The following is a 142,120-nucleotide window of genomic DNA, read 5'->3' on the forward strand; positions in this document are numbered from 1 at the left end:
GCTCCTGTGTGCGCAGACGGAGTGTAAACAGACTCTACCTGCTCCTGCGTGCGCAGACGGAGTGTAATCAGACTGTACCTGCTCCTGTGTGCGCAGACGGAGTGTAATCAGACTGTACCTGCTCCTGTGTGCGCAGACGGAGTGTAAACAGACTGTACCTGCTCCTGTGTGCGCAGACGGAGTGTAAACAGACTCTACCTGCTCCTGCGTGCGCAGACGGAGTGTAATCAGACTGTACCTGCTCCTGCGTGCGCAGACGGAGTGTAATCAGACTGTACCTGCTCCTGCGTGCGCAGACGAAGTGTGCGCACACTACCTCCTGACGAAGTGCGAGCGTGTCTCCAGACGCACGAAGCCCTGTGCTCACCAGGCGCCGCAGCCGGACTGGAGAGGGGGAAGAAAAGAAGAAAGAGGAAAAATAAAAGATAGGAAGAGGTTCCATGTTTTCACGGACGGAGACGGACACGGCACAGAGGAGTGGGGAACGCGCAGTCCGTAGGACCAACCAATCAACCGCCTCTTTCCTTCTGTTCTCTCTGTGGCAGAGCAAATTGTCTCCATCTGCTTTTCTCTTGTTTTTTTTCCCCTCCTTTTTCAGCTCGGCTTGCTCCCCCCCCCCCCCAAAAAAAACACCCGCAGGTACCCACAGCGCCGTGAACGCAGGGTCAGCCCCCCAGCGAGCTCCCAGCATGCCCCTCACCTGGCTCGGCAGGGGATTAGCATTCCTCCTCACGTTCTGAGGTCACGTGACCGTAGAGACTCTTCCCAAAGCGCTTGTTCCCGCGCACCTCTGACACCCCGCCTCCCACCCCGACTGGATCAGCCAGCAGGTCTCTAAGGGACACTGAATCTGCACACAGTCCAGCGCTAGTCACAGACCAACCCCTCTCATTTTACACGCTCTGAGGTCTCCAGAGATTGTTCTTAACAAAGAATGCTTGTTTTTATTTTATTTTTTTAAAGAATATATATTTACAGTTATTGTGGTTTTGTGTTTTGGATGTATGTATTTGATATTTGTTGATTTAAGAATGGGTTTTTCCTTGTTTATCTTGATGTTGGAATTTTTGATTACAATTTTGTCTAGGTGTTTAAATGTTAAGAACATGTAACCAATAAAGACATTTCCAGAGGTTTCCACTTGCCTTAAAATCCCCTTTTTTCTCTTTCTCTCTCTCTCTCTCTCCATCAACCTCAATCTCTCCCTCTCTCCCTCTCTCTTTCCCTCTCTCTCTCCAACCCTCTCTCTCTCTCTCCTCTGCTCCTCCGCTCCTCTTCCTCCTCCCCTCCCCGGGCCTGGTTCTCCTCACACACTCTCTCCCATCAGGAGCGGATTCTGCGGAGCTGTCAGCCAGGCCGGCTGGCGGACGACGAGCTGTCAGTCACGCGCCATGGCGACGGAGTGACGGAGCGACGGGGCGGCGGGGTGGAGGGGTGGAGGGGTGGCAGGCCATGAACCGCCGCCCCGACAGAACCAAACCGCCAAGCGGAACATCAACCGCCACGTGGCATCAGAGCCCCCACGGAAAGGGGAGGCGGGGTGGGGGGGGGGCAAGGGCATCAGCACGAGGTTCACACCACAGGCAAGTGAGAACCCTGGGGTGACGTCATAGCAACTGGGGGGGTGAGTCTTTTGCCCTGTGCAAGTTACACTAAACATATTGAATCAAGGGCGGATCCAATCCCCATCATTCTACCCCATAAGAGAGCAGAATTTTCTGAATTTTTTGGTTATTTAGTGTTCTAGAACTCCATTGTTCTCAGTTACCAGTAGTGATAGTGACATCAGCATTAGAATGTTCAGTTAAGATCGTATTAGTGATCTCACACCTTAAAGGGTTAAGTACTCCAGGCGACTGCATGGCGTTCAAGACTAGTGCAAGCCACTGGTGCTGCTATACACGCGCAGATTACCCATAATGCAGTTCTACAATGCCCCAATTCACCCAAACGGGAGCACTCTCAGAGGCCTTCCCATAAAAGAAGTTTGTCTTCACCTTTCCTGTTTCCACACATTAGCACAGCAGCAAACTCAGGGGCTGGAAGAAAAGGTATACTTATCACTGAGTGCACTAAATTTGTTTTGATTGGCCCACAGTGCAATCTGCACTGTTGTTATCCGTCCAAATTGTAGTTGTTCTTTTTTTTTTTTTTTTTTTTGCCTGACTCACTGGTGCACCTCCCACACGTTTCTGCCAAACGGCGGGGAACTGCCAGCATCGCCGCGTCCGCACCCCCTCCCCACCCCTCCCCTCCCCGCGGCTCAGAAGAGCAGCCGGTTCAGCGGCGCGGGGGGAAGGCCACCGTACCGCACGCGGTGTGCGGTTCACGCGCGCGGCTCTTCCGGGTCGACGCGCTGTGCGTGGAGCGACATTCCCCCCCGCGGACGTCCAGGACAAACAGCCCGCTTCTGATTTCTGTTAACCCTTCGAAGGCGCGAGGTCATGAAGATAACCCTGTTGGAATGCTCTCGACTGAACACTCTGACGCTGATGTCACAATCGCCGCTGGTGACTGAAACAAACAGAGTTCTAGAACACTGGCATAGAATTTTGAGCATAAAATTGCAAAAAAAAAAAAAATTAATAAACCTGCTCTTCGAAGGGCTAAGGCTGTGAAAAGGCCACAAGTTATACTAAAGCAGTGAGAGAGGGAGAGAGAGAGGGAGAGAAAGAGAAAGAGAGATTCAGCTCTTTAGCAATCGTGGGAAACAGCTGGGAGGGGGGATTACCCCCCCCTCCGCCCGGGCTCTGGGGCGCAGGCCTGCCCTGTATGTATTCACCAGGGTCTCATCCCCATCGCGGCAGCAGAGGAAACGCTGCCCCACACTCACTCATGTGCAATAAAGCCAATCTGCAGCCCTCTGCACCAGGCCACAGGAACAAAGCCTCCGGAAAACAGCAGTAATGAACATGCACTGGGATATGAGCACAACCACCCACACATACACACTCACACGCATGTGCACACACACACTGACATACGCACACATACATCACACGCACACACACACGTATGTGTGAGCACACACTGACATACGCACACATACATCACACGCACACACGCATGTGCACACACACACTGACATACGCACACATACATCACACGCACACACGACATACACGCACATCATCACACGATGCATGAACACACACTGACATACACACACATACATCACACACACACACGCATGTGCACACACACACTGACATACGCACACATACATCACACACGCATGTGCACACACACACTGACATACACACACATACATCACACGCACACACATGTATGTGTGAGCACAGATGCAGACAATACAGACACAAACATAGATATAAGGTGTAAGATCACAAATATGTGATTAGAATCCATTGCTTTCAATAGCGTTCTAGAACACTGGCTGAGATTTATTTATTTTTATATATTTTTTTAAACATTCCAAAAAAACCTCCTCTCTTCAAAGGGTTAAGCATGTACACATGCACCAGACATGCGTTGAAGCATGCATGCAGCTCAGCCTCACCCCCCCCCCCCATTTTAATAAGCACTCCCAGTAACCCCCAGTGGGCACAGAGGCCCCTCCCTAGCCAGCATCTAAATCTGGACAGTGACCCAACTGTCAATCAATCGCTGTCTCATAACATTTTGCCCTGTGAACGGAGGGCATGGCTGCCAGTCTGAAAGAACCGTCCAATCAGAAGTGGAGGAGCCCCGCAAGCTGCTGACCTATCTCTGTCCTCCACCTCCCGCGCCCCCTAAAAGCACACATCGATTTCTCAGCAGTCCGCCTGGCTTAGAGGGCTTAGGCTACCTGCCAATCAAGCGTTCCCCCCGCTCGACGGAAGTGAAATTTAAACAAACTCGGCTGTTTTTTCTTTTCTTTTTTTTTTCTTTCCCAGGCTTTACTTCGCCGCACTTTACTTTACTTTACCGCCATTTAGCCGATGTTCTTATCCAGAGTGACTTACAGCTCCAGACGCAAGTGCAGAGATCACGGAAGTGTGCTGTAATTCCCCAGAGGGGGGGGCGGGCGGGGGAAGAGTACCCCCCCCCCCCCGAGAGAGACAGAGAGTCCAAGAAGTGCAGACTCCATCAACAACTTGTCAGCTACACTATCGACCACTTAACAAAGTTACACCGTCGAGAGCAAAAACTATCGTAGCGACTGGTGAACACAGGCTCGGAGAGAGGGGGAGGAGCCAGAGGGGTCGTGAGGTCACTGAGCAAACAAGTCTGGGCTGCTGTGTACGGTCTGATGAAGAGATGGTCTCCTTGGTGGGCGGTATAATGGTATAATGGGTAAGGACCTGGTCTTGTGACCAAAAGGTCACAGGTTCGATTCCCGGGTAGGACACTGCCGTTGTAAGAGCAAGGTACCTAACCTGCATTGCTTCAGTATATATCCAGCTGTATAAACGGATGCAGTGTAAACGCTATGTAAAAAGTTGTGTAAGTCGCTCTGGATAGGAGCGTCTGCTAAATGCCTGTAATGTTATGTAAACGATCGTCACTGGGGTGGTGCTCTACAGGTACATTAAATTGTACCCCTAGCCAGCAATACATAATTCACTGGTGCCATTTTGGCTCGTAAAAGGCACTTATTAGTACCCAAAATCGAACATTATCGTACTCTCAGGGTACATTTGGGAAATTTAAGTCCTTAATGAACAAAAATGTACTTTCATTGTACCTTTATTTCCGAGAGTGTAGCATGGAGGTTTGATATTTTATGAGAATGGCTGCAGACAGCCGTAGAGAGGTTAGGTGGTGGGGTGGTGGGGTGGGGGGTGGGGGGTTGGGGGGGGGGGGTGTGTGGCAGGGGCGTACAGCATCTCAGGGTTCAGGCTTCAGGGGAATGCTCGACCTTTTAGAAGTTCCGCACGCCAGAACTTCTCAGGTGACCAGGTGAGGGTGTGCTGCAGGCAGTGCCTCAACTGCCCGCACCACCCCCCCCCCCCTCCCCATTCATGGACAGAAAACTTTATCGAGAAGTGCCCACTAAGGTCGACGGGGGGTTTTGGGGGGGGGGGGGGGGGGGGGGGGGGGGTGAGGCAGAACAACAATCACGACACGCTTTGGCGACACCATTGAGCAGCAGCACCCAAGGGCGTGCCCGTTATTTCCCAGACCAGGAGCAGCGGCGTGTGCGCACATTACCCATAATTCAGTTTCCACAGCTCCGCTGTATCAGCTTAAAGGGCTTCTCCACCAGTCCCCACAAGTCAAATCACAGGTGAGGAGGCTAATGTGAACTGCACCGGTAGCTGCCAGACTGCACAGATAGATATAACTTCCATAAATTTGCGCTTAACGTCTTTCTTGTCAAACAAGTGGCCAATCGCCAATGTATCTTATTTTACAGTACAATTCAGGCCCACCCATTTTGTTTCACCTGCTGGAACACAGAGCACCGGGGATTTATTTGAGTGGGGACCCATTGGGCAGTCATCCTACAGGAAAATGCAACTGTTACCACTGGCAAAATGTGCCACCCAGATGTGGAGAGAAGCCCAAAAATATCAGGGACGAGCAGGTGGGATGGGGTGGGGGTGGGGGCTGCGGGGGGGGGGTGGACAGGGTTCTGCACGTGACAGCTAAAAATCAGCCAGAAAAGCGAGCGTGAGAACTGATGATGAAAGAGCATGAAGAGGAGCTGGTGGTGGTGGGGGGGGGGGTGCGGGGGGGGGGGGGAGGTCGCTGTCATACGGAGCTCAACCGCACGCCGGCGCCCCGCCCGTCTGTCCGCCCCCCTGCAGACGGCGGAGACGACACGTCTAGCGAGAAACGCTTCGCTGCTCCACCGCTCGCGGCTCCGCGGCGGGGAAGACGCGGCGGCCATTTTAACGGGCTCCCCGACACCCTCCAGGTGCCGTAAATAACACCACGAGCTGCGAGCGGAGAAAAGGTCAGCGCTGAATTTACAGAAACGGCCTCAAAAAAACAGGGAAAATATTCAATAACGAGTTTAAACGACGGTATGATAGAATGTGGGGGACGGCCAACCGGGGTAAGTTCTCAGGTTAACGCTAGAGCTTTAAACTAAGACACTGTAGAAATGAGAAAATGAGAAACCAGGGGAGGCTTTTGTTGGTTATACTCCGATGCATTATCGTAGAACAGCTTCGCGAGAGCAACAGATCCAGTGCAGAAGTGGGCGACGAGGACCGCGTCTGTTTCTGGTTCCCGTGCCGAATTCTGGCATTGACTGTTTAACTAGCCCTAAACAATATACACCATCTGCCATTTTAGCTACATTTCTTGTTAAGTGCATGAATGACAGCCAAAGACTGTTCTTGGTGTCCCTATATGACATGTTTTACTGTGATCTAATCTGCAAGTGAACCCGTATTGGTGTATAGAGCCAGCTAGCTCATTTAGTCAGGGTAACTGGTGGAAACAAAAACCACATCAGCCCTCCAGGACTGAATTCCCACCCCCGATCTAGCGTACACTTGGTAGGGCCAACTAGCAACTTTTCCTGAGGCAAACTCTGCAATTCACTGTTGGACCCCCAACCCCCCCCCCCCCCACCCCCACTCCCATCAAATGACTCAGGTATTAATCCTTTTAAAAAAAAAAAAAAGACTGTTTCTGCAGAGAAGGCACTCATATTCAAGAGCTGATAAAAATCTCTCATTGCTTCAAAATTCTGAAGAGCTCCAGTTCTCTTCACAGGCCATTGCCTTGAGCAAAAAAAATATATATATTTTAAAAAATGCATTAATTTGCTGAGCAGACACCTTTATCTGGGTCTCCTTTTATTGCTCACATTTTAAATATTATCCATTCATAGAGCTGGATATTTTATTTAAAGCAGGTCAGGATAAGGACAGCAGTAACAAAAGCAGCACACTTTCCTGGACTTTAATGTATAATTTCTGCTAAGTTCCCCAGCTAATGTGGGCTAACTGAAAAAAACACAAGAATTTGTATTCTGATTATTCTGTAGTTTCCAACCACGTTATTCAGGGATGAGCCTGATCTGATAGAGACGAGTCTGAACTGGAATGCAGTACATCTAATTAAAAAGTATTTGGTTTCATGCAGGAGCAAGGGGGGGGGGGGGTACTTTCTAACTGCAATCGATCCCCACTGTCCATATAAACAGTCTTGAGAAATGCAAAAATGAAAGAAATTTAAAATTTAAAAAATTCCAATGAAAATGGTATCTGACAGGTCGAGGCTGCACTTCGACCAGCCATTCCTCGATTTAGCCAGGGCTATGTATGCGGTGTGAACGCTCGGTTCATAAGTGTTTCTCTGTTGTTTTCCCTTTGTTATTCTCACGTATTTAATTTGTTTTCGGTTTCTAATTTGTCTTTCAGCCACGTGTGGTCCTGTACAGCCCTTTGGAGACATCTTAGGTGCAAAAGGGGCTGTATGAATAAGCACACCTGACTTTACCTGGCCAGGTTTAAGACACTCTGGTAGGGGTGTCTCCTGTGGCGCAGCCCGTAGAGCGCTTTCCACGTGCTCGTTGCGAGCCGCGACGTCGGCGGTTCGAGTCCGACCGCGTGACCTTTGTCGCACGCCTCTCCCTCCCTCTCTCTCCTCCTAGTTAGGGTTCTAGCTAGTTCTTCCTTGCCTTTCTACACTGATCTGTCAAATAAAAGCCCTGAAAAATAAAATAAAAAAGACATCCAGGTAAACACAGAGAAGAAGAGCAGGTAAATGGACAGCATTTATATAGCGCTTTTATCCAAAGCGCTTTACAATTGATGCCTCTCATTCACCCATTCACACACACCAACGGTGAAAGGCTGCCATGCAAGGTACTGTACCAATCAGGTCGTTGGGAGCAATTAGGGGTCAGGTGTCAACCTAGGGGGATTGAGCTCTGTTGCCCCTGCAGGCCTGCAGCATTTGCTCCCAGAGCACACTCATCCAGCCCGCCCTGCCACGTCTCCTTTCAGCCTCGAGAACCAGCAGCCCGTCAACGCGTCCAATTAAACGAGGGAGGGCCAACTCGTTTCCCCCAGTACGTTATTGTCCCACGCCTCCGTTTTAAGACCACCGTGGCTCTGAAATGGTGATGTGAGAGAACAGCTAGCGGAGAACAGCTAGCGGAGAACGTAGCGCTGTCTGCGTCGCCGTCAAGCCCGTCTTCACAATCTGTTCGACAAAAAAAAAAAAAAAAAAAAATGGAAGCCGGTATTTATATAGGATTTGAGCGTGCACCATCTGTCACAGTCTCGGAAAATGGGTCTGCCATCGTCGTTACTTCATTATTATATATTTTCACGAGCGTCTATTGACTAGACAGAGTTGTTTTACCGTCTAATTAAGCAAGAAGCTCTCTTTCTCAATCTCGCTCTCCCCCACCCTCCCTCCCTCCCTCCCTCACTCTCTCTCCCTCTCCCTCTCCCTATCATGCCTTTCCACACACCACACACACACACCAAAACTCCTCTCTTCACACACACTCTCATACCTTTCCAAATACACACACACACACATACACACACTCTCTCCGTGTCATGCCTTTCCACACACACACACACACACATTTAAAATCTGTTCATGATTTGGTACAATAACCAGCAGTGTGATCCCCTGCATATGTAAATCATATGTAAAAAACTCCACACTCTGTACAAGGTTTCCAGGAGAGTGGGGGGGGGGGGGTAAATAAATAAATACCCTTTAGAGCATTCATGCTTCTTCCCCTGGACTGGGGCTTCTCAAAGCCAGCCGATTATCCCAGTGAGCAAAAGCCGAAATCTAGACCACAGGGGTGGAAATCTAGGTTGCGAGATGTTTCAACATCAACGGACTCGGTTGACCACAGTATAGCTCAGGCTTTATGCGGATATAGCCTGGCTACATCCTAGTCAGCTATAAAACTTTCGCTTTTCAGCCAAATGTAGCCAGGAATGCCTAGACAGCTTTTAGTCAGCTTTTCACTCCAAAAATGTTTTCTGGGATGCAGGTCTGGCTGAGAGGGACCAGGACACAGGGTCAGCGGACGGGGAAGCAGGGAGGGGTGCTGGATGGACCCAAGAATGGAAAGTCTGTCCCCGAAATGGAAGAGTTGAGAGACCAGGGGAATGTGTACTATGGAATCGCAGACTGAGGTGCATAAACATGGACTCAAACACAGGGGAAGTGCTGGCATGTCACGGTGTCAGAGTTATACCACGACGAGAGAGAAAACACCGGACAAGGATCAGGGATGCTGGTCTTTGTCAGAGAACTGGCTCCAAGCAGTACATGGAAGGCACCATGGATTCTTCTTTTAAAACTTTGAGGACTAGGTTTTTTGGAATGTTTTTTTTTTCTTCAGAATTCTAAGTCAGTGTTCTAGAACCCCACTACTCTGTTACCAGTAGCGACTGTTACATCGGCAACACAGAGTGTTGAGTTAAGAACATTCCAATCACGTATTTGTGACCTCACAGCTTAAAGGGGTTAAAGACACACTTTGGCGTTATGTTCTTCTTTTCTGGATACTGTTTTAATCAGCCATCCTATTCCATCCATGAGGAAACGTGTGCTCCTCTGCTAGCTCATCCAAGTTCAAGCTGGTGCCTCTGCCACCTCCCATATGTGCCTTTTCACAGCTAGGTCTTCAACATTCAAATGGTAGCTCTTCTGTGGATGTGCATTTAAATGTGTTTCTCCACCAGCTAATATATTACTCAAATGTGTTTCTCCGTGAGCTCAAATACATTCAAAAGCTTTTCCACCAGCTCAAATACATTCTAATGTTTCTCCATCGGCTCAAATACAATCAAACGTTTCTCTCCACCAGCTCATAGACATCCAGGTGTGTTTCTATGGTTGCGGCTGGCTTTTATCACTTTTATCTTCAGGTGGACCCCTGCTTGGCAGCCCAGTGGCTCCCATCCCAGCACCCACGCTGCAGCCCCCCCAACCCCACCCCACCCCATCCCCACCTGCAGTTCCGGCCAACCTTCCACAAACAACATCACGCCCGGACTCAGATGAGCTTCCAGCCGTCCGTCCATCCATCCATCCATTTCCATTTCAAAGCTTCGTCCCACTCTTTCAACACCACAGAGCCTCACACACGAGCCCAGCGCCGGAGTCACTGCTCCTTCGATGAACGAATGGAAAGTCCTCCACGTTTGTAGAAAAACGGCTTAAAGGCAGAGAGAGCCTGCCTCCCACAGGGAGGTCTCCGAGGGCCAGGGTCATGCATAACAAAACAAACACCAAGACGGCCATCTTCTCTCCAGTCAGGCCACGTCTGGAGACCCCAATCGTGGCTTTGAGTCACAGCCATGGTCTGCTTATGATCAGTGAGTTTCACAAAAAAAAATGTTTTTTTTTTTTTTTAAACTCACAGACTCCAGATTCCAGGCTGCCGCTATGGCAACGCGCCCCTTTAAAGATGCATAAACACAGAGCCCCTGCAGCAGTATCAAAGGAGACGGGACCCGGGGGCCCGCAGGATTTCGCTTGTGCAATTACGCCAGCGGTCGCTGGACCGCGCGCGAGCGAGCGCGGGCTCGCTGCGTAATCCCCTTCCCTCCCACTTTGAAGCTGGTGATCAAACCGCCCCTCTCCCCCCCTCCTCTCCCGGGAGGGCCGACGCGGCTCCCTGGATCACTGCGCCGTGCTAACTGATCACGATTTCCCCTGGCTGCGGCGCGCAGCGCATCTGCATGGCTCGCCTCCTCCGCCACCACCACCTCTTCTTCTTCTTCTTCTTCTTCTTGAAGAAGCGTAGCTTTGGTCTGTTTTTTTTTTTTTGTGCGCAAGATGCTAATTAATGTAACATCGTGAGCTCGCCTTAGCCCATGCCCTCATCCGGGGGGGTAATCCACGCGGCTCGTCTCTGCCATACATTTATAGATTTAAACAGCTGGATGCTTAATTACGTGGTTCTGTGGTTAAGGACATTGCTCGGGGGCACAGTGAGTTGGCTGTGCCCCCCCCCCCCCGCCAGGGATTTGAACTCGCAGCCACCACGTTCAAAAAGCCCCAGCTCCCAAACTTTTCCATTTTAATGGGCCCCCCAACAGCACAAGGGGGGCCACAGACCTTGTCCAATTTTTTTTTTTTTTTTCTTCTCGTGCCCCTTTCTAAAGCCTCGTTCAAACCGCCATCAAAGACGGGCGGCGTTGGCCGCGAAGCGCAGCGGCCCGAACGGAACATTCTGTGAGAGAACGCGCGCGCGAGGCGGGGCGATCCCCAGCTGCGCCGCGGCCTAACCGAAGCTGCTCCCCCGGCTGCGGCGCGCGGACGGACGCGGGGTGCCAGCTGGTCTCGGGCGCATCCCCAGCCGGTTCCACACCCGCGTGCGTGTTTTCGGGTTCACCCGTGCAGGAAAAGCAGACGTTGCCGCAGACTCCCATTGGCTACAGCGCGCAGCAGACGACCGAGGGGAGGAGGGGACGCAGACGCCGCAGTGCTGCGCACTCGAAGGGAAACGACAGCCGGAAAAACAGGTCAAACGCGCAACTCTCTGATTATGCATTCAATTATAGCGTCGAGACGATAAACAAGTCAAATCAAATCCTGAAATGGTAATAAATAACATAAAATAATACATTATTAATCCTGTAAAATAATGGCAAAATAACAGCATGTGGATGTAATACTGCATACTCTACAGTTTTTCATCCCAGAGCGCGGCGCCTGTGTCATCGCTCTCGGATGATTGACATTTCAATCTGGCCGAAGCCGGAGCAGGGGTGACGGGACGCACCCCCACCGCGTTTTTGAGGGGCACTAATGCATTTGGCCAGAGGCGTCCTGAAGGCACCGAGGGGCCGTGCCGGGTGCGAACAATTTTTCGGGGAGTTCAGGCCATGGCTGCAGGGACACAGTGTGCAGGTGCATTTTCTGAAGAAACGTATGGATCAGGAGGGGTGCTGCCCCCTTCCAGAGAGAAATTTGGACACCTCCAACAGCCCCCCCCCCCATCCACAGCACCACTTTGACACAAGATTACTCTCTCCTTTCCTTTTCTTTTTAAATTCTCTTCTTCGCCTCAATCCCTACAGCACCCTTGATTGAAACAAGACTTTCTTGCTTATTGCTTCTTTCAATTTCTTCTATCTATTGATTTTCTTTTCTTTTTTCGTTTTTTTTTTCTTCGGGGGGGGGGGGTAATGTAATGTAAGTGTTGAAGAGGAGGTGTTCATTAGTTCAGCAGATAAAAAGAATCAGAGGGTTGGGGCGCGTGGCAGAATGTAGCCAGAAAATTAGAGACCAGAAAAGTTCACGCGGGGAGAGAGAGAGATGGTCAGGATACAGGAAGTGAGCTGACAGCAGACAGCACACACTACTCTCTGGCATACTCTGCGACTGATTGTTTTTTCTCCACCTTGGGAAGCAAAGGATATATTAAGACTTGTGTCCCAATGTCTGCGTCTGTCACTCAGAAGTGAAGCACTTACGGGCCTTTCCTTCAAAGGAAGACGCGGGTCTTGTTTCTCTCCGCGTAAGCCTGGCGTCTGAAGAGACTTGAAAGGCTGCTGTCGGCTGCGGCAGAATCCGAGCTCGAGCTGTGAAGGCTTCCGCCTCATCCACGCGTGTAGCTCTGCTGCCATCTGCTGGAAACGCAGGGAAGGGACGCCCGTTTATACATTCTGGGTCCGGCAGTACTCGGCTGATTGGATTGCGGCAGAGCTTTTATGTTTTTTCCTGGGGAAAATAAACCGTTATGTCCTCAGCTACGGGCAATTTATTTATTTATTTATTTTTTAGCGCCTTCCAACTCAGTACATCCTAACAGCAGATAAGAAGAAAGATAATAGCGGCAAGTAGCATCTGTCTCCAGTTGCGAGGTGGACGTGTAAAAGGCCCTTTTTTTGGAAGAGAACGCAACAGAACGCAGGCGTTTTTTTTCTTAACGACGATGCGCCTAATTGTTTAGCGTGGCGTGGCTGGCCCGGAGCGAGAAGCCACGACTTCAGATGGGTTTTCTGGTTGGCAGCAGCTGTCTTCAGCCAATTAGGAGCAGCGTGACGAGTGTTTACCCATGGTGCCCCAGGGGGCCGATCGCTGCGCCCACAAAAGAGCCCTACTGCCCCAAAGGCAACCGCACACACACACTCTCACACACACACACACGCTCGCTCACTCGCTCATACTGTCATCAGTTCAGACCTAATTGTGGCCTAAATGAATTGCGGACGAGGGACAGGGGGAGGGGGGAGAGTGGGGAGGGGGGGTTGGGGGACGTGGCACGATCCGAAGGACATTGTCTCCTAGCAATAAGCTCATCCGTCGAGTTTCAAATTACAGTCGCCCGGGCAGGGTCGTTTCATTAGGCAGCGCAATAAATTTGATCCACTTGAACAGAGGCTGCGAAACAAAATAAATAAATAAATAAATAAATAAAAATAAAACAGTCGGCGCTACTGACCTCCGGTGCTCGTGTGCCTCTATTGAGTCAGTGTAAGCTTCGCATGATTGAGTCTGCGGAATAACAGGGAGGCTAACTAGACCACCGCAAACGTATCTCTGTCATACCGAATCTCCCCCCGCCCACCCCTACCCCCACCCCCACCCCCACCCTGAAAGTCAACAGAAAGTTTCGGTAATCCTTCCCTGGGAAGGTTACCCCGCGCGCTTCAGCTAGACAGGTTACGTAACGGTCGATGGATCCCAGAGGCGGGAAGGAAGAAGAACAAAGGCTGAGAATCAAATTAGGAGCCTGTGGACTGCCGTGGTAAAGCCCTCTTACAGCAACTCTCAGCGGGACCACGTGATCGCAAATAAGCCTCAAAACCTCGGCCAAGTCCCGGCTCAGCCTGGGTCCGAAAACAAACTGGAAACAAAGTGCCGGACCAAGGCTGGCGCAGACGAGGCTGCGTTTCCTTATTTCGTATTTTATTCTGACGTTAAGGGGTACTTTGCCCATATATGACCGCCCCCTACACGGGACACATGCTCAACCCGCTAAATATTCCAGCGGCACCTTCTACCAATCAGAAGAGCGAGAGTGTGCGTATTCGCCGGTAGCGTCGTGCCCAAGGGAGAGAGAGGACGCGCCGTGAAGTCGTGGGGACGATTCGATGGGACGGTCGCGGGCTCAGACTTTTAGGTGAACAACAGACACACCTGGGGGCTGGAAAAAAAAACAACCGCCAACCTCAGAACCAGGTATTACACCTGAGGCTAAAGAAAGGCCCATATAGACCGAGCCAATCTCTTATGTCCTTTAAATTAACAAGAGCAATGCCCTGAAAAGCAACTACGAGGTCTCAACATTCCTGGGAGACCGTTTCTCACCTGAATTACACCTGTACATGAACAGGTATTGCACACAGGCGTATTCGTGAAGACAGGCAAGCCTACCCTCTGGCACTGTGTCAGAATATATGCAAATCACTGAGCGTGATTAGGACGACTTGTGCCGATTTTAGTTTCACACTGAGTTTTAAGCTGAGTCATGTGCCTGCTGTGAAAACAAATGAGCAAATAAACAGCGAGTCCCTACGTGATTTTTTTTTTATCACACCGTAGCCTACTTCAGTTCATCCGCCACACTTATCTACTGCCCAGTCACCATATAATGCATAAAGTTATGAAAGCACTTTCCAAATGCCAAGAATTTTCTTAAGAAAAGTTCTTCCGTCTGAAATCAATATTTACGGGCACATGTGCAGTCTTTAGAAACGGTGCCAAAAAATCGGTATTATGACAGCCAGGCACATAAGTAATATTCGGTTACCTAGCAACAGACAATTTTAGCAGCCGTAGCAAACAAGGAGCTACACTGGTCTCAATCAAATTCCGGAAAACAAACCTAATTTCCTTCTGCCAACTGCACCTGCTTGCTCTAGATTACAAGTTTTAAACATCACTTTCGACTACTGAAGAGGACAATTCAGTAAAGAGATTAAAGCTTTGCTTTTAACACGAGTGAGGAATATTATGTGAGGTACAATGCACCAGAAATCTATCAGTCATTGAATCTATTCTTTTTGAATTTGAAGTGGCACATTTCCAGGTAAATCTATGACATGTCACTCAAAGTATTCCTTTTAAAAAAAAAAACATAATTTTACACCGCGTGGTCCGTGCAGCCCCTTGCCGGCTCGCATCAGCGTCGCAATTAAAGGCAGACGGCGAACAGCACAGGCGCATTTTGTCCCCGTCCCCGTCTCCGCCTCCGTCTGCTGGTCCAGCAGCTATGATTAGCGCTGCCCCCCCGGTCCCCCACGCGCCCGGTTCTCTGTCACCCCGGCGAGCGCCGCTAACAGGTGACCTCATAATTAGCCTCACCTTCCACGCCGCCTCCTCCTGCTCCGTCTTCGGCGCGAAGCGGTGGCGGCTCGCGCCGGGGCACAGGCAAGGCTCCGGCCACCGGGCTGCGAGAGAGCCGGGCTATAAAAAGAACCTACGCTCGTTAGCGGTGGGGGTAAAGCCATTTAACGGCACTCGGCAGAGGCTGCTCTGATCCCTCTGTCCTGTCGCAGTAGGCGCCTGTTTTGTTTTTTTTTGTTTTTTTGTTTTTTTGTTTTGTTTTGGAGCAGAGAAAAACGTTTTTGCTTTTTAACTTCCCTGGATGATCCCAGACGTCCCTGACTAACCATTAAGGGGTTGTATGGGAGAGGTCGCCCAAAATAGCCCCTTCTCCTCCCCACTGTGAATTTGAAAAATCCATGACCTGTGTGAGAAGGTTGGGTTAAGGCTCACACACTGAAACTGCCACAAAAAAATGGGGTCTTTCAAAATATGAACCGTTTTACTTTTGACTACGGCGCTTTTACACAAAAAAGAGACCATATTGTGTTGGTTTATGAACACATCAACTGTCATTTGTCCTGCTATAATTGGTTGCAAGTCAATATAATAAACAAAAAAAAGTCTATATTCCACGTGATTCATCTTTTCTGCAAGGCCACGCTTATGCAGGATGTGACGGAAGCCTGAGAAACCAGCAATCAATAAGAATCTTATTTACACGTCCCAGATCAGATATTCAGCAATGCAAGTCTCATCCTGTATGCGTGCATATTTACGAAATCCATTACACTATGTTCCTCAGCTCCCGCTTGTCAATCCTTAAAGGCATACTATGCAGGATTTTTTTTTTTTGCCATGCCTTGCTGTAGGACCTGCGTTTACAATCAAATAAGTCTCCTCCTCAGTCTTCATCACTCCCAGTCACCAGGGAGTACAGGCCATCAAGTCACCTAACGTTGCTAGCTGGATAGCTAAAAGTAACGTTACTCACAAGTCCAACAGAAAACAAGCCAACTCTGCGTCGCTTTTCATCCCCTTGACACAACTTCAGCTGATGCCACAGAGGAGTAGCAATTCCAAAGTTAACTCTAGTTCTTGAACTAGCCTTGTCGGCTTGGCTATTTGCTTTGCTGTGTCTGGACTTCTTCCGCCATTGCAGCGGTTAGCGCGCTAGCAACAAACACTCCAAAACCACAGGCTCTGTAGCCACGCCCACCCCTCCCCACACAAAAGAGTGCCACGCCCAGAAATGTCCCCAACACATTTCAGAATAAGAAATACAAGGTGCACCAATTTGGCAATAGTGCGTAAAGACAGAAATTGCCAATGCACCATAGATATGCCTTGGCATGGTTATTTTATCATATTTTCAAGGTAAAAATCCTGTAGAGAACACCTTGAAAGACGACTAGAATATAAATTGTTAGTGTTGAAAAACAAAGAGGGCTCAATTTCCCAAGCTCTACATTCATAAACACTGTACAGCTCCTGATTGGCTGCAGTCGCATGGCTAAAAAATAATTTAAAAACAGCGCTAATGGCAACATGACAACGCTGTCGTGAACCAGCTTATCTCCTCTTGGTTTTAATTACCAAACGGTCAATTATTTTAATCATAAGGCTAATTAGTGTTGCAATTCGATTAAATTTGCGGTGTACTCGGACACAAACGTTTAATTGTTTGGCCGACTGCAACACAGCCGTTTCAGAAGCGGAACGTTTTTATTTTTATTTTTAAAATGCCTCAAAGCTTCCTTCCCTAGCAACGGCCAGGGATGGGCTATAAGCAAATGCAGCTAGACGCCTGGGTGTTATTTAACACCAGCCATCCTGAAGCAATTTTCCCAGTGCCATGTTTTATTGGCAGATGAAGACGGATTTTTTTCTTTAGACAGTATCTTAGCACTCATAATGCATTTAGTATAGACACAGGGAGGGTGCCATCCCTAGCAGGCAGCTGTTCCCCGCACTGCATGCAGAAGAGGCTGAAAATGGGGTCTGATCTGGACGCCCAGGGTTTTTAAGCTTATGTGGGTCACTGGCATTTTATGTGTCTCGAGAGAGGGAGAGAGAGAGAGGGGAGAGAGAGAGAGAGAGAGAGAGAGAGAGAGACTCAAGGGGCCAGGTAAATTATGTAGTGCCACTGCTCTGGCTACATAAAACACACAATATCGGGCCTTATTACAAACATGAAAGATGTATGCATTTTGGTATTTTAGAAAACGATTAATGAATGAATGAATTCATTCACTCATTCGTTTAGCTGATGCTCTTATCCCAGAATGACTTGGAACGCTATCACGGCATGGCACATAAGTGTATATCAGAGCTGCAAGAAATAAGTGAACAGACCAGGAATCAATAGAGGTCTACTACCCGGCCTAAACCTTGCAGGCCCCCCGTGGCCGTATGCCAGGTTCGGGTGGAGTCTGGTCCGGTCGGGTCGGGCCGGGTCAGGACTTTTTTAGCACCGGTGCCTCAGGCCTGGTCTGTGCCCAGGTTGGCTGTTATTTTCCTGCGAATCAACCATGACAAAATTCACCTGTCACTCACTGATAAGTCTGCTGTGGAGCGTAACTCGTCGCTGCCTGCAGTGATGCTGCCCGCGTTTCGGATCACGTGATCGCGAGAAACCCTCGTCTAGAGGAAGACTGCTACTGATACTCTTCCTATTAGCTTACACTGCAACAACTTATCCCTTTGAAGAGCAGGTTTTTGATAACTTTTTTTTCTTCCAAAATTCTAAGTAAAGTGTTCTAGAACTCCACTGCTTTCAATGAGCAATTGCGGTTGTTGCATCGGCATTAGAACGTTCAGTTGAGAACATTCTAATCACATCTGTGATCTCACACCTTAATAGGGTTAATAATTCATCCACCTAATTTTGGTTATATTAGCCGCACTGCGAATTGTGTTTCCTTCGACATCGAGGTGAAATGCGAAATGGGAAAACTTTCCGGTTTGCGTAAGGCCGAATCTAACAGGCTTGTCGAAGCGGAAACACGGAGGACGTGGTGGAACAGCCTCTTCAGTTCAACTCAACATTAGACCTGAAGGTTCCAGATGTTTCTATTCACACTCAATCTACCCCAGAAAGAAAATACATTTGTACAGCTGCATGAATGGACTCAAGATCGCCAGTCAAGTTAATTTGCAATACAGCACAGTATAAGATGGTATATACACTTTTTTCTTTTTTTCTTACATGAGATGCAAGCAACCAAATAGCAGCACTTTTCCTGACCCCTTTAACCTATTTAGATGTATACGAAGGGAAAAATACAGCATAGGTAAGCAGTTATTTGCTGATAAAAATAATGGACGACAGTGATCAGCCATTTCAGATTGTGAACCAATTAGTGCGCAACTTTAATTAGATACTGGAAATCAAGTTGCGGTAAACTCTTAATTAACCCCCCCCCCCCCCCCCTACACACACACACACACACACGTACAAACACACCAACACACACATATGCACACACACACACACACACACACCCTCATTTACTCCCTAGACTTCAAAATCTTCCAAAGCTTAAAAGCAGCTGCTACCCTAATTAAAGCATGTTGACAAAACAACACCACACAAGCGAAAATGGGGGGGGGGGGGCGGGATGGGCTGGAGATGGGGGGGGGGGGGGAGGCGCAATGAAATAAATAAAAAGGTACCCTCCGCCCCGCCAGGCTGTTGTTTTTCCATTTTGGCGGCGGCGGACGACATTCAGCCATGAAGGTTCGCCACACTACGGCGCCTGGCGGAGCGCGTTAGAAAGCCATCCCGCGCGCTCGGGCGCCCTGCGCCTCCCCACGGCTCATTTGAGCGCTAAACCCTCACGCGGGAGGGCGGGGGGCATGGACCTCCGTACAGGGGGGACATTACCGCATGTAGCCCTTTGAATATCGCAGCTTTGAAAAACGTATTAATAAGAGCTCAATCACACGGGCAGACAGTACACGTTTCTTACAGTGCATTCAAGACCTTTGCATGGATGTGGTTATTACCGTGTGAAAGGATGAAGGAAGATCACAGTGCCACATACACATACTTCATACAAACACACACACACACACACACAGACACACTCATACTTCATACAAACACACACACACACACACACACAGACACACTCATACTTCATACAAACACACACACACTCATACTTTATACAAACACACACACACAGACACACTCATACTTCATACAAACACACACACACACACACGCAGACACACTCATACTTTATACAAATACACACACACACACACACACACACACATGCATATACAGTATACATGCATACACACAGGCCTACGATTTGCTCTATCATATCTCACAGGGTTAGAATTTTCTAGAATGAACAGATTCCTCTGCCGTGCGGCGGCAGATGTTCAAGCGTTTTCCCACAGAGGGGACGAAAGTCCCTGAGTTATAACAGAAATTCCACAGTAGCCTCCATTAGCAGGAGTTTAGTGTTCATTAAAAAAAAGGTCAGCCATTCTCACATGTTAACAATTAGCACAAGTCATCACTAAATGCGCGATGCGGTGCTCAAATCACACGGTACAATTTTTTATACAACGCAGCGATTTTTGAAACGTTAATTGGCGAACTTCTCTGTGAACATATTGTGCACCACGAGAAGCAATTGATTTCTGCACAGTCAGGGTAAATTTACCTTGAAATTCCCGTAAAGGTTAATTTGTTACTAAACCAACAACCGGGAAGCCACAGCCAATGCCAAACATGTCTTCTTGAGTATGGAAATGTCTATTTAGCAAAAATAATTTTTGTGTGGTGTTGTGAGCTTAAAAGTTTGGCACCAATAAGTTAGATTTTTACAGAATGTTATCTGTAAAAGACTAGAAGATTCTTTAGCACCTCCTAATTGAATCTAGCTAGGATACGCACAGAGAATTCTTACTGTACATTTCATACATCTCAACAGGAAACAGGCAAGCAGAGTAATTGCCTGCATTTTTTGAAAAGCATGACATATAATGTTTGCTTGGCTGTTTGCTTGTTTTTTGGGAAGGTTTTGTTTTTGGTTGTTTATTTTTTCACTATTTTTCATATCACTATGATATGGTCATGCAGGTGAAATAAAGCCTGATATTTGATTAGCACATTAGTAGGTAGACAACTGCAAGTGGAGATTTTACCCACAGTCAAGTCTTATCTGGAATTAGTGAAACAGTCTTTCATTCTGCAATTTCATGCTGCAGCTGGACGTGAACGTAGCTTTTCGAATAATTAATGAATATGGCCGGCCACAAAGATCGTCTCAGAACTTCAAGGTTCAAGCCTTTTCCTTGGTAATACTATCTTCCATCTTTCTTGAAGTCACAGACTTTCTTCCCCCCCACCAGAAAGATATTCATGATTCGGTAGTCCTTACTGCCTATTGCTGCGTCTATCCTCTGTATGTCTGAACACGTTTACTCAGAGATCACTGTCTTCTCACTTATTTCATCTCACAAAAAAAACAGAAATTAGGAGGATAGTGAGATTTTTTTTATCAAAAGAATTGGGCTCTGCAGAATGCATAATCTATGTCAGACTCTTTAATGTGTGATTTTCCTGTGCTCTTTAAAAGAATGGTCACGTCCCTGAGCAGTTGCAGAGAAGTGACTTTCGGTCGGGCAATAAACTAAATTTTCGCGATAAAACTGAGAGAGGACTACAAGCCGGCGGGACGTCGGTAAACAGTTGGGGGCCGGACCGAGCGTGTGCCAGTAGAATCTTATTTTTTCCCGGACTGCGCTGCAGAAACCTGACAGCCAGATTATCTTAAAGGCCCAAACCTGAGACTGAACGTGTTTTATTTGTAGCGTGGGCTATAAAGGTGTTCGTCTCCCCGTTGATCTGTCTGACTGGGCTCTCGCATGTCCTGTGTATCTAACCATGTTCCAAGCATTTAAAACTGCAGCGAACACGCATACAGACACCATAATTGGTTGAATCCGTTGTCCTTGTGCTGGGCTAAAACAAAAACCTGCACCTACAGTGGCCCTTTTAGGATAAGGTCCCCCCACCACACACACACATACACACACCACTGCACAGAGAATGCATGAGCAAACACAGGAAATACATTTTGATATAGGAGTACATTTTTATAATGTCGCACAACGTATATTTTTCCACACATTCTGTTCTGTTCACTTTCGTCTGCCGTGTGTGCGACGCGCCGGTCTTGCAGCACCACGTCCTCTCATTATATTAAACAAAAAGGCCCTTTTCCTCTGCGTGTCATGAATTACAACTAACGACTCCAGGGGGTTCGGATCCTTCCCTCAATTGACTCACAGCAACAGCTCAAAGTTGCTCTGGAGCTGGTTGCAGCCAGAAGAGAAGGGAGTTCATCCTCGTGCTAACTGCACACTTGAAGCGCCGTTTGCAGTCGCAAAGGTAATAAGTTACGCGGCAAATCAAAGGAGGAAATTTTTGCTGACGGCAACACTTTAAGAGTCCCCGCTGTGCTTAAGATGTGCTTATATCAGAAGAGAACGTTCCCTTGTCCTCCCGGCTTTTCCCGAAAATGCCATTTTCTCCCGTCGCTATTTTCTTAAAAGCTTGTGTCATTACAGGTCGGACAAAGATGGTGCCAGACATTACATTGTTCGGGAGTAATTTTAGGATCACTTCAACATGACTCTGTTTTAGGTTTAAAAATGTTTCTTTTATTTGTTTTTTTCGGTGGAAATTTAACTCTGCAACATTTTTCATTGTGCGGAATGACCCAAAGGACAAAACACATTTCTCTTACTGAGACCCAACTCGCAAAAATTTATAGTAGGTATTTTCTGTGTGTGTGTGCGTGTGAGTGTGTGTTTGAGTAAGAGTGAGAGTGTGTTTGTGTGAGTGTGTGTGTGCGTATTTGTGTATGTGTGTTTGTGTGATTGAATGAGTGTGTGAGAGTGTGTGTGTGTGTTTGTGTGTGCGTGCGTGAGTGTAGCACCTTCCTTCATCCATTCACATGATAATAACAATATCTATGCAAAGGTTTTGAAGATACTGACGGAAAAATAAACTCTCAATCAGGTGCACGGTAAAATAAAAATGCATTAAAAAATTTCTCACATAATTGGAAAATCATTTCACCAGCAGACAGTCACCTGGGCATGACTGCAAATGGAAATCTACCTCCGGATAAATACATTTTCTGCTGATGAATACAGATTAGTGCACTGAATACAAAAGCCAGTTGGGGTAGTCAGCCAAATAATATGAAGCCACCAATATAATCTTCCAGCAAAAAAAAAAAAAATTTTTTTGTACATGAGTGGACTCAATATTAGTTTGCTCGGTATTATTTAGATTAGCATTTAGATGCATGCCTATACGTGCGGAAAGCGACCCGTTGCGGTAAGTCACGGCGCTACTTAGCGGAGACAGTTTTAATGGGAACGGCGTGGTGAGGTGTTCTGTCATCGCAGAAACACTCCCCAGCTGCCACTCGAAATAACCGAGCTTCACGAAGACCACTTAGGGGCTCTTTGTGATAAAAATAAATTTAAAAAATGTAAAAAAGGACACGTACCAAGTGTTTCCGACGCAAGTGATTACTGTATGTCGCACTGAGCAGTCTCTGCGCGATGACGTGCAGTAGCCAAGGAGAGAGATCGCTGGAGAGCATCCTGGTTGACGTGACTAGTATGGCAGGCCCTTTTAACATAGGGATAGTGAGCCGTTATAATCGCGTGCCAGACAACCGCAAGCCTAGCCGTTGTCTTGTCGGTGTATTATGGAGATTCCCCTGTCGTCTCAGTCAATCTATTGTAATATGATCGTGGCAGATTGGCTAATTAGGCTATACTGGGATGCTGAAAGTATTCCTCAGCAATACACATTACATTACAGGCATTCAGCAGATGCTCTTGTCAGAGCTGAGCGACTTACACAGCTTTTACATAGCATTTACCTTGCATCCACTTATACAGCTGGACATATACTGAAGCAATGCAGGCTAGGTACCTTGCTCAAGGGTACCATGGCAGTGTCCTACCTGGGAATTGAACCATGTGACCAGCTCCATACCCATTATACTACACAGCCGCCCTCAGTACCTGTTGGATCTGAGGCCCGAAACATACCCTACGTAATGCAGTCAGTTCACTTGTAATCTTCCGCTTTTACGGCAGCGAATTTGCAAGGATTTTGAGCGTAGCGTTGCATTATTCACACCGTTAAATAAACGGCCAAACAAAACGGAAACAGGAAACTGTTTGAAGTTTGCGCGCAACTTCAAAAGAGGGCTTAGCCTTAAACCCTGAATAATGCACGTCGTGCACATTTGTGCGCATCTTTCAACACCCCCCCCCCCCCCGTCACTCAGGGGCTGCTGGGTGCTGAGTTGGCATGAACTCATTTCTTAATGACCACCGATGAGCTTTGAGTAATAACATAGATTTAAATCCCCCTCGTCCCGGGCCCTCCCCTGATCTGGGCATTTTCCGCACAAATTAAAAAGCACAGTTTTGACCTGTGAAGCTGTCCTGCAACCCAGTAATAAAATAATATTTTATCACATTGGCTAGCTGTCCATTCTAGTCCAAAAAGGGCCATTAAAAAATGTACGGGAGTGAACGATTTTTAAAAGAGGTATGCGGGATACATTGAGGGGTTTATACTTGGATACACAGGCTATATATATATATATATCCTGTATATCCAAGTGTATCTACCTGGGGCTTATGCTTGGATATCCAGGTCTTATTCTGTCAGTTCAAAATGAGGCACAAAACACACTGGTTCTGCTCATCGTCTCAATGAGATCTCTTCAATTTTACTTTCTGTATTAGACCCGATACCAAGGGTGTCCAGTCTTTAATCCAAAAAAAGACCACTGTGGATGCTGGTTTCAGTTTCAACGACACCCGATTCAACTCATTAACTAATCACGGTCTTCAATCAAGACCTAGACACGCAGAATCAGGCATCTCGGTGTTGGGCTAGAACAAAAACCTTCGCCCACACTGGCCCTTTCCGGGTAAGACCTGACACCCCTGTTTCGGCAGGTTTAAAGGCGCCACACGGGGGTATCACGGGTAAAACCGCACCGCGCGGTACAGCCCGAGTCATCTGCTTTTCAAACCGTCTCTCCACCGTCCTCCTGCGAGCGCGCTGATGGGGTTTGGACAGGCTGGCCTATTACAGTGCGATATCTAATTGCGCTTGATGACTCATAAAAACCAGGCCATCCCGTGAAAATTTCAGCACAATTTGACCCACATCACATCAGCATTGGAGTTTAATAAGCCGTCGTATTTCTTTTTTTTCTTTCTTTCTTTCTTTCTTTTTATTAGACGAGAGCTGCCTTTCCCCCTCCACCACCTGGGAAGGTGTTTTTTTGCCCCGAAACAGAGCACACCTCACTGAGGGGCACACGTAACTCTTCTGTTGTGATGCTTCGATTTTATATCAGCCAAACATAAATCTCACTGCTTCCTCGGGCCAAACTCTAACAAGACATCACGGAATTCAGTCGGACAGAAAACCCTGCTTAGCCGGAGCAACTGATGCCAGCCCTAGCCCTGGGGTCCTCTGCCAAGGACTAATAGTCCACAGGAACTGTCAACTTCCTGTGGACAATGGCAACAATACAGAGATTACCCAGAATACACGTAGGGGTGTGGAGAGAGCACTCTTACCTGACTGGGCCCCATGGGATTCTGGGAAAAGACAGAGATGCAGCACTACAAACTGGACAGGACACTCCTGGGGGGTGGAGGGGTGAGGGTGGTAGGTAGAGGGGATGCCTGGCTGTGCTACCTCTTGCCTTCTCGAATTTCACAATTCTCAGCTGCTGAACTCACAACATAGTTTATAGTGAAATGCAATAAAGACAGAAATATGGGTCTGGAAAACAAAAAAAGACCCAGCAGGAGCTGAGGAGGGAGCTCTCAGGATTCAGGGCCCCTGGCGTTTCAAAAATAAAGTTCTACCTGCGAGCTGAGTATCGATCAACCGTCTCTCTCTCTCTCTCTGTGGCGCGAAAAGAGGACGGCAGGATTACCATGGACACGAGTGCGTTTGGGAGGGAAAGTAGGCTGCGCTGGAGGGGGGGGGGGGGGGGGGAGGCGGGCGGGCGGACGCGAGCTCAATGGAGCACACACGGAGCGTCCATTTGGACACCTGATCCCCCGTGCAGAGCGGTAAACAACGTCACGGCCGTTGGTGCTGGCGGCCCAGACCCGCGCGTGTCACACAGGGGCGTCACACAGGGACGGCCCGCGGAGGCCTCGCGTTTCGGGCGTCCAGCGAGCCGCGTGAACAGAGAGAGCGCAGGAGAGGTCCCAAACACGCCCGCGCACGAACCGCCAGGGTCTTGGCGTGTCCCGTGCGGGGGATCGCATTTCGAAGAGCGAGCCCTGCAAGCACAGCAGAGAGAATCTGCGTTCCCCTCGCGAATGCGCTCAAGAGCCCCGCCCGTTTCCATTGGATACTAAGCGTGAATTTTACAGGACTTCATGCACTATTTGACTTTAGGTAAGCCGGACAGCGGTTAGCGCCGGTACCGCGCAAGGAGGAGGTACCGGGTTCGAGTGCCGATCGGCCGGACCCTCCCCGTGTGGGGTCTGCACGTTCTCCCCGTGTTCGTGTGGGTTTCCTCCGGGCTCTCCGGTCTCCTCCCACAGTCCAAAGACATGCAGGCTCCTGGGGCTCTCTTGAAAGAGAGATGTCGGTCTCAACGTGACAGCTGGTTAAATAAAATTCATTATTTAAGGCAAACGGAAGCAGTCGTAATTAAAAAGAAAAGAAGGAATAGTTGCATTAAAAAGACAGCCACTCCCACATCAATAGTTAATAAAAGAGTCATCGTCCAGGACTTGGTAAAAAAAAAATAATGTGACACCACCTTTCTCGAGAGGAAGCATTTGTGTGGCCATTTTGAAATTAATTTAAGTAAAAGCAATTACTCACAGCGCTCCAAGGTAAACAGGAAGGCAATGTCATAATGGAAATGTAGCGATCGATTAGTAATAAACTACGTCTCTAATTCAGCTGTATCAGCATCGGATAATGGATGAGACTGAAGGTCAGCTGACCACGTGTCATGCAGCCAGTTAAATCAAGCACTGCGGTGTCCCAACACCCTATCAGGTGATTTTATTTATTTTTTGTTCACTAACTATACATTAGTAAAATTGCAAGGACCTTACATCCTGCATGTCATTTAATCTATATTTGTGGACCATAATTTCCAATGTTCCACAATATGAATGTATAATAATACATCATAAGGATGTGTCATTACACAAACAATGCAAACCACAACCAGGCATGCATAAAACATCGTAATGTCTTTCATGTGCATTTTGACAGCAGCAGCCATGAAGGTCTGCAGGCCCAGGTGAGAAAACCTGCAGCCGGTATCTTTCACCTGCAGACCGGAACAACACCACGACTCACTGGCCTTCGATGCGAGCTTCTGGAGGAGAGCAAGGGCAACTTAGCACCTGGGTGGAGGTGGAGTATGAATTATTTCACAGCTGGGGAGAAATGCACAGAAGGTCCTTCAGGCTGGAGCCAACATCCCTCTGGCCTCCTCCCCCTTCCTCCCCCTCCCTCCCCCCGGACGAGGAAGACAACCGCAGCCAGCGGAACGCTTCTCCACCAGCTCAGTTCCGCGTTCCACGCGGAATGCTTTCAGCTTTAATTTGCCCAGCTTAAGATTCCTCGAACCTCCCATTAATATTAATTCCCTTTCGCGTCCCTTGGCGTGTTTTTTTTTTTTTTTTTTAATCTTTAATTTAGTTCAGAGGCACCGAGCATAATGCCAGGATGCTTCTTAAACCGAATGTACACAGATCCTTGAGCACATCTCCAACCTGGGAATCCTGGGTTCAGTATTTTCCACCTTGCTTTAGAGCTCCAGTTAATCAGCAGTCATCAAACGAACGCTTCCAGCTGGCACAGATGCTAGGCTCATATTAAAGGCAAGGTTAAAAAGGAGGGTAGTAGTATATAGTCAAACCTTTTTATTACAGTAAATTCCTGCCACGCATGCATCAATCTGTGAGTCTGTCAAACCCCTTGCTGGGATTTCTTAGCGAGGTTGTGGGTCCTTGCAAAAGAAATCTTCTTTAGATTTTAAAGCTTTTTGTGCTACTTGTGTGCTTAGCAAGATGACCTTATCCAGCTACTACCCATTTCTCATGTGGTTCATTTAACCAACTTGATATTTCCTGAGACAATTCCAGGGAGATATGTTCCTCAAGGATCCACGAGTGGAACATGAAACCATTCAATTTGTCCTACAGTATTCCTTAACTACAGTAACATGTCGGCAGCCCTGACAAGCAAACAGAATAAGCAAATGCACACAAACACATGGGTGGCACGGCGGTGCAGTGGGTAGCACTGTTGCCTCCCAGCAACAAGGGCCTTGGTACAAAAGGCCCTGGCTGGGGCCTTTCTGTGTGGAGTTTGCACATTCTCCCGGTGTGTGGGTTTCCTCTGGGTACTCCGGTTTTCCTCCCGCTGTCCAAAGACATGCAGGCATTAGGTTAATTGGATGGTCAAAATTGCCCCTAGGTGTGCGAGTGTGTGAGTAAAGCGGGTATAGATAAGGGCTGGATAGATACAAACACATTTGACACCCGCATGAGATCTCATCGTGAAGATCCTGACCCCAGGTCTACCGCTCACCTAGGCCGTCAGCCTCAGTTTGAGTGAAAAACGGGGAGGAGCCTCTGTGTGAGAGAGGGGAAGGAGCCTCTGTTTGTGTGAGAGAGGGGAGAAGCCTCAGTTTGTGTGAGAGAGGGGGAGGAGCCTCAGTTTGAGTGAGAGAGGGAGAGGAGCCTCATTTTGTGTGAGAGAGGGAGGAGCCTCAGTTTGAGTGAGAGAGAGGAGGAGCCTCAGTTTGAGTGAGAGAGGGGGAGGAGTCTCAGTTTGTGTGAGAGAGGGGAGGAGCCTCAGTTTGTGTGAGAGAGGGGGAGGAGCCTCAGTTTGTGTGAGAGAGGGGAGGAGCCTCTGTTTGTGTGAGAGAGGGGGAGGAGCCTCAGTTTGTGTGAGAGAGGGGGAGGAGCCTCAGTTTGTGTGAGAGAGGGGTCGGAGAGCCATATTCAACAACAAGCAGAAAGCAAATTGCCTTAGCGGCGTGTGACTTAGAAGACTGCCTCAGTCGGGCATCGTGGAGCCTGTACGCAATGCAGCTCAGAGTCATTCCGCTAGTTCCCAGCATGCCCTTTGGTAGAACCTTCCAGAACACTGCGGAGTGTTTCCAAACAGTGTTGGCGTTCCAAAAAAAAAAAAAAAAAAGCTAAAACAAAAAACACACAAATCTCTGTGGTAAAATCTTTTGTCCAAAACCACAGGCCACGCCCCGGGCAGGATTATTAACAACACAGCCATACAGGGTGCTGCTGTTAAGACTTCACAAGCTGTCTCCCAAAAACTTTAAGAACTTTTTTTTCTTTCTTGCTTTTTTGCTGCTGGGGTAAAACTGTCCCAGAAACGACTCTGATTTTAGAAACAGGATCCACTTGCATTTTAGGCAGAAAAACTCTTATTTTTTTCTTCCAGGAACACTGCAGAGGACCCGGGGTGAGGTGCAGTACTAAGCACCTTCAGAAAGGTTGTTCTCAGTGCATCATATGTAAATCAAGAGGGGCTGGGAAAGAAATTCCCCTTGTGAGGGAGGGGTCGCGATCGTGGATGGGGTGGGGTGGGGGGGTGGGGTGGTTGGGAAGCAATGGACACTGTGTGGATTTTTACAGTAAAATACTCCACTGTTAGAGTATATGAGTCCAGTAGGGACCATATTTACTCTGCAAGAGTTGGTTTAACATTTTACTGTCTATTTATGTACTGTGCATCTCTTTTCTTCCGCTCAGAAGAGGTTCCCAGATCCACACAAATAGTTCCCAGAGCACAGGCCCTCCAATATTTAGAGTTCCAGCAACAAAATCTGCACTGGTTATACTCACAGAATATTTCTACATACTGAGAATGTCAGTAGACTGACTGCAGGAGAAATGTAATGACTCTGCTACGTAACTGTTCAATTTCAGTCGTGAGAGTTAATGCAAATAATTTAGCCAAATATATCAAAATATCAAAGGTCAATGAGCCATTCTGGTTCCAAATTAGTTCTGATTCTCTGGTGTTTCTACCACACTCAAGCCAACCACATACCAAACCCCCCAAACCCCACCCAACCCCACCATCCCAGCGATGACCTCATTTCCTTAACTGAAAAATGCTGAGGTCATGGCTAAAATCAAGAGCGTTACACCAAGGAGTAGCGCGTTAGCACCTCTTATTCAAGGCAGCTTATGAACTTCCCTGTGGCCAAAGAGCTTTTCTTCACCATTTCTCACATAAAGCACTCCGCATACACGCCATAATTTATTTGAGTCAGCCAGTCAAAAAAAAATAAAATAAAATAAATATATATATATACGTAGAGCTCACATAAGGCTGTTTTTTATTTATCTTTCATGGCAACCCATTTCTAAGCAAATAAAAGGAGAGGGGGTGTGAGAAATGTAAATTAGCTGAGCTCCCAGCCTCAGGCAAAAAAAACAACAACAAAAAAAACGACATGAAATATGTTGAAACTATTATATTAGTATTAAAACACATTGATGCGGGCATAACAGTGCGTGTTAAAGTAATTTCTTATTTTGTCTCTGATCATTTTCATAGCATTTGTTTAAAAAAAACAACCTTTAAAAAAAAAAATATGGGTCAGCTGGGAACACCAGGCGTTTCTCATCTACAAATAGACTCACAGCAGCAGCAAGCATTCAAACTACAAAGACGCTGAATAAAACTCCTGCTGAATTCTGGTTTTTAAAAAAAAGAGAGAGAAACTCTCCTATACTTCATAACTTCAGTAAAAAAAAAAAAAAATGCTCTGCTCTCGAAATGAGGTTACGGTACCCCAAGCTGTCACAACTTTTTAAGGAAGCGCTACGCTAATTCGAACGCTCATGTAAATTTCAGGCTTTTCAAGTGTAATTATTAATGCCTATCTGGACACACAAGGTTAAAGAGTGTCCTAACTTAAACCGTGCTCTCCGGTTAATAGCTGTGACCCTGCAGGGGAGGATGTAGCACTCGCTGTGGAAGCCATCTTCTGAACACTTCACCACCCCTTTACCTGCTCTGGCAGCGCTTCAGATCACACACAGAATCTGCTCTGACGATTAAAGCCACTATTTGGCGTTTTTGCGAGCTCCACACCGAAGACCTCTGCACCAGCAGCCTGTTCTTTATTTTTTATCATGTTACAACACTGCCCCCTAGCATGAAAACAAATATCGCAGGACTCAGGTTCTTCAACAGAGGAAAATGTACCCTGCAGGCCAGGGGTGTCCAGACCTATATGAAAAGTGTCGGGTGGGTACGGGTTTTTGATTGTTTCATTACATTACATTACAGGCATTAGCAGACACTCTTGTCCAGATCAACTTTATATTCATTACATTGATCCATTAAATGTAATGACTATATATGCTATCCAAGCTACTTGATGCTCTCATCCCAGCGTTAGAGGTAGTAGTTAGGACACTCGACAGCCAGGGCGGTTGAAGCACCTCATGCAGACGACCTCCTGACTAACGCCTCAATATACGATATTCTGACAATGCAGGTAGTCTTTGCTCAGGTAATGACAGTATCCTACCCGGGAATCGAACCAGTTCCTTACCCATTATACTATTAGGGCGACATAGCTCAGGAGGTAAGAGCGGTTGTCTGGCAGTCGGAGGGTTGCCGGTTCGATCCCCACCCTGGGCGTGTCGAAGTGTCCCTGAGCAAGACACCTAACCCCTAACTGCTCTGGCGAATGAGAGGCATCAATTGTAAAGTGCTTTGGATAAAAGCGCTATATAAATGTAGTCCATTTACCATTTTACCATTTACTACACTGCCGCCCAGCACTGCAAGACCTGATTTAACTATTCAACTTATCCCGGTCTTCTTATCAGGACCTCGATGAGCAGAACCAGGCGTGTCAGTGCTGGGCTATAACAAAAACCTGCACCTGTGCCGGCTCTGTTTGGATAAGACTGGACACCCCAGCTCTTGCCACTGCTCAACCTACCATGCTTGTGTAACTCAAGGCCGCAATGGTTGTGTGTTAACAAAAACATAACATTCCAGGGAAGGGTCTACATATTCAATTCAATTTTATTTTTATTGCGCTTTTTTACAGAGAACCGTCACATAGACGCTTTACAGAGCAGCAAGGCAAGAGACAGAGCAAACACCAGGCCTGAACCCCCAAATAGCAGGTACATAAAATCTCCCCCCAGTGGGGAGAAAACCCTCAAAAAACCCAGCTATTGAGGGGGAGCCCATCCTCCACTGGCCAGCCTGGTATAAAGTAGGCGTATGATATGTAGGCGTATGATACTGAACTGTGTCCTAAGACACATACGTAATATATTAATGACAAATTATTATTCAATATGAGAAAGGGGCTGGATAGACAAAGTGAACAGTTACATAAAAATGACATCCTTCCTGTAAGAATATCCTGGGAGCGGGAGGGAGTGTTGGAGCAGAGAAGCAATACCGTGACAAGAAGATTCCATGCCACCGACAATATCACGCATCACATTTAAATGCTAATGCAGGCATTTCGTGTAAATAAAAATAGCGTATTTGTCCATGAGGACGGTGTGCTCATGATTTCGCAGGGTTGTTACCTAAGGAAATGAGCAGAATGATATTATCTGCGGTTGGCATTTCTACGTGTCTTCCACTCTGACAATGTGCCAAGTCGTATCACTCAGACACTTGAGAGGAAAATAAATAAATGTTGGTTATATAGGACATGCTCTATAAAAAAAACGGAGGGGAGGGGGAAAATGATATTATTTTCAGGAGAATTCATGTTGAGAGAGCTCACTGACTTGCAAATCTCCTTTAAGCATCAACCTCTTTTTTGTGTTATGGCTCCCCCCAGTGGTATGTTGAGATATTTCCCTTTACCCATATTGAAATTTGTATGGAAAACAGAAAAACTGGGAGGGGAGGGAGGGCAGTCCAGTCAACAGTCCCAGAGGAGCGCATAAATCATTTCCGATGCCTAATTTCGCAGCAGATTGAAAGGTATCCACAAAAATCTGCAGAAAATGCGTGTGCTTGTGAGTCCCCTCCCAAGCTCTACAGGAATATTTTGGAATATTTGTCCACTGCCAGGGGCCTAAACATCTTTTTGAGGTAAAAGCCACCATGCAGCGGAGACCAAGATTTAACATCCTGTCAGTACGTATTACACAACGGACTGCCGAAGTGGCGGGGCCTTTGAGGCTGGCATTGCACATCAAGACATCCATCACGAAGAAAGGGGCTTCCGACACCTTTTAACTGCAGGCAGAGGGTGCTAAGTCTCGCACAAGGCTCTTCTTCCCCGATAAGCCATTAAAAACACATTAGCCCCGGCCTGACTAGACGCAGGGCCGTAGCTTTTAAACGCGCGACGCAACCGGCTCTGACAGGATTTGTTTTGGTCGGGCGTTTCTTGACCCATAAAAGGCTACGGCCCGTGCTAACGTGCTAACGAGCTGTAGTTTGGGGGGGTCAATCGAAGGAGCATCAGCCATGTCGTTGTGGCCCGTAGCACCAGCAAGGCTGATCAGCTGAGCGTGTGCAAGACTACAGGAGCACAGCGGACTGCCATGTTGTGTGCAGCTTGTTCCTTTTTAAAAATAAAATTAAAAAAATTTAATTTACCAGGTTTTTCATTTTTCTCCAAAACTGGAACGCCTTGCTGTATTTGTTCTTTTATTTTTTTTTATAATTTGGCGACTGACATGGGGCTGAGGATGTCCAATTCCCACCCTAATTTGGAATGGCAAACTGTACACAGCCATGTTCGGTTTGCACACCGTAACAATTCCAAACAACCTCTAATCCTGTTACTTTAGCAAAGCAGGAAAGCACAGCAAGGTGAGTGGGAGTGTCCTACATTCGACCCAGCAGGAAATAGATCCGTGTGATTGGAGAAATGGCCTTAAGAGGCCGTTTTAATAACGATTGGCCGCATTTTCCAATAATGAACACAAACGCAACAATAATGAAACACAATCTGTGGTGTGCAAGACAGGTGTAGGCCAGGCTGGGCTTATGTTAACACACATTTTCCAGGCTCTGTCGCAGAAGTCTTTCAAACCATCTTTACACAGTCCAGAATACCGATGAAAGGCAGTCACCAAAACCACCATTTGTGTGTACCAAGCTCAGGCAGCAATAAACGTAGAAGGTTTTAAAGCGTTTTTACGTGAGCGTTGTCCATTTTTTCCCCCACTTTTACATGCACGACAGTTTCACAGACAAAGCAGCAGCATGATTTCTATGATAAAATTAAATGTCATCATGAGCCTTTGCTTCGGATTTTGTCTGATGGTTGGTTCAATTTTTCTTTTCTTTTTTGTTCAGCCTTTCCTGGTTGCAAACGTTGGAACACTCCTGCTGTTCAATAACGTTGCCATCAGCCATTTGGCCCACTAATAAAATTTTGGATAGGACTGTAATTGGGCCAACTGGATCACATTTACTGTGATAATGCACAGTACTCTCTCTCTAAAAAAAATAAAATAAAAAAATAAAAAAAACCACCCTGCCTTTTTTGTACTGTGGTAATGTTATTGCAACATGGTACAAGATACTAAAAGTTCAGCTCCTTCCAGCTCTGACAAGTAATGCTCTGTGCCTCTGCTTTTATTTATGTTATTCTTGGGTTCTGTCTTTGTGTTGCTATGGGAACAAACTCCCATATCACAGATGTTTTAGTCCCATCGGTGTAAAAGACAAGGTCGGGATTTTATTTAGGGCTTCAAGCACCTGATTGACCAGAGTAGTTGCTCTTGCGCAATGAGCTCCAGGAGACCGCACCAACCGAAGACTACCCTCCGTTAGCCAATGCTACGGCTAATGCTACTGGTGCTACCGAACTCCCAGCCACAAGGACAGCCCAGTCAGGTCAGGATCTGATTCCAGACTGACGTGCATAAGTGCAAAAAGGCACAAGATGAACTAGTGCTTTAACAGCATGCGCCACCAAGGGAAGCCCAGAAAGAAAACTATTTATAACATTGGAATATTTTTTTGCAAATATGTTTTTAAAAGTGGTTCTTCAAATTAATTGAGGCCATATCAATTATGTTTAGATACAAAACAAATACCATAGGCAATTACATTAGATTACCACCACTGAACACAAGCCCTTACTGCTTCAGCAATATAATAATAATAATAATAATAATAATAATAATAATACTTGTCCATCCTCTGAGAAGAAGACATGGATCGGCTTATATTGCGAACTAAATTATTTAAGGTCAGTGAATCTGTGTACCTCCCATCCAGAACGATGGCCCACAATTTCTACCGGAGTTAAAGGTGCGCAAATTCGCTGACATTCACATATACGGAACAGCTATAATAATCTTTTCAAATATAATATGGAAAGATTAGTGCAAAAAAACCACCCATACTCATAACCATAGAGGGTTCACAACGTGCTGTACGTATGACGTATGCTTGCGACGTACTGTGTCATGGCGTAGCACGCTCTTTGGCGTCAGACCTGCCAAATGTACTGATCAAATCACTCAGTAAATTAGTCGTGTAAATCGGGCATAATATACATTTGGAAGTTTCCTCCAATACTCAGTGTGATATCATAAAACGCGGAAGGATCTGTCATGGAAATAAATAAAAATCTAATGTAGATATTGAGTAGCCTGATGTCCGGTAACCAGCGAGCTAGCATGAAATATAGTCTATATAGTTAGTAGCCTACCCGTTTATTTTCTGCAACGTTCACACAGTGCTTAACTAGCTAGCTAGCTGCCTAGCTAGTTAAGCTAAGCTACCCATTTGTAGGATTTAGCTGCCTAGCTAAAAGCTAACTAAATTACGAGCAAGGAGTAACTTATTTCCGAGCAATGTCTGTACATTTTGAGGAAAGAAGCGGCATCGTCCCCTGTCAGACACCATGGGGAGTGTGGTATCAAACGATGGAAGAAATTTTTATTGAAGTAAACGTTCCACCGGGGACGTCTGCCAAAGAAATAAAGTGTGTCCTCCAGAGCAAACAGATACAACTATCTGTAAAGGGACGTGAAATATTGAAGGTAAGGATCCACTAGCGAACAAGAAGCCATGTGGCAGCTATCGGATTGTGGGACTTTGTTGGATAGCTAGTCTGGTTCTATATCTGGTTAGTCTCGCAGCTAGTATCACACCAGCTAACGTTAGCAACAAAGTTTGGTTCAAGTTCAGTAGGCTACCATTCGCCATGTAGCTTTAACCAACTTTAGGTTAGCTACTACTTTATGATAACGTCATCTTAAATCTGTAAAAACTCAGTTCCTAAAATCTTTACGCGTTCTGAATACTGGTACGAAAACGATGCCTATTAAACTTTTTCTTACCGCCGTGTAACTTGGTCCTGTGTTTCTTCATCGCAAAATCATGTGGTCTGAATCGTGCCTGATCAATGAGTGGCCATCGGTGATGTCATCAGGCATCAGGGGTCTGAATCCTTGGTAAAACTGGTATAAAAACATTTTTTTAAGTCAAGCTATACACTATCTAAACGCAAATCATAAGTATTCTCTTCTCAGAAAGCATAGCATTCTGGGTGTCAGGTAAGTTAAACTGGGCCATAATTTTAGAGGCCAACCGATGTTTGACTGGTTATAGTAGGCGATAATCTACGACCCTGTTTTAAATTATAGCACAATCGCAAATTACCGTCAAATGTCCACATTCATTGAAGAAACAGATGAGCGCATGTTAATTTGTGGAGGAAAAGTGTAACATTTGATTTGCTAACAAATTTTATCATTGAGCAAAAAGCATTTGTGTAGAGAGGTAGTGAGTCTGCATATTATTGCATGTGGGTTTGGCTGGTGTAAAAGATGGCCTACATTTTCAATAAGAGGGTCAGGTGGCTATGATCAGGCTACTTTTTGCGCATAACATTTTCATTTAATTTAGATAGTAACAAACGGCTCACTAAATGCTTTGCAGCGTCTGGCGCATGTATGTTGCGTCATCATAGCAACCATAATCTCCATTTATTGGTCAATACGAGCAAGTCTGTCGATAATCTTTGAACAGGTCGGCTGGCTGTCAGAAGCTTCTGTAGATATCGAAAATATTCTTCACTGCACACAAAACTGTCTGGGCAAATGGAAACCTGCACAAAAGCTGAAAGTAAAAGTGTACTACTGTATCCCTATCCACTGAGCCAATACTGAATACATCGGTTAAAAAAATATATTTAAAAAAATTTCCATGATCTGTCAGTGAATGAAAGTATTGATATCAAGAGGACACCTGCTGCCTGTAAATTCAGGCTTTGTTAACAATAACTGTCACCTTGTTCATGTATTTCAGGGGAAATTATTTGGAACCACTGTTGCTGACGAGGGAACTTGGACCCTGGGTGAGGGGTACAATATAACTGCATTGTAAACTGTGATCCATTTTTTGATAAATTATGACCCATTGTGACCCTTAAAGTTAGACGTAAACTCCAGAACGGGTAATTGGTGTGCTGCAAACTGCTACCAAGACTGACTTTTACTTGATCTGCAAAGGACAGATTGGTCCAAATACCCTATATGACCAAAAGTATCAGGACACCACTTGGTCTGGGGCCGTTTTTCATGGTTTGGGCTAGGCCTATTAGTTCCAGTGAAGGCAATGTCCCCGGGCACACAGCAAGGTTCATATAGAAATGGTTTGTCGAGAAAGGAGTGGAAGAACTTAAGTGGCCTGCACAGAGCCCTGACCTCGACTCCACGTTTCATTGCTCTCTAGTGACCCCCACTGGTCGATCAGCAGACCTCTAGACTGCATCTGAAAGGTCATGCTGACTCATAGACCATATAAAAATAGTGCCGACTCCACTTTATGCAAGTTTAGCAGCAGGCTGTGGCGTGAGTAGTAGTAGTAACCCCACTATGTTGGAGGATACCTGTGGATGTCTATACGGTCCCGGGTTGGCTGTGGGGTTCGAAAATGAATGGTTCCACATAACCGGACATTCCAAATTATGGTGGGAAATGGATATATGCAGGATATATCCATAGATAAACGGGCACCAATATATTTTTTTTGAATGGCCCCATGTTAAAAAAAAATTATTTGGATTTACATTTAATGACCCACAGAGGAAGATAGAACTAAACTGTCTTTTACCATCAGTGGGTGGGTAGAACCAGTTGCATTTGAACAGTGCACGTGTGTGATGCATGTGAACACTTTCTCATAAGTTCTGTCCAATCAGAGGACAGGAAGCTGATCCGCATCGTGCTGATGAAGACGAACCGGGAAGCAGGGAACTGCTGGCAGTCTCTGCTGGAAGGGGAGTACTGTGCCAATGCCTGGGTCCAGGACCAGATGCAGAGGAAGCTGACTCTGGAGAGGTTCCAGAGAGAGGTAACACTGGCCGGGATTCAATTAAGACTTACCTTCTGACCTTCTACTGTACATACAACTGCAGTTTGGAGAGTATGGAAATCGGTAAAACAAACTTGGCAAACTAGGTTTGTGATGGAAAAAGTAACATTTAACGTGTACCTCTAAGTGAAAACGAGACATTTTGATTGAATACACTGCTCTGTCTTGTTACTTTCGGGCTGAACATTCACAGCTTAGTTAGGATGCTGCAATAGTTATTTAACTAAAAACAAAAAACTGCTCCTACAGAATCCTGGTTTTGACTTCAGCGGTGCAGAGATTTCTGGGAACTTCGCTGGGGGTGGGCCAGACTTCTCCAACCTGAAGTGAAGAGACTGGCTTTTAAGATCTTACACTGGCCGCGACTGGGGGAGGAGTTGAGCGACAAGACTAAAGCAGAGATGCAAAGAAGTCTTTCTTCCGCCGCCCCGTCCCGTCCCGTGGGAGGAATTAAAATGTGCCCCAGTTCTGAACACAGCCTGGAATCTTCTGCCATGGAATTATTGGAGTGTTCTGTGAAAACTTTTTTTTGGTATACTTGTGGGTAGGGGGGGGTGCAGAGGTAAGGTTAAATATGCATTTCAGACATTGAGTCTCAACTTCACGTTAGTTCAGCATTACGTGCAAGTCGATCAAAGCTTCATTTGTAGTTCCAGTACCACACCACAAGCCTTGTGGGGAAAACAAAAGTTGGCTAATTCTGTAGCCTTTTCAAAGAGTCTTAAGGCAAAAATGCACCCGGAGGAGGAATAATGCAGGATGTATTTGTATTTCAGACGCACGTGTCCAGCATAGCAAGCTCAGGTTTAACTCCTCAGAATAAACTGATTCTATCTAATTAAAATGGTTATGTTTTTTTCCCCCAATTTTGGAGTGGGAGAATTGTGTACATTTTCCATCAGTAGAGCCATATGGCTTTTTCAAAATTCTTTTTTGCACATGAAAAGAATGCGTTTTAAATGACAACTCCCATTTGTATAAGATTTGTTGTTACCCTTCAAACTTGACAGCTGTAACATGCACATTTATGCTGTTGCTCTACCACCTGCGTGTCACTACCTGTGGATTTGCAATAAATGGCTGTTAAAAGGTGAATAAGTTGGTCTCATTTCTTTCCTAAATAAATCAAAACGATGCATTTCAACATTTTATTGAAAGGTCAAACTTGAAAACATACACCACCTATTAGATTGTGCTGCACTTCACAGTTTACACAAAGCTTCCAATTCTTACACAACACAATCACATTTCTTGCTCAAAAACAAGAAATTGCCATTTGTATTTCTTTTTTTTCTTTTTTTTAAACAATCTTGGGTCATACTTCTACACAGAATAAAATGAAATAAAAATACCAAAGTTTTATATTTGCCAAATTTGTTTGGGCTTCTGCCCATTACCAGTATTGTTTTTGAATGGACATTTTCACCACTGCAATTTACCTCTGAGATAAATCTATTGAAAATCACCGGTCATGCATAACACATCATATACAGTATCCAAATTCTTTTCAACAAAAAACTTATCAAATGGGTGTACTGTGCCCTGTGAAACTAGTGTAAACAAAGGCATGTTTTAACATGTTGACCATCTTGAACATTGTATACATTATGAGCTTTTGCTAGTAAGAAGAAAGCCACAGTTAACCTTTTTAAGTCAGCTAAAACTGCTTTTCTATCTTCTTGGTGTCACACAGATTAATGACCAGATTCTCTTTGATCACGACACCACAACATCGTTACGTTACCGAAACGACCACACAAAAAAATAAAAAATAAAAGAAAGGTTTTCATTACCTTGAGTTGGAGTGTGCATTTCTGATAGTTCGGCGACCTAGGGTGGAAGTTGAGGGTTTTGGGCCCGATTTCTTGGTTCCATATTTTTTGTATTCACAAAACCCCTCTTCCTCCTCTTCCACATAGTGGACTGAGGACCTAGGTGGTTCAATACTTCATTGCTTTAAACCATCACCAGTGCCAAGAACTGTTTAAAGCAAACATGGCTCCGATAACATCCACGCACACACACACGCACACGCACACGCAGGCCTCCACTTACTGAAGACGCATTCCCAGGTGTGGGGGGTCACACACACTGTGTAGGAACACTCTTCATTCGTGAAGGTTGATAAATAGCTTTTTCAAAGTTTCTTGAAATCCTTGCCCGTTGTTTCATCACATTATGCTTTTTTAAAAAAGAAGCATCATACAAGGGAATAAGGGGAAAGAACCGTCAAAATAAAAGTGCAAATTCATCAAAGTGAGGTAAGGATATGCAAAAAAAAAATTTTAGGGGCAGGGCTGCCCAACCAAGTGCCTGAATATCTACCGTCCTGCAGGTTCATTTCAACCCTAACTTGGCACGCCTGATACTACCTATAGCAGCTCAGCTGGATCTCTAGCTGTTGAATGAGATGTTCTCTTTTGTGTGTTAGTGTTGGAGTGAAAACCTGCAGGACAGAAGATATCCAGGAACAGCGTTGGGCAGCCCTGTTTTAGTGAGTTTAAATCATTCATATACTAAGGTATAACAGTACAAGCTAATATTAGTTTAGCCATTACGATAGGATCTAGACATTTAAACGAAAATCATCATTTTCGGGGAGGGGGGGGGGGGGGGGTTAGGATCAGTTCATGTTATGGGCAAATCACACGGTCATGCTCTTCAATTTCTCATTTCCCAGAAGCCTTTTCGTTGTCGAGTGCGATTCTTCATTCTGAAGTGATCACCTAAACAAAAACAGATACAAAAAACATGTTTTACCACATATTTCATGCACACACACACTGTCCACCATCATCAGTACAGCTTTCAATCCCCTGTGCTTGTATTTGCAGTGCAGTGTGCTTACCTCAGTCCTGTTCTCTAAACTCCTAAGATGCCACTTCAGGGATGGTTGGGAGATGGGCGATCTTGTAGCAGCTGCGTTTGAGCTGTCTAGCAGTCCTGCCGGAGATCATCCACCTCAGCTTGCGGCCGCTCGTTCTGGAGCACTTCGTCGAGGAGTACTCCATCAGGCATTTTCCAACCAGCTCTCTCACGCAAACCAGGTCCCCACTTTTAATCTGAGAACAAACAAAAAAAAATTACCTTTTGAACCCATTCTGGTTCAAAAGATTTCTGATACAAACTGGACACGTAGCTAAGCTACTACAGAAATAGCTTCTGCACGTAAGAGGGAGACATTTATAGTTCCAGGTCAACGTTTTGCATGAAGCATATACTCCCTGTACTGCATGCCACAGTGACAGGGAGTATATCCCTGATATACAGCCCACTAGGTAAACATGTCCTTGCTCATATCCTGTTACCCAGCAAGCGTGCTGTGTGACGGACAGCTCCACGAGACGCTCACGTACCTGGGACTGCAGCTGCAGGGTCTCCAGGGATTCGCTCAGCTCACACAGGCCCTGCTGCTGAAGCTCCAAGGCCAGGATCCCCAGCGCAAGCAGAGACGGCTGTTTTTCCGAAAAAATTAAATATAATAAAATAAATATACAAAAAAAGCTCACGTACAGCACATGCAAGGACACAATGATTCCATTCTCTGGCTTACAACTGGAATAACGACCACAACGGCAAAATTCTAGAACATTCTAGAACAGCGGGGGCAGCGAGGGGGCTTGTACAACAGGGTCAGGTTTGTGGGGTTTTTTTTTTTTGTTGTAAATAATAAAACAGGCATACAAAATGTACCATAAAGGCACCAAATTGTGTCCACGAGCCCCAGTCCAAAACGGGCGGTGTCATATTAGAATAAAATTCTGAATAGTAAAATCGCTACGACGTACCTTTATTTTAGTGAATGCGAAGCTGGAGTGACAGGCCTTCAGCTGAGCCTCCAGCCTCTCGATGTTCAAACTCCTCTTACTGCGCGGAGAAAAGCAGCACTTAAGTGTACAATTCCAACTCAATAGCACAAACAGCAACATAATGAAGCGGTTACACAACACTAACATATTACACAACATAATAAAGCACATCTGTACAACATTATAACATATTATACAATACATACTAAAGCACAGTTACTTCATATCTGCCAAGCACGAGGTATTTGCCATTAGGACTTCCACCTGCTGAATCTACAGAACTACCGTTCTCCCAACACGTTGAGATTTCCGTTCCCCCCGCCCCCGGTCCCATGGGGAGAAGCCCGACTGAAAGCACACGCATGTGGAAAGGGGGTGGGGGGAGCGTTGTGGTCTAGCCTCTCTCACCTGTCCGGGTCCAGCTGCGGCAGGACGAACGCGTGGTAGAGCCGCAGGAAGTGCAGGGCGGTGGGGGCCCGCACCTTCCAGCGCAGCTTCTCCAGGACGATCTTCTCCATGCGCGTCATGTCCGACGCCGTGAAGCGGCTCTGGCTGATGCGGATCAGGTCGGCGGCCGCCGGAACGCTCTCCTCCTCCGACGACTTGGCCGCGATGTAGAAGCAGCACAGCCCCACGCACGACAGGTGCTTCGGCTGGATCTGCCGGAAAGGAAAAGAATTCAGCTTAGGTCCGGGTGGAGCGCTAAAACATTTTTCAAAGAGGGGGGAAACAGGATGCAGAAAATTGAGTCTCATTTACCAATTGTTAAAAAAAAAATTATTTTATAAACAGCACTAACAAATTTTGCCAGCGTGATTCCACAACGCCACCTTAATGTAATGCGTGTACAGCAAAAATAGCTCCGTTGGCTCCCTTGAGTTCACAACTCAAAGAAAATAAAGGAAACCATTTTTAAGTCCAAGTAGTTAATGTGCCCTGGTCATACTCCATTGGCAGTGCTCATATGACGTCTATACGATGTAAATTTATAGAGCAAGTTCGGCTACATTTTTGAAAGACCTACCTTCATCACTGACAAGAATCGATCCAACAGGCTCACTGCCAGGGAGAAGGTGTCGGCACAGAAGCCGAAGAACCGCGTCAGCGAGAGCAGATCTTTCACTTCAAAGTCGCGGAGTCTCGCCGTCATTCTCAGGCCGTTCTCCTGCGCCGACTCGATTATCCTCAGTCCGTCCAGCTTGGGCTGGTACCGGGTCTCCTGGTCCAACAGAGCTTTCAACTGGACGGCGAAAGGCACGTCCTCTGGTACTGGTATTGTATCAATCATCTACAAGAGCAGATTGTGTTTTTTTAGTCCTATTACAATTTCCTCCTGTTTTAGAACGAACCAGTTTATTTGAACAGCTGGAAAACATCGGATTTTTTATATCTTAAGTTACCTAGCTAAACAAACAAAATGTAACTAAGCATTTCTGTAGCAGTTCTACTAAGCTAATTTCAAATGAGTCACTTGGAACAAACTTAAAATTCCTTTAATGTTTCTTAATGACATACATCCAATTTCAGTAAACTTGTCAGATATTAATAATATAATATAAGACAAATAAGAGCGTCTGCTAAATGCCTGTAATGTAATGTAATATTATGTTATATAGCCTAGTTAAGGGACATCAACTCGCAAGGTGCTGTTGAACTGGCAGTTGAGAATAATTTATTAGGTAAACTAAGTAAATGAGTTTATTGTCGGGGGGAAGTTTGCAATGAGATATAACATTAGCAGTTCGCAAACCGTCATACCTCTGCCAATGATAATTGTTTAGCTATGCATTTAAGCAACTGCGAACACGCTAACAGAACATGCTAGCAGAACATGCCCAGGCATGCCTCCTCCTGCTCATACTAGTCTAGACAAGTTACATACAGCTAGGCTAACGTTCAGGCCTCAGCAGCGAAACAGCGGTTTCCCCGTAGCTGGCACCAAAAGTCACAATTTTATATTCGCTTCTTAAAATGACAAAAACATAACTGACTTAATAACCAATACAATTGCTGAGTTTAAAACATAACGTTAGACTACACAGAACAACAGGCTTAGCAAATGTTACGAGAGAATGACGAGAGCGCTTCTCTCGGGTTGTGTCCGGGCATGTTCTCGGCCACACTGAAACAAACTGAAGTCCATCTACGCTGCAGTTCTCTGTATATTTTAAGTCTTCAACGTAATGCATAATAGTTTGTCGGTATATTGAACTTACTGAAAATAAATAATGTTAATAATTAATGGCAATTGTTTTGAAAACTATTAGATTAAGTTGACTGATCTCTAGATCAGCAGTAGTTGCTAATACAACCGTCTGTCACAGTCAAGGTTAGCTACACAGCCAAATAGACAAGGCAGCTAGCTAGCTATATCGCCGCAAATTTATCATAAACCGTAAAAAAAAACAGAATATCATCCAACTCGCTATAACTAACGGTTTCAAATTTCTGCAACAATTGCTAGCTAGCGAATAGGCTACCGGTTAATGTTAGGCGTTAGCTGAACAACATGGTGGCAGATGGATCATATGACGTTAGCTAGCAAGCTAGCAAATTTAAATTACCTTTTATCCTGGCCGTCAGACAAATCTGTTTGCTAATAGCAGGTATATCCAGCAGTATGGGGTGAAAACTTTGAAAAAGCTGTATCGTTACAAAAAGTTTATACTTAACATAAATAACTATAAAAGAAGACTTAGAACTAATAACGGTTTAAGCAGATTTTGATTTCCCACCAGGCACACTCCGCACCCTTGGTTGAAAACGGGGAGTTAACGGATCCCCAGCTATATATATGAGACATGATCCAATCCAAAAAATAGCCTCTGAAATACTCCACAGCCTAGATTTGTAATTGGACCACCCTCAGCTATTCCACTGCAGTCATTGGTGTTTGCTTTGCCGAGGCGGGACAATGAATACGTCACTCTACTTGCAGGAAAAAAATAGCTGTGTATCGCTATGAAAAAAAAAGAAAAAAAAGCTATGTATCGCTATGTATCTTCACTTCTGAGTTAAGAAAAACGGGCAATATTGATGTAAGCGCCTTTTGATTCAGTTCAGGAAAAAATACTATTAATGTCACTGTGCGAAATTGTTTCATATCATTTTCTAAAACACATAGCAGGAATATTTGTTTTAAGGTTTATTTATTATTTGAGCACAAACATGTTGCAAATACAAAATCATAAATACTTTAAAAGCATTAAATAAATTCATTTATGGGCATTCTACGAGTACTCTATGACAGGCTTGGAGCCAATGGAAATTAAGAAATTTTTGTGAACCAACTAAAATGCCTGTCGGGTCCTAAAAGATTCTTGAGCCCACAAACAGGGTCTAAATCATATTTCTTGAACTCAGCCAATGAGCATTCGTGAAACAAAGAAAGGTTTGATTAGCCATTGATGGAAAAGGAATGTATGGTGGACCATAATTTGCTAACAAGACTTTCAGTCAATTTGTGGCCTGCCCTTTTCATAGCTGAACTGTAACAGTTGTTTTTTTAGTTTTTTTTCTTCTCTGCTCCGAGCAAGAGGACGAATCAAATGTCACCCCTGTTTGACTCCACCCCTGAGCAGTAGAGAGGTTAATATAGGGCATTGCTGCGAGTGAACGTTCATCGTGTTGTTTACACAAGAACGCCGTGATCCCGCCACATAGTTCAACTATGTCTGAAGTCATCAAACATTCTTACACCCAGCAGCGACATCTTATCGTTGTCTGTAAAATGAACGTTGAGCTCGGCGTGAAGACACTGAAATGAAATCCAGTAACAGGATAAAGGGTATTAATGGTACACTAAAGGGTACATCCATCTATCCATTATCTATACCCGCTTATCCTGAGCAGGGTGCTGGAGCCTATCCCAGCGTGCATTGGGCGAGAGGCAGGAATACACCCTGAACTGGACATGCCGTCGATCTATCGCAGGGCACACACACCGTTCGCTCACACACTCATACCTAGGGGCAAATGAGGGTCTCTAATCAGCCTACCTACCTGCATGTCTTTGGACTATGGGAGGAAAACGGTGTACCCAGAGGAAACCCACACAGACATGAGTAGAACATGTAAACTCCACACAGAAAGGCCCCAAACTGAGATTCGAACCCACAACCTTCTTGCGATGAGGCAACAGTGCTACCCACTGCACCACCATGCCGCCCTAGGGTACAGTCAATTACATTTTTATGTACATATTTGCAAACTTAAATATGAAATACAGCTGAAATTACCTATCCTGGGGCCAAACATCACGAAATGACCACAGTCATAAGCTTTCATTTCACAATCCCTAGAGGAACAACCAAAAACTGTATGTATATCAGTCAAGGCTAAAGAGTAGTTTAGTACAACCAGCAACCAACGTTTTTCTACATCATTGTTTAGCTTATGCCAGTCATACTGCTTACAATAGAAACAATTGTTTGATGAGAGCTTTAATAGAGTGAAAGGTAACATGTCAGTGTGTCAGTTTCGTAAGGGAATCTAAGTAGTACAAAATGACGAAATACAACAAATTCAGCAGCTCGTAGCAGACATGTTATTCAGCATATGAAAATGACAAAAAAACTGGCTCAGCATCCAAAAAATAAATTAGTGAAATTTCAGTATGGGGTACAGTATGTTCATCTTGAAGGTCAAAAATTGGGCAACGCTACAAAGTGTGTGCAGACTACTTTAGTTCTTAGTTTTGCTTTTTTAAAATTTTTTATAAACCATGTGTTATAATATGTACATTAGTACAGTGGAAGAAAAATATAGTCCATATGAGTTGGCCCCATTGGTAATCTGGAAAAATTAGGAAGAGCTAGCATTCGTCAAATTATATTTATATATTTAGTTGCAAAGTCAATCATTTTGTAAACGGTGGTTACATTCATTACATTCTGAACTGTAAATAATAAAAATGTATACCGTCAGATTTCTCAGTATTAAAACGTAACATCTTGCAGTGAATGGCACAGGTGTTACATGGTTGGTTTTTGGAACGAAACAAAAAAAGAAAGAAAAAAATACATTTGGGTCATTTAATATTTGCATAGTAGGAAAATGCAATGTCGAACGATCGCTCATAGCGTTTCCCCTTTTCGCCCTGGGCCAGTAGGCTATGCCTGTCTGACCCACTAACACAAATTTTCGCCTCTTTTCGAAACCAACTCTCACCAGATAAATGACGACTTTGTAGGAGGAGCCTAGGCGTTCAAAATGCAAACAGAAGATCTGATTCTTCTCAACGTTCGCTGATTTATTGTCCTGGTCGGTTGTCTTGTAACAGTTACTCTTGTTTTTATATAGCTTCCCTCATCTCCATTTTATTATACACATTAAATCTGATGCATTTTATAATGCTCCTTTGTTTTAGTTCTGAAGGTTTGCTGCGAGATACTCACCCCTTTTGTGACCAACACTCTTTCCGGGGATTTGAATCCTAGTTTTTGTCAAAATATAAAAAATGGACGAATGAAGATTTAAATGCGGCGCGACTCGAAGTATTTCTTTGTGTTTCGATACCGACAGGTAAGGGTGTATAAAGTTTATTATCATTATTATTATTTGTATATGCTGTAGTAGTTCTAAACCAGCAGACGACCTATGGAGCGACCCCGTCCCGCCCATTACAAATGTTTAGCCATTTCTCTGCAAAATAACTAACGGTATCCAAGTTAGGCGATACATAGTTAACCGAAAATGCGTAATAGTACAACATACGTTTATGCATTTGAAGAAAACATTGGAAATGCACGACCTTTGAATACCCTAAGAAGACATTAGCGAGCTGTGGCAGTGAATCGTTGAACTTAGTTCAATGATCTTAGTGTTAACACCGCCTTCATCTTCTGTACAAACTGAAATATTATTTATCAAGTAAAATAACACGGTGGGCATTGTTGCCGTTTAAATGTTTTGCTTTAAGTGGGCTACTGTATCGCAACATAATTTTGTTTGTGAAGGGGCGGGGTTTGTCTTGAAACAACGTTGTTGTGTACGGTCTTATTTTAATCTCTCCATTTATATCATTATCTTGTTGCTAATTTTATGAGAAACGCCGAAGAAAGTTCTATATGAATGTGTGGGTCGATAATTTGAAAAGCTGTATCTTACTTTTTTTTTAAATTTCAAAATATAGCGAATCAAACTCCAACTGCAGGCTACACTCCTCCGGGGTGGATCTCGGAGCCTAAATGGCAGCTGCCTTCTGCCTAGCTTTGTTTCCTGAATTCGTTCATTGGTGCGAGATCTTGTGACCTTCAGCTGCAAGAGTCTGTTTTAGCTGGCTAGGCGATATATTTGTGAGCAATCTTTTTCTGAATCGTACGAGATGCGCAGTCAACGAACGAAATATTTATTAGCTGGGTGAAATCATGTCACTGATTGACGTTAATTAGTGGTTTTCAAACTCGATTCTCATCGATCCCTGTGTATAGCCTATGGTTTTCTTTCCAATCAATCTCTTGTTCAGTTAAGCTCGTTGAACACGTGAGTTCATTCATAAGTTTTCCTTAAATTTGTTGACACAATGCAGGTCTGGCAAGATATCATTCGCTTTGTCTTTGACTTCTTCATTGTCTACCAAATGGTTAGTTTTAGTCACCATGTGTCCACACTTTCAACAGTTTAGAGCCTATGTTGATTCACCTCGGTCTTTATTTCGTCCGTTCTTTTGTTTTTTGTTTTTTCCTCTCTTTATGTAATCGTTTCAATATGGAAAAATAGTGAATAGGTTATGGAACTTTTAGTCTTAATGGCATGCATACCAGTTTCTGACATAGGCCTAATGTGGCTTAAGAGGGTGAGTGATCCCTGAAAACACGAAAAGCGCAAAAATTCTGGGACTGAAATTGTGGTTGGAACCAGCATACACTCAAGTCGTCTGGGACCGATCTTGAGAACCACCGAATTAAGTGCCTAACGTTACTGCACATTATCTATCTACTGAAGGGGGCGTTTCTTTGTAGCATTTTGGGACGGCATGGCCGGTATGCCATCCGCCAAGTTACGCCTTGGCCTGCCATGTACAGTAGGCCCTACCTGTATAACTTTGAAAGTAGGTAAAGCAAAGATGGCGAATGTGGCATTAACGACATGTAGGTAGGCTGCTCATAATCAGCCGTAAATGCAAATTACTCTTCTTACTGGCTGTATTGTTTTGGTCGGTCCAGTTCACTTTGCAAGATCGCTCGTGATCGAAACTCACATTTGCATACTGTTGACCGACGCGTACGTGTGGTTCCTCAGGTGTTCGCCGCCCTGGGAAAATCTGGCCAACATCAGGATTGCTATGAAGTACCATGGACTCGCGGAGAGCCAGCGGCTGGCGGATTTGCTGGAGGACGCGCTCGCCAAGGAAAAGCGTCTCTGGAAGGTGCCCGTCTTCAAAAACGGCCAAATCCTAGTGAGTGCCTATACTACGAATGCCACGCGCAGGCCGCCAAAAAAAAAAAAATTTTTTTTAATCATATAGCCTACCGTGCGTATAACTGACATTTGCTTTTTTCGTTTCTTCGTGGTATAGGGTACGGATATCTCACAGTTCCAATATCAAGAGGTGATCTTGTGGCTGGGTAAACTGAGCAAATTGTTTAGGTTTTACCCGGAGACCTGTGCGCTTGGAGTATGTATCCTCAACAGGCTTCTGGCTTCAGTGAAGGTGAGCGGGAGACGGTTCGGCTAACTGAACATTATCAAAAAAATCTTCTTAACGTGACACATTGTGAATGTTTGTGTATATTTTTCAGGCACAGCCCAAATATCTACGATGTATTGCAATCACCTCCCTGATACTTGCTGCTAAAGTCAACGAAGAAGATGAGGTCAGTGAGGATTTACTCACTGTGCACCACTGTTTAAACTAGAATTAAATGCAATAGTTTCTAATGTCTAATGTTTTAAAATGCACCATCGTGGCTTTGAGGAATTGTGTAAACAGTCTGCTACTTGAAAGAACATTAATATAAAACTGGTGATGATATGTTTAGGCCCTGGGCACTAGAGTTCAGATTTCACACTCAAGAGTTTGAACATTAGGCTACTTTGATTGTGAACTAATATACGGGGGTGGAAGTGGTTAATAATAATAATTCATACGGCACAAGTACAAGTTGATTTCATAGAATCGGCGTTTATTGGTTTTCTCGATCATGTCTGTTGCCATAGGTGATTGCGTCGGTGAAGGACCTTGCGGCGCGGAGCGGATGCAACTTTTCGACGGCGGAGATCCTTCGCATGGAGCGGATCATTCTAGATAAACTGCGCTGGGACCTTTACACTGCAACGGCAATCGACTTCATTCACATCGTAAGTAGCAGGTTGTCTTTCACCCCAACCCCGCCCCACCCCCACCCCCCCACTCAAATCTAAAATATATAGATTACAAAAAAGCACAAGGGAACCCATGCGTCATTTTGGTCACAAGCACAGCTGGAAAAAAACGCCTCACTAATGGAGTCTTGGTCAGAGAAATTGTGCCTCCATTTTGTTTTGCAGCTTGGCACCTCTGGACAGGAATGCCATGACAGTCAAAAGGCGATTATACTGAGCTCTGGGTCCGTTTGGCATTTGTGCAGCGCCAGCCAGCATTTGCAAAATGTCACGCTGAATGTTCAGAATTAAGCTGGAATTTCAGGCCGAGGCACTTTGTTACTACTTCTGTTCAGTAATAAGAAAGCACAGGCCTTTGCAGTGTGCAGGGGGGGAAAAAACCATCCAGAAATAATTTAATCCTTCTCTAAGTTATGTACATAAAATGTGTAAATAAGAAAATAAAGCTTTGAGAATTAAATACATAAATTTAAGCTGCATCTTTGTACTTTTTTCTTTCCCATATAAAGAGGAAGAGACTGCACCACACTGCTTGGCCGGCTTCAGAAATGGCTTTCTTTGAATCCTTTTGAAAGTAAACGTGATTGCGTCTGTACTTCAAAATTTCACCCTCACAGAACTGTCATTTATATCCCGTGTTCATTGTTGTATGATTAATTCCTACTTCAGTTCATCATTTACAAACGACACCAACATCATACAAGTATAGTACAGTTTAAAAAAAAAAAAAGGGAAAATACATTTCATTCAATTACCTTGTAAACAGACTACGGAAATCTCTATTCTTTATCCAGCATCTCGGCAACTTTACAGAAAATCAGTAACACGTAGAAAACAGATTCTTGTACAATACACCTGTCAACCGTTTCTGTTTTATGGCACAAAGGACTGCGTATAACAGTTCGGTAACACCCTGAATGCACAGAAAACCGCGTAGCCGCGGTTTCGACTTTACACGCTTTGATTCCTCACGCGTTTCGTCCTAGGCTCTTGATCTTTAACTGCTGCACCACCACATTCCTCACGAAAGTTGCTTGCTTTTTTAAAAATAATGCTGATCAAGTGGCGATGGTGGTGTGTGGTCTTTTCAATGATATGAATGGTGGATAGTGGACACCACATCTAAACCTTTCCTCCACAGTTTTTATTAATTTAAATTTTTTTTTTTGTTGTTGTTGCTGAAAGTATGTGATAATCATGGATTTCAGCAACTGTGGTTCTACTGCACCATTCGCATTGATATGTTACACAACAAACCCATAAAACTAAGCATGTTTCCTTTTTTAAAAAAACACACGGCTTATTTGCTAGATTTGAAAGCTTACAAAAGCCAGAGTAAACTTTTTTTTTTTTTTTTTTTAAGATTTCAACTAGAGAAACAACATTTCAACAAGAGGAACAAATCTGGTAGATGCAAACAGAGACAATAGCCAAACCAGGAATCAGAAAGATAGGCCATCCAGTCAGTTAGTTCAAGGGTGTCCGATCTTATCCAAAAAGGGCCAGTGTGAGTGCAGGTTTTTGTTATAGTGCAGCACTACAAAACCTGATTCAACTAATTAACCAATCATGGCCTTCAATCAAGTGGAATCAGGTGTCTTGGTGTTTGGCTAAAACAAAAACCTGCACCCACACTGGCCCTTTTTGGATTCAATTGGACGCCCCCTGAGTCAGTTAAACCATATCTGCCTGGACAGGGAGACAGACTAGCACAGCACATAGCAAACAGAGCGACTTGCACCCCAGCCAAGAAAACTGGGTGGGCACCAAAAGTGAGGGGTAACACAGATGTGGGTGTTCAGGAGAAGACTGCAGGCAAAAGTATGTGTTTAACTGTTAAAGGATTGGTGGACAGGACAGGAAAGGCTCACAATGTTTTGTCTCCTTTTTTTTTTGTTGTTGTTGTTGGCGGCGGTTTTGCAGTTCCATGCCCTGGTGATGTCCGGACACCCCCACCTTCCCCAGCGGTGCGCTCAGAAGAAGCCCTGCCTCCAGGTGGCGCTGTGGACCAGGCAGGTGCAGCACTGTATGGCCTGCCACCAGCTGTCGCAGTTTAAGGGCTCCACGCTGGCCTTGGCCATCATCACCCTGGAGTTGGAGAGGCTGACCCCCGACTGGTTTTCCGTCTTTACGGACCTGTTAAAGAAAGCACAGGTACGACAAGCACGTCTTAAAACTGCAGTCATAGACTGGGGGAGTGGGAGTGGGAGTGGGAGTGGGAGTGGGAGTGGGAGTGGGAGTGGGGGTGGGGGTGGGGGGGTTGAGGTTTGGGGTGGTTGTGATTACGGATGGGACTGTTATACAGAGCTAAGCAAGTACTCGCCAGCTGATTCTTAAATGTTTGGGGGGAATAATGTAATTGGAGAAATGAGATTCATATTTGATTTTTTTTTTTTTTTTTTGCATCTTTCAGAAATATTTGTCATAGTAAAGGGACAAAGTGTGTATAGCCTGTGTGATGCGCGCGCCCCCCCCCCCCCCCGCCATTTAACGTTATCAAAGATTGTCGTTGCGTGGGCTAGCTGGAGAATATGCTTTGAGACGCCTGTAAGTGGGTCTGATGCTGTAAAACGGGCTTTGGGCACAAAGAGTACTCGAGTAAGCACAAGGATAGAGCCGCTTAGAGTCCTTTACAGAAAGTGGCCTTTCCCTAGTTACGATACAGGGGAGAGAAACATTGCTCGGTTGGATGTTTGGTGCGTTCACGAGACTTATTAGTTGAGTAAACGCCGTACATCGTAATTGCATTCAAGAGACGAAGAGTAGAAAACAAGGGGATGGGCGAGGAATTGCGCACAAGTCTTACAGTGAGCAACTCTGCCAGGGCCCTAGAGGGCAGTGTTTTTAATTTAAGCGTTCATTCTCCGCCACAGATCGCGAGCGCCGAGCTCATACGCTGCCGGGAGATGGTGGACGAGTTCTTCGCCAGCCTGGAGTTCGCCTTCCCGCCAAACGCGGTGTACATCTTCCACGCCGCCAACATCGTCGGCGGTCACGCCGGCCGCCCGGACCAGGGTCCAGGGAAAACCCGGGCGTCGGGGGGGCGACCCCCCCGGTGGGCCAGGAGGGTCAGAGCGAACGGAGGCGGGGCGGAGGAGGTGGATGAGTTCTACGACGGTTTCGGGTGCCTGTACAACGAGGAGATGGCGGTGGAGGTCGGGGGTGACGGCACCGGAGGTCTTGGAGAGGCCTACCAGGGCGGAGTCTCACCTTGCCCACCCCTCCAACCTCCTGTCAGCTAGGGCCACCATAAAGGGAGGGATGGGGGGGGGAGGATTAAAAAAAAATGTGTTGCACGGAGCATATGATAAGTGAGTAGTGGGTAGACTAAATGCTGCCCAAAATCTGTGGACTTTGATAGTTACTTTGGGCATATGCAGATGCCCTTTAAAAGGAGCTTATACAAATCAGTACCAACTTTCATAACAAATAATAACACTTTTACATTTACAGGAGTCAAGCTTTTTTATTTTTTAACCTAGGCCACGGTTCAGTCTCACTGCAATGCACATTGTCCTCTACTTTTCTACAGCTGCAAATTTTTTGAGTTTTTAAGCAACAACAAAAAAATAATAGTAGTGCATTAAGGTGGGAGTTTGGTTGCTAATCTTAAGATTGTTTATTTTTATTATTTTTTCCTATTTAACCTTTTTTTTTTTTTTTTTTTAAGAAATGCTTTAATGAGAAATTACAAAACGCTGCATTTTTTTAATGTCACGTTAAGTAAATATATATTTTTGTTACTTTTTGATATTTTGGCGTAAATGTATAGCCTATGCTTAGTCTTCTAAAGAAAGCTATATTCAAATCATTACTGATTTAAGTTACTGAGGTATTGCGTGCATCTTGCTGGGGGAAGGCCACGTTGAAATTATATTGTATATTTTTTGTATATTTTTCATTATAATACTTGTACTATACTACTAACTGAAGTATTTGTGAAAATGTCATCCTTAAACGGAATCTCATTTTCCCCAATATCGTGTTTGTACTTTACTCTCCAGTTTTCTTCTTCGAAACAAAAGCTACTTGTTCCGAAATGTGAATAGCCCCTCCCCAACCCCCCCTCAAAGGTATTCTCTATGGAAGGAGCAGCATGGAATTTCTTTCTAAAAGCTATTTTAACGGCAGCTAAAAGCACTTGTTTTGTAAGATTAAATGCTCAGAGACCCCTGGGAGAAATGTAGCTGAGTGTGCCTGATGGATGCCTGTTTTTTATTTTTTTGTTTTTAATAGGATGCTTGTTGTACTTACCTCTGATATGTCATGTTCCAGTCCTCCTGTCAGTTGGGGACCCAAGCACAAACCAGACGCAATGCAGTCAAACAACTTCTCCACCAGCATTTGTATATACTTCTCAAAATAAAAATGAAAAAAAGGAAAATGTGGACTGTTCTTGGTAAATTTGTTTCGCTATATGAGTATAACGAACAACATCCCAAAAAAAAAAAAATTAAGATGACTAAGAATTGTGGGCAAAGAAATTATGTACAAATATGGCTCTGTCTGAGCTTACTTTTGTGTGCGAGATCTTGTATTTGGTCATTATCACATATTTAAACAATTCAAGATCCAATCTATCAAATGTTTAAAAAAAAAATTCAAGATAGACTGAATGGCAAGATTCTATAATGCTGACCCTGTATTGGCACAGATCTCAATGGCTGAATAGCAAATGCACAGTAATTGGTCTACAAATCATGAAAAGCATAAGTTTGCCAGATACGGTATATGGTTTCAAGAGAATGCATATATATATAACAAAACCCTTTCAGTACATTACATTACAGCCAGTCACTTAGCAAACATTACAGCCAGTCACTCAGCAAATGCTCTTAACCTGAGCAACATCAGTGCAACTCTCAGGAAAACAAAAATGAGATCAACAAAGCACAGAAGACTATTAATAATCAAAAAGTATAACTATAATCTAAAAAACAGTTTGTACTAAAGAAAGATAACATATCCACTAACCAGATAACCTATGTTTGCACTTGATATATACTAGACAAATGTGTCGTTTGGGTAATAGCAGGGTACTACTCATACATATACAGCACCAGGAGTTTGACACTTTGGGGTTTCTCACGGAAACTACAATGACCATAGACTCTTACTCCTTACACACACTGTACTCTCTGACCTCATGTAAAAGCACACAATTCAGATACCATTTAATGTAGCCACACAATAATGCCCCAAACTATATCAACTTTAAGATATGTATACATATTTTTTTTAATCTACGTATATCATAAGGTTGGAGTTTTGATGATGTATGGATAAATATCAGACTTCTTAACTCTTACCCATTAGGGATTTATATGAATGTTGTACTTTAAATGTATTGTATTGTATTGTCCACTGGCCATCCTTTGAAACAACCACAAGAAAACCAATGCCAGTAAATATATAGGTGCAGCATACAAAATTTAATGAATCGGCCATGTTAGAGGATCATTTTTCAGAAAATTCAAAATGGCAGAGAAAACAATAGTGTAAGTTATGGGTCCTTCAGGTAAATTCAGTTCATGGTGAAGAGAGAGGCCGATGTGCCAAATTTTGTAGTGTCCACTTCAGTGTCACCAGCTGGCCAATCTTCACTATATTTAAACTGAGGCAGGAGTGCACCCATCCAAATAAACCTTCCAAGTTTGGTAAACCTTTGGCATAACAGCTAAAATTTAGAGGTTTAATGTTATGAAGAATCCTATTCTATTTTTTTCAAAACAATACAATCCCAGCACCTGTGATGCTTGAACCCTTAATACTTAGAATATCAAATTGTGATCAAGTAACTTGGGCCTGTGGGTCTTCATTCATACACCCAGAGGTGGAAAATCCAGGTTCAAAAATTAAAAGGCCACCCCAGTATATTGGGATTTGCTGATTGGCACAATTCTTCAGCCAGGAGGCAGTACCAATGAGTGAAATCAGCTGGCTGGAGTTCTGGGCAGAAGAAACACACGGCAGGATTTGGAATTTTACACCTCTGCAAACATTCAGGACCAAGATACTTGATTACAGTGTGGGAGGAGGCATTCTGAGCAAACCCACAGGTTACTTTGCAGTCAAAATATTTCCATTCTTTACGGTATGCACATTTAAGGCATCTATGCCTACGTCTATCTCCCGTGTGATTCAAGAGCATTGCTGTGGAAACACCAGTTTCTCAAAAAACTAATGAAATGAATGTGTGCAAATGGTGGAATGCACGTCATGTGACACATACCGTTTTTTACTTAAGGTATAAATGCAAGACCGTAACCTGTCAATACATGCCAAGCTGAAATATTTGCTTCCTGCTGGACTTCCTGCTGTTGCTGCCAATCATGGCAAACACGGCGACGGCAACAACAGGTCTGTGTTTGCTGAAGGAAAACATGCCCGTCAGTTTCTGGGCATGTCTCTCTTACAATACTTACGCTGATTTTGTGCAGGGGGTCATTTTAAAGAACTTTGTTCCTCTAACCAAAATCCGATTACGTAACAGTCCCATCCTAATCCAATGATGACGTACAAAATAAAGTACAAAGATTGTCATTCATCACCTTGGAGGCTTTCTTATGCGACTTGTGGAGCTGGATTTCTACAAAGCTTCAGGCCCAGCTGAGGAAAATATTCAAAAGTCGAGCAAACCTAAGATCAGGTTCTTGCTCAAGTGCGTGTTGCTCGCACGGTTAGCAAACAGATGCTGCAACAAAAGCTCCAAGAATTTGAGTCCAACTCCATAAATTCTTGACAGCTTTTAGTTTCAGTGCGTGGATATTTTTTCCTGTTTGAAGGTCACCTTTTTATCATGCCCCTGAACCTGAAACTGGACGAGCACACTGATTACCTTCCTCTGTTTAACAAACTTACCCTGCACAAAAACTTTGGCAAAGGCCCAGAGAATGTGCAGTGGAGATAAAACCGACTTGCTTTTCTCATTTTATACTTCATTCTTTCACTTTCTTTTTCACATCAGTGACCTTTGAAATAGGGCATAATTTGCATATAACCGTTGCAAATTGTTTCACATTCATGTTTCAAACGTACAGAAAAAGAGCAAAAATGGTCCATTCAGAATATGAAGTTTGAAATTCAGAATTCCAAACTTCTTGTTAACTACAGTGGTGAATATGAAAACCTACCACCAATAAGGAATTACACGGTTATTAATACATTTAATGCATCTATAAATCTATAATGTGAGTAAATGTGTGTAAATTATGAATATTCGGATTCAGAGATTTGGCATCATGCTCCCTCTGCTGTTCAGGCCCTTGCTGTAAGGGAAGTCCCTTCCTGAGGGCAGATCTAGATTTGCTGTGAGGAAAGACGGCCAGTTCACAAACCGGAGAGTACTTGAGGTCACGGAGCACTGGGACACAGGGGAGCAGATTGGGCCCTGGCACAGGGGAGCAGACTGGGCCTCGGCACAGGGGAGCAGACTGGGCCTCGGCGGAGAGGTAAGTAAATGGTAAATGGTAAATGGACTGCATTTATATAGTGCTTTTATCCAAAACGCTTTACAATTGATGCCTCGCATTCACCAGAGCAATTAGGGGTTAGGCGTCTTGCTCAGGGGCCACTTCGACATGCCCAGGGCGGGGGATCGAACCGGCAACCCTCCGACTGCCAGACAACCGTTCTTACCTCCTGAGCCGTGTCGCCCCCCAGTGAGACGTTACGTGCCGCCGGTACAACACCAGCACACCACGGCGCGGCTCTCTCCCCGCCGCACAGATTCATTACCGCTCCGACACACACTCCTCTTTTTTTAGCTTTTGCTTTTCCCCTCCCCTCCTTTTCTTTTTTTTCTTTCTTTCTATCTTATGTACGCCTGGAATTTTCCGGGGACCAATCCGCATTCCGTCTAAAAGCCAGTCCTTCCGGCTTCCTCTGCTCTCCGGCCCAGACAAGCCCCTCCACAACCAGGAAGCTCCAGCACAAAGGAACGTTGCATTGTGTAAAGGTGGAGAAAGCGTTTTTATCAGTGTGCACTACGTGCGTAGTGTAGCCATAGCCGCTATCTCCTGTATTAACAGATGATACAGGCGTTGCCCAATGACATCACTGTTTATCTTTACAATGATGCAGCCAGTGAATTCCAAACCTACCTACCCTCTCCCCCCCAAACCCCCCAAAATTAAAAAAATGATGTGCAGCACTCAAAAAAGCCTCCCTTCACCCCCCCCCCCAATTGCTGCTAGTTAAAATGGTGAAAACTGAATTTTATGTCACCCTACCAATGGGCTGGGGAATACTATTAGAAGTATGCAAATGGTTGAACATGTTTGCTTTTCTAAGGTACTAAACTTCACATCATCCTGAAGACAGAATGTCCAGGTCTAAAGATAGTCCTTAATAAACAAAAACACACCGACAAGTAAAGATTAAGTTATCATGGAACCGTCTGGGGAGCAAGGAGGTGAATTTATTGTCGCAGGGAATAGAGAACGTGGATCAGACAGATCAGATTTCTTTTTTTGTGTTTTAGTTTTTTTTATAGAAAAGTTGAGATTCAGAGGGGACAACTCCAGAGTGAGGTTTTGACTTTATTTCCACTGAAAACCGAATAAAGCCATTCTCCCCTTTCACAGTTAACATAAAAAAAACAAACAAATACGGATCGAAAGTATTTAATTTAGCGTCTCTGCGTCACACAAACTGTGGACTTTCGACACCTCTCTGAGTTTCAGTATCTGAAGTATATACAAAGACTCTTACATACAACATTTGTGTGATATTGCTTAGTGTACGATTACTAGGAATGTAGAACAATGCATATCTGTATAAATTCTCAAAGCAAGTGAGCTCTTAAAATATACACATACACATCTGGATTAATTTTTTTTTTTCTTTTTTTTTTTTTTAAACAGCACCAGAGAAATTAATATTTTGTAGACTTAAGACTGGACTTGTGGGGCTTTTCACTGGCAATTATATATATATATGTACTTATAAACATACATACAGGTAGGCTAATTATTTGACTGATGTTAATGCTATGTATGAAGCAATTAATGCCTAGTCTGGCTCAGAGTTCAGACAGAATTTGATGCTGAGGACGGCAGGCCATGTGTTCTCTTAACACGGTTCCTCAACGTTACCCGGACCACCTGGGCTATCGTCCCAGGAACAGGCAGACACAAATGTCAAGTACCATTGACCAAAATAAGGGAGAGCCGTTTAAGAGTCCATGATTTCGTTCAGACTTCTTCTTTCCTTTAGCAGTCATTATGAGCCATTGACAAAAGTCTCCAAGTGTTTCAAACAATGGAGGCAAAATAAAAAAGTTCCACCTAACTGATATCATGATAAAAACCTATAAAAGGGTGTGGCTACTCACTTATCCAATCAGCTACTCAGGACATACAACACATTCCCCCCTCTCTCTTTCTCTCTCTCTATCTTTCTCTCTCTCTGTCACACCCTCTTTCTCTTTCACTCGTTCTCTCTCGTTGTCTCTCTCGGTCTCTTGCTCCCCCTTAATGTCTTTGGTCGACTTACACAGTGTCATGAAGGAATGTTTAAAAAATGTTTTTAAAAAGACAGAAAAAAGCAAATGTTGACGTTTCTATGGTGATGGAAGACAAATCCGTGGTCGGCCTGGTTTGTAGTGCCCAAAAATTAACTGAAAAAAGAAATGACAAAACATAACCAAATAAACCAATTCAAAATTCATGAAGTCAAATAATACAAATCAATGGTTATAATAAACTGTGATTATGATTTTTAAAATGCAACATTAATTACACTGTGCACTAAAAAAAAACAAAACAAATTAAGATATTTTGACAGAAACTTTACATAAAAGTGTGATTCATGCAACTGCTGAGAGAAAAGTCTGAAAATCACTGGAAGGGGGGTTGGGTAGGGGGGGGCTTAAGCAAATAGGAGTAGCCTACCTCCTCAGTGCATCCATTTGTGCCCACATAGTGTTCTAAATTCTGTGCAAGTCACAGTTTTATTGATGTTTCAGTAGAGGGCGCTGCAAGCTACACATTTCTTCTCAAATTGAAGACTGACTGGCGGTTAAAGGAAAAATCTGATAATCTAAGATCCATAGTTTAAATATTTTTAAAGTGAAAACCTCCACCTGTCATTCCTTCTGAGTTGATTAAAAAAAGGTGATTATCGCCATGGAAACCACTGTTTATCTTCAGTGAAACACATACACTGAAAATATTTGTGTACTTACCAAATGACAGTTGTGGGTGTTTTTTTTCCATTCTCACTATGATTACTATCAAACAAAAATATTGAAAAGACATCATAATTCAGAAAGCACTGCCTGGATAAACCACAAAATGGATGAACTGAGGTTCTTTCTGAAGCCAGCACAACACAGGAAGTGTAGCACATAGCGTCCACAAGATGGCGCCAACAGTTGGCGCTCGTCTCGGGGCAGATCTCAATCTCGTACCTAGAAAAATAACACTTCCTCCTCTCCCTCTGTTACTGCGTGTAGGGAGCTGCCATGCCGCGTTTTTCGCCTCCAGAGAATCAATCCTCACCTCCCTCAATTAGTGCCGTTAAAATGACAACGCCCCCCCTCTGTTGCTGAGAAAAAGCAAAGAGCCTGCGTGCAATAGCAAGCTGCCGCTGCCAGCTTGTCCCTGCCTCACCTTGCCAGCACTGCTGGTGACGAGACAGAATGCCCGTCACTTCCAAACCCCGCCCACCCCCACTCCCACCCCCCAACCCTGTCGCTCCTCAGCAGAGGGGAAGAAGCAAGTGGAAAGAGCGAAGAACAGGAATGAGAAAGGGAGGAGAGGAGAGGAGGAGAGGAGAGCAAAGCAGAGGGAAGCTCTCTTACTTCTTCTTGTCCTTGTCCTTCTTGAAGGGCTGTGAGGACTGTAGGGACTGGGCCTGCAGCGTCTCGGCCGCCACCTTCCTCCTGTTGAAGGCGTTCATCTCCTCCTCCAGGTCCCGCCTCTTCTCCTCCACCTTCCTCTTCTCCTCCTGGTGCATGCGCTTCAGCTGCTCAAACTTGTCGTGAAGCTGGGGGGTGGTGGGGGGGGCAGACCCGAACAATCAGTGAGCATCATCAGGAACACAAAAAAAACCTTCCCAGAGTGTCTCAGTCAGGTAAATGTGCTCAATTGTAGAACACAGCCAGTGCATTGAATAGCCTAAATAATTTTGTGTGACGCTGTATTCCGAGTTGCACGTTACCCCAAATGCAGGGCTGCCCAAAATCATCCGAAAAGGGCTGGTGTGGGTGCGGGTTTCTGTTTTAGTTCAGCACTACCACAGCTGACTCTACTCATCGAGGTCTTTATTGATGGCCATGATTAGTTAATCAGTTGAGTCAGATGTCTTAGTAAAATAAACCTGCTGTGCACACACCGGCCCGTTTCAGATCAGGCTGGACCCCCCCAGCTCTAAAGGTTGGCTCTGAGCACACTGAAGTAAAGTGCCCCAGTGTAGCTGAAGCTGCTCTGTATGAATCTAGCTGACGAAGCAGCGAGAAGATTGGCTGAGGAGATCTGGCAGGCCTGATTGGCTGAGGAGATCTGGCAGGCCTGTCACACCAGCTGGTCGCGGATGTACGTAGCGTGCGTCCGTCTGCTGCAGCTCCACACACAGAACCAAGCCTCAGACAAGCACCGTCTGCATGGAGATCCGATCAGACAGCAGGACGGTGGAACTCAAACATCATAAGATGTTACTGAACCTTGTGTCCTCAGCATTTAACCCAATCATAGCTACTTTAGGAACAGTGGGCAGCCACAGTGCAGCGCCCGGGGACAAACCCCAGTTCTGAGGCCAGTGCCTTGGTCACGGGTAATGGCAGGAATGTACCTAACCTGACGTGCGTGTCCTTACCTAACCTCAACATGCATCTGAGGTTCTACGCGGAAGCAAACACTATGGCACACCAAAAATCTACCAAAACGGGTTTTCCCCAAACACAGACACTCAAAAAAACGGTATCACGAGCGGGACCGCGAGCTGCAGTCAGAATTATAAAACAAAACTCACTCCTGCCAATTGTGAAAAGCATCATCGCCAGTATGGCCGCTTTTAGAAACAGGGAACAGGGAACATTGGCTGGCGTGCTGAGACCGCACTGGGAGTCGACTGGCCTGCCTTGTTCACACAACCGGGGACTACGACAGCGCCGACAGCGTTGGCACATGGCGATGCCAGCAGGCCAGCTGATGCCTCAACAACCCACACGAGGCGTGATGACTTTACCAGCAAGGGAAGCTAGCCGATCTCCGAAAAACTCACACTGGGCTCAAACTAGGCTTGGCATCAATGCCCCTTTCAAAATCACGGTTAACTGGGAAACATTTTCTCATGATTATCGATATATATATCGGCAAGTCTCATATGAGAACACCAGCCGTAGACCAGGTTATAAACTGGTTTAACACTTTCTGCCAAAATATTTCATATATCGATCCCTAGCTGAAACACTTAAGGTTTGATCAAGTGGAGGGGGACTGGGGGAGTGGGCGGGCGGTTGCCTGAGGGTTTTTGGGGTCCCCCTTGTGCAACCTGCCCCCCTCCCCCTCCCCCTCCTCCACCCGCTCAGCAATCTCTCACCTCCCTCTCCTTCTCCTTCAGCTCCGCCTCCGTCTCCTTCACTTTGTTCACGAACATCTGCCTCATCTCCTCCTCTTTGCGCTGCAGGTCCCCCAGGAACTCCTTCCGCTTGGCCTCGTACGTCTCCTGCAGGCTGCCGTGGGGGGAAGGGGAGAACATTACTCCTCCTGCTCCTCCTCCTCCTCCTCCTCCTCCTCCGTGTTCAGAATCACAAAATGAGTGTCAATGTACCCCCTCTAATCACAAAATGAGTGTCAGTCCCACCCCACCCCAATCACAAATGAGTGCCAGTGCCCCCCCCCCCACCCCAATCACAAAATGAGTGTCAGTCCCACCACCCCCCCCCCCACCCCAATCACAAAATGAGTGTCAGTGTGCCCCCTAGGAATCCAGCCCCTAGTTAGTAGATAATGAACCCTGTTCGACAGCAATACTCCTCTGGATTGACCCAGATTAGAGCGGTAATGTCACATGTTCCTCAGCATCCTCAACCAATCAAAAAGCGCCTGCACCCGCGGGCGGAGGAGCGCTGCCGCTCACCTGAAGGGCTGGCTGTCGGGGTCGGTGTCCTTGAAGCCCATTTCCTCCAGCTTGCAGCGGCGGTAGAGCTCGTAGTGACGGGCGTGCGTCTGCTCCCGCAGGTCCTCCATGTTGACCCGGATCAGCATCTCCCGCAGCTTCACGAAGTCGCAGTGGCTCTCGTTCTCCACTGGGGACAGCGGAGAGAGAGGGCTCGAGTCACGCGGGCGGCCGTGTCGGACAGCCTCCCGGATCCCACAAGGCTAAACGCCACTCTGGGGTCGGAGGACGAGAACTCCCGTTTCCGGTCAACCACCATCAAGCGGTCGGCCAAGAAACTCCAGATTTCCTGATGCTGGTTCCTTTCACGTCATCTAAATCTCAATAATAAATGTGAAGGTTTGTCGCCTGTTGACAGCAACAATAATTCTGTGTGAATAAAAACCGTTTTCCTAAAACACATTGTTTTCTTTTTTCCACAGAAGGACATTTTGGGTTAGACCTTTTCATGGGAGTCTGTTGTTAGAATGTGGACCCAGACTGACCCTGAAAGCTCTAGACACGGTCATACTCAACAACCCCCACCGGCCTACTGGCCCCCCCTCCCCCTCCCAAATGCTCTGAGGTCACAGACATTCTTACTTTTAAGGATCTGTTCTCCCAATAGGATAACGAGTGACAGTGAAGTCAAATATTGTTTATAAGACAAAGCCCTAGAGGGATCTCATGCATTCCTACTCTCTCACTTTCCCTCCATTTTGACCCAAGCTTCACCATGTCTGCCAAAGAATGGGACTGGCGGGAAAGAAAAAAGGTAAACATACCGAAATTAGCATCATTTCTGTGCGTGGAGAGCTCAAGAAGCCCCTAGCGATGTTTTTCCGCAGGAAGTCAAAGACGTTTGGGTAACAGACCTCTGCTTTAAAAGGTTGAGTTGCTGTGGGGTGACCCTTAAAATTGGTGGGGAGCCGCTCACAGGAAATGGCCTCAAAGATCATCTTTAACGCCGAGGCTCTCAGTGGCCTTTTCAGAAGCTAACTCCTTAACATGTTTTATTTTTTTCCCCCTCTTTCCTGTCCGTAAAGACATCCACTTAATGGGCCGTGTCAAAGGCACGTCAGCTTGGCGTAATGAGAAACACATGTCGAGCCACACGAGAAGCCTGTCAATGCACGACCAGGCCTTCTTCATGAGCCGCGAGGATGAGGATGAAGATGAAGATGAAGATGAAGAGAAACACGAACGTTAAAACCGAACGATGTCCGAGCGAGACGTTAAAAACGCGGCTCGCGCGATAAAACCGCTAAAGAAACGTCAGAGCCATCCGGTCGCTGAAGTGTATTAGACTTCGAATAACCAACGCCTACAGCGGTAACGCAAGCGTGGGCTTGGTTAGTACTTGGATGGGAGACATCCTGGGAAAACCAAGCTGCTGCTAGAAGTGATGTCAGTGGGCCAGTAAGGGGTGATTTTCACTCTGGTCAAAAAAAATACCCAGTGCAGTGATGGGGGACACTGTGCCGTAGGAGGTGCCGTCTTTCAGATGCAACATTAAACCGAGGTCCTCACTGTGGTCATCCCTTGACACTCATCACATAGAGGATGGGGTTTCCTGGTGTCCTGGCTAAATTCCCAGCCTGACTCTCTCAACCTGCCACCCAATCATCCCGATTTAATTGGCTAAAAAAAACTACTCTATATCCCCCTATCCATCTCAGCTGATGTGTGCTGAGCGTTCTGGCACAAAATGGCTGCCGAGCTAAATAAATGCTTTAAAATGAATCTGTTCATACGTACAGCCTCTGGAAATGTAACATTTCAGTAGCTCTGGAGACACCTGAACCTGTATTTCTTTCTTTAGGCCCTGAATGCCTTATCACCCACCATTGCAAAGCCAGCTGTACATACGGCTAAATATGTCAAAATGTCCACTCTCGTCAGTCACCCCCATCAGGCAAATAAATAAAGTAACACGATGCAAGACTAAAACAGGGTGAATGATATAAGGTCATTTGGCAGGACGGAAACTGGAAATATTTTAATTGGTCCCCTTTTGGGGTTTCGCTTGTTATTCCATTTGAGGTTCTCACAGTCGACCCCAGCTACATATTCCACGCACGCTCTCATGAACAGCGGTTGTAACTTCCTGTTTTCAGACGTGAGCTGCATCTGGCGGTGAGAATCCAAGAATGGGAATCAAGAAGGCCAGGTTGCAGTTTACTGGTACATTCGTGAACTAACACTCATAAACAAGAACGCAGCCATCTTTGTCACGATTATGAACACGTATGTTACCACTGTCCAGTTGACTCTGACCAAAAACTGGTAAAATAAAAACTTTATTCAATTAATATTTCAAATAACATTAAAGCATCAATGGTTAAAATCCAGTTTGTAGTCGTCCAAGACTTCATAGCTCAAGTAGTTCAAAATATTTTCAGTTACTTAGAAACAGTATTTCATTTTTTTTCCACAAAGAATATTTTATATTGCTATATTACTGTATTTCCCTCAGGTCTGCTGTCTACAGCACTAAACCAATAAAAATTACACGCCAGCCAGTGTGGTCCTGATTTAACCTCCCTTGAATAGTAAGAGCATATATATATGTACCTTAAAAATGAGAAATACAATATTTGGTATAATTCCTTTTAATAATGTGTGCAAGTGAAAGAGGGACAGACAGGAAATGAAGTGAGATGTCTTTTCTCAGCGAGGCCTTTGGGGAAAAGGGGGGAAACGTTCAGCATCTGGTATGTAGCCGCTCTCTCTCTCTCTCTCTCTGTGTGCGAGAGTGTCCCCCTGCTGCGGCCCAGAATGCAATGTGCTGACCCCGGCCTACACGCACCCCTGGGATGGCGTGACTTCAGAGCGGGATGGAGAAACGCATTACAGACACCCGGGGGGGGGGGGGGGGCAAGCAGAAGGGCCAGGTCCTGCAGCCTCTTGTCCGTCAGACGTCTGGGGGTGGGGGGGGAGCAGAGCTCGGAGTGGGGGGGGCGGGGTGGTGGGCCAGAAGCCATCAGAGTTCTTTGTGTTTTATCTTCAATGGTCCCCCATAACTAGTATGAGCGGTGAATCGCGGATTTATAAACTGAGCGAATCCAATAATTCGCACAACCAATTATGTACATGTTTTATTTGTTTTATTTTGTATTATTCTACTGTTAGATTTTAGAAAAATTTGCATGCATTTTGGGCTGCCAAACTAAATGAAAGACACAGTTTAAGTAAAGGGTAAAAGGTTATTCCTAGCATTAACGGTAATTAATCTCATTGTCCTCACATGAATATGAGTTATGAATCGTGGCACCACCCCTCTCGATGCTCCTGAAGAGCAGAAGTGAAATTATCAGGAATGGGGGGGTGAAGGGACTGAACATGAACAATGAGCTCGAGGGTGGGGGTGGGGTGGTGTTTGGGGGGGGGCACGGGGGGGGGGGGGGTGAAGCACCGACCCATTACAGCCCTAAAGCATCAGACCCAGCGCCGCCACGACGATATGCAGATTTGGGAGGACGTTACCCCTGCAGTCAGACGGGACATTAACCTGCTCCAGTGTGGGGGGGCTGTCACCATACAGACCAGACAAAAGGGGGGGGGGGGGTGTCCAATTCAATTCCCACTGGACCCCTCCTTCGCCAATTTCAACCAACTGGCCAAAATTAATTGGTAATTTTTAATGAATTAGCCCCACACAATTACAGCTGTGTCTTTCCTCAGACACGCAACGGAAAATCATATTTTTTAAGCACGGGGCTCAAGTGCTATTTTCAGCCAATGACGCATCGATTACCAATTTATCATAAAAATACTTTTGAGTGTGGTTTAGCCTGAGAAAGTCATTAACAACAGCAACTGGAGCAACTGAAGGCAATGTGCACACAACCTTTGAGTATGAAGGTTCTCGCCCCGGCTGACAGAGATGCCTGATCTCAGATCAGTTTTAAGAGTTAAGGGCCTGAACAGAAAACATCTCAGCCACACTGTGGGACCGTGAACTGGGAACAGTGGAGGAACGACAGTGCTGTTTTCCTTAAAAAAACAAAAATTTCCCTGCTAATTTCAGATGTCCCCACTGCAGCCATGATACTATATGTTTGTGTTCAGCAACTGGATTAAAAAGATTCAGTCTCCTTCTTTGAAAAATCACAGTTAAAATGAATTCTACCAGCTTGTTTATAAAAGCATTTAAACATAATTATTTTATTCAGTAATCATGGACACTTCTTCCATTCTTTGGCACATGCAAATATAAATATGCAAACCGTAAATCTTTTGCTTTTCTGTAATGGAGGTTGGTTTAGATTTGGGGAAAGGGGTACACTTACCCTGAACCACTCCCCAGGGGTACTGCCTGGCCCGCACCATTTTGTTCCCCACCTTCACCTCCTCGATGCTCCCCACTACAGCGAAGGGGAGGTGGGCCTGGAACACAAAGTTTGGGGGGGGGGGGGGGGGTTAGTGCTTTTCCAGGAAAAACCATCCGTCAGGGCCTGCCACACACAAATTACACCTCCATCCTGCCCTGGATCGTCCGTTTAAACGGTTCTCTGCAAGCTTTTTTGTTTCTTTTTACAAAAAAAAAAAAAGAAAAGAAAAGGCTGATGGGTTTCTCAGAGGGAGAGAAGCCTTCGCCGACCCAAACCCTCGGCTGAATAAATCACTGCTTCAGCGCTACACGACCGTGGCCTATTCAGAGGAGAGATCGGTTTACCTTTCATTCTGAGCCCCGTGAGACCAGTTTTAAAAAAAATGACTCAAAAAAACACGCATCGGTAACAGAGCTACACTTACGTCTCCTTCAATCCGCCCTGTAATTAGAGCTATTTTACCTGTGTGCTACAACCTGCTGAGCCACCTGTCTCTCATTTCAACTGCGCTGAACTCAACAACCGTGCCACGGCCGACGCGTCCCGCCATGCGTGGATTAATTCGGAAGTGAGCGCTCCCGCCCCCGCCCTGCGTACGGACGCACGCGGACTCTGAGAGGAGCGGCTGGAGGACCGAGCGCGGTCCCGTTCAGCCGTCTCACACACGCGATCTTCCTGTCGGTAACTCTCAGAGAGCGAACGGCGAGTTTCTGTTTGCTTAACGCACAGCCAAACATCTGCTCCGCTCTGCTCTGCTCTGCTTGAACACTGCGGCTTGGGGCGGAACTTGGAGAACGGAGTCCTCTCTCTCTCTCTCTCTCTCTCTCTCTCTCTCTCTCCCATTCGTACAGATAGCAAGGCCCTTCCCCAACCTCAATCTGCAGAGTTCAGAAAAAAAAAAACCCTTCTGTGGGATTCACAGCTTATTTTCATAAACAATAAACAACAAAAAGGACGTTATTGTACGTTAGGCTTCTGTACGTGGGTGAATTGTGGTGAAGTTAAACTGCGGTTATGAACATATTTTTTTGGGGGGGGTTTTTTTTGTTTTTTTTTTTGGTCTTTAACTAAGTGCAGCTTTGGGGGGAGCTGCTCGGAGTCAGACAGCAGGGGAGACACAGATAGCGTCTAGACACGCTGACAGGCCGACAGACTTCCCCCCCCCAAGCCAAAGCTGATTTGGGTTGTTTACACAGTCTGGTGTGGCTTTGCTCTCAACAGGGACCCGAGCCTGTGGTGAAATAAAAAATTAAAAAACGCCCCCCAGGGTGAGAAAAAAAGCAACAAACGTGGAACTCTGGCCTCATTTATATTCTGCTCGTGAGCCCGCTTGCATCAAGATTTTAACAATAAACTATGCCCATACCCACCGCCATCACAAAAACTCCTTATGGAATGGTTGTACATATGATGTGGATATTTTGTGTACTACCGCTGGAGGTGGGTTATGAAATGGTCATTTAAATGCAACAATTTTACATTAGTGCACAACAGGGCTGCCCAGCCCTGTTCCTGGAGATCTGCCGTCCCTTTCAACCCACATGATTGGAACACGCGATTCTATGAATTAGCAGCTCAACGATATCTCTAGCTGTTGAACGAGGTGTGCTCTGTCGTAGTAAAAACCTACAGGACGGTAGATCTCCAGGAACAGCGTTGGGCAGCCCTGCTGTACAATAGAAAAAGCAAGCAAAATAATCATTAACTGCACCACGGAAATGGTTTCCAAATCTCAAATGTAATCAACAGAAATCTCAGATCGAATCCACAGAATACTGGGCTAGAGTGAGACAGCCTTACAGCTGCATGGCGGTTTCTGTGGCTTGCTAGTGCCGTGATCAAGCACATTTCCTTACTGCTCCCAGAACTACCCTGGGCACTAAACCCTGACGTCACAAAGAAAGGCCTTTTCAGGTCCAACCTCAGGAACACACCAGCAAGAACTCAGCTTCTAACCTGTAAGGCTGCAGGTTCAAGTTTATTTATATATCACATTTCATATACAAGAAAGTGTGATTTATACAAAGATATGCACGCTTGCATAGATAGATATATAAAATTAAGTGAAAAAAGATGCATAGTATACACATGATTCTCAAGTAGGACACCGCCGTCATACCCTCGAGCAAGGTACGTAACCTCAACTGCTTCAGTATATACATCCAGCTGTACCAACGGGTCCTCTGTAAAAACGCGAAGCGTTCTGTGTGGGCGGCCCCTGGATAAGACTGTCTGCTAAATGCCTGTGATGTAATGAAAACGTGACCTAATGTAACCAGAAGAATCTAGAACCACCACAGCAACATTCTAGAGCCGCCTGACTGTGCAGGAGCAGAAGAAGACAGGCTGGGTGCTGGGTTCTGAATCGCACACACACACGCGACCGCTCGTGACTCTCATTGACGGACGGCGACTCACGTTCATGGAGGAGTTGATCTCCGTGACCGCCTCGTCGTCCGTGGGGAACTGGTAGATCTGGACGCCGTTGCTCACCAGCTCGCTCATGATCTTTATCTTGAACTTGTGCAGCTCGCTCTTGGAGATGGTGTCCGCCTTGGCGATGATGGGTATGATGTTCACCTATGCGGACGAAACACACAGGGGAACAAAAAAAACAGTTTGCGCCATTAGACATTTCTCCATTCAGAGCTCAAAGGAAACTAGAATAAAAGATAAAGGACTTAAAAAGTCATAAAAAAGACAAGTGCAGAGATTCAAATGACCGTAAATTTAAAGGCAAAATGTGTGTCATCAGTAACCACTCCTCTTCAGATGTGACAAAAAACTGACAGGGAAGGAAAAAGCAATTTGTCAGGTCTCACGGCAGCTGTGAAGTCCCCCGGGGGAGTCCCACAGCCGCCTGCCGTACTGTCCCGATCTGGGACAGGAACGCTGGATTTCGTTATCGACCGGTTTCTCCACTTTTTCAGTCCAGACCGAGCGCCATGTTCCAGCCTGTCGCTAACCGCGCTGTCCCCTCCGCGGCTGTTCCCATAGCGACGGGACAGGTCGCGACCCCTGACCTTCTCTCCTCTCCTCCGTTCTCATTTCCAGATGCATACTGATCAGGGCTGTTAAGGCACCGCGACAGGCCAGGAAACACAGCCAGAGCTAAATGAGGGAGAAACTGCACAAGGCCGCTGGGCGACCGATGCTTTCTGACACCCTTAGCACCTGCAGCTCAAGGGGCTGATTGGCTAGAGCCTTTTCACAGGCAGCTGCCAGCATTCACTTCCGCCCAGATTTAGCTTCAGTATTTACTGCAGGATATGCGTGCCTCTCAGAGCTGGAGATGAAGCATCGTTCAGTACCGGGCCATCTGTACATCAGACACCCTTCGATTAAAAAAAAATGATCATCAAAAGAAACCCAAAACAGGCCCGTCCCACCACTGCTGTGAATGAGACTGGTCCGGCAGTGGAGGGGTACGCCCAAAAAGAGGCCCGGGCCCTTACGGAACGCTGCATTCTGTCTGGAATTTTCGGGAATTTCCTCCCAGGGTCCGCCCGACACCGGATCCGACGGAAAGCCCAAGGAACGGGAAAGTCCTGGTCGAGCCGAAACTAATGAGACAGTCTGGAAGCAGGCCGGGGTGCAGCCTGGACCCTCGCCACTGCGGAAACAAGCGCCTCCCCCCTCCTCCCTCCCTCCCTCCTTCCCTCCCCCCAGTTTCTCCTTGCTTTCCTGAGGTACTCTCAACACTAACGGTGAACACACGCATTTCAGAAAGGGCCGTGTAGCATAATGGGTAAGCAACTGGTCTTGAAACCTAAAAGTTGCGGGTTCGATTCCCGGGCAGGACACTTGAGCAAGGTACTTAACCTGCATTGCTTCAGTATGGCATATTCAGCTGTATAAATGGATGAAATGCAAAAAAAATCACTATGTCAAAAAGTTGTGCAAGTCGGTCTGGATAAGATGCAATGTAATGGAAAGGCCAGAGAACACATCGTGTGCCCGTGCGATTTCGCGCGCGCGCGTCGCTCGCTCACCTTGCTGTCCAGTTTCTTCATGGTGACCAGGTCCAGGGACTTCAGCGAGTGTCCCGTGGGGGCGATGAAGTACAGGCAGATGTGGATCCTCGTGTCGTGGTAGTTGAAGAGGGAGCGCTTGATTTTCAGCTCTTCCTGAAGGTAGTTCTCGAACTGCGTGTCGATGTAGTCCACGATCGGTTTGTAGCTGCAGCCAAGAAGAAGAAGAAAAATAATCAAAAACAAATCAAAGAAACTGCACTGAACTGCTCTGGATAAAATGTGTCACTTTTAATCGTTTCGCCGATTTCATGAGGTGCCAGCAATAATGGCGCCAAGTCGATATGACCACGGGAAGCCATAAAATAACAATGCAGTTCAGAACGTTTAACTTTTAAAATCAATGGCAGCATCAATTATGCATGGTCTTCCTACTTCCTACCTAAACCACAGAATATCAATCCACTCACGCTGACTCGTGCAAGAAACATGAGAAATATCCAGATTTATGCATGTATTTACAAGGATAAGGCCAAATATGTGGACTGAAACAAATGACTGAATATGCATAGCATGACCTCTAAAAAAAAATCTTTAAAAAAAAACCCACTTCTATGTAGAATCAACAAATGTGATTCATAACATTTTACATATGCCAACGTCAGTTCACAGTGGCTGCAAAGTTAAGACAAATTCATATTTGGGCAGGCATAGCTCGCCTGGTATTCCAGGAACTGCACTCCGGTTAAAATGAACACCTGACACATGAACTGACGTCAGAACCGTGACTACAAAATGGCCACTACTGCCCACCGTTTCCTCATTTTAATGAAGGAGCGCAAGAAAACAAATAGTCCACAGCTCATACATACAGTATCCCAGCAGAAACGCAAGGGCAGAATTATCAGTGCCCTCCTTTGTGTATTTTAGGAAAAGCGGCCTCAAGGGCTTGGCTTGTTTGCGACTGTCTGTTTGCGATGTGAAGACGTGCCAAGAAAACGTTTAGGCCCCTTAAAAAAAAACCCTCCTTTTAGTGGCTCCCAGCATCCTTATTCCTTCCCATAATGCACGCATTATGACTTCTCATTCTTTGGCACTTGTGTTGGAGATGCGTTGTCCCAAAAAGCGGATGAATTATGCTAGTGTTCTCCTCCTCCCTCCGCATCGCACAGGGAGCTCAGAAGACCCGTCTCTTCCCAAGGTCACACAAACACTCTTTCCCACAGCGGCAGCTCAAAACCAAGAATTTCCTCCTCTCAACTCTCAACCCCCCCCCCCGCCAACCCCCCACCCTGCCAAACTTTCTCATGTCTTTTCAAACAGAATTAGTTCTGCCAGTCATCTCCTCCTCTTATCTCCACTCAGTCTGCTGGCTCCGTCCGACTGTCTTTCATGACCCAACAGCCAAGACGCTACGAAACCATTGGTCCTCCTCCTCAGCTCCTGCTATCTCGGTTTTGCTCCAAACATGGAAAAGAATTCAGGAATTCAGACGAACGGGTGTTTTTTTTTGAGGGATGCTTCCTGGTTCCCATCAGCCCCCTGAGATTCAGGGAGGGGAACGCGGCCGTACCTCTCCTCCTTGTTGATCTGGTCTCCGAACCCCACGGTGTCCACGATGGTCAGCTTCAGGTGGACGTTGCTCTCCTGCAGGTCGTAGGTTCTGGGCCGGAGGTACACGCCGTTCTGGTAGTGGCTGGCCTCCTCGTCCTCGAACGTCGTGTTGAACAGCGTGTTCATTAGCGTCGACTTGCCGATGCCCGTTTCCCCTGGCGAGCGGAAGGACGAGTTTTGGGAGGGGGGCACAAAATCAGGTCTCATTAGAACATTTTACCCCCACCCTTACATGAGAACTTTCTTAAATGACACGCTTCCGTTTCAGTGACCCACTATCTTTTGAGTAGTGTTTTATTTTGTTCTGGGCCTATTTTTTTTCCCCCAACATCTTATTCTCTAGAAACAACACAATTGATATCCCTTCATTTCACCTTTTAAGCATTTCTGGTTTGATATTAACGGGAAGTGTGACTTCCTTCTGTCATCACAGAGGAGAAAGTTCTAGAAGGTGACAGCTAGGCTTCAGCTTCCCTCCACGTGTTCTTTCCCTTCATCTGTAGTCATGTAAACGGTACGGCTTTATTTTGTTTATGCTAGAGGAAAAATTGTGGTTTCCGGAAAGTGGTGCTGGCCAACTTACCCACACAGAGGATGTTGAAGCAGAATCCCTGTGTCACCGATTTACTGACCAGCTGATCGGGCAAACTGTCGAAACCAACATGGCCGCCCAGGCTGAGGTTCCTCTTTTCTTCGCTCTGGGGAGAAGATCCAAATGCAACCATCGCTATAATCACTTATTTTCCTCTGCAGAAGACAGAGACATACGTCAACCCAACACCCAGCCAACCACCCCAACCCCCTCCTGCCAACGTCTTCTGTAACTGGTAGAGCTGTTATTAAACTTGAACTTGAGCTTAACCGCTTAAAATAACACACAAATCCGTGATTCACTAACAGACTTCAAACATTCAGGGTTTTTTTTTTGTACGATGGTATATTTTTACGGGGGAAATGTCCCTATTCTTGCTTTCTATACGGGGCCTAGGCTCGAGTTAAAGGTTTAAAACCCCCGGTCTTGCGTTAAGACGCTGCGAGTGAAAACGTTTTAAACAGCAGCCGACAGCACCTACAGCCCGGAGCGCTGCTCCCTGTAAGGGCACATACTTCTGGGATGATGTCATCCGACTCGGCCCCAAAAACTGGAGCGGGCTGTTATGACTGCGACGCAGGACCAGGGGGCACAAGGAATGCAACCCAATCTGATTAAACCTTTTTTTTTTTTAAGGGGGGGGGGGCGTGGTCATGGTGGTGGTGCGGAGTGGAATTGATATTTCCATAATCGCGACCATCCAATAATTATACATATATATATACATATATATATTTTATTTTTTTTGTATTATTTCGAAGTCAGATGCAGGAGGGTTTTTTCAGTCAAGATGACAGCGAGTCGTTCTAACGTCACAGTCTCATAAACTGCCATGGAACAGAGGTCTGGTTTGTGCGGAAGATGCTACGAATACCATGGCCGTTAAACGATCCTTGAGCGAAGAAACGCAAACCCCCCCCCCCCCCACCTCACCCCCACGGGACTCAAGCCGCACGGGCCAAGGGAGCTCAGGTGGAGCGGAGTTTCCGTCAGGCTTCCCCAAATTTCCTCCACGAAATACACACCCGTGACCACAGACTTCTGTGCTTATGAGTACGCGAAACAAAAAAAGACAAAAAAGTATCCGTTTGGGGTCGGATGGGAGGAGAGGAGAGGAGAGGCACTTCCATTTCTCTGTGCCAGATGGACCTTGGAATTCAACAAAGCGCTGGATGGATGAGTTCACCAAAACTCTCATTTCCTTATACACCTGAATCCTACCTCTCTCTCTCCCTTTCCCTCCCCCTCTCACACACTCTCCCCCTCTCCCTCTCTCTCACTCAAATTCAAATGCTTTATTGGCATGACATGTTTTTTTTTTTTTTTTAAATACATACTGCCAAAGTGTAGTGATAACAACGATCAATCATAGTACGGATTTTTAAAAAGCAAGCCGCAACAACAATAGCAGCATAAATTATAAATAACATCTTTCTCACTCTCTCTCTCTGGCACACTCACTCACTATCTCTCTCTCCTCCCCGGCCTCTCTCCCTCTCTACTTCTGGTTCTCTCCCTCTCTCTCTCTGTCTCTACCTCTGGCACTTGCTCTCTATCTCTCTCTCTCTCTCTCTCTCTCTCTCTCTCTATGGCACACTCACTCACTATCTCTCTCCTTCCCCGGCCCTCTCTCCCTCTCTACTTCTGGTTCTCTCCCTCTCTCTCTCACTCTCTCTCACTCTCTACCTCTGGCACTTGCTCTCTCTCTCTCTCTCTCTCTCTCTCTCTATGGCACACTCACTCACTATTTCAATTTCAAAGTGCTTTATTGGCATGACAAATATAGGCACTTGTGTTGCCAAAGCAGTGGTTATAACATACAACTATATACAGTTAATCCATTATATTAAAAAAATAAAAATAAAAATAAAAAAATAAAAAATATATACAAAAATATCAGTAAGTGATGTTAGGTGTGTGTGTGTGTGTGTGTCTGACTATCTGTGTGTTATGTGCATGAGTGAATATTATGTGTCTGCTTGTACGTGTGTATGCTGTGTGTAAATGTGTGCATGAGGTGGTCACACATTGTCCCTCAGAGTATGGCAAGAGAACACAAATTGTGCTGCTAATATGCAGCAGCCTTTTTCTTCTCCTAATAGGTAGGGTAATCTATCGTCATTGGGTATATCATTGAATTGGGGACATTTCTGGATTATTTTTTGGTAGAATTTTTGGCGAATTTGGTCAAATTTTGTGCATTCCATTAGGAAGTGTTTTTCCGTTTCAATTTGGTTGCCTTTGCATTGTTGGCACAATCTATTTTCTTCTGGCAACCATGATTGTCTGTGCCTGCCAGTTTCTATGGCTAAGTGGTGCTCGCTGAGTCTGTACCTCGTCAAGGTGGTTCTCAGTTTTTTGTCAGTAACTGTGGTCAGGTAGTTCGCTACAGTATACTGTCTTTTTAGGGCCAAATAACATTTCATTTTACTTTGCAATTTTGTTTTAGTTTCCCAGTAGGTTATATAATTCTGTTTCAGCTGTGTTGCAATTTGGTTTATTCTAATTATGTTTGTAGTTTTGTTCTGATCCTGAGCAGGTGAGGTGTTAGTGTGTGTTAGTGTATGTGGGGAACTAAGGCTCAGGACCAGCTGAGTGAGGGGATTGTTTGCTTTGCTCAACTCTTGGTATTGCAGGGCTTTGTATTGATATGAGTGGGGGTCACTTTGTTTTAGGTGCTTCCAAAATTTGATTGACCTTTTTGTATTTTGATAAGTAATGGGTATTGGCCTAATTCTGCCCTGCATGCATTGTTTGTTGTGTTTCTATGTAATTTCAGGATATGTTTACAGAATTCTGCATGCAGGGTTTCAATTGGATGTTTGTCCCATTTGCCAAATTCTTGACTGATGAGTGGACCCCACACTTCACTGCCATAAAGAGCAATTGGTTCGATTACAGCTCCAAAGATTTTAAGCCAAATTCTAATTGGAATCTCTACACAAATTTGTCGTTTTATGGCGTAGAAGGCCCTGCGTGCTTTCTCCCTTAGTTCATTCACTGCAATGTTGAAGTTTCCTGTAGAACTGATTTTTAGCCCTAAATAATTGTAATTTGAGGAATGTTCAATGTAGTGTGTTCCTAACATGAATTTGTGTTTTGTTCCCTGAGATCTGGATCTTTTTTGGAATGTCATAATTTTAGTTTTGTTAAGGTTTACTGCCAGTAAACCTACTACTCACTATCTCTCTTTTGTTAAGGTTTACTGCCAGTAAACCTACTACTCACTATCTCTCTTTTGTTAAGGTTTACTGCCAGTAAACCTACTACTCACTATCTCTCTCTCTCTGGCACTCTCTCTCTACCTCTGGCACTTGCACTCACTCTCACTCTCACTCTCACTCTCACTCTCACTCTCACTCTCACTCTCACTCTCACTCTCACTCTCACACTCACACTCACACTCACACTCACACTCACACTCACACTCACACTCATACTCTCTCTCTCTCTCCCAGTCAACTGGCACAGAATTCGTTAGCATCGCGGCGACGCACTGCTAACAGAAACAGGGCACAATCAATGGGACATAAAAAAGATGCAAATGGCAAAAAGAGGCCAGCGTACCTCACCCCGCCACCCCGGTAAAAACCACAACAAGTCAATCTTTCATGCATCAGTGACAATGGCACACACATTTTTTTTTTTTTAGATACGACCACTCACTCTCTCTCTCTCTCTGTCCACCAGAAGAGAACAGAGGAACCACAGTGCAGTCATTTTAGGGACCTGAAACTATTATTTTCCAAACGCCGAAAAAAAAAAAACAAGGCCCAAACATTGGGTTTCATTGAACCAAACATTGGTTTCATTCAGGAATGATGGTTACATCAGGATATGGAGCTTAGTATGGACCAGATCAAACCAGACGAGCAGGAGGTTCACCCTAAGGAGAGTATGGTCCGTATCTAAACAAACAGACTAATAAACGTGATTTCCATTGAGCAAATTCAACTTGACTTAACCTTAATTTCAGTATTACATAAGGGTGTATGTAAATGGGGGGTAAATGTTCTTTTTTTCCCCCTGAAGATGGCTGGTCACATTGGCCCTGGATCTTCCATTTTCAAGCTCTCTGTCCAACTAGACTGTATAATTTGACTGTACAATTTCACAGTAATAGGTTATATTACTCTCAAATTGCTAACGGCACGCTATGTGGTCCAGCTTGTGTTCTGTACTCACTATTTCAAAATTAATGCAATTTTTAAATAATAGAAACAATACACCACTATTTACCATACAAGAAAATGATATCTGTAATAAGTACATCTGAAAGTCTAGTAAGCTGCCAGCACTAACTAAAGAGTTCTTGTCTTGTGTCTGTGTCACCAAAATAGCCATATTGCCAACAAAACAGTGTGGATAGCCTCCAAAATATACAATAAAATATTCTGGTCCGATTCACAGATATGTGGAGATGTGCTAGACTAATCTGGCAATCTCATTATAACCAGAACCTACAAGAACTGAAAAAATAATGACAAGATGTTAAAATGTATAATAATGTCTACTTGAACTAGTGGCCACAATTATATATCAAACAAAATCTAGGAATGTGTATTTTTATAACGCAAGACTGCAGTTATAACAGAATCTCAGAAAAAAAAGTGCAAGTAAAAAAACTGCCATCTAAAACTGTACATGAAAAAAACAAGCTTGTGGACTGTGCAGTCTATGAGAATACACGAAAACTGCATGGAGAGAGCGAGGGGGGGGGCAGAGGGAGAGAAAGAGAAAGAGAGAGAAAGAGATTTATCATGAAAACTAAATGGAAATGATACTCTGCCAGCCGATGGTGAATTTTGACAGATGACTGGGGGTGGGGGGAAAAAAAACAGACGGAGGAGTAAATCCAGAGTGTTATGGAATCAGCAATCCAGAGGGCTATGAAGAAACCCCCACCAACATGGCAGGGGGAGAGACAGGAGGGTGCGCTGGAAAGGCCCAAAATCAAAACGCTATATTAATCTTTAAAAGTCCGTTGTCTGGGTGTAATGACCAGCTGTGAAGAAAATAAGGTGAAGGGATTCCCGTGACTTTGAGTGCAACACTAATAATACTGTTTATGCTTACTCCACCTGGAACAACACTGACCTAGTCCCGCGCTAGTTTCATTTCTGACTGAGATGACAGACCGGAACTGATGTAGGACTTGCTCTGTAAAAATGAAGGCCAGTCAAAGCAGGAAGACAGTAATGAAACCTATAAAAGCGAAGAATTAGCTCTAAAGAATCGTAGTTGCACGATGTGGCACTCAGGCGATATTAATGTTCTCATTATTAATTATGAAAAAGGTAATATTCTACACACACTGCATAAAAACGGCTAAATCAGCCAGGTAAAAAAAAAAAACGGCTCTACACAAAATATTCGACACTGTTCTCCCCGTCTCGGCCAGATCAAACAAAACTGAGCATATCCATTTACTTTAGTGACATACACACAGAACCAAAATGGAAGCCCATTAGTAAAACAGAGTCATATAGTGCCTGTGATCTAAACCCTTTGAATTATTTTTGACTCCTAGGTCTGTTAATTGATCGTTCGTGCCAGACTAAACATCCGTAATGAAGGCAAACGTTATTAGATCGGCTCCCTCCGTGAACCGACACTGTAAAACCTAAAAGCAATTATTGGAATTGCGTAACCTCCGCTCAACTGGAGTTATTTAGGTCTTTTTTTATTATTTAAAAAAAGGGGTTCAACTTAAAATGTAGAGACCAGTGCACAGACTAGGCCTACTTTACAAGTGAGCCTGTTAAGGGTCCTATTCAAATGGTTCAAAGGCAATCAGTTCAATCAGTGTTCATTCATACTTCAACGCAGAGCTCTCAGACACACTGATGGAGAAAGAAAACGACTGCAGCTATGTGTAATCTCACGGACTATTATTTCATAATATGATACTCTGCGCCCCTCCCTTGTGCCTGTCCGACGGGATACATCTTCTAATGCTGAAATAGACCATCCCAAAGTCTGGACGGACGACGCCAGATGTATTGTTGGGCTGAATGGCCTGTACTCGTCGTTACGTTACGTTACGTTATGTTATGACCAACAGAGCAGTCTTCACATCAGACTAAAAGCGCACGGCATGGGGATCCATAAAGCTAGCTACACTTCATCGTTTTCAGACGACAGGGACGACGTCTATGTTGACAATGTCGTTATTCAAACAAGGTTACAGGTTGAAAGTTAAAAAATAATAATAAACCAATTTTAAAGACGAAATTGAAAAAGGTCGCAACACGCCCACTTTGAGAGGAAGCACCGGCTATCAGCCAAAGCCGTTTTTCACACAACAATTGTATGTTCCAGTTGCCCGGCGCTCAGTCTCAGCACACAGCGACGGCACAAAGGAGTCTTTCTTGAACTGTTACTTCACTGGGCTGTAACATTTCCATGCCCCCTGCCCTTTGGAAATAACTCATCGGAGTTCAAATAGGCCTACACTTTTTTAAATCTTTTTTTTTTTTTTTTACAACCGCCGTGGCAGACTTGAACGTAAACCTAAAATTTCAGAGTGATAAAGATTACCAGAGCTGTCTTCCACATTAACTTACTTACATAAAAGTTACGAGGAACGATAGCGAGATTATATTTTTGATTTGCATTCGTGGAGCCAAACATGGGACCATAACCGCGCACAAGTTCAGTGCCTGTGCAGTAGGCTACTTTGTGCAGGACTCATTGGAGGATGCCTTATTTCGGTGCCTTTTCACAATGCGAAAGCTAGTTTTTGACGTTACTTTTGGGAGCTACTTCACTCAATGAGCGAGTCCAAAATGTTTTTTAAAAATGGTAAACGACTTCACGTTGTCAGAGATTCAGATATGGCATGTTCCATTTGATAGCATCGCGCACGAGACGACTATCGGTCCCATCCATCCCTCGCTGTCAGATTCCACCTCGCTTCCACTCCCCTGCTCGGCGAATTCGTGACAATCTTGGAGGGGAGGGGGGTGGCTAGAGTACTCACTGCTAATCTGCTTACCTACGTAGGCAACGTAATGCTAACCATCCAACCCAACAACTCAAAGAATCTCGTCAGCGGTTGACGGAAAGTGAAATACCCGTCAGGACTTCAGGTTGGCTTTACACTGGGGACAAATATTACGCTGTATTAATACCTCGCGTTTTATGTCAGCACACTGGTGCCTGGTAGAATAAATAATCAAAAGCTACTTAAGGGACGATCAATGTCTCAGAACTGCAATTAGCCCTGAGGGGGGTTTAGATCTTCATCTTTTTTTCCCAGCCAATGTAAACAAACCGGTCTTGTCAAAAATTTGTTTTTTTTACGTAAGAAAATCGCAGCTCCGCCTACATTCAGGAATAATGCTGTTTCCAAAACACAATAGATCGAACCCGATGCACAGATTCGTCTAAGTTTAAAAGGAATTCGTCTTGATGCAACTCGGAGTGCATTACGTGACCTGCGCTATCACGTAGGCTATGTTGTTAGAAACCCGCACAGTAAGTAATCCCCCTCCATTCATTAGGAAGTTCGATAACACCACTTCTCTTCTCTTGTGATGAGGCCGTCCACAAAATAGTGGCCCTTATTCAAAATCAACATTAGAAAATCGTGGTCGGCGGTTCCATCTCATAAGCACACAGGGCGCATGAAAAATATTTGAAACATGAAGCTACACTTTCTAGTTGTCTTCAGAAGAGCAACCAGCGCCGTAGCCTAAAACAGTTGCACGCAAGTATCGCTGAGAATGCCGCTTGTAGTTGGCGTGTAGGCTACCAGGGGTTCCACTGCAAAAGGCAATTCCCAACATTGCACATCTGCGCGATAGCCCAAAGACGACCGTTCCGTGAGATAGCCTGCCCTCTGGAAAAGCAGATATTGGGGTTGGGGAAAGTTACGCTATCAATAACGTTCACGAATGTCCACTTAGCTGGAAAGAAAACTGGTCGTGCAACCCCTCAGTAGGCTATAGACTAAGATAACAGAGCAAAGCTGTGGCTATACGGTAATTAGCCAGATTACCCCCAAGTAGTCTATGTTTGATAGCCAACATGACAAGCCTTTTCCAGTAGCTGAATGTGTTCACTCGGTCACTGGTGATACAGACAACGTGGCTAGATACATTCCCATCAGGACCAGATCGAAATGGGAAGGCGTATTGCCACCATCACCATAGTAGCTTGCTAGCCAGCTATTTACTTGCATATGGCAGAAACGATGTCTGCCCAGAGAATGAAGCAGCAATGACTGTCCAAACTGTAATCATTTAAAAAGACAGCGCACACTTACGGAAAATACATCCACGTCCGTTGCAGCCATTGTGTGGAGAGCGCGTAGATTACAAGCGAGCTAAGCGAAGAGGGACTTCTTTTCGTTCCGCACTCTCCGTACGCTGACACAGTAGAAGAGGCTCCGTGCATCCAATATGGCTACTTCCTGGAAACTCCCACTTCACACAGGAATTCCATTCTCAGGGCCACACAAGCCGGGACAGGGGAGTTTCACAAGACAGGAACAGTTTTCAAGCGAACCGCACTGCATCCGCTTCGCGAGAGCACTGGAAAAAAAACAGAGGCGTGCCGCTCATGGGGAGGGAGTTTCTGTGTGAAAATAAAGTAAACATTAACACTGGTTCATATTTGATGATGGGTCACTGTGCTCGTGAGCGCTCTCGGGATCTGTAGTCTCGCGGACTGTGATCCGCTGTTAAAGCACAAGATTCACTTCACAGTTTCTGTAGGCTACTTAACACCTCGTTTCACTTCATATTTCTATGCACTTAATATTTGACCTTGCATAAAATAATCAAACTGCTTAAATGCATTATTATGTGCTATTTTTTCATTATTATGCAGTATGTGTTCTAACTAGCGGATCATGCATGTTCCGGGAAACTGGTACAAAGTTGCAATGCTCTGTCAAAGGAAATAAATCTGCAACAGTAACTTTTCTGTGTGGGTAATAGTTCTTCGTTGTGCGGCCTATCACGCCTTTGTAATATATCCTTTGTCAAAAAGAGTTGCCCAGAAATACGTTGGCCGTTGTAAATCGAAGGTATCGTGTTCTTCCTCTGTTTGTGAAAAGTATGGTGAATAGTTTTCCTCGCATTTAAGGGTTCATCTTGCACGGATCGAATTGCGACGGCTAGCCCATGGCTATCAACTACAGTTACCAGAGCCCCTTCTCAGGCCGCCTTCTCCTGTTCGCTTCTCCGCATAAATTATTCTAATTGTCCCCGCATATAGGCAGACAGACTCTCACCGGAAGCTCCAGGTAGAGCGGAGCCACAGCCCAAGACCGGCGGCAGACAGAAAGCCAAGGTGAGCAAGAACTGAACGAACAGGATTTGCTCTTATGCTTTAATAACGGTTCCCCGAAAAAAAAACTGTGCCAACGATGGCTTTAACTCAAGAAACCATTATGATTTACTTGCTGAAACGGGACGGCAAAGCAAAGAACTCCGAGTTTCTGAGTGAGTTCAAAGGTCCTTTAAACTGCAGCGATCTCGCGGAAAAGAAACAGAACAGGGATCTCTTCAAGACTTTCGTGAACAACGTCGCCGTAGTTAAAGAAATAGATGGCGAAAAGCATATCGTCCTTAAGAAAAGATATTCGCATTTGTTGAAAGAGATCCCGACGTTAACGGATCAAAGAACAGAGTTTGGGGAAAGTTCAGACGCCTCACCTGACGCTCCGGCGGAACTGAGTGGACCGTGTGATGGCGAAGGAAACGAAAGCTCTAATCTGGCGAAACAGAAAGAGAACTCAAATCTCGATAACAGCAACGCGTCACCTCTCGCAGACACTGATTGCGGTGATAGTAACAGCGATAGTAACAGCGACAAAGAACCGTCGCCCGTGGAACGGGCATTGCAAAGAAGCAGAGATATGGATTCAGTCAGGCTGCACACAGGGACGCAAAATGTTAGTAGCATACAGTCATGTAAAGTACTCCACAATAGCTTGAAAGACAACGAGGCGAAACCCTCCGTTTCACAAGCTGGGCGTACTGATGGGACAGCTAAATCGGGAGCCACTGCGCCCCAAAAGCCGTACATGTTGCCCTTGAGAATGCCACCACCACCAGCACGCAAGGTCATCGCCGATGTGCCCGAGCCGGGCGCTAAGGACAAGCCCCCGGGGACCGTCAACCACGGCCGAGAGCTCGACAGGTCCCCCAGAACCAAGAGGAGGCCGTTCGAGGAGCTCCAGCCCCCAGGTTCGCCGCACCCGAGGCGGTGTCAGAAGAGTGCCAAGCCCGCCGAGGAGGCCAAGTATTCGGCGACGGTCCCGCTGGAGTCCAAGGAGCACGAGTGGCTGGTGAAGTCCGCCGCGGGGCACTGGAGCCAGGTGCACGGCCTCTTGCTCCGGGACGCCGAGCTCGGGCTGAAGAAGGACTTCATGTCGGGCTTCACGGCCCTGCACTGGGCGGCGAAGGGCGGGCACTGCGAGATGGTGCGCACCATCGTCGAGCTGTGCCGGCGCGGCCGCGCCGACTTCGACGTCGACGCCCGGAGCCACGGCGGGTACACGGCGCTGCACGTCGCCGCCATCCACGACCGCCGGGCGGCGATCGTCCTGCTCGCCCGCGACTTCGGCGCCGACGTGCACGTGCGGGACAACGGCGGCAAGAAGGCCCGCCACTACCTGCGGGCGGACGCGCCGGACGAGGTGAGGGAGCTGCTCGGCGAGCCGCGGGCCGAGCCGCGGGAGCGCCCGCAGGAGAGGGACGGCGGGGACGAGCACCTCGCCGACGTTCCCAGGGGCCTCGGCACGATCGGCAGGCTGTTCCAGCCGCACGCCGCCGGGCCCAGGAGGAGGCACAGGCAGCGGCCGGGCTTCCTGTCCGTGACCTGCGAGGACGTGGAGGACGAGGGCGAGGAGAGCCCGCCGAGGAACAGAAGCTTCTCGGACCTTTTCAAGCACGGCGCGCTGGCGCCGCACTGAAAGCGCCAGGGTTCACCGTCGAATACTACTCTCACCCTGCAAGCGTGTTGTCAAATGAAATGGGAGTTCAGTGTTAAGTCAACTCTACGAGAGTACATATGGTCACTGTTGGACTCATGCAGATACCCGGTTAGAGCCAAATTCATGTTCAGCGCAAAAATGCTCAGTGTTAAATCAACTCTATCACAGTACATATAGTCCCTGTTATGTCCTACACTCTCAGAAATAAAGGTACACCAGGGTACAAATTCTGTGCAAGCACAAAACTGTACCTCTGAAGGTACTAGTGACAAGCGATTGTACCTTTCTAGGTACTGAATGGTACCTTTTCTTCTGAGAGCGTATGTTAGAGTTGAATTAACATAGAATATTTTACTATGTGGTGGACACATAATTAGATGGTTGTGGGATCTTTATAACAATATGTTTTCATAATATGAAAGTGGGCTATATGTCTGTCCTCTTGAATGAAACAAATCATTCTTATTATTAGTTCAGGTTTTTGGCATTATGTAGCAATGTAGCATTTGTAAGAATTATAATAACAGTGCATGTGGATTATAATGTACAAAAACACACACTGTTTTAATTATTGATAAGAGCGTGGGGCGGAGTACCTTATAGCCTACTGTGACTCACTTTATGAAAACTTATCAAAATATTGATACGAGTGAGTGCAGTGAAAATATGTGCAGTCCGTCTGAATTACTCCAGTGTTTTACCGTTTGTGCCTTCAGACCTAATCTATGCATTGAATCAGTGTATTACCATATTATAATTTTTATTACTTTGAAACATGAGTAATTAAATAAATTAATTGTTTTTCTTGTCTGTAACTGTTTTTTTTTTAATTGAAGCGGGTGCAGGGCTGTTCAGTTTGTTTTTGGGTAAGTGTGCATGCCTCTCTGTATCTTGTTTAAACAGATATCGCTTGTAGTGTTGCCAAAATACACAGAACACAGTTTCTGTCGGGAATGTTTGCCAAGAAAACAGTTATGATGTATAACGTGTAATCAAGAAAAAAAAAGAAAAAAAAAAAAAAAGCTGTTCTTTGGTCCTGGAGTCCTCAGGTCAATATGACATGAGGTATGGTCTTGGCCTGCTATAGATAGAATCGGTTATTCAAAAATAACACTTTGCACATATTTATCAATATGCGGGGGCAGTTTTTAACACATCTCTGAGAGAGAGGGGGGGGGGGGGGGGAGTGGGGCGGTATGGTATATGGGCTGTATGTTAACTGTATGAACATCTTTTTTTTTTTTCTGAATATTTTCTGTTTCTGTGGAAGATGGAAGAGCGTGGATTTATTTTCAGAATCTTAAATAAATAAAAAATTACGATGTTTGAAATTACGATCGATTTGAACAGATGTGTGAGCCAAATGATGGGTACTTCACGGGGGGGGGGGGGAGGGAGGGGGGTGGGGAGGAAGGGGGGCATTTTTCCAGTCCTACACCTGCAGGGTAAAAGTCCCGTCTGCCTCGATCCCCTTATTAGCTCTGACGTCGTTTCTGAATGTGCTCGCTGAAAGTTATGGAGCGTAAACTGAAGGCTGTTCTGCGCGCTCCGATGCCTATTCGCCGTCTAGATAAAGACGGGCAAAGAAAGCTGTATGAAATTAATTAACAGTCGATGTGCTGTATTGTGTGCTTCAATTAAAAACTGGGAAATTATATTATTCTTTTATACTAATCTTGCTCAGAGGGGAAAAAAAAGATTTTTAACGAGCAATATTATTTTTTTTCCCAAAAAAAAATGTCACAGTGATTCATGTACCTGTATTCTCTACTCCACACACTCCCTATTCAAGGGTAACACTCCTATAGTGTTTTATGAGATGGGCGAACATATTTGTGGGGATCTTTGACCTTTCCTCCATACGGAATCTTTGGAAAATCCTTTAGATCACTGGTGTCAGATTCCAGTCCTGGAGGTTCCACAGTGTCTGCTGGTTTTTGGGGCGTTCTCGGCACAAGTGTTAAAATTGAAGTCATTGATTGGCTGAGGGATCCACCCGCCTTGTTCTCAGGCCCTTAATTGGCAGCTGATTGAAAGAAAACCACAAAAAACCCAGCAGACACTCTGAATTCAGGTTCAGTTTGAAACCCCCTAGTTCAGACCCTTCAGTCTGTGTTTTTCGGGTGGCCCCCTTCAGTTCAAACGGCACGTTTTTGACCGAGTTCAAGACCAAAATGTCCTTTGTGATGCAGTACTTTTGTGGTCAACCATTTCCTGGGTGATTTTGAGGTTTGCTTAGAATCACTTACTCCCTGAAAGATCCTCTAGGGGGCGAGCTTGAGCTTCCTGGCAGGGAGAAGCCAGGTCTTCTTTGCCCAAAATGCCTTGGTTCTCGCTGCAGTTCCTGATTCCATTAACCATAACAAGATCCCTAGTTCTAGTTGTGTGTGCTTGGCCAAAAAGCTCAGTTTTGGTGTCGTCTGACCGTAACAATGAAGTTCCGTGAATTTTGACTGGAACAGAGAAAAAGCCTTTTATGCAAAATGGCCGATCTGGGACATTTTAAAATGACATGCTGTCACTTCTCAGCACTGCTCAAACGGGTCAAAGAGAGGGCATGAAGAGAAATATCCTTTGCTGTTATTTATAAAAACGCAGACCCCCATAACAGCTTGGGTATGCAAACGTGATGTAAGCCCCCCCCCCGGCCCTACTCAAACACACAAATGCATATACACACACACACACACACACACACATACATACACACACACACACAGTACGAAACACATACATCCACGGCTAAACGAAACGGTACGTGCGGTTGTGCGAATGTGATGATGTAACGCGAGCGCGTGATGTCATCCGTGGCCCCTGCGGGCGAGAGAGAAGACAACGTGCCCTCTCAAGCTTTGCTACCTCTCTCTCTCTCTCTCTCCCTCTGTCTCTCTCTCTCCCTCTCCCTCTCTCTCTCTGTCTCTCTCTCTCTCTCTCCCTCCCTCTCTCTCTCTCTCTCTCTCTCTCTCTCTCTCCCTCCCACTCTCTCTCTCTCTCTCTCGCTCTCTCTACCTCTCTCTCTCTCTCTCTCTCTGGTTCCGTGATGTCAGCTCCCCGGCGGCGGTGGCGAAATCTCGCCCCGCCCCCAGCCAATCCCGTCCTGCGGAGGGAACGGGCCTCTGGGGGCCTCTTCGTTTAGCGAGGGGCTGGCGCCCAGCGAGGAAGGGCGTCGCGTGTACGAATGGCCGCGGTGTTTCGTTACGACACGAGGACGGCGTCGCCGCTGGTGTCACGTGACTCGCAGGCAAGTGCCCGATTGGGCACCCCCCTCCCTAATATTTCAGTGGCAGACCCCTCTCATGGACTCGTGTCCTGTCCACCATCCACAGCCGGGGGGGGGGTGGGGGTAGGGGTTGGGGGGGGGGGGGGGATGTGAGATCCTTTGACATAACAGGGCGCTACGCTAACATTTTTTCCATGGGGCACACATGCTCCTAAGTGGAAAAGTTCAGGAGCATGCTATTGCATTCCAATTAGCAGATGGGCTCCAAGATTATTTTTCCAGTTAGCACACGTGTGTAAATGCTAATGCTCCTGAAATGGGAGCACTGTAGAGCCCTGTTTGAGGCGATGGAGGGGCACTGGAACAAGAAGTGGTCCTTGCTCAAGGTCAGCCTCTGTCCTCTGTCTCAGATACAGTATATTTCAGTGCTACTTCAGAGGTCAACCCAGAATAGCCAATGTAGCCATTTTGTGACCAGATGTAGCGACAGAGCAGCTGGAGTTGCACATATTAATTCCAGCCATAAACCGGTTGTTATATATTTTTCTTTTCTTAATGTTAATAATAAAAAAAGCGAGCGTGTTTCATGTGGTTTTTGCATCCGGGTCCTGAAATGTCAGAGAGTCCAGCAAAAAAAATAAGCAGGATCTCCCACTGGATTACTCCCCAGCCTGGCCCTTAGCAACTTTTGTTACACAAAATGCAAAAAAGGGACTTTTGGAGGACAGTCAGTTCTCAAGAGTTGGCCAGATAGCATCCCCCCTGCTCTCTCTCTCCCTCCCTCTCTTTCTCTCTCTTGCCCTCGCTCTCTCTCTTGCTCTCTCTCCCTCTTTCTCACACATCCTTTCTCTCTTCCTCTTTTTTCTTCTTTCTCCCTCCCTCCCTCGCTCACCCTTTCTCCCTCTCTCCCTCCCTCCCTCGATCTCTCTCCTTTCTCTCTCTCTGTCTCGCTTTCTCTCCCTCTCCTCTCCTCTCTTTCTCTCCTCCTCCCTCTCCCTCTCCCTCTCCCTCTTTCTCTCTCTCTCCCTCTCCCTCCCTCTCTCCCCCCCTCCGCCCCATGCCATGCCAGTGCAGCCGAAAGGACGGTTTGCTTTGCCAGGGTGTCTTTGTGTGGGGCTCTTGATAAATAAGGCTGGTGTGAGGAGCTCAGTCGATGGGGCGTGTAGGAGCACCGCTGCTCAAAGGGCTGCTCTCTGTGGCGGGCCAGCCTTCGCCATGATGATGCAACGAGGGCAGAAACGTGTGCTCTTAAGAGTCAGAGGCTCTTGGGGATTTTATGAGGACCGAGCCTTGCCCAGCGCCGCAAGTGAACGCTTCATTTGACATCTCTCTTTCTCTCTCTCTCCCTCTCTTTCTCTCTCTCTCTCCTCTCCTCCTCTCTTTCTCTACCTCCTCTCTCCCCTGTTTCCTAGCCAGTCTCTTTCTTTCTCAGCGTGTCCTTCGTTGGGCCTTTTACTGTTCTCATCACTTACCCTCCATGCTCTCTCCTAGTGCCCCTGCCATTGTCCCTGCGTGTGCTCTAAATCGCCTTTTGCTACTCTAACCATTTCTCTCTCTCTCTCTCTCTCTCTCTGCTCTCTCTCCTCCTCTCCTTCCCTTTCTCTACTCTCTCTTTCTTCTACCTCTCTCTCTCTGCTCCCTCCTCCCTCTTCCTCTCTCCCTCCCTCCCGCTCTCTCTCTTCTCTCTCTCATGCTCCCTCCCTCTCTCTCACTCACTCTCTCTCTCTCCCTTGCTTTCTCGCCCAGCTGAATCTTAATTATTTTCCGCACACTTACCTCTGTAATTGCTCTTTCACTCACAATATGACTCAAAGACAAGAAACAAACAACAAAGCGGCGTTTCTCCATAAAGCCCAAATAGCAAGATATAATAATGAGGCACCTTTCTCTATAAGCCCAAGGAGGGATTTCACTTCCTGACGGGCCAGGCGAATTACTGAATCAGCAGCCCCTGTCCCTCTCCACAGCACCCTTCAGAGAAAACCAGCGGTCCTTTCGAATCAAACACGCAGACAGTCCACGGTGCTGAAATTCTCAGGAAAAAAAGAGAAAAACTTTACCTCCACTGTCCACGTCTTTACAGGAAGAGAGAGTGGGAAGCATGGATAGGCACCTCTAGGTGTAAAAAAAAAATGACAGTGCAGAACACCAAGTAAGCATTCACCAGGGAATGATGAAATAATGTGGCAGACCATACGCTTTACATAAATAAATAAATAAATAAATAAATAAATAAATGAATGAATGAATGAATGGATGAATGAATGAATGCTTTGGTAGGAGGAAGAAACGTCTTTTATTCACAATATAATATAATACAATATGACAAAAATATATATATATTCATACTTGGTCTGCTTTCCACACAACGGTCAGAATAAGAGCTTCATGTAGCACACGCAGCAAGGTCGCAGTAAGAGAAGGCCGACCTCAGGCCTCAGGCAGAAGAAAGTGGCCCCGCCCTAACTCTACTTAATATTCATTTAGTCGTCCGTAATTGGAAAATTGGACGATCTCATTTGCATCTCAATCTTTTGCAGTTACACTCCTCACCCCTGGCCCCATGCACACACACACACAATGCACGCACACACATGCAATGCACGCAAACACACATGTATGCACACACGCCGTGCACTGCAACACATGAACATGAGAACACGCACACACACACAAAACAAAGTCATCGCCATAATCTGCCGAGAGTTCAACTACGTAACTGTGTCCAGATTGTCCTCCAAAAAAATAAAACTGAAAGGAAAAAAAACAACAACAGTAAAACACCCCGGTTCTGAAATTCAAACGAAACACTGTTTACAATGAAATCCCGCCCACTCATAGCAGATAAATTATACATTACACAGGGAATCTATGCACAGAGCAGGAAGCGGCATGGAGCTCCTATAAACTCGTCGTTGTTTGTTATGAACTCCTTTGTCGGCTGGTAGTGTGTTGGCCTTTTCCACGTCCTCGCCCTCCCTTCGGGTCGCACAAACACGAATACCCTGGGGTTCCCTCGTTCGCGAGCCTTTGAAGCCGTCGTCTGTACGCAAGGCCAAAACAAACAAGCTTCGTTTTGCCAACAAAAATAAGAAAAGAATCCTTAAATTCACACAGACTGTGCAATTTTAACCCCGAGCAAACCAGACGAAAGCCGAACTTCGTTGAAGTGTCTAAGATTAAAGAGTTTTTTTTTTTTTTTTTTTTGAAGCAGCGCCTAAGATCTAACCATTTATTCCTTCCCCAAAGGCGATCAATCTGCCAGGCTGCATGCAAGCTCATCCACAACCTTTCCATTGACACTGCTCGCAGTCGGACACAAACAGTGGGTAATCACACAGACTTTACGCCCCCTAGTGGTGGCTCTCAAAATAAGCTCTTCATGTTAACATACAGAAGATATTTGGTACATAAAAACAACAAATATTTTATTTTATAGTTCGCTGAAATAGGTTTTTTTGTGAACACACTTACAGAGGATTAAACTTCATCACATCCATCAATATTTTTGGACCTCAAATCTTTTGTTTGGGAACCATAGTAATAATAATACATTCTTCTTTAAACCTTACTATCAGTGACCCCTGGTGCATGTGGGACATAACGTTGTTCGTGATGATGACAGTGAGCTTCCCAGTGACACCTTAATAGCTTGTGCAACATCTGTAGCATCTGTAGTGCACTTAAAAGATCATAGGAAATGGTTACATCTAAAAGGGGGGAAAAAGGGATCACCAGAAATAATAGCTTTTGAATTGTACCTGTCTACTACAAACCAGGACCAAACAGTGCAAAGAAGAACAGTACATCGTTAAAACAAAGGCACAATGTTTCCGTATGCTAGCTAACCATTCATGAAAAGCACATTCTAATTCTAAACAACACGTATTTAAGTGTAATAACCATCGTTAGTTTCGTAGCCAGCAAGAGAGATTGCTTCAGTTTTAACCACTTTAAAAAGATGAGTCAGCTTGACTGACACACTCCAAAAATAAACACAAACGGAAAGGACAGTACGCCAGTACCTTATAATCAAGCGAAGAACTAAAAGCATCAGTTAAGGGTCTATAGTATTTAAATAAATCCTTTTGAAAAAGGGTTTCCTGATAATGAGACTCGTTTGAAGCACTGGGGCTTAAAAGACCAAAGCAAGGAGTTCACAAAACGAGATTTTTTACACATAAACATGAAGAGCATTTAAACATCCAGTCTGACGCAGTCGCTGAAGTGGTCGGCACTCGAGAGTTAAGGCACCTAAAGTCCTCTGATGCTGCGGTCCCGTGATCTTCAAGCAACATAAAGAGCCCAGCTCAGCTTTGGACTCAAAAGTCAGCTTCCTGGTGAACAAATTAAGGACAAACGTGTGTATTCAAAGTAGGACAGCTACAAAAAAAAAAAAAGATTGAAGATGTGGAAACTTCCAAAAGTGACCGGAAGCACTGTCCACGATGTCCAGACATCTTATATCTGTTTTATCCATCATACATCCCCCATCCCACCAAAAACAAAAACCCAATAATTATACTTTTATTAATAACCAAAAATTACCTTGTAAAAGCTTGGAATAAATAATATTTCGCTTGATGCATTTCAAATAAACATTCCTAACAGGACACACTAATGCCGGCATGTGCGGGTCACATGTGAAAGTGCTCGATTATTTCTCTTTCTTATTTGGTTTTAGTAAGAGCGCCGACTTCACAAATTACTAGAAATAAATTAAATTGACATTTTCCTTATTTTCCTTCGATTTTAGCTTCAAAATTGCTGCACCATTGTGTCGTCGTCTCCAAAAAGTTTAGCTTTAAAGCCTGATTAATGTGATTATAAGGAAAGATAAGCTCCAGATGTGAAATGTAGTCAACGTGATCGCCGGACCACCTCTGCGGTCCAGCCCCTCCTTCGTCATTGCCTCCACCCTGCCCACATCTGCCGCCACCTGCTGTTCCCCATCACCGCCACCTGGCCCCACCCATCATCTGAGCCACATCACTTATCATATCTTCTGCATAAACTGGCTGACATGCTGGTCACCAGTCGGCACCCTGAGCCGACCAGAGGAGGATGGGTTTCCCCTTGAGCCTGGTTCCTTCAGGTTTCTCCCCATCTGCCACAGGAGTTTTTCCTTGCCACTGTTGCCTTAGGCTTGCTCCTGTGGGGGTTTAGGCTAGGGCTGTCTGTAAAGCGTATTGTGACAACTGTTGTAAAATACGCTATATAAATAAAATTTGATTGATTGATTGAAGAAGAAGATGAAGAAGAAGAGTCCGAGCGAAGGCCAGTGACTCAGGGTCACTTTGACCCTCCTGAGTGATGAAATCACCAGCCATGCATGTAGAACACGGACCGTAGAACTTAGAACGTAGAGCACGGAACGTAGAACGTCACCCTGGTGCATCTGTGCGCAGAAGTGCGTGTGTGAAGTCGTTGGACAGTCATGATGTCACCACCAGCAGAGGGCAGGTATCGGGTGGTATTCTGAGTGGGATGGGCATGGCTGGGGGGGTAGGGGAGGGTGGGGGGGGCAGGGGGAAAGGGGGCAGGGCTTAGACCGTTTTAGAGCGGGATGCTGTTTGACAGACACTCCAGCTGCTCCTCCCCCAGCCTCTGCCTCTCCTCCAGGTCCTTCTGGCGGATCAGGATGGCGGCCTTGGTCTGGACGAAGCGGCGGTAGTCCTGCAGCTGCTCCGGCGTCAGGTGCTTGGACAAGATGGCCGACACCACGCGCTCCCGCCGGTCCAGGTTGTCCTTCAGGTCTTTGGCGTCCTCTCTCTGCTTACACAGCAGGGCGTGCCGACTGTCCAGGGACTCCTGCAGAGGGAGGGGGGGGGGAGGGTTTGGGTGGGGGGGGGGGGAAGCGAATTTATATTAAAGCTCAAACGTGCTCAGATTGAATCTTCTAGTGTTATTTTCCTGGGTGCTGAATCCTTAGTTTAATGAACGCACGTTCCAGTAAGGACAGCACTCGCGGTCAGGTCTTTAAATTTTTATCAGCACAGACTGTAGAGCGAAGAGGGCTTGGCTGCTGAAACAAACCCGTCCCGATAAAATTTAAAGACCTGACTTCACGTGCAGTCCTTTCTACTGAAGTGGGGAAACAGCCTGTTTATTTCCAGGGAAATTTAAATTATACGTTGTACTTCCCACATTTATATACTCTGCACTTTGACACTCTTATCTTTGCAAATTAACATAGAGTTTGCATTTACTGTACTGTTGTAATGTATATTCTTATACATAATACCCAGTTATGCTGCTTGCTTTTAACTGAGGAAATTCATCTTAAATACTTTGCTTAAGGGTACAATGGGAGTCCCACACCTGTGATTCAACCTCCAAAATTTGGGCTACAGGCTCAGCTTATTGCTCACACCACGACACCCCAAGCTTGAATCCTGAATTTATAAGACAGGTGGTTCCAAAACTGTGGATTGGTACCCAATACTCAGTCAACAGAAGGGCTCAAATGTTTGAATTTTGTCCTTGAACATAAGCCAGGTTACATTTTTAATAAGGGTTGGGTTACAGTGAAGGCATTGTTAAGTGCTTATTAAAGAGACTCCATGAGTGAACTGAAGCTATGCGGTGTACCAGGCTGTGCCACCAGAGGGCAGTAGTGATACATGAAAAACCAGAGTCCTGTTTTGATGACTCACTGGAGGCAACAGTCCTGCTGATGACAGCAGAAAAAAAAGCAAATTTGGCAAGCGATACAATAACCTTAACTGGATATTTATAGATCCCAGTCGTATAAATAGCCTTCGCTTATCGATGAAACCAAATGCTGCAGCTTCGCCGCTTCTGTGTGGACCCGCGCCAATTCTCTGACATGAAAGCAAAAAAAAAAAACCCACAGAGCCAAACGTTTTAATTACAGCGGCAGAAAATGGTGCTGAACCAAGCGAAACGGGGAAGAGAAAAAAAACGCCCAAAATCACACAGGAGGAATTATCAGGTCCTGATCCGTCATCCCTCAGAGAACCCAGAGACTTACCCAGAATTCTCAGGGGCACAAAGCAGCCACAGGAATGCGGCGTGGGACAACATTGGGGAGGGATGGGGGGGTGGGAGTGTGGAGGTGGGTTAGGGTTAGGGTTGGGGGTGGAGCATGGCAGGGAGGGGGTAGTGGGGGGTGTGGAGTGGTGTGGGGAGGGGAGTGGGGGTGTGGAGTGTGGGGGAGGGAGTGGGGGGGGTGGAGTGTGGGAGGAGGGGTTAGGTTAGGTTAGGGTTGGGGGTGAGCATGGCGAGGGGGGTGGAGTTTGGAGGGGGGTTAGGATTATGGTTAGGGTTGGGGTTGGTGGGTGGAGCGTGGCGAGGGGGGGGGGGTGTTGGGGGTATGTGCCGGTGTGTTAAGGTGGCCCACCTTCTCCTCGGCGTCGGTGTCCTGGTCCACGGTGCTGAGCGCGTTCTGGACGCGGGCGAGGCGGGCCGACAGGCAGAGCAGCAGGCTGACCACGCGCTCCAGGTCGCCCACGAACAGCGCGTAGCGCTCGTGCTCCGCCGGGAGGCAGCCCCGACGCACCAGCGCGTCCACCGCCCCGCCCTGCAGCCCGTTCGCCCGCACCTCCTCCTGCAGCGCCTCCCTCTGCGCCTCCACCGCCCGCAGCCGGCCCGCGATGCTCGCCATCAGCTCTGCGGGACGCAGCACACGACAGTTACACAGCCACGGACCACTTACACACGTCGGACACACGCACCTTACACACAGCACACACACACGCTTACTCACTCTGCGCGGGACGGACAGACACACGGACACGTTTACACACAGCACACGGACACACTTACACACTGTGTGCGGGACACACGGACACACTTACACACAGCACACACACACGCTTACTCACTCTGCGCGGGACGGACAGACACACGGACACGTTTACACACAGCACACGGACACACTTACTCACTCTGCGCGGGACGGACGGACACACGGACACGCTTACACACAGCACACACACACACGCTTACACATTCTGCGCGGGACGGACGGACAGACAGACGGACACGCTTACACACAGCACACACACACACGCTTACACACTCTGCGCGGGACGGACGGACACACGGACACGCTTACACACGGCAGGCTGACCGCGGGGTAGCCTGGTGAAGCCGGGCCACCCAACACAAGCCTGCGCCTGTAACTGCCTTTTCAATTACAGTTAAACCGACCTGGAGTTTGAAAATGATTTGAAAAAAGAATTCTAACCGCTCTCTTCCCAAAACAGAATGCTGACCAAGGTTCATTTGTTTACCCTGGGCCGGGAAGATGAAAGCAAAATGGCTGCATCACTGCCCGTCAGTGTGTTTATTTTGTTCTGCCGATGCACACACGGAGAAGATGCCGGAAAGGCTGTATCGGTCTTCTCTGCTCCAGTACATCTTGTATTGTAAACAATGAAAACTACGCCTCAGGAACCCTTCGGTCTGATTCATCCATGGCTATTGGGCCGGTATATATAGGGCACTTTATTCATTTATTTGTTTATTTATTTTTTTAAATACTTCCTTGTGTTTAATAATTATGCAGTTGCAAAACTGCTCCTACTGGTAGAGCGGTGTGCAGTATTACTTACCTTCTTCTCTGTGACATCACTTTCCGTCTTGTCTGGAGTATGTTGCGTTTCCTGTTCTTGGACATCAGAACCTGAATTCTCACAGACAGGAGAGATGACTTTCTCTTCTTCTTCCTTTGTTTCTGACCTAAAACAAAAAGTATGGATGGACACTTCAGTACAGCTTCAGTATATATCATATTCAAGTCATGGCTTGGATTAACACTCAACCTTAATTCTTTCTAGAATTGGATAACAGCTGCATTCCACAGCAACTTACAATACAGTCCATTAAAGGCAGTGCTAATCATATAATCCAGTAGCGTGTGTGATAGCTAGCTGTTTCCACATGGTGCTTTATAAATTACATACAGACTATAGAGTAGTGGCAGGCTGCCCTGTTCCAGGAGATCTACCATCCTGTAGGTTTTCATTCCAACCCTAACAAGGCACACACCCCATTGAGCTGCTAGAGATCTTGTTGAGCTGCAAATGAGTAGAGTCGGGTGTGTCAAAATAGGGTTGAAATGGAAAGCTACAGGATGGCAGATCTCCAGGAACAGGGTTGGTTAGCGCTGTGATTGATCATAGCCAGTCACCTGTCCCCAGCCTGCTGGGTAATGTAGTTCTGTTCCTGCTTCCTCCTGTAGTGCTCCCCCATCAGCAGCGTGTCCTCCGACAGCAGCTGCTCCATCAGCATCACCGCCGTCTTCCGATTGGTCACCGGGTACAGGACGCGGGCCAGCGACTGGTCCTTCGCCACCACCTCCTCCACAAGCTCCTCCCACCGCCGCGCGTCCTCCGTCTCCGGTCCTGCCTCCGGCTCCGCCCCTTCCTGCTCGGCCCGCTGCCGTGGCTCTCCCGACGGGTCGCTCTCTGCGCTCCGGCTGGTCTCCACCACCTCGACCGCAGACGGCTCGGCGGCCTGGGAACCGCCTTCCGGCAGCGCGAGCGCGTGGCGGCTTGGAGCCTCTTTAATGACATCATCAGGAGGCAGAGAGGGTTGAGGAGGGGCGGAGCCTGTTTCCCGGGCGACGATCCACGAACTGGGGTCCGTTGTCACGCCGCGGCTCAAGGACACCTCCTGGGAGGAATCTGGCCCTGGGCTCCCGTCTTGATCTTCCGCTGAGGCGTCTGCCAGCAGGGGGCGCACTGGAGGGGCTGTCTTTACTCTGCTGAGGGGGACCCCAAAACAGGCAAGACAAAATTACTCTCCGGACAGAAAAGTCACGATACCAGTATAGAGCTAGCAATGTACTATGTTCTAGGCCAGGGCTGCCCAACCCCGTTTATGCAGATCAACTATCTTGCTAGTTTTCATTTCAACCCTACTTTGGCACACCTGACTACAAACTAACCCTTAAAATGATCTCTAGCTGTTGAATGGGGTGTGCCCTGGTAGGGTTTGAGTGGAAACCTACGGGACGGTAGATCTCCAGGAACAGGGTTGGGCAGCCTTGTTCTAAACCAAACCTTGTCTTTTACGAAGATGAGAGCATTAGGAAGCAATTAATGCCTACATTTTACAATGGAACCAGGTCGTTCGACCCACCTAGGTTTGTCATTGTCACTCAGCTCTTTTAAGTACCGACCGCTGGAGTAACTTACCTGGAACTAGCCCTGCTCCAGGGCGGGCTGGGCAAGGCAGGGGACTCCTGTTCAGGGGATCCACAGGTTTGAGTGGGCGGCGGAGGTGGCAGGGGGGTGTTCGGGTAGAAGACGCTCTTCCCCACACGTTCAGTTGTGAAGGGCACGCCGCTGGAGGAGGCAGACTGGGCCCTCCCCCGGGGAGAGGAGCCAGAGACCGGGGGGGTGGCTGGGGTGGGGGTTCCGGAGAGAGCCCTGTCCTCACTGTCACTCAGCTGGGGGGCGGAGTCCTGTTTGGGAAAGGGCCTCCTCTGGGAGCATCCCTGGGGCTTCTCCTGCGCTTCCGCGGGAAAGGGCGCGTCCCTATTCTCCCGGCCCCGCCTCGCCTGCTGGGCCCGGAGCTGGTCCAGCTCGTCCGAGCTCTTGCTCAGGACCGGAGGCCGGCTGGCCCGGGACACGCCCAGTTCCTCCATGGACTTGCCCCTGGGGGCCGACACCCGAACTCGCTGGACCTCCGAGACCGAGGCGGCCCGTGTTTTACTCGCTGGCACCTCCCCCTCCGCTTTCTTTGGAGAACTGACAGGAGAGGACACCAGAGACGTCACAGCTCAGCACTAACACGGCCTTACCAGCCACTGTCAACACCTCACTGCAACACCAAAGCGGTGAATTACAGCAAAACTGAACTAAACAAAAATTATACACGCAAACTGCAATATGACAGTATAAAACTAGTAAGTAGGCATATTAAGCATACATTTTGAATGTTGACATTGATTGATGGATGCTTTTGTCAAAAACAAAACAATGGCAGAAAAAAATATGATCAGGTAAGATGTATTTTATCCATTTTATCTAATTCTCCACCAGTGAGGAGCAAACTCACCTGGATTTCTGAAAAGCGCCCTCTGGTGACACAGTCTACAGGGAAAGAAACACAAAGACGTCACACGTGCTGATCCTGTGACATTGCAGAAGCTCATTTGAAAGCTCTGGGAACTGGAACATGTACACACACACACACGCACACACAAACATGCATGCATGCATATGCAGTTGCAAATCGTTCTTAGTGACTCCATCCCTGTGAGAGGTTTAATGTTTTTAATTCAGTTAGTCACCTCTGTCCATTGGCCGCACCAAACAGAAGCACTGGCTTAAGACAGCACCTGCATACACTTTCTGGGGGCCCAACAAAATCTTGCTCCAGCATACTTGCACGCAGAGGTGGGTAACCCGGCTTCAAAGAGTAAAAAGACTGACCATGTATTTGCTCCATCACCATGCACTAAACCAGCTGATTCTAATTAGCATAACTCTTCAGTATGATAGGAGAACTAATTATTGTAATCAGCTGGTTTAGTTCATGTTGGTGGAGCAAATACGTGGTCAGTCTTTTTACTCTTTGAAGCCGGGTTACCCACCTCTGCGTGCACGTGAGCCTTAGGGTAACGTACCTGAAAGGCGTGGGGCGTGGAGGTGGAGCGGGCCCGGAAGAACCCCGGCGGCTCGGGCTGGTCCAGCAGGTCCTCTGCCGAGGCCGATTTCCCTGGAGCCGAACCGGCGGACTCCATCCAGCTGGACTGGCGGGCGTGAGCGCTGGGATGACCGGAGACGAACTGGGAGTACCTGACCGAGCTGGACGAGGAGTCCAGGATGCGACCCGCGGACAGCGGCCTGAGCAGCTTCTTCCTGGGGCCCGCGTTTCCAGAGAGGGGCCTGGGACCCCAGTCTGTCGGCTTCCCGGGCGCGGAGTGCCCCTGGTCGGGGGTGAGCAGGGCCGGCTGCTGGGGCTCGGTGGTTCTGTGGCCTGTCTTGCGCTCCATGTAGGCCACCAGGGCCTTGTGCTGGATCTGCTTCAGGCTTGCCTTGAAGAGGCTGGAGGCCGAAAGGGCGCGGCCCCTGGTCTCGAGCACCTTCCTCTGGGCCGTCGCCATGCCATGCTCACTCAGGTCCTCCCCGGACAGCAGGCTCTCCCTCTCACTGCCCAGGGAGCGTTGCGCGGCGTGAGCGGGTCCATCGCCCAGCTGGTGAAGCTTCTCCGGCTCGGAGTAGCACAGCTTCTTTTGCTCAGGTGTCAGCCTCCTCCTGCCCCCTATTCGAGCCACCTGAGGCTGAGCGAGGTTCGGGGGCCTCCCATTCTCCTTCTCATTCTCCTTACCACTCTCCTTGGTGCACTCCTTGCCACTCTCTTTGAGGCTCTCCTTACTGCTTTCCTTGCCATTCTCCTTCTCCAGCTCCTTGATGCTCTCTTTGAAGCTCTCCATGCTGTTCTCCTTCTCCCTCTCTTTGATGCTCTCTTTGAAGCTCTCCATGCTGTCATCCTTCTCCCTCTCCTTACTGCTCTCTTTGAAGCTCTCCTTCATGTTATCCTTCTCCCTCTCCTTACTGCTCTCGTTGAAGCTCTCCTTCATGTTCTCCTTCTCCCTCTCCTTGCCTGGGACCTCAGGTCCCGAAGGCACAGAGCTCTTCGAAGCCAGCGAGGAGCACTGCAAGGAGGAGACAGGAGGAAGCACAGAGGGCCTCTTCTCAGGCCTCTGCCTGATCCTGTTGGGCCAGGAGAGCTGCAGGTCCTTCCTCTTGAAGGACGTTTCCCTGAGGACCTTGCTCTGGGCGTCCTTCAGCTTCTCCTTGTAGTACTTCTTGAAGGACTCGTCCAGGGTGTTGTAACAGTCGGCAGGCATCTCCACCCTATCCTGGCTCTGCTCGGTGGGTGTGGCCCTGTTTGAGGTCCTCTCCTCCCTGTGGGTGGGGCCTTCCTTGCTTTGCCCCCTCAGGGCCCCGCTGTTCCGCCGTGACTCCTTCGAATTCCCATTGGGGTCACTGTCGGTTTTGGGCCGGTGAGCCAAGGCCCCTCTGCTCTCGCCAGTCAGATGGTACAGGAGGGGCGTGGTTTCCTTGCTAATTTTTTCCTTAGCTACATCTTCAAAAAGCTGTCTCATCCCTTTCTTCCCTTGGTCAGCGTTCTTACCACTAGCCACTGGGTCCGGGCTCTGGGGCGGCAGAACGGCTTCCTCGGTGCTGGAGTTTGCTTGAGAGAGGCGGTCCTCGGGGCCGCAGTAGAAGATGTGATGGCTGCTGCTGTGGTGGCGGCGAGAACTGAGGCCGAGCTCCCTGCCCTGGATGTCCTGGCCTTGCTCGTCGAGGCCATCAAAGCTGTCGAGGCCCCGATCGTCGAGGCCCTGATCAGAAAGAGGCGAGGGGCCGTGTGGGTTGACACCACCGTGGATCTCTCTGTATTGGTTTCTTGCGCTGAGGGCCTGGTTTCGGATGTAGGCCGCCCGCTCACCTTGGGGGTCCTGGCTGCCCTGACGCCTGTGACGGATGATTCTGAGCAGCTCTTCCACTTTGCTGTGAGTCCTCTCCACCGGCCTGCGACGGTCCCCCTCCGAGCGCCGCTCCTCCTCCCCCTCCGCCACGCCGCCGAGCGTGCCTCCGAAACCGGGGTCGGGCGGCTTGCACACGCCCGTCACGAAATAGAACTGTCCCTTGTGCTGGATGTTGCCGTTGAGGACGGTCGGCGTCCAGGCCGGCGGTTTCTCGGCCGCACAGCCGAACTCCTGGGCCGAGTGCCGCCTGGGTCTCTGCGTCTCGGCGGGGTCGGCGCTGCCCGCAGTCTGCAGCTCGGGGCTTTCCTGCGGAACAAAGGCCGGAGGCGATCGGCTCACACTCGCCGGCTTCTGCGGCTCGGGCACCTGATCCGCCCCGTCTCGACTCACGGGGTCCCTCAGGCTGGGCTGCGAGACCCGACGCCCGTAGTCAAGGTCAGGCCTGGGACACGCTGCATCGGGACTGTCCGCCGGGGACCGGCGATGGGTCTTCTCCGCCAGCTGGCCCTCAGGATATGGATGGGCCCTGGAGTTCTCCAAGTTCCTTATTGTTATAAAACTGTCCAGCCGAGTGGGCGGCGGTGGTGGTGGCGGTGGCATGAACGGAGGTGGCGGCGGCAAGGGAGACTCCTGGTCGTAGCAGCGCCCACCCACGACGACGGAGCTGCGTTGATCGCACTGCTGGGAAATGGCCTCCATTGACCTGTAGAGCTTCTCCACGCTCTTGGGGTTGGAGTTGAGTTCGTTGGGATGGTAGACGGCCTTCACGTACTTCATGTCAGTGTACTGCAGGGAATGGGGGTTTGTCTCCTCCCTGCAGTACGGTATGAAGGGAGAGGAGTAGTCCGGAGCGTTTGAGCCCCCGGAAAAGGAGCTGTAGGCAGAATCCCCTTTCCCATGGTGGTGGGTGAACTGGTCAATGCTGCTAGTGGACTTAGCCGGAGAGAGTCTGCTCACCGGACAGCTCAGAGGATGCAGATCCAGGTTACTCACTCTCTCAAAGTGAAAGTTGAAGGAATCCATCGATGTGCCTAACACGGAAGTGGGGAATGAGGGTCGGGACGCACATCCGTCGAATGAGGACGTAGCACGTGGTTCCACTGTTCACTTTCCGGAAAGTTCAAGACATTCTTTTTTTTACTCCTTTTCTCTTCGGTCTTCAGGAAGTGGAAACCACAGCCATACGTCTGTACGGGACCCTAAGGGCAAGGACAAATATGTGCATTTCAGAACAGACAAATTCAGCATAGTGCCTGCAAACCAGTAGGACTGAAGCAAAATACTTGTGTAGATGCGAGGTAATTAAAGGGAGGTACCCAAAATCCTCCAGCCCCACCATAATGACCGCATTCCTCACAAATGAATCACAGATAGCTAATGAGGCGTGCTGTATCCATTCCTTCATCCACATAGCTGTGTTGACTGACAATAACATGTTTGTGTTATATTCTCAACGCGGCATGTCTACCGGGGGCCACGAAACTCGCTAGGCCTAACAGTAGATCAAAAGGAATGCAGTCGAGATGTTTATCTCCTCCCTCAATCAAACGTCTCCAAGGACTCTGATAATTCTCGACGCACGGGCAATTTATTGCATTCCACTTCTCAATCGGGGCGGGGCTTATCGAGCTGAAAGTATTTCCCGAAATCAAAGAGGTTTTCGAAGCACCGGTGCCACACGGTGCTTGGTGCTGGGCAAAGCTGAAAATACCGTCTGATCACTTCATCCTGGGATACCCCTTCGAGTCCCTCCATTTTCCTGCAGATTCACGTATAACTGTATATTGTTACGATCGACTCCTTTGACACTCAGAAAATGATGGCGAATATGTGTGTATGCTTTTAAAAATGTATGAGAGCTTAAGTTAAGCAGAGATTGGGAGAGAGCACAGAGTAGATAAAGCCCATAATTTTTCGAGGCGTCGCGGAGAAAAAAAAAAGTTAAAAAAAAAGAAATACCTTAAATACCATTGAAGACCAGGAAGAAATATTTTAGGATTAGTCGTGATTATCATTAACTGGATTAGAAACCAGGGACTGAAGGACTGAACGGCCGGGGAGTAAATGGACTGCATTTATATAGCGCTTTTATCCAAAGCGCTTTACAATTGATGGCTCTCATTCGCCAGAGCAGTTAGGGGTTAGGGGTTAGGTGTCTTGCTCAAGGACACTTCGACATGCCCAGGGCGGGGTTTGAACCGGCAACCCTCCGACTACCAGACAATCGGTCTTACCTCCTGAGCTATGTCACCCCTAACTGTTGTTTATACACATTCCTTAGACTGAAACAAACTACAGACATAAGGTCAGAACATTCATGGGAGGATTAACCTAAATGCTCTGGGTCACATTTTCAGCGTTAATCAGGGCGAAAATAAAATGACATGCATACCGTGCCATGCAGTGCAGCAACATTTCTTCTTTTTTTTTTTGTTGCATTATGCTAATTAGCTTCAAAGCGCTTTTAATTAAATCTTTAATCACATTTAAACCAAATTAGGCCTGTGTGGTGAGAGATGCACAAGATGACTCCTTCCTCCCCTTTGGTTAAAAGGGGCGAAGCAGCCATTGTTGCGGAAGCACCCTGGCTTCAGGGGGAACTAGGTTTATTGTCTGACGGCACTCCTAAACAATGAGACATGCAGGCTGCTGGTTGTTTATCCTCCATTACGGCTCTGTTGGGCCTGGCGGTTGCATACCTGACACACACTAACAAAGGTCACTGCGAGCCGCCTGGAAACATTGTAAGAAGGCAACACAGAATCAAGGCCCTCCTGCAGAGCGTACAACACAGAACCCACAGCTGAAATAATTTTGTTCCTCTTAGCAAGTTACTTAGTCTTGTACTGAGACTTAAAATATTTAAATATTAGCTTGTTAAAGTTACTTTTTTCTCAACAAGTGAAATTTTCTCACCCCATGGGCAAATCTTGAAATGAGTCTCACCTCATGGGCACCTTTTTTGTCTTATTTAGCAAAGAACGTCATTGAAACCAAAATTGAAAGACCAAAATAATTAAGATGGACTTATTTTTTTGGGGTTTTGGTAGTGTTGTTGTAAAAGCATGTTATTGGTTGCAAAAAAGTAAACATTCAATCGTGTACCATGGCAAAGTGTGTGTAGTAACCTCAAAATTATAACATTAAAAATGCTAAGACTACGCTGCGCAGAAACAACAAACGACCTAATGACGACTTCCGTTGCCAGGGCCTTTTCCCGCAACGCACAACAAATTTTTTCGCGGATCCCTCTCGCGGGACAGAGCGGATTAGGCCACAAAGCGGGGCTCGTTCGTTTCCCTCACGTGCCCCGCACCCTGCCGCACGGTGCGTACCCCTTTTTTTTCGGGATCCCCTCAGAGCCCAGCGGTGGAGAGGAGAGAAGCTGTGGTGCTCTAGGTGCGTTTGGGGGAGCAAAAAAAAAAATCATTCTGATGAATTCACAAGCACAATCGGGTCTGTTCAGCAGGGGGCTCTGCGTGTGTCACGTGGGGACTCGCGGGGCAGCATGTGAGGACGGAGGGGCCCCGGGGCTGCCCCTCCACAGCATGGCCCCGAACCCGGGGCCACTCAGGTGGAAGTGATAGGAAGGAATGTCTAGAGAAGCACAGCGAGAGACTGGAGGACGGACACACACACACACACACACACACACACTTACAGATACACACACACACACACACACAGTTACAGATACACACACACACACAATACAGGGACAAACAAGGAGAAACAGGGTGAAGTAACTATGCATACACACACACACAGTAGCAAATACACACACACAGAGTTACATACACACACACATACACAGTTACATACACACACACACACACACATACACAGTTACATACACACACAGTTACAGACAAACACACACACACATACAGTTGCATACATACACACACACACAGTTACAGACACTCATACACACACACAAACAAAAGACAGGCATGTATACATTCACACATACACAGAGCACACGTGCGCACACACTCTCACACACGCAAACAGGCTTATGTTTACTCATACACAAACACACAGACACACAAACAAACATGCATAAAGCAAAAGATGCATGAAGATAATGCCAAGCCCACTGAGGTCTAAAAATCTCACTGTGGTATGAATGAAAATCTTTCAGCGCCGTACACTGAAAAGTTTTCTTTCTGAAGAAACCAAAAGCTATGAAACCCCAGCAAACCTGACAGAAACACAAAAATGCAAACCTCTCCGTAAAAGAAATTAATCTTCGTATAAAAGAATGAAGTTCAACAGCACCGCTGAAAATGCCGTCCATTGTTTAAATTTAGCTCAAAGGCACAGGACTCCACGGCTGCTTACCTGGACTCGGGAAACATGTCATGCTACAGAAGTGCTATCGGTTTACTCCACAAAGTCAAGACGGAAAGAAAACAAACAAAAAAAAAAAAACACAGCACCCAAACCACATTCTTCACTTTCTACGTATCGGGAGGGAGAGAAAGCAATAAAAGAAAAGGGAAAGGCCTTTATTTAACACTGATTTAATGCACCGGAGACAGAGCTGTTCATAGGAATAAATGGAGAGAGAGGGGGGGCATAGAGTGAGAGACAGAGAGAGAGAGAGAGAGAGAGAGGGAGAAAGTGAGGTGAGAGAGATAGAGCAAAAGAGAGAGGAAGAGAGAGAGATGAGCTTCGGAGGGGTGGAGAGCAAAAGAGAGGGAAGGTTAGAAGAGAGAGACAGAGCTAAGAGAAATGAGAGAGAGAGGGGGAGAGGGAGGAGGAGAGAGAGAGAGGAGGAAGAGGTGGAGATGAGAGAGAGAGAAGAGAGAGAGGGGAGAGCTGGAGAAGAGAGGGGAGGAGAGACAGAGAGAAAGAGACAGTGAGCAAGAGAGAGAGAGAGAGAGAGAGAGAAAGAGAGAAAGCTTGGGAGAGAAGAGCGCACTGTTGCACATCCGCCTGGAGGACACACAAAGAGGGCAGCAGAAGGCTCATTTCAGAGCGGGACAAAAAGATCTGCATTCCTGCGGGCTTCAAAGAGGGCCGGGAAGGACGGGTGGAGGGACGGGCGGAGGGACGGGCGATGGGCCGGGTCTCATTCACGCAGGGCTCCTCTGTGCATGGAGCCTGGCCAAAAATGGGGAAGGGGGTGCTTTCACCTCCCCCCGACCCCCCAACTCAAAACACACCAAGCACACGGAGCCCCCATTTAAGATCCCCGGAGCCCCCCTCTTTTACTACTCTAAACCTGCCCCCCCCCCCCGCCGCCCCACTACAGTATTTCCAACACGCTGAGCCATGGGACCATGGGAACCCCCTTCCGAATTCTACAGGGGGTCGTGCCGAGGTCCACGACTTTCACCGGAACTGTAAGGGGGGTCGCAGAGGGGCGAGAGTTCCTCCATCGCTCTCCTTCCTCCTCGGGACAATAAAATCGAAGGGCTGTTTGTTTACAGCAGGGGTCCCCGGTCTTATCCGAAAAAGGGCCGGTGTGGGTGCAGGTTTCTGTTTCAGCCCAACTCCGTGACACTTGATTATACTTGTCAAGGCCTTATTACACAAGGTCTTAATTGAAGACCAGGATTAGTTAATTAATTTGATCAATTATAGCAGTGCCGGGCTACAACAAAAAACCTGCACCCACACCGACCCTTTACGATTAAAATTGGACACCCCTGGTTTTTAACACGTTCCTTTTTAAGGTCGCTTCAGCCACTTTGTCACCATTCACTTTCCAGAGAAGGAGGTTCGAGCTTCTCTGCGTTTCAGACGTCACCAGATACCACGGTAACTCAGGTGTCCCTTACGTTTCAGTTCAGGTATGCATGGCAGGTCCCCCTCTTTGTAATGGCCTCCGATACGTTTCAGAACAAGGCGCTTCGCCGACGCTCGCAAAACGCCCAGGGGCTCCACCCCAAAATCCGCGGAAGGCGCAGAACGCCCCGCCCGTAGGGTGTGGCCTGTGCGTTCTGTTTTTCCGAGACACGCTCTGTCCCGGTTCAGACTAGGGTCACGTTTCGGCTGTCTGTCTGAAGGTGCAACGCCCTCCTGTCATCCACACCTGTGACTGCTAGCGAATGACAGGAGCGCTATTCTTACCCCACGCCGCGTCGACACACTCACTGCTGAGCGACAGAGTGGTTTAGGGGGTCTATTCTTACCCCACACTGCGTCGACACACTCAATGCTGAACACCTGAACGGTTTAGGGGCGCTGTTCTTACCCTCCGCTGCATCGACACACTCACTGCTTCAACAGGCTGAAAGAAATATCTACGCCATGTTTCTGTTGACCCACCTTCGCAGATTCCAAGGATCTGGTTCCAGCCGTCACCGTAAAACAAACTGAACACCTGTCACCCTGAAGCGCGTCACACACCTGCTCAGTGACGCCCTTTCTCGAGTCCAGGTGACATTTGTGATTCTTAATGGCGACGCCCCTTGCAGTGGGGCTTCTAAAACCCCTGATGTCGGGGGGGGGGGGTAATACCATTGGGCTGTGGGGCGCCCAAAACGTTCTCTGCATGGCAACAGGATTCACCATGGGGCTGTCGCGTCCAATAGCGGACAAGCCCTCCGGAGAGAGAGGGAGAGAGAGAGAGAGAGACAGAGAGGGAGAGAGAGAGAGAGAGAGAGGGAGAGAGAGAGGAGAGAGAGAGAGAGAGAGAGAGAGAGGAGAGAGAGGGAGATAGAGAGAGAGGGAGAGAGGAAGAGAGATAGAGAGAGAGAGACAGAGGGAGAGAGAGAAAGAAGAGAGAGAGGGAGAGGAATGTCATTGTTTAAAAAGCCCGAAGGTGCTGGGGTTTGCCGGTAAGGAGCTTTTCCGTCACAAGACGGGGAGGGAGGAATTCCGCGAGCGCGGCCGCCTCCCCTAAACTCGCCAGGAGACTCGGACCGCCGGGAGCGGGGCAGCTCGGCGCGGCGGCTAAAATTCCGCTGATGTCATCACAGCGGCTTGAAGCGCATTACCGCCAGGCCCCGGAGACGCGCCGAGGCGACGAGGGCGACGCGAACGACGAGGACGACGCCGCTCCATACGCCGTTCGGATAAACGGATTTGGCGTGGCGCGGCCATCCAGCTACGCCAAACACCCGCGGCCGATTCTGAAAGGCACCCAGGTCCGAGGAAAGGTGAAAAAGGTGATCGATAAACGCAGCCTTACAGGGTCAGACTCAGCACAAGGCCTCAGCACAAGGCCTCAGCACAAGGACTCAGCACAAGGCCTGGCGTAGAGAACATAAGTCAGGGGGATTCTGGTGACTGTGAGTGCAACCCTGATAATGCCGATTACGCTAATATTATCCTCCTGGAATAAGACTGACCCAGCCCCCAGCCCCCAGCCCCCAGCCCCCAGCCCCCAGCCCCCAGCCCCCAGCCCCCAGCCCCCAGCCCCCAGTCCACAGTCCCCAGCCCCCAGCCCCCAGCCCCAGCCCCCAGTCCACAGCCCCAGCCCCAGCCCCCAGCCCCAGCCGGCCCAACCACAGCCCCCCCCCCCGGGACCCCAGTCCCCGCCCCAGTCCCAGACCCCCAGCCGCCAAGCCCCCAGCCCGAGCCCCCAGTCCCAGCCACAGTCCCCAGCCCCAGTCCCTGCCCCCAAAAGCCCCATTCCCCAGCCCCAGTCCCCAGCCCCCAGCCCCCAGCCCCCAGCCCCCAGCCCCAGCCCCCGGCCCCGGCCCGGCCCCGGCCCCAGCCCCGCCCCCGGCCCCCGGCCCCCGGCCCCGGTCCCCAGCCCCCAGCCCAGCCCCCAGCCCCCAGCCCCCAGCCCCCAGCCCCAGCCCCCAGTCCCCAGCCCCCAGCCCCCAGTCCCCCAGCCCCCAGTCCCCAGCCCCCAGCCCCCAGCCCCCAGCCCCCAGTCCCGCGCACGTTCCATTTCTCACCCAGTTCAGAGAACGCCTGAGAGTCAAATTAAAGTCAGGAGGTTTTTATGGTACGGGCCTGAGTCTCTCACCCACACACAAACACACACACACACACACACAAATATACACACACACACAGGCCCACATACACACACACACACACATACCCAAACCCAAACCCACAAACACACACACACACACACAGGCCCACATACACACACACACACACACACACATACCCAAACCCGGACCCACAAAACACACACACGCACATATACACACACACGCAGGCCCATATATACACACACACACACACACACACACGCACAGGACCACAAACACACACACACACACACATATACACACACACGCAGGCACGCACACGCACGCAGGGCCACACACACGCAGACAGACAAACACACACACAGCACGTTCTACCCTACATTCTCCCCTCTACTAGGATATAAATCCATTAAATTCTAATGTATCAACCAACAGATCCACCCCAATGTCACTCGAGGCAACCTGAATTAAAACAGTCAGAAACAAATAATCACATTCAAGCTTTGGTTTGTGGTCATTAAAATGATTAAATATCTAACTGCTCACCACCCTGCAGGGAGAGTGACATTTATTATCAGAATGTGTGAACTGTGAGAATGGTGCGTGCTGATTTATCTGGCCCTGCAGTCATTTGGGGGTGAAAACACATCTTAGCAGATGCATCGATGACCCTGGAATGAGGCATCGCACCACCAGCCAACCCATCTGTCCACAGAAACCACAAACAATCTGCACAGACACCCGGTCCCCATAACGATGGTAGCGAACCTGTTCTCCCGGGACGGAAGCCCACTGCTGGGGATTAATGAGCAGCATTAATAAGGCTTCTTCCAGAACAAAGGTACACCATTACCACACAAAAAACAGCCTACACATCTGCTAGCTTTTCACAGAGTCAATTTAACATCGGAGCCTTATGGTGCCATTTTAAACAACGGTACATAGAATCAACTGCACCATCTTTAAATACTATCAAAAGCGAGGATTAAAAAAAGATACTCCGCGCAGCTCTGTTTCAGACAATACCCCAAAACCTCTGCTTCAGTCACGACTCTCATAAAGCACATCCAGAAAGACAGTGAGAGAAAGAGAGAGCGAGAACAAGAGAGAGAAAGGGAGGGAGGAGAGAGAAATGGAGACAGAAAGAGGGTGCAGAAAGAGCGATAGAGAGAGAGAGAGGGAGGAGAGAAAGCGAGTGAGAGGGGCGAGGGGAGGGGGCGAGGGGGGGGGGAGAAGAGAAAGCGAGAGGGACACACACACTCACACGCGCAGCGCGAACACAAAGGGAGGCGTGAGGGAGCCCTTTTGAGAGCGGGCCGGAGGTCCGCGGTGTGGAATGTGGACTCTGGCATGTTTACAGCACACAGGCCGAGGAGCCGACCCCGGCATTCCACAGGAGGAGGAGGCGCCGCCCCCGCCGGAGTCCGGCCGGGCCTTTTCGGACCGCCGCGGAGAAAAAAAACCCCCCCAAAAAAAACAGCTTTTTTTTTTGGAAAAGGTAGCGTCGGTCAGCGAGGGAGATGGATTAAAAAATGAGAGAAAATCTAAAAAAGAAGTGGAATCCCAAATGTCGCCGTGGTGGTCAGCGGCTGGTTCCTCTTATTGTCCCCCCCCTCACCCACCCACCCCCCCGACATTACGTCGCTGTAATGCGCCCCTAAGCCCATGCAGGGCCAGTGTGTCCCTCCCTCCCCCTGCCAGTAAAATCAGCAGGCCCATTAGCTGAGCAAACTCTGCATGTAATGGCATCAGTCTCAAGCAAATGTTTAACTTGTTCAGGACACCGAAACCTCTGTGCAATAAAACAACAAAAAAAAAACAGCATAATAAAACATTTTAAAAAACTACCGCGGTGTTAAGCATTTACACACCTGGCAAAGCTGAGCTGGGTAAAACATTAACTCGCAAGGCCTAATGTTCCAGAACTGTAACGCCAGTCAATAAAAAAAAGTCTTCAAGAGATTATTCATTATATATATATATATATATATATCCGCAGATAACTGTACTTGGGATATTTTTACATGATATTATGGGCCAAACAGTAAATACATAATGTAATCAATCAAGAAGTAAAGTGGCGTATCGAGTTTGCCCAGCTAGGCCCTGAGACCGGAGAGATTAGCGGAAAGAGCGAGCTGTTGCTCCCAGAGTGAGAGGCTCAAAGGGCAGGGCTGCTTATGGGCTTCTACCACAAGCTTCTGAACCAGAACCAGAACAATCCCAGAACCCCCCACTTCAGTACAGTAAAAATCAGTACCCCAAAAAATCTTGAGTCAGTCTTATATTTAGACTTGAAATCTTATTTCTATTACTTGAGTCCGAGTGATTCCAAGCTGCCCAACCAATAAAGTGGGTCGGTCACAGGAGAAATAACCCCCCCCCCACCCATTCCCCAGCCTTTGCTCCTCCCCGTTTCTGTGGAGGGACGAGCCATAGTTTAGGGAGGGTCAGCTAACTCCAGCCAATGGGAGACCCTACAAAGGAAACATCGACCTGAGGGCCAGCCTGTAACCAACCTGCATCACCGCACGTTCTCTACGCACGCATTCCCAAGGTAAAGCACACACCTGATATAATGATGGCATGATCAGGACCACACCCACTGTACAGTGCCGTCACCTGACTCCTTACTCAACACGAGTGGAATGCAGTAATGAAAGAGCTCGTGGGACGTGGAGAAGAAGAAAAAAAAGATTCAAATACGAGAGGCAGAGGGGAACAAACTGACCCACTTCCTGATACCTGAGACCTCAGGGAGTCCCCTACCCCCAACCCCTGCCCCCAGCCCCCTCCCCCCCTTCAGGGACCCAGAGCACTCTGTCCTGGTTACGTAAACCTGGATGCATCCATGGTGACCGCTAAAAACCCGCCATCAAGCTGCCCCCCCCAGCGAACCGAAACAACCCCCACCTAACAGCCGTTCAGGAGGCGGGAACCGAGCCCGTCCTTCGGGACCCGGGTCCCGGCTGACTCCTGCGGACCACGTCTCAAACGTCGACACCCGTTTCGTCTCAAGTGCGCACCAGGGGACACCAGGGGGTGTTACCTAAGACACTGAAAACTACGAACGACTCCCAGCAGGACTGTGTGACGACTTTGACTGCAGGACTGAAACTACAACTCCCAGCAGGACTGTGGCACTCTGACTGCCGGGCTGAAACTACAACTCCCAGCATGACTGTGTGACTCTGTGACAGCAGTGGTTGAATACAGTTGCACAATCCTCATGAGTGAAAATGGCAGCAGCAGCATCGTAAACATGTAATTTACGGCACACCCCCCATACAGCGCTGCTCTTCCAGTGTGGTCACATGCCGTACAGTCCGCTATCAAACCCTAAAACTGCCGGTGGTGACTGTGGCCATCGGCCCCAAAGGGCAGCGCAGTATCAACTACCCCCCGCGGTATCCAGCACAGGGTAGGTGTGGGTATGCGGGTTTCTGTTTTAGCCCAGCACTGATACACCTGAGTCCTCTCATCAAAGTGTTGATTGAAGACCACGATTAGTCGATTAGTGGAATCAAGTGTTGTGAGTGGACACCCCTCAGTGACATCATCGCCAAACATTTCGCCTGGCAGAGTTTCTTCGGTCTCAGCCCAAGAGTGATGCCTCTGGTTTAGCCTATGTAATCAGTGTGCACGTTTGTTTTTTTTTTAAATGAATGTTTAACTCCACTGGAGATTTAGTGAACTTTCAAACCGGTGAGGCATTAGCTAATGCCATTATGAGGAATGTGCAGATTTCCCCAGAAGCTCAAATTCCCGCTGATAACAGGCTCTTTGGACCTCAGGTTCAGGGGCTGGGTGGAAGGCAAAGTTTGGATTCCTCGTGTTTTCCAGGAACCCCCATCCAGCCCGGTTCCAGGGCGCTTATCTCCCTCTGGCTATTCTTAGACGCGCGATTAGCATCGAACCCGCTTGGCAGAGACGCGGGGAGAAAATTACAGGGGGCCGCCGCGCGAGCGAGACGCGAGGACAAGGGGAACGATCGCTCGCGACGCCGCGATCGCGACAAGCCCCGCCCCTCGCTTCGCCTCTCCGCCCACAGGCTTTCAAGTAAATGATTGGTTCGGCCTGATCCGCAGGGCGGAATTCTGCGCTTATATAAACCTGCTGGGAAATACAGCGTGTCCTCGAAGCAGATGGGTGCAATCACCACAGGGGACAAATCCACCTCCCGCCCCCCATCCCCCCCCCCACCAAAAAAAACCTCTTGATTGAGCCAAGCGGTCTCCACCTCCCCCTGCATTCCAGAGAGAAACGTCTTTTTACCCCCTAAAAAAAACCTCTTGATTGAGCCAAGCTGGTCTTGTGGGCCCCCCTGCACTGTTCCGGGGAGAAACAGCAGTCTTTTTTACGAACCACCCCCTCCCCCACCCCCAAATAAAACCTCTTGATTGAGCCAAGCTGGTCCTCCAGACGCTCCCCCCTGTGATGTTCCAGGGATACAGCCGTCTTTTTTGGGTTTTTTTGTTTTTTTATTTGTTTGTTTTTTGGTGAAGCTCTTTATACTCGTTTCTGCCCCCCAGGCGCTGGTGCTCATACACACGCGCTGGAATGTGAAAGATAAGCCGCCGCAGGTGGAAAGCACACACAAGGCCGAGCTGTACGCAGCGCATTATGTCTTATCGCCAACCAATCAGAGCTCTTATCTCCGCCGTGAGATCAGAGAAAACAAATATTAGCTCCGCGTCCCGAACGCTCCCGGCCCCGCCCGGAGGTGGAAGAGGGCGCAGCTGCGTGAGAACGGGGAAAACGAGGAGGGGGGGGGGGGGGGGGGGGAGAGCGGGAACAGGGAACGGCCGAGGGCGTTCCGGACCTCTCCGTCCGGCGGTCCTCGCACACCTGGGAATAATCGGGAAGAGGGCACGGCCGGAGCGTTTCAGACATGTCCGTTCAGCAGCCCTACACACACGTCTCCTGCACAGTGACCGCAAACTTCACTCGGTTTCAAAATGACGTAGACTCAGTCAGGTGGTCCCAAACATTGTATGTCCAGGCACATTTCAGATGGCCCATGACATAACATAACCTAACATACCGTAATGACGAGAACAGGCCATTCGGCCCAACAACGCTCGCCATTTTCCGGACTAATACAGCGCTGTGATTGGTCGGCAGCAAACTGTCATCATGACTAAGGCCGGTCCATAAATAACACAGGGAAACGTTATCTGGGGGAGTGGGCCTCTAATAATGCCGCAGTTCACATACTCACTTTACTCTTTTATAAGGAGGGCAAATTATGTGCTCATTCAGGTCCCTCTGTCAAGGGACCCACCCCTGTACGAAACCACACCCCCACCCTAATTCTCCCCTCCCTCCCCCCTCACCCACCCATTCATCCAAACGCCTCCACAACCTTCTCAGCATTCTCACAAATCCTCTCGAATTTCATCACAATGACTAAAAACAACCCTCTCGCCCTATAAAACCAAACGCATCGCTAAACGCCGCCCTCTCGCGTTTCATCGAAATGGCGGAAAAACAACACGCTTGTCCTTAATCCGAATTCATCGCTGAACGAAACCCTCTCGCATTTCAGGGAAACTACTAAAAACAACCCTAATCTGAATACCTCGCTAGGCCAAAGGCACTCTCTCACCGAACCAATCACAACCCACTGACCTATATTCTAAATCCGTATTTTCACAAACGTCTGAAAAATAAAGGACAGCGCATAAGAACACGGGCTTCGCGTACACACACTCAAACAATGAAATGGAAATAATAAACCATTCTTTTTTTCTTTTTTTTTCATTTCGGGCGAAATGAAAACTAGAACACAAATAACTGAGTCATTGTTTTTGCAATGCGACCCCTTTTCATTGGTGAGGAAATGTTGCACAGAGGCAGAGGTGCTATAAGCTTTTAAGGGGCCCTAAACAAAATTTTATTTGGGTCCTTTTCCCTTTTCTTTCAGGGATGGTGGTGGGGGTGAGGGGTGGGGGGTCACGTGAGCATGGACCCCCCTGTATGCACATGCCTGCATGGTGGGGCAGTACAGCTGGACATCTGCTGAAGCTGCTCAAGGTCAATCAAGGGCTCGCGTCCCCACCCCGGGATTCAAACCAAACAAACACCTTCTGGAAACGGGCCCAAGCCAAACTGCCTCCTCATCCTGGCCGCAGAACCACAAAGTGCACAGAGCCCAGTTCCAGAGCAACGATGCCCAATTTCTGCCAAGGGCCTGGGAATTAATCAGCCCCCCCCCCCCCCCCCCGCACTCCCCGGTGCCAGGAGTGCACAATGAGCCGATCCGCTTCGGGATTTCCTGCCAACTTCAGCTCTTAATTATTTAATTAGCTCAATCACATCCTGACCTGACAATCGTATCAGCACCAGCTACAGCCACAGGCTGCAAGAGTATCCTAAAGATTCTAACTGTGCTCAGGTAGGCTACAGGAGTGAACCAGCGTAGTTCATAGAGCTGTTTATAGAGCAGTCAGAAAACTAAAACTGGCTGGAACAAACACCAGCACGCAGACCTACCCTCCAGAGTTGTGCACCCCTGTCCCACGCAGTTTTCGTGTTGATTTAGTTCCCATTCATCCTCAAGCACATCCCTTTCCTCTTTATTCCCCATTCACTGCCCAAAAGACTCTATCACCCCCCCCCCCCGCCCATTCAGCTGACTGCACCCCTCTCCCCAACACACCCTATTAATTTAGACGCGTATGACAACTCGAGTGGGGACCACACAGGCGATCCCGGCCCCCTTTCACCAGTAACTGACCTCCCGAGAACTCCCACGTTCTTCCTCGATCGAGTTAGCGGCTAACAGGCTAACACGGCGGAACATGGACTGGCCTGAACGAGCAGGGTGCTCTACAGGGCTCCCATTTTCAGAAGTGTTTGCTCCTTAAAAATTGACGATGCTGACTGTAAAAATTATTTAAGAGCACACCTGCTACTTGGGATGCATTAGTGTGCTCCTAAATTTTTCAACTTTCAGAGGAGCACCTCAGCTCCTTGGACAAAATGTTCATGTAGAGCCCTGGTGGGTGTTTTTGATAGAGTTTTGACAGAGACTGCCAATTACACAAAAAAATTGTGTTCCCCTGTCTGGCTTCTGCTGATTGGACAAGATGAGACTGTTTTAGTGTCCTCATGTCTTGCAGCTGCTGATTGGATAAGGTGAGACTGTTTTAGTGTTCTCCTGTATTGCAGCTGCTGATTGGATAAGATAAGCTGTTTTAGTGTCCTCCTGTCCTGCTGCTGCTGATTGGATAAGATGGGTATGACAGTACTCTTGCTCCGGTATAAAACAGCAGGTGAAGAGGACACCTCATCCCTGCACAAAAACAAATTTGTGTATGTGAGTAGGACAAAGGACATGTGTCCCTGCCGTTGAAATATTTTCCTCTGCACAATGATAATGTATTATGATAATTTATGACTCATGTAATCCAGGTGCATCTTTTGGAAGGATGCCATGACTGTAAGAACATTTGTATAACAGCACCAGACCACAGTGGCACAGTGAGTTTAGGTCAAAGTCCTGCACACAGAAACGAAAAACTGGGTCAACTACACGAACGCACGCACACACAGACATACACACACACGCATGCATGCACGTACACATGCACACACAGGCACACACAGACAAACACAGACACATGCACAGGCACTCACACACACAGACAGACACTGACAAACACACACAGACACACACAGACACACACACACACACACACACACACACACACACACGCACAGAGAGATTTGCCTGTGCCCAGAGGATTTGTCTTGCAAACAGTGCAGCTGGCGAACGCGGGACAGAGAGGCGACCCTGATCTGAAAGAGGCTGGACCTGATGATTAAACGAACTGGCGGGAATGTGAAGGTCACCCCCCCCCCACCCCCCACCCCCCGTGGCCTCCCCCCCAACCCCCCCCTCCGCCCCCGCTGTGCCTCTAATTACACTACCTGCTGCCCAGGGCCAGTCTCCTTCAGCGCTGTTAAAAATGGGTCCAACTGGCTCTAATCCCCCAAATTCCTCCGCCCCTGGGCTGTGACATCACACTCCCCGCTGGGGCCTAGTCATCTCTCCCTGGAGCTGAATTTCACTCGCCAAAAAAAACCCCCAAAAACAAAAAACAACCCCCTTTTCCCTCACCCCTTAAGGCAAACTCTGAGCTAAATTATACTGCGGTAGCCCCCCCACTGGACTGTAGCAGAGTGGTTTAGACTTAAATACTTTTACTTTGTATGAAAACGACTCGCATAAACCAAACATCTATATACCACTACAGGTATTCACTATTTGGAGGCAGGGGTTTGTATTGCAGATTTTCTGTGTCTGTCTGTCTTATTTTCGGCTAATCTCCGCGCCCGCTCCTCAGAGGGAGTCCCGCTGACGGGGGGAGGAGGCTCGATAACGCAGCGCTGAAAGCTAAAAGAGAGGAGGGGAAGAAATCGCCATGGCGACACCACGGCCGCCACCGAAATGCCGTCCGTCGCAGGAAACCTGCGCTGGAGTTACAGCGAGGCGACGGCAGGGAGAGAAGAGAAGGGCTGAACCGAGAAAGAGGAAGAGAAACGGTGTGAGAAACGGACAGATAAACATCAGCGAAAGAGAAGAAAAGAGGGTGCGGGGGTGGGGGGGGGGTCACGCGCCCTGGGTAAACAGCGCCGCAGGTGTCCGCGGTGTTTACAAAAGCGTCGGCGCGCGGTAAAATGATTATGTGATGATTTCTGCGGCTGCCCCCCCCGCCCCAGTCAATGAGCTGTAAACACCCCGCCATTTAATGAGCTTATATTAGCCGAAGCTGCATCCACTCCTGTTATCTATGGTCTGGAACAGTGACAGCCCATCATGGACACCTCTTCATCACTGACAACGAAAAGGCCTCCAATGTTAGCATGGGGGGGGGGGGGGCAAGGGGGGGGAACAGCATCGCTCTGTGTTTCTGTGTGTCTGTGAATGCACAGTGGAGCGCTCACTGGGACTACAGGGTCACAGGCTGGGGGTGAACCCCTCATAAGTGAAGGCATTCCAACATCAGAGCAGGAAAAAAAAACTCTGAAATAACCTCAGCTGATTGGCTGGAGGTCCCGAGAAAGTTGAGCAGGAAGTTTACATGGTTTGCACTTCAGGGATCAGGCAGCGTGAATTCTGTACCAGTTCTGGACCGGGTCAGGACCAGGTCAGGGCTGGGTCAGGACCTCTTTTCCCCCCAGTGAGAGGGCTTAGCTGCTCTTTCCACAATTCACACTGACTGGTTCCTAATGAAGCTAAAGTGAGGTCCTCTTTTAGTGCATCACTACACTTCACCTGCAACACACACAAACGCACATAAACATACACACACACTCACACAAACATACACAAACACCCACACACACACACACACATACACACACACGCACATACACACACACTCACACAAACATACACAAACACCCGCACACACAAACACACATACACACACACGCACATAAACATACACACACACTCACACAAACATACACAAACACCCACACACACACACACAAACACACATACACACACGCACATAAACATACATAAACAAACACACACACACACACATACACACAAACGCACATAAACATACACAAACACACATACACACACACACAAACACCCACACACACACACAAACACACATACACACACACGCACACACGCACATAAACATACATAAACAAACACTCACACACAAACATACACAAACACAGAAACACACACACACACACACATTCACACAGAAACACACACACACACACACACAAACAGGATAAGTACATCTCTATATGCCTGCATGTGACACACAGCTCTACAAGATCCCTCAGGTCTGCAGAGAGCTGGGAGAAACAGTGAGGGACATGTGGGTCTGCTGCTCACAAATAAAGCATTAAAGCCACTCAAATCCCACAACAGCTGCAACTCGGGATTGGGTTACAACATCCTGCTGGTTCCACATTTCATGAAGGCACTCTATTTAGAAGCTCTTTATTCACCTGTACGCACCTGAAAACGGCAACAACCTGGAGTGAGGCCTGAGTGCTACCAAGCGCAACCGCAACCCCGAGAAAAGTTTCAACGGAGGCAAAAAGGAGGGAAACAGAAGCACTCTGTGTTTAACGGTGCCCGTCACAATGGGCAGACAATTCCAGAGAAACCTGCCAACAGCACGCCCAACCGTCTGTGCCAAGAGGTCACAATCCACACACCCAGGCCTGCGTGGAATGCCAGACATTCACCATTCCTCCGGTGAACACCTGTCACCTCCAATCACCTCCTCGGATCAAATCTCCCAAATGTACTCAGACAAGGTTCCCACGGTGTGCAGAACCCTTCCGCTTTGCCACGGCCAATCGACATCAGCCAGCGCCGGCGCCGTCCAATCGCGTTCCCGAGCTCGGTGGACCGTCGCATTCCACGGGAAGTCAAGCCGTTGCTAACGTCCTACACAAGATCCGGTGCGATACAGCGTAAAAAAAGAAGGCACTGGGGGGAAAACCCCCCACCAGTATACACATGACTCAGACAGTGCCTTTGACCTTTGACCTCTGACCTGGACCTACGTAGATCAGGACACAACGCACCTGCCGAACCGGGGGCCTAATCGAGCAGGACAGGGATAAGTTGGTTCCTGTGAATTTTGTCCATCTCAAAAGCTCTGCGTGTGTAACAGTAACCTCTAACCATAGAGTTTCCATGTAGCTCACATTGATTATTTTATAGATGTCGATTGCAATCTGCTGCCCAATGGGACTGTGGGACTGGACACCCTCCCGCTGCACTGTAGTTTGCACGAGGAACAGCGACTAAGAGAGCGAACGAAGAATTGGAACACGGGGAGCAGATCACGAGGCATAGCTCACCTGTTATTCATTCATTCTGCCACACATGCTTTTTTTTTTTTTTTTGTTCAGTTTCAGGCCAAACCAGAAAATCATAACGTACGATCCTCAGACAGGTTTCGACCAACCAACGCAACCAGATGGGCAAACACAGCGAGAGAAAGAGACGCTGTTTCAGTGCTTTTCCATCGTCAGCGAACACACACACACGCACGCGCGCGCGCACGCACGCACGCACGCACGCACGCACGCACGCACGCACGCACGCACGCACGCACGCACGCACGCACGCACGCACGCACGCACACACACACACACACACACACACACACACACACACACACACACACACACACACACACACACACACACACACACACACACACACACACACACACACACACACACACACACACACACACACACACACACACACACACACTCACACACACACACACACACACACACACACACACACACACACAGGCGCCTTTGAAAACAAAGATCTCCGGTCTCGCTAAATGAAATAAGTCGGACGTGTCGGTGTACGACAGGTTTTCGGAGCGGGAGTGCAGGCCAGGTGTCGCTGGTGGTTCCAGTGGCAGGTGCTCACGTTTCACCTGCTGCCATCGGCTCAGCCCCGGCTGACGTGACTCATTTCCATATCTGCAAAAGCCTTTCACTGGGGAAACTATTTTAAAAAGGAAGGAACAAAGCCTCCTCCAGCACGAAGCAGGAAATGTCAGGTAGGCCAGCAGGTAGGCAGTTAGACAGTTAGGTAGGCAGGCAGTTAGACAGGTAGGCAGGCAGACAGACAGACAGACAGACAGGCAGGCAGGCAGGCATGCAGGTAGGCAGGCAGACAGGCAGGCAGGCAGGTAGGTGGATAGACAGGTAGGTATGTAGGCAGGCAGGCAGGCAGTTAGGCAGGTAGGTAGGCAGGCAGATAGACAGGCAGGCAGGTAGGTAGGCAGGCAGATAGACAGGCAGGCAGGTAAGCAGGTAGGCAGGCAGATAGACAGGCAGGTAGATAGGCAGACAGGCAGGTAGGCAGGCAGGTAGACAGGCAGACAGTTAGGCAGGTAAGCAGGTAAGCAGGCAGGCAGGCAGGCAGGCAGGTAGACAGGCAGACAGGCAGGCAGGTAGGCAGGTAAGCAGGTAGGCAGGTAGGCAGATAAGCAGGTAGGCAGGTAGGTAGGCAGGTAGGTAGGTAAGCAGGTAGGCAGGTAGGCAGATAAGCAGGTAGGCAGGTAGGCAGGCAGGTAGGCAGGTAAGCAGGTAGGCAGGGCATTTTCGTGGAAATTTAAAAGGACTATCAAACATCACCTGGAGCTGGGAGGTGAAAGCACCGTGACGATGCTGAAACTGCTCTAACCGCAGGTGTGGCCGACGGACAGGCTGGGGAAACTCCCACATCCACACAGCAAAAAAACGCCTCTCTCTAAACAAAGCTTTTAGTCCAGTAATGAGACTGAGAGACTTTCTTTCCCCTCTCCCAAGCAGAAAACATTGGCTTGTTTTAAGCTGTTTGACAAGTGAAATTGTCTTAACCCAATGGCAAATATTGATAATGAGTCAAACCGTCTCATCTCACAGGCAATATTTTTCTCTTATTTAGCAAAAAAAGTAATAGAAATAATATTTTAAGTATAAGACTAAAATACTGCCAATTAGATACTCAATATTTGCCAGTGGGGTGAGAAAATTACATTTGTCAAGCGAACTATAACTTAAAACGAGCTAATATCTTCTACTTGAGAGAGGAAAAAAAGAAAAGTTTTTTTTTTTGCACATAGAGCACGCCCCTGCAATTTCCACATTTGGGGAGGACGGAGGCCCCCAAGGCCCCATTTCCATGAAGGGCTGCCCCCACCCCAGCGAGCTCTCGGGGACCGATGTGGAAAAACAGCGCCAAAAAAAAAAAAAACGCCCATTAATAGAAAAAAGGGCGCGTCTCGCACTAAAACCGGCCTCACGGGGTAACCTCTCCTTAATTTTCCACTTAGAAACAGAGGTTGAGAGTGGACACGCCAAACGCAAGACACGCTTGCCAGCCGCCTGATTTTCGACAGGGCGCAGGGTGAGAGCGGACGCGTCGAACGGGAGGTTTCCGTGAGACGCGCACGCGGCGGGCACACCGGGGTACCTGGCCGCCAGGTGTGGGTGGCGTAACGTTGGCAGCTCCAGGTGCTCAAAATGGCGGACACCTTTTTTTTTTGTTTTCTGTTCCGTCGTGCTGTTCTTTCTGGAGGTCCATCACGCAAGACAGCTGCCTTCCTTGTAACCCGAGCAACGAGTGACACGTCCCGCCAGAGGTCCGGCAGGCGGTAGTGTAGAATAACGGATAGGGAACCGGGCTTGTAACCCAAAGGTTGCAGGTTTGATTCCCAGGTAGGATGGCTTAAACAAGCCACTTAACCTAAATTGCTTTTGGTTTACATCCAGCTGTTTACGTGGATAATGTGCAAAAATGCAAAGGCTGTGTAGAGGCCTCAGACCATTTCATAGCAGTGTGGACTGCGTTGCATCCTTGTCCACTGCCAACACGCTCAGCGAGTGTCATAACTATGGTTCACAACACCAGGGGCACATCACTCCGAAACTTCAACAATGTCATATTGTCTCTTTGCAATGCTATTTTGTTCAGACAAGCATTGTAACTGCCACACAATGGCTCTATATATTACCTCTATTCTGTGTGGTGAATTCAGTAGAGTAAATCGTTGTCAGAGGTGGAAAATCCAGGCTCAGAACGTGGAAGTTCTTCCCGGTTTTTTTGTTCCGATCACCAGGGTTTGCTAATTAGGAACAATTCTTCAGCCAGGAGGCAGAACCAATTAGTGAAATCAGCTGGACTGAGTTCACGGATGGAAAAAAAAGACGCTTGGCAGGACTTTCACTTTCTGACCCCTGGACTTTCCACTTCTACTCACTGTCAGTGATACTGAGAAGTTGGTTGTCAAATTAGTTATCGTTCGGTAGGACACAGTACATTTGCGTGTGCACGTGAGAGTGCGCTTGCACGTGTCAATGTGTTTGAGAGCAACTGCGCGTGTGTGTGTGTGTGTGTGTATGTGTGTCGCTTAGACCTCTGTCGCAGGCTGCCATATGTGCAGGACTGCGCTCCTGCCAGCGAACACACAGAGGAGTACTGTTCGCACCCCTTCGGCGATAAAGTTTCAGGACCAGGACAAGACCTCCGGGTCCGGTTTCCTCCAAAACAACGCCCGACAATAGTGTCATTTTTGTTCCCACTTTAAATTAAACATACAGGAGTCATTAGGCTGAAAGGAGCTCGCTGCATTATTTAATGGACTTTAATGGGGCAGACTGCATTCCTGCGTTTATATAAAATATATACTTTTTTTTTTTAATTGGCAACACCTGCGTCGGCAAGTCTTTTCATTTCGCGATATGTATGTGACATGTTATAAGTATGCGCAACTCATAACTGATGGCAAAATTCAGAACATGCCGTCATACCACTGCCTAGAAAGACTGACAAGTTATCCTACACTCATGAGGTTATGTAATCTAGGCTTACGCGGTAAAAAGCTAATTTTGCTCCTATTTTTTCATCCACACATTTGAGATCCGTAGCCTAATGTGTTCAAGGCAGGATTCAGATATTTCTGACGCTCTATCGCGTAAACAAATGCAATTCGTCTTCAATTGTCCTATTCAAGATCTGTTACGACTACATAAAGAATTTGAAAAACTTTAGAAACTGTGGCATGCATCCCGAAGCCTGAAAAAAATCTATAATTCTGAAACCGTGTAGGCTCACACAAGATTGAAAGGTTTGATAAGAAAATAGGCTATGCAAATTGCTGTCAGAACAAAATGTTGACAACATGAACAAACTCCTCAAGTCCTTAGTTTGGAGAAAAAACCTGCTGTTATTTTCTATCCTACATTATAAATGGTAGGCTATGGGTTCTTTGAACGGTAGAAAAAATTAATATTTTGTTCAACAATATTTACATTTTTTTCCAGTATTTCCACAAACAGCTACAAGTTATCTAAAAACCATCCAAACATATCTGCCTATTCACCGTTCCGTAAAATACTGAATTAGATCTCAGTCATAGTAGCCAACCTTCATTATAAATACAGCTGTTTTGCACGATCTGTCAAAAGGAGTCAAAGCTATTAAGTCACTTCTGTATACACGTTTTAACATTAAATTTAATCGTGAAGTAGGTACATGTGTATTTAGCATGCTTACATGTCATAAAGTAATGTTCAGGAATCATATGTACTTATGGCCTGCGTTTTATCTAGTCACACGAGTCGTCTATTAATTCCCTGCTTTTGGTCATTGTGTCGGCGACTGAAATTCCTTGCCACTGAACCGTTGCTGACCGAAACTGTGTCACGTTTATGAGAGTACAGCGATACCAGAAACACCTGACGAGCTTCATAAACATACCTGGTAGTCCCTTTTGGAATTCAACTCTGGCTTTCTTCTCAGCCCCGGTCGACTTTCTTCTCAACAGCGAGTCCCTTCGCCTAGCCTACTGAATAACTTTAAGGTTCAAAGCACTTAATGTTCCCTGTAAAAAAAAAATTATCGTAAAAAACACTTGTCCACGAAAACTGTTCACCCGGCACTGCGTTTTCCGCGTACTTCACCCCTTCAGCAAGAAAAACTGCCAAGGTAACCGAGTTACCGCTGAACCAATCAGCAAGTGACTGGGCGGAGTCTACAATGTAAAAAAAAAATGTATGCGGGTAGAGCTGGAAGCGTCGCAAAGTTGGTCCATGTACGGATATCTGAGCGCTCAGATGGAACTGTGTTCCATTCCTTGCGCGCACATGACTAATTATTACACTGAAGTGTACCAACAATTTGTCGGCGGTAGTTTATTTTGTCTGTTTGTTTTTGTTGTTGTTGTTGTTTTACAATTCCCTACCCAGAGGCCAGTTACCACGTGGATGAAGGTCATGGAACAGGTTTGAGGACGACTCCTCATATTTTTGCCATAATAAAGATTTCAGAGCAATTTACGACCTTAAGCGCTAGCTTCGGTGTTTGGCCATTTGAAAATAAAACCGTTGGTTCAGTAGTGCTGTAGGCTATAGTGCTGATAGGAGTGTTTAGGGATCACTCCGTGGTCTGGGATCTTGCAACCACTTGTTCCACTGATGTGGAAATTGATGCTGTCCATTAACAACATGCCGCTAACCTTCACAATGACTTTAAGGGATAAGAAATAAGCATAACACAAGCAAGTTGGTATAAACAAAATGAGTGATTCCAATTAATTCCAGTACTTCAAAAGGAAAGTTCTAGTGGTTGAAAATTCATTCGCTCTCTCAACATAAGGAAAACGTTTTAATTTAACAATTGTACAATTGTGACCCTTAGACATGCATCTGAGCATTGCAAAAGGGTTAATATTCCGTGAACAACACAAGCAGGAATTGGAACTACAGTACGTAATTCATTTTAAGGACCTTTGTACACCAGAGCTATATAAACTACTTTGAATACTTTTGCTGCAGTAATGCGCGGCCCCAGTTAATCACAGACTTTAATGCCAGTAAGCAGGCAGCGCTGTTTAACCACTTCAAGAGAAACAGCATTTTTACGCTTTTCCTGGCCATCCACAGTCTACGGTGCCTTCAGATAGTTATCACCCCCCCCACTGATTCACATTGAGCTGTGTTGCAAAATCAAATAATACATTGTTTTCTACTCCTATTTAAGAAACTCTAAAATGCTAAAATAAATATATATATATTTCCAAATGGCATCAGAATTACATTAATAAAAGCGTGAAAATGATTTAATTTATAATAATAATCCTCTGTTAGGCACCTGATGACAGTGTATTCCATTCTGGTCTAACCATGTTGATTCTGAATCCAGCTATGTTCAACTGCATGACCGCAAATCAATCCTAGTGAGATACCCCACACTCTAACAACACACACACCACACCACACACACACCCACACACCCACACCCACACACCCACACCACCCACCACACACAAGCGCTGAATTTATTGCATTGGTTAAGGTGTAAAAACATTTCCATGCATTAAAATCTTAAGGGGGGCTCACAGGACAAAATGTGACAATGTTCTGAGTGGTGGTGGTGTGGGGGGGTGGGGGTGGGGGTTTGGTCTGTGTCTGGTATGATGTATAAAGACCATTTCAAAAGGGAATTATTTCATAATGTCTGAAACGACCAACACTGAATACAATCAGGGCATTATAATTCATACTGATATTTTAGGTACCAATGCATATGCTCTATTCTCTGTAATTCTGATTAAAATATTAGGTCACAATGACTATGAGGCAAGCTATTATATTTACACAGTGCCATGAAGACTTTGCAGTGCAGCAAAGATGCACAGACGTAGCCCGCAACCACAACAGACCTGCAGAGCTCAGCTCAGTCCACAAGGTGGCAGCTAAACGCACCACAGAGCCAAATGAGCTTTCCAACATCAATGTTTATTTTACAAAAGTTTTTTTTCTAAATTAGTCCTGTAAACCGTTATTTAGCTTCAAAGATGCAGCTCTCCAAAGACAGATCAAGAATAAACAATTTTAAATGAACTTCTTGACACAAACAGACACTGGGGATAATCCCTGACCTTAACAGAGCTTTCACACATTAACTGCCAAACGGGAAGTCTCAACACGTTTCTCTTTTTCATTTCACCTGCTCTTTATGAACACTATCAAGCATTTGAGTTTGCCTCTCAGGCACACATCCTCCAAAACAAACTGCAATTTAAACAACTTCCTTTTTTTCCCCTAACAAATGATCTATTTATGCAGCTCAATATTTTATTCAACAAGTAACATTTTCCAAGAATAGAACAGCAGCACCGCATCTAGAATTTGAAATGACAGCTTCCTTTCGTTGTTGCACCTCACTGGCACTAATTTCTCATTTGGGGGTCCATGGACCCTGCGGACAGCGTGTAAAGAGCCTCGTCCAGCACGAAAAGCAGGAAATATGTCCACAGCGTCCATTAGCTGTGAGTGTGATTCCATTCAAAATTCTATTCATAAATCAAAATGGCCCATCAGTGAATTGCATTGTAGGCCTATGGGTGATGCTGAAGTCCTCCTATTAATAGCGGCAAAAAAATAAATATATAAAATACAATCCAGTAATGGACTGATAGATGATCTTGAGAGGAGCATACATATATATATATATATATATACTTATAATTTATATAATATTATATTTATATTTTATATTATATTCCCATTGATAGGTCAATCACCCAAAGTAAGATTTAGCATTAGAACAGCAAAGCTAAATTAAACAATAAGAATGAAAAGCAACATAATATTAGTATTATTATTATTGTAAAGCATATTTAGTATCAATTCTGCAAGAATCGCTGATCTCCTTTATTTAATCTCATCTTCTAAATGGGAGGTACCCAAGTAATGCAGAGAATTCCACTTCTTCTTAATATTAAGCTGCTGTAACGATTTCATGAATTTTTCAATGAATTGGAATAACATATTTGTTTTGAAATTTGTATTGTGTCCTCCACAGATTAAAACAATGTAGATTAAAGCACTGCTCTTGGCGTACAAAATTATTTGTGTCTTTTCGCCATCTAGTGGTGCGATGAAGGTACTGCCAGTACTGTGGAGGAGCCGATCCCTGTGATGACAGGGAGATGGCACCATTTTAAGGGCTGCCGACAAAACCTGAAGTAGTTCTGTGATTCACTAAAATCTGTTACAACTGTATTTTCCCTGCTTAAATAGAACCACAGCATGATTAATCACAGTGTTGTGCATGCCAAGCACAGTCCCAAACAACTAAATCCAAATTTACTTACAGCATCAGCCAAAATCACCCATTTCTAAAAGAGTGGCACCTGCCATTTATTTATAAATACTCCATGATAATTCAAAAAAGCAAAACTTAGAGGACAGGCCAATGATTTTAAAGTACTGCAACTTAAAACACTTAAAAAAAAACAACTACATTTCAAGACTCTTTTGTCATGAAATGTCAGATCCAATAGAAACAGTTTCTTTATGAATACACACTGTGAGAGAGACCACCTCGAAACGTAACGGTTTGTTTTATTCTCAATACAACAAAATACAAAGAATATACAGGACAGACTGAGAAACCCCCTTAATTACAAGTTAATACTCACTTCACAAGAATGGATTTCATTTACATGTTATTCCAAGAAAATAAAATGACTTGAAAGATGAACGAGTACCATTGTTAATCCTCCACAATTATACTTTTATGTTAAAAAATAATCCAGTTCCGACTCTTCAACTGGAAGCCCCGAGGTCGCTTAAGACTATCGTAAGAAGAGAACAGCCTACAAACGTCTACAACTGTTGGATACATATAACATTGCCCCGTTCAAAGTGTTTTTTAATGTTTGATTGAAAAGGCATCTAGGCTGGAACTGCAAGAAAAACCCCAGGGTAAGTGTTCAGTTGGACATGCTTTTCTAAATCAGGCTTGTTCGACCCCCAGACTTGGTTGCGTTTGGTATGCGAAACCCACGACCCCCGAAGGTCAATTTTTAAAATACTTGACCCCCCCCCCCCCCCCCCCCTCAATGAAAACACTATAGTTCAATCCCTGATCAGCTACGTATTAAATGATAGACGTCAAATTTCATTTTCTTCATAAAGCATCCTTGGGTTCCCATTAAACAGCATGGAAATTTTTCAACATGGAGTTATGGACTAAAGTTGTATGAATCGGATTTATGGATAACCATATACACAATTATTTTCCAGCTTCACTTGATTTGATCAACAATACCCATTTCCAGAGAATCCTCTCCATACCATATATAAAATAGAACATCTATACTTCATCAAAGCACGTCAGTGATGATTATGATGACAACACTGAAGCAAGAAAGGCAAATAAAAATACAGTAAAAACAAAGTGATCCTACCCAAACATTTCTTATACATAGGTTTAAATCCAACATCTTCGGTGGGAGGGACTTAAAATAAAACTTTAAAAAAAGGAAATTGTGTGTATATAATATATTCAACTGTTATTTACAAGATATTCATAATATAAATGTTGAACTGCATTTAAAAATTGGTCCTAAAAGAAATATATTTATTTACATTTTTTACATGGTTGCACTTAAATAAAAAACATGCAAGTGTTATGTCTTTCCGTGGGATGTTAAAATGTTATTCTTACCCTGGATTTGTGCACTATGATAAAGTTTATATCTGACAATAAACAAGCTCATAGCCCTGAAATGAAAGCCAACAAAATGGCAATATATATCAAAAAGCTCTATTTCAAGGAGGAGACTGTAAAATAAATAAAAAATGTATAAATCCCAACAGTAATGTATATTTTCCCATGTCCTTGTGTCCATCTTGATACTCAATCAAGACATTCACATTTGCACTTAAATTACACCAGTGTATAAATAAATTAAAATTTGAAGAGGATGAACAACATAAAAGCAACTTACAACACGTCAAAAGTGGGGATTCCATGAAGAATTTCCTTATAAAGGCTTGATGCAATTTAATTAAACCTGGCAATCCAAACAGGTTCACGAGCACTTTAAATTTTAAAATTCACTTTAAAAACTTTAAATCTCATTGTTGTTCCTTTTCATTTCGAATGGAACCAGATTCTCTGTTTTCTTTCGTGAGAAATGCGGGCATCTCTAGAAACGTAGGCATATCTAAACCAAGATTCCTTTTTTTCAAAAGGCACTCCCAAACAGCATATACTGGCTCACCTGCCTCTTCTGATAGCCATTGGGGAACTGCACCCCCAAATGCAGGGGCTGCTTGCGCACACGAAGCATAACATTGCATTAAGTGTTTCACGAAAAATGTTAACAAGCCTCCATTAACAGCTCAAGCCAAAAAAATCTCCCATGGAAACGCCATTTTTGACCTCCCAGTATTCAAATATAAAAAAAGAAGCCAGGTTTACAAATGATTTCAGAACTAGAAGCATTTTTTATAGGTTTGGTTTAAATAAAGCTGCATAGATTGTTTTTTTTTTTTGTCCTTCAACACTTGAGTGTCAGAAGAAATAACAGTATCCCCAAAAGACAACCAGGGAGCCAATGAAATAAGCTCTAGAACATGAACGCTGTTCGTTTCCAACATAACGCACACAGCAGTTCTCCATTCTCACGAAATACCCATCTCTACTGTCCACGTTTGTGCATGAATGAAACATTAAACTATCTGAGAGAAGCTATAAAAAGGATACGACAGAGGGTTAATTTCAAAGCAGTTTACTACTCCAGTAACACAAACTGCTAAATCTAAAATCTGCAGTATAAATATAATCCATAAATGCCTGTAACTGAATGTCACTGGATGTTCTGACAGCACATTATCCCAAACAAAATAATTTTGAATACACAAAATCACTTTTTACTAAGCTACTTTGGAAACCCCTTAATCCCATCTCTAAAATTTAAATATGACATTTTCATATACAATAGAAATACTTTGCATTTCATAGTATTTATTTCAACCCTGTTATTAAGCCTTCAACGCGTGAAGTTCCAAAACTGATTTTGACAACCCCGTCCTCTAGTATATAAATAAAATCTATTTTGGGTTATGCATTCTGTAAATGGATTAAAATTACTGTTGCTTCCAAATATGATATAAAATATATGTGATTTATCACGTGTATGTTACATTAAATATTAAAATCTTAGACTTAAAATGCGAGTGCATATATACCCTTGATGAAAGGATTTTTTTCTGAGGGCAACTCTGCCTGACTACACTATTAAATACTATTTTTTTTGAGGACAAGGTTTACGTTAGCCTTCCACACCCTGTAATGCCAAATGAGAAATACACAATGGAATATCCATCTAGTGTACACTTCCACAGCAGAGAGAAAGAAAGAGGGGGAAAGAGAAAAGAAGGGGGGAGAGAGAGAGAGAGAGAGAGAAAGAGAGAAAACATAATGCCGGAAAACTACTGATGAAGACACGTTTGCGAGGTCAACTCCAGGACGAGCGGAGAAACGTCGACCGAGAGCCGCGGTACAATTTGAGAGGATACGAAAAGCGCAGTAGAGGCCTCCGGATGCTAGGGGGCGATATGGAGACTCGCTCACAGGCAGAAATACAGTAGTTTGGTGTTCGTGGCTCCAGGTTTTTTTTTTTTTTTTAGTGTCCCAGTGAGGTACAAAAGTTTGGGCAGTTTCTGTGATGAGATCTGTCCCGGGGGGTGGGGAGGGGGGTGGGGAGGGGGGGGATTCCATAAATCAGGCAGACCTGCTTCCAGAGCCATCCGTTGCAGCTAAAACCCCAAAATTCCAGCAAACTGTCCGCTGTACTTTCGAGGTGGTGCTACCCGATCCCTTCCCAAACCCAAACGGTCACATCGTTGAGCTCTGGCTCCCCCTGCTGGGCCCACGGCGAACGCGTTTCTTTTTTTTTTGCAGGAGCACGCGGTGCCCTCGTACTTCAACAGATAGTTCATTTCCTGTATGTCAAATACAAGGCACAAAAAATAGATATATAAAAAACAGAAAGGACAGATCTCAGCTTTAAAGCACCTTTGGTTAAAAAGAGGTACTTTGGTTAAAATAAGCCAAAAAAAAAAATAATAAAATAAGAGAGAAATACGGATTTCATCACACCCTACAAAAACAAAGACGCTTTCGTAGTGTGTTTCTACAAGGGAAAAAAAACTAAAAAAAACAATAAAGCATTGGTATCACACCCAGTAGAAAGATGGCTTTTTTTTTAACGTGACCCAAAAGTACCCGACCGAGGGGAGTGCAGAATGCTGTAATTACTGACTTGCCCCCCGTGACCCCGATCCGATCGCACCCCACCCCCCACCCCACCCTCCCAAAACCTTGCGAACATCATAGGGCTGTTGTTTTTAGTAGTTAGGTTCCTCTTCATTTGTTCAGTGTTTTTTGGCAAGCTGACGGTGAAACGGACACAGTGTTATGGATACGCCGGCGGCGGACGAGCTTCCGCGGGGCGGGGGGTGGGGGGGGGGGGACGCGGACGGCGGACTCTGGACTCTGGAGAGCGGAGGCCAGCGGGCTCTCAGGGAGTGAGCTTAGCGTCCAGCCGCAGCCAGTGGAGCCCCTGTCGCGTGTAGCGCACCAGTTCCGTCATGCTGCTGGTGTTGAAGATGAGAGGAGTCATCACCTTGTCCAGTTCCGTGAAGAAGTCTGAGAGAGAACACACACACACACACACCACAGAGGTTACACATCAGCCTGGTCCTGCAAGATGCTCAGTCTAAACGTCAGAAAAAAACACTGGGTGTGCTGTGTAGCGTTTTTGGGAAATCAAAGGTTGCAGGTACAAATCCTGGCTTCAAAAACAGAATGTGTGAGAATTTTACCCATATTATTTTAATAAGGACACAAAGACCCCACAAAGCACATGCAGAGTCCCCACAAAGCATACAGTCCCCATAAAAAACACACAGATTCCCCACATAGGATACATATGCACACAGTCCCCACAAAAGACACACACACACACAGTCCCCACAAAGGAAACACACACATTCCCCATAAAGGACACACACACATTCCCCACAAAGGACACACAGGGTCCCCATAAACCACACAACCACAGAGTCCTCGCGCCAGTTACCTTTCTGCTCTCTGGCCAGCTGCTCGGCTTGGTCCCACACCTCCGTGGCGTACAGGAAGTTGGAGGTGACCTGGACGTAGCTGGCCGCCATCTGGTGTATGCGCTGGGGGATGGTGACGGAGGAGGCGCTGCTGGGGTTGGAGGTGCCGGAGGAGTAGCTCCCTGCGTTGCCGGGCGACAGCTTGGGAGAGACGGGGGAGGGCATGCCCGCCGTTTTACTGTAGGGGGGGGGGGGGGGGGGGAGAAGATGCACACTGATTAGGACAACGGGCCCCCGTCCAGGAATAAATCTGGGTGCCCACGCTTACCTACAGCACCAATTAATGTCCTTAAAAGGCTTCACTGCCCCAAATAAAATGACTTCGTACAGGAGGAAATATCATTAACATTGCATGCGATCAGTAAAGTAGTATAAAAGGGGCCTTGGTATCCCTGAAAGCAAATGTCTTCACAGGATCACCTCAGTAAATTTGAATTCCCAAATCAAAGATCTAAACCAACTTAGAGAAGAAAATCAGTTAGATCAGGGGTCAACTGTACCAATTAATTACACAACTGTGAAAGAAAAATGAAAACAACTTACCTCCCCATTCCTGGAGAAGGGGCTTGTGTATTACTTAAGGAATTCTAGAAAAATAAAATTGGGGGTGGGGAAGGGAGGGAAGAAGTGGTTAACATTTTTTACAGCAAGAAAAATTCTGCCAAGCGTCTCCATCAGATCAGTAAGACATCCAACGACTCCCGCAGGCAGCATACTGCAGTCTATGAGAGCAGTTCCAGTCCTAGAGGGCTTGCGTGCAATGCTGGATTCTGTGTCTACCAATTACCCTGGCTAAACGAGCTGACTGGAGGTACACACCAACACTGGTTACTCAGATTAGATCACAGCAAAACGTTTACTATAGAGACACAAGAACAGCCTCTGACTGTCATTCATGCGCTTATGAAGAAGTGTAGCTAAAATGTCAGATGCCATACATATGAGGGCTACTTATGGTTGGCATGAAAACCAGAGATGCAGCCCATGTTGTCCACCTCCGTAAATGAGAGTCAGCTGCACAGCGTGCGATGCGTGCTCTGTGGAGCTGCAGGGGAGAGTACCGGCTCGCAAAGGGCTCACCTTCAAGTGTTCTGTGAGGGTTTTGGAATATTTGAGCGCGCTCTCCTTCCGCAGTTTGAAGAGCCGCAGGTAGAGCAGAGACTGACACCGCAAACTGGAGAGAGGGAGGGAGGGAGGGAGAGACCAGAGAGAAAGAGGGAGAGGGGGAGAGAGAAAGAGGGAGCGCAAAAGAGGGGGGACAGAGAGAGAGCGAGAGGGAGGAGAGAGACAGACAGAGAGAGCAATAAAAAAGAAGAAATAGTTGAAGACAGAAACAGAGATACGGAGATGGGGAGGAAGAGATAGAGAGGAAAAAGTGAGAGAGGGAGGGAGAGAAAGAGAGAGAAGGGAGGAAAGAGATAGAGAGAGTGATAAAGAGGAGAGTGTTAAAGAAAGAAACAGAGATACAGAGGTGGGGGAGGAAGAGACAGAGAAAGAGTGAGAGAGGGAGAGGCATTGTTAGCGAGTCACTGTAGAGCACCTCACAGAGGTAATAAAGGTGTGGAGCAGGGAGAGAGGATAACCTACCACAGCACTGCCAGCCTTTTATCGGCCGACGTAGCGTCAGGAGCCATGTAGCTCTTTAGCTTCATAGTGTACCTGCAACACACAGAGCAGCACAAACCGCTACATTACCACACCGTGTGCCGTGCACGTCTGCTACAGCCCAACAGCTACAGCCTCGCTGCTACTCCCTGCACTGCATTACAGCAGAACAAAGCGCTACATTACAACACTGCACAACCATGCACGTCTGCTACGGCCCAACAGCTACACCCTGCACTGCATTACAGCAGAACAAAGCGCTACATTACCATACTGCACAACCATGCACGTCTGCTACAGCCCAACAGCTACAGCCTGTGTGCTACACCCCGACAGCTACAGCCTGTCTGCTACACCCCGACAGCTACAGCCTGTGTGCTACACCCCGACAGCTACAGCCTCGCTGCTACTCCCTGCACTGCATTACAGCAGCACAAAGCGCTACATTACAACACTGCACAACCATGCACGTCTGCTACAGCCCGACAGCTACAGCCTGTCTGCTACACCCCAACAGCTACAGCCCAACAGCTACAGCCTCGCTGCTACACCCCAACAGCTACAGCCTCGCTGCTACACCCCAACAGCTACAGCCTCGCTGCTACTCCCTGCACTGCATTACAGCAGCACAAAGCGCTACATTACAACACTGCACAATCATGCACGTCTGCTACAGCCCGACAGCTACAGCCTGTCTGCTACACCCCCACAGCTATACCCCGACAGCTACAGCCTGTCTGCTACACCCCAACAGCTACAGCCTCGCTGCTACACCCCAACAGCTACAGCCTGTCTGCTACACCCCAACAGCTACACCCTGCACTACACATTACAGCAGAACAAAGCGCTACATTACCACACTGTGCGCCGCGTGCATGTCTGCTACAGCCCAACAGCTACAGCCTGTCTGCTACACCCCCACAGCTACAGCCGACAGCTACAGCCTGTCTGCTACACCCCCACAGCTACAGCCGACAGCTACAGCCTGTCTGCTACACCCCCACAGCTACAGCCTGCACTGCATTACAGGCGTTAAGATTACCAGCCCAGGTTCCCTAACCGCTGCACTACAAAGCCGGGTGAAAAGAGCAGTCTCGCATAGATCAGTGGAAAATAAAAGAGTCCCGTGCTGCTCTCCTGTGCCAGTTCAGCGCGTCGCACAGCGAGCTCAGCAGCGCGTGTGCCTGCGATTTCACTCGCTGTACAGACAGCCGCTCGGTACAGCGAGGTCCTATTTCAGAAATACCGGCTGGGGACAGAAGGCGTTGGAGCACTCGTTCATTCCCGTCACCCCCCCCCCCACCCCCGCGGAGTGTAAGAAGCGGGGGGGTGAGCAGGAGAGCGAGCGGGAGAGTGGGTGGCGGGTGGGCGAGCAGGAGAGCGAGCGGCGGGCGGGCGGGCGGGCGGCTCTTACTTGATGAGCTCCACGGTCTCGGCGTACATGGGGAACGGGGACTTGGCCTCCTGGGCACTCCTCTCCAGGGCGTTCCCGCACTCGATGAAGGACACCACCGCGTCCAGGTAGTACACCGCCTTCTCGAACCTGTCCATCTGCGCCAGAGAGAGCGTCTGTCACGTCAACAGGAGGGGAGGGGCCACACCTCTACCCCCACCCCCCCCAACCCGCCCCCTCATCATTTAGGAGAGCGCTGACCCGTGAGGTTAACCTGCGGTAATGGGCCCATTCTGCCTGCAGACACGTCCTTTTCTCTAATTTACAACACGCCGCAACGGCCTGTAGTGTGACTTTCTAACAGGAACACGGCTGACTGGAGCACGGCCTTCTCAGCTCAGCACCTGGTGCATTGTGGGTAATCAGTCTCCCCCAAACAGGCGCAGACCATTTCAATAAACAATGTGAGACATTCGCACTTATAAATACGGTGCCTCTGTTGGCTGTTTAACCTGAAGGCAGGTGTTTTAACACAACAGACATCAGCACAACGAGCCATTAAAGTTCCATTAGCTTTCCTGCGTTCAAATGGAGATTAAAATCAGACAGCGTTAACCGTGAAGCCTGCAGTCTCATTACCGCCAGCTCAATAGAGCACGGACAAGTTAACACAAAACCCCCAGCGGGTTAAAAAGAAAAAAAAAAAGGCTTCTTGGAACATCTCAATAAACCAAACAGCCAACGTGCGAGGGGCCATTTCCTGTAAGACAGACGGGGTTTTTTATTTTTGTCAATCAGGGTTTGAGATCTCCCTTCCGGCCGGTGGCTGTTTCTTCGCGGCTATCTTTCCAGGGCTCTCACCAGCGCATCTGCGTTGTGCTTTAGCTTCTTGGCCTCCTGTAGGTAGTAGTCAGCCGAGTGGACCCTGAAACGAAGGAGGAGGAGGAGGTCACGCGGTGTCAGTGAGGCGAGGCAGAGCTCTTACGAAGCCGAACCCAAACCCTAACCCTGGTATTCTACCTGCGGGGGCGTCTCCACAGCCTGGCTGAAGCACTAAAACGATAAAATGTGGTTTAACGTGGAGGGAAACCTGTGGCACAAGCAGACAACACTAGACTAACCACAGGGAGTTTTTCCATTGCCACTGTTGCCTTAGGCTTGCTCCTGTGGGGGTTTAGGCCAGGGTTGTCTGTACAGCGTACAGTTGCGACAACTGCTGTAAAAAATGCTATACAAAATAAAATTTGATTGAATATGATGATTGATCACCAGAAATATGTGAAAGTGTCACCCCAAAAGTGTCAGCCACTGGAGCACTAATAGCTCCCCCTTGTGGAGAATCTTGTGTGGGGTGCAGGTTTCTGTTTTAGCTCAGCACAATGACACCTGATTCAAGTGATTAACCAATAGTGGTCTTCAATCAAGACCCTGACCCCGCCCCCTCACCGCCCCCGACCCCTGGCCCCGCCCCTGCTCACCTGTCTTCAAACGCCAGCTTCGATCGCTGCAGCTTCAGGCACTCCGAGGACAGCAGCGGAGCTGGGGGGTGGTTATCCGCGCTCTTCGAGCTCTTCTCCTGTCGTCAAACAAACCGTCTTTAATTTTTTTTTTTTTTAAAAAGAAAAAAAAAACCAGACTGACTGGAACGGGAAATGTCAGTGTGGCAACGTTTGGTCAAAGCACTGCATTCCTAAACTAAATGCGACGGGGGAAAAAAAAACTGCACCAAAAAACAAAAAAAAACAAAAAAAGAGTTGGACCACAACAGTGAACTGTGAGCGTAATGAGAGCTTCAGGCTCCAGTTGCGAGGACGAAAGGAAGGTGGAATTACACCAGTGAAGGAGCTGGCAGAGGGAGCTGCTGGCAGAGGGACAGCCACTGGGTGAGGGGGCTGCTGGCAGAGGGGGCTGCTGGCAGAGGGAGCTGCTGGCAGAGGGAGCTGCTGGCAGACGGACAGCCGTTGGGTGAGGGAGCCGCTGGGTGAGGGACCCGTTGGGTGAGGGACCCGTTGGGTGAGGGGGCCGCTGGGTGAGGGGGCCGCTGGGTGAGGGGGCTGCTGGGTGACGCCGTGACAGACGAGGCCTCTGGGACAGGACACGCAGTCTGGCGTCCGACAGCATCAGTGCTGACCCGCAGCCCCAGAGGGGGGGGGGGGACGTAATCCCAACCCCCTCCTTAGTGGAGCTGGGAGTGAGCGGGGTGTTTGTGAAGCACTGCGCTTTGGTTGTGGGGGGAGTTGTACAGTGATCGCTGTAAGCGGTGGTTTTTTTGTGGCAGCTTTCCCCCTAACTGAAGCTGTGAGTGAGGGGGTGATGTGATGGAGGAGCTTTGTGTTTTTGTTTGTGGGGTGGGGGGGGGGCGGGGGGGGCTGTACAGCGATTGCTGATCAGCGCTGGGGTAAGGTTAACGTTTTTGGGAGGTCGTCCCCCCGCCCCCCTCCTCACCTTGCCGTCTTTGGTGCCGCGGCCCTGCTTGTCCTCCTGCTTGCGGTGCTTGGAGGAGGAGCCGCCGCCGCTCTTGGCGCCGTCCTTGCTGCTGCCGGCGCTGCCCGAGGAGATGGAGGTCGACGATTGGCTGGCGGTGCGCTTCCGCCGCTCGTGCTCCGCCTTCGGCGCCTTCTGCAGGCCCGCCATGGACGGCGAGGGGGCCAGCTCCTTCTCCTTCTCCGAGCCGCGCTTCGACGACCTGCGCGCCCAAAAAAACCGGAAAGAGAAAACGGGAACAAACCGGTCAAGGCTGGTTATCAAAGGGCCTAGAGCTTCACATTACAGGCATTTAGCAGACGCTCTTATCCAGAGAGACTCACACAACTTTTACACAGCATTTACACTGCATCCATTTACACAGCTGGATATATACTGAAGCAATGCAGGTTGGGTGCCATGCTCAAGGGTACAACGGCAGTGTCCAAGCATTGAGTCCAACCTGTGACCTTCAGGTTACAAGGCTAGCTCCTTACCCATTGTACTACACTGCCGTCCCTTCCTTGGCCGTGAAAGCGAAAAGGACTAAAATGCAATAAAGCCAAATAAAGATGAATAGAGTAATAAAGGGCGGGGCCTCACTCTTTGCTGCTGGACTTGTGGTGCGACGCGCCCTTCTCCTCCAGCCGCGGCTTCTTGCTCTCGCTCTTCACACCATCGTCTTCGTTCTGCGGACGAACACGGCGCACGCCGCCATTTTAATTTTTTTTCCCCGTCTTCAAAACCACGGCTTGTTTCAGGAGAACGAGGTCATTTAGTGAAAGAACGGGCTATGGAGGATGTTTAGAGGCTATTTACAGAGCCGTAACACAGAGAGGGAACACTGCTATTGCTGCAAACTCATAAATAAATAAGCCAGCATTCAACAAGGCCAAATAACCTACAATTCTGCTGACATTATAGACTCAATTTACAAAATGCTTTACACAGACCACATTATAGACAGGTAGCCTGTTTTACATTTCTTTGTTTCTCTTTCTTGTATTTTGTAAATACATGTATTTGTACTCATGGGAAGCAACAGAAATGGCTTTACACAACTCAAGTGCTCACTCCTAACACCCTACTTTAAAATATCCAAGAGGCAGTAATCATAGGTACTGTGATGTGGAGTAAACCTGTAAAAGTTTTCGCCTGGATGACCATTAAATCCAGGCCTAAAAGAGAGGGATGAAAGGCAGAGGAGTAAAAGTGAAGGATGAAAGGCGGAGGTGTAAAAGCGAGGGATGAAGGGCAGAGGTGAAAAAGCGAGGGATGAAGGGCGGAGGAGTAAAAGCGAGGGAAGAAGGGCGGAGGTGAAAAAGCAAGGGATGAAGGGCGGAGAAGTAAAAGCGAGGGAAGAAGGGCGGAGGTGAAAAAGCAAGGGATGACAGGTAGAGAAGTAAAAGCAAGGGATGACAGGTAGAGGAGTAGAAGCGAGGGATGAAAGGCGGAGGTGTAAAAGCGAGGGATGACAGGTAGAGGAGTAAAAGCGAGGGATGACAGGTAGAGGAGTAAAAACGAGGGATGAAAGTCAGAGGAGTAAAAGCGAGGGATGAAAGTCAGAGGAGTAAAAGCGAGGGATGACAGGTAGACGAGTAAAAGCGAGGGATGACAGGTAGAGGAGTAGAAGCGAGGGATGACAGGTGGAGGAGTAGAAGCGAGGGATGACAGGCGGAGGAGTAAGAGAGACAGAGGAGCCGGCGGATTGGCTCACCTTGGGCTTCCTCTTGCCCTTGGACAGCTTCTCGCCGGACGGCTTCTCCCCGAAGTCCTTCCCGTCGCGCTCCAGGGGCCCGTCCCGGTCGGGCTTGGGCTGCGGGTCCAGGTCCCGGAAGGAGCGCCCCGGCACGCGCGACAGCAGCCGCAGGTCGATCTTCACCACCAGCACCTGCTGGCGGGCGGGGAAGCGCTCCTCGGGCTCGCTGAGCGGCGAGATCAGCCCCTTCTCCTCCATGGGGGAGAAGATGCAGACGGGCGTGCGGATGCTCTCCGCGTACCTGGGCGTCTGCGAGGACGACGGGATGCTGTCGCCGCCCTCCGAGCCCGAGGACGAGGAGTCCGTCTCCACGAACTCGCGCGACTTCTGCGGGTTCTTGCTGGGCGTCTTGGGGGCCTTGCGCTTGTCCGCGGCGGGCCGGGGCGACGACTTGGGCTCCTTCTTGATGCTGGGTTTCCGGGAGCCCTTGGTGGCGGCCTTGGGCTGGTGCGGGGGGATTTCCGGGGGGGGCTCGCTCTCCACCTTCAGCCCCCCCTTGGGCTCCTCCACCACGGGGGGCTTCTCGGGCTTTTTGGGCTGCTTCTTGCCCACCGTCCTGCGCGGGGCGGCCCCCCCCTCGCTCTGGGCGGGGGACTTCTGTCGGCCCCGCCCGCTCTCCGAGCCCTTCTGGGTGGCCCGCAGGTCCCTCCCCGGCCCGGACGAGCCCGACTCTTTGGACCCCCCCTGGCCGCCGTAGCCCTTCCCCGAGCCGTCCTTCTTGTACTTGGCGGGAGCGCTGCTGCTGTCCACCGGGGAGGCCGGGGAGAACTTGTTGACGATGTGGAGCCAGTTGTCCAGCTGCCACTTGTTGGCCGTCGGCGGCTCGGGCTGAAGGAGGACGAAAGCGGGGGAAGCGGAATTAGCGATCGACCGGAGGTTTCCGTTCATTTGGAGGTTTTCGTTTATTAAGAGCGTTTCGTTTATTAAAGCGACCGACTGACTGACCTCATCGACGTTGCAAGGGGCAGTGAAGGGGGAGGGACTACGGTAGGGAGAGGGACTAAGGGGCAGGGGGAGGGACTAGGGGAGGAGTAGGGGGAGGGACTAGGGGAGGGGTAGGGGGAGGGACTAGGGGAGGAGTAGGGGGAAGGACTAGGGGAGGAGTAGGGGGAGGGACTAGGGGAGGAGTAGGGGGAGGGGTAGGGGGAGGGACTAGGGGAGGAGTAGGGGGAGGGACTAGGGGAGGGGTAGGGGAGGGGCAGGGTTAAAAAAAAAAAAAACCCACCACCAAACAACCTGACACAAATAGGAACGGCCAGCAGGTGGCGCCCCTTTGCTTGCTCCTCCCTAGCGGGTCTGTCTCACGCACGCACGCACGCACGCACACGCGCACACACGCACACACACGCACACACACGCACACACACACACGCACACACACGCACGCACACACACGCACGCACACACACACACACTCTCTCACACACACACACACACACACACACACACACACACACTCTCTCACACACACACACACACACACACACACACACGCAGACCGGAGCGAGAGCGAGGTTAGAAAGGTTAAAACCCTCTTAACTTTAAACCCCACCTCAGGGGACACGGCGCGCGGCGGCTCGTTGGCCTCACTGTCGCTGGAGCTGCTCTCGCTCTCGCTGTCCGAGCCCGAGCTGCTCTCCGAGCCGCTGTGGCTGCTCGAGTCCTCCCGCGAGTGCTCCGCCCCCTCGCTGTTGTTGCTGTTGTTGCTGCGGCGACAGACAAGATGGACGGACGGAACGACAGTCAATGCTCAGCTAGGCAGCGGGACAGACCGACACCAGAACAAACTACAAGCGGAAAGGAAATGGCGTATTAGCCATCACGGGCATCAGAACTGGGTTACAGGCTGGGGAGGGCGCTGATGTGTAGCAGTGTGCGCCATTCTGGGTTTTAGTACCAGCGGTTGTGTACACTGGCAGGTGCGTACACCAGGGGTCTCAAACTGCAGCGGTCTCAAATTCAAGGGGTCTCAAACTCAAGGGGTTCTCAAACTCCAGGGGTCTCAAACGCCAGTTCTAGAGGGCCACAGTCTTTGCAGGTTTTTTTTTGGCAATTTCTTTCCAAACAGCAGAAGTTTTTGGGCTTGGAGACAAGGTGAGAAGACTCTTTAGCCAATCAATGACTTGCATTACGCACTCAAGTGCAGGAACACATTAGAAACCAGCAGACACACAACAGCCCCCCAGGATTTGAGTTAGAGATCCCTGAAATACACCAACCGGCTTCTTGTGACACCTGGAGTGGATTCATGCTCCAGGCACTGGGCGACCCAACCCGGGTTTTTGCAGTCTGACCAAATTAGGTGGAGAGAAGCCTTCCTCGTGACTTTCACAGCTGTCATAAACTCATAGTTGAGGGAACCCTTCCTCACACGTTTCTACAAACGTGGCGCTTTTCTTGCTAAATTAAGCTGCATCCTGTAGCTTAATGGAGGCAGGACACCGTTGCACAAGACCTCCCTGAGTTCTAATGGCACAGGCACACCCCTCCGTGCGCAGCTGTGTGGAGGAACGCT

The 142,120-nt window shown here is 47.2% G+C and overlaps 7 protein-coding genes and 1 long non-coding RNA gene across 23 annotated transcripts in view; 3 read left to right on the forward strand and 5 right to left on the reverse strand.

Annotated features, from left to right (window-relative positions):
- Nucleotides 1-7,628: 7,628 nt before the first annotated feature.
- Nucleotides 7,629-35,806, reverse strand: LOC135262717 (uncharacterized). The gene is made up of 3 exons (XR_010332308.1): nt 35,566-35,806; nt 12,366-12,518; nt 7,629-8,109 (listed from the first exon to the last, which is right to left on the reverse strand). It is a non-coding gene; the product is annotated as an uncharacterized LOC135262717 (long non-coding RNA).
- nudcd2 (NudC domain containing 2) lies at nt 34,687-38,901 on the forward strand. The gene is made up of 4 exons (XM_064349872.1): nt 34,687-35,265; nt 36,536-36,584; nt 37,431-37,582; nt 37,853-38,901. Exons 1-4 carry the CDS (start codon nt 35,077-35,079, stop codon nt 37,931-37,933), a joined length of 471 nt encoding a protein of 156 aa, XP_064205942.1. The 5' UTR covers nt 34,687-35,076; the 3' UTR covers nt 37,934-38,901.
- ccng1 (cyclin G1) lies at nt 38,738-44,186 on the reverse strand. Of its 2 annotated transcripts, none has more exons than XM_064349869.1 (7): nt 43,977-44,186; nt 42,437-42,700; nt 41,821-42,071; nt 41,392-41,470; nt 40,960-41,058; nt 40,452-40,665; nt 38,738-40,316 (listed from the first exon to the last, which is right to left on the reverse strand). In XM_064349869.1, exons 2-6 carry the CDS (start codon nt 42,698-42,700, stop codon nt 40,474-40,476), a joined length of 885 nt encoding a protein of 294 aa, XP_064205939.1. In that variant the 5' UTR covers nt 43,977-44,186; the 3' UTR covers nt 38,738-40,316; nt 40,452-40,473. The 2 variants fall into 2 exon arrangements, with proteins under 2 accessions (XP_064205939.1, XP_064205938.1); XM_064349868.1 differs by having other exon boundaries at nt 38,738-40,329; nt 43,977-44,185.
- Nucleotides 44,187-46,581: 2,395 nt separating this feature from the next.
- ccni2 (cyclin I family, member 2) lies at nt 46,582-51,344 on the forward strand. Of its 2 annotated transcripts, none has more exons than XM_064349870.1 (6): nt 46,582-46,941; nt 48,655-48,811; nt 48,932-49,066; nt 49,155-49,229; nt 49,573-49,713; nt 49,903-50,041. In XM_064349870.1, the coding sequence occupies exons 2-6, from the start codon at nt 48,698-48,700 to the stop codon at nt 50,026-50,028; spliced, it is 591 nt and encodes a 196-aa protein (XP_064205940.1). In that variant the 5' UTR covers nt 46,582-46,941; nt 48,655-48,697; the 3' UTR covers nt 50,029-50,041. The 2 variants fall into 2 exon arrangements, with proteins under 2 accessions (XP_064205940.1, XP_064205941.1); XM_064349871.1 differs by lacking the exon at nt 49,903-50,041 and adding an exon at nt 50,247-51,344 and having other exon boundaries at nt 46,584-46,941.
- septin8a (septin 8a) lies at nt 49,518-83,031 on the reverse strand. Of its 3 annotated transcripts, none has more exons than XM_064349864.1 (11): nt 83,015-83,031; nt 81,619-81,929; nt 73,341-73,455; nt 72,717-72,912; nt 71,165-71,351; nt 69,591-69,752; nt 67,131-67,227; nt 62,821-62,989; nt 62,281-62,413; nt 60,542-60,726; nt 49,518-51,873 (listed from the first exon to the last, which is right to left on the reverse strand). In XM_064349864.1, the coding sequence occupies exons 2-11, from the start codon at nt 81,646-81,648 to the stop codon at nt 51,711-51,713; spliced, it is 1,437 nt and encodes a 478-aa protein (XP_064205934.1). In that variant the 5' UTR covers nt 81,649-81,929; nt 83,015-83,031; the 3' UTR covers nt 49,518-51,710. The 3 variants fall into 3 exon arrangements, with proteins under 3 accessions (XP_064205934.1, XP_064205935.1, XP_064205936.1); XM_064349865.1 differs by lacking the exon at nt 83,015-83,031 and adding an exon at nt 82,759-82,877; XM_064349866.1 differs by lacking the exons at nt 49,518-51,873; nt 83,015-83,031 and adding an exon at nt 58,137-59,356.
- On the forward strand, nt 81,958-85,631 carry LOC135262711 (ankyrin repeat domain-containing protein SOWAHA-like). Its single transcript, XM_064349863.1, has one exon. The coding sequence runs from the start codon at nt 82,726-82,728 to the stop codon at nt 84,274-84,276; it is 1,551 nt and encodes a 516-aa protein (XP_064205933.1). The 5' UTR covers nt 81,958-82,725; the 3' UTR covers nt 84,277-85,631.
- Nucleotides 85,632-92,760: 7,129 nt separating this feature from the next.
- Nucleotides 92,761-124,403, reverse strand: shroom1 (shroom family member 1). 3 transcript variants are annotated; one of them, XM_064349876.1, is made up of 8 exons: nt 124,164-124,403; nt 99,120-102,190; nt 98,549-98,583; nt 97,684-98,238; nt 96,675-97,247; nt 96,093-96,223; nt 94,881-95,149; nt 92,761-93,328 (listed from the first exon to the last, which is right to left on the reverse strand). In XM_064349876.1, exons 2-8 carry the CDS (start codon nt 102,012-102,014, stop codon nt 93,074-93,076), a joined length of 4,713 nt encoding a protein of 1,570 aa, XP_064205946.1. In that variant the 5' UTR covers nt 102,015-102,190; nt 124,164-124,403; the 3' UTR covers nt 92,761-93,073. The 3 variants fall into 3 exon arrangements, with proteins under 3 accessions (XP_064205946.1, XP_064205944.1, XP_064205945.1); XM_064349874.1 differs by having other exon boundaries at nt 96,675-97,250; XM_064349875.1 differs by lacking the exon at nt 124,164-124,403 and adding an exon at nt 105,336-105,671 and having other exon boundaries at nt 96,675-97,250.
- Nucleotides 124,404-127,795: 3,392 nt separating this feature from the next.
- Nucleotides 127,796-142,120, reverse strand: part of aff4 (AF4/FMR2 family, member 4) — a 37,444-nt gene continuing 23,119 nt past the window's right edge. For 7 of the 10 annotated variants that reach the window (XM_064349879.1, XM_064349885.1, XM_064349880.1 and 4 more), the window contains 13 exons: nt 141,146-141,311; nt 139,564-140,433; nt 138,450-138,535; nt 137,829-138,069; nt 136,862-136,959; nt 136,404-136,436; nt 136,245-136,308; nt 135,405-135,541; nt 133,973-134,044; nt 133,466-133,559; nt 132,929-132,972; nt 132,346-132,563; nt 127,796-131,912 (listed from right to left, as the gene is read on the reverse strand). In XM_064349879.1, the coding sequence (XP_064205949.1) occupies nt 131,785-131,912; nt 132,346-132,563; nt 132,929-132,972; nt 133,466-133,559; nt 133,973-134,044; nt 135,405-135,541; nt 136,245-136,308; nt 136,404-136,436; nt 136,862-136,959; nt 137,829-138,069; nt 138,450-138,535; nt 139,564-140,433; nt 141,146-141,311 (2,251 nt within the window). In that variant the 3' untranslated portion in view covers nt 127,796-131,784. The remainder of the gene's footprint in view (nt 131,913-132,345; nt 132,564-132,928; nt 132,973-133,465; nt 133,560-133,972; nt 134,045-135,404; nt 135,542-136,244; nt 136,309-136,403; nt 136,437-136,861; nt 136,960-137,828; nt 138,070-138,449; nt 138,536-139,563; nt 140,434-141,145; nt 141,312-142,120) is intronic. The other 3 variants (XM_064349878.1, XM_064349882.1, XM_064349881.1) reach the window with 3 other exon arrangements.

Source organism: Anguilla rostrata, chromosome 9, assembly GCF_018555375.3.
Source record: "Anguilla rostrata isolate EN2019 chromosome 9, ASM1855537v3, whole genome shotgun sequence".
NCBI lineage: Eukaryota > Metazoa > Chordata > Actinopteri > Anguilliformes > Anguillidae > Anguilla > Anguilla rostrata.

Coding starts and splice junctions, on each gene's coding strand:
- LOC135262711 (XM_064349863.1), top strand. CDS start 82,726: ATGGCTTTAACTCAAGAAACCATTATGATTTACTTGCTGAAACGGGAC.
- ccng1 (XM_064349869.1), bottom strand. CDS start 42,700: ATGATTGATACAATACCAGTACCAGAGGACGTGCCTTTCGCCGTCCAG. Junction 41,471..41,820: donor CCGCAGCTGGACCCGGACAG/GTGAGAGAGGCT, acceptor TTCTCCGCGCAG/TAAGAGGAGTTTGAACATCG. Junction 41,059..41,391: donor TCGCATTCACTAAAATAAAG/GTACGTCGTAGC, acceptor TCGGAAAAACAG/CCGTCTCTGCTTGCGCTGGG.
- ccni2 (XM_064349870.1), top strand. CDS start 48,698: ATGAAGTACCATGGACTCGCGGAGAGCCAGCGGCTGGCGGATTTGCTG. Junction 49,067..49,154: donor GGCTTCTGGCTTCAGTGAAG/GTGAGCGGGAGA, acceptor TATATTTTTCAG/GCACAGCCCAAATATCTACG. Junction 49,230..49,572: donor AAGTCAACGAAGAAGATGAG/GTCAGTGAGGAT, acceptor CTGTTGCCATAG/GTGATTGCGTCGGTGAAGGA.
- shroom1 (XM_064349874.1), bottom strand. CDS start 102,014: ATGGATTCCTTCAACTTTCACTTTGAGAGAGTGAGTAACCTGGATCTG. Junction 97,251..97,683: donor TGGAGCAGGGCTAGTTCCAG/GTAAGTTACTCC, acceptor GGTCCCCCTCAG/CAGAGTAAAGACAGCCCCTC. Junction 93,329..94,880: donor ACACCGACGCCGAGGAGAAG/GTGGGCCACCTT, acceptor CTCCCTCTGCAG/GAGTCCCTGGACAGTCGGCA.
- nudcd2 (XM_064349872.1), top strand. CDS start 35,077: ATGTCTGTACATTTTGAGGAAAGAAGCGGCATCGTCCCCTGTCAGACA. Junction 35,266..36,535: donor AGGGACGTGAAATATTGAAG/GTAAGGATCCAC, acceptor CATGTATTTCAG/GGGAAATTATTTGGAACCAC. Junction 37,583..37,852: donor TGGAGAGGTTCCAGAGAGAG/GTAACACTGGCC, acceptor CTGCTCCTACAG/AATCCTGGTTTTGACTTCAG.
- septin8a (XM_064349864.1), bottom strand. CDS start 81,648: ATGGCTGCAACGGACGTGGATGTATTTTCC. Junction 73,456..81,618: donor CGGACGTGGATGTATTTTCC/GTAAGTGTGCGC, acceptor TCTTCTCCCCAG/AGCGAAGAAAAGAGGAACCT. Junction 62,990..67,130: donor CCCCTGGGGAGTGGTTCAGG/GTAAGTGTACCC, acceptor CGCTGTCCCCAG/TGGAGAACGAGAGCCACTGC.